We start from the raw sequence: 144,179 nt of genomic DNA, 5'->3' as shown, positions 1-144,179 counted from the left end.
TGAACATCAGGCAAAAACAAATGTAGATACCAGTAAGAATATCAAATATAAAGGGAATTCTGCTAAAGGCAGTGTTCAGTGTACCAAAATGAGCAACAACATATTTTCCATCAAAAAATAAGCACTGGGGCTTCCCTGGTGGCGCAGTGGTTGAGAGTCCACCTGCCGATGCAGGGGACACGGGTTCATGCCCCGGTTCCGGAAGATCCCACATGCCACGGAGCGGCTGGGCCCGTGAGCCATGGCCGCTGAGCCTGCGCGTCCGGAGCCTGTGCTCCGCAACGGGAGAGGCCACAACAGTGAGAGGCCCGCGTACCGCAAAAAATTTAAAAATTAAAAAAATAAGCACTGCATATAGTCTCAAAATGGAAAACGTCTTTGGTCATCATATACTCTCTTACACTATTTTAAATATCCTAAGATGAATGTCATGAAAGTTAATTTCACCACCACCTTTCATAACTTAGGCTAATGTTGAGAAATCTTTATTGACAATGAACTTTTCTTTGAACGTAAAATTAGTTCCTCATTTTGGGTGTGTTTGGTTTTATTTTGTGTCTTGGCTTAAGTCTAAGCACCTAGTATGGTCACCTTTCGGTTTTGGAGGAAAATTAGAAGCCCATAGAGCAACACTGAACAGCCCACCCCGTAAATGGAAGAGCCATTTAAGGACTTTTTAAAAAAACGAATTTAGGCATAACACCTGGACTATTACACCTGCTCTCTGAACCAGGTAAGCTGAATAGGGTGCCAGGTCTCCCTGGCCAGACCCAATTTTCCAAACATAAATCCCTTAAGCAATGGGCACTTCAACCTCAGTCCTTCACATATCTCTTAGTCTTTGAGAAGGTATACTCTGCATTCCACCAGAGACCATCATGGCCTAATAAGGAAGGTGAGCTACTGAGACCTAAGGGATTCACTTTCTGCCAATTAACTGCATCTGAAAGTTGACTCACATTTGAATTTACAGCCATCACAATCCCTAAGGTTTCTCCAATTTGGCTCCTGTTAATCCACATCTCCTTAATCCTGTGCCTCTTCACTTACTCCTTCTGATTAATTTAAGTACATTTTTAGAAAAAAATATCACATGGCCATTAAAAAAATAAACATGGTTAAAAAGGAAATTCAAATGATGGAAAAATGTATGTTATATAAGGTAAGCATCGCTTGCTGTCCAAGATCCCCACTCCCTGAGGCCCTTCTCTATAACAACCAGTTACGATATATATGCACACAGGCGTGTTTATGTAAACGTGTAGCCCTTGGGTTTTTTTCCCTACAAAAGGGAGCCTATATACTTCCAGTGAGTTTCTCTGTGTATTGATACACAGTACAGTTAGCATAAAGATCTACATGAAGGATATTATTATATCTCACTATTATATTCTCAAATGCACCACGGGAAACTATTCAAGCTTTTCAAGGTCACCTTCACCTAAAAAATCATGAAAGTGTCACCTGTGTCTTCATGCAGATGTTGAAGAACAACAGACCAAAGGAGAGAATGAACCTGTAGCGCTCCACTGCCAACTCTCCCCACCCTGGCAGATAGTAATTAGCTCTCAAGGGGGCTATGAGCCCATTTAACAATATTGTTATCCTGCCCTCATTTTTTCACCCCAGCATCCTGGGATATAAGTCAGAAGCACCAGGAAACTAGAACATCTGCAGAGCCATTTCCTCAGTTATCTTGAGTTGTAATTTTTATTGATTTTCCCTCAATTCTCCCAGCCTTAAAGAGGAAAAAAGACATTAATAACTTACGGTTTCTTATATAAAAAATGCTACGGACATAAGTCTTTACTCAATGGGAACGCTGAGAATAACAACAAAATATAGGTAGTGATAAAGGCTAAAAACTACAAGGCAAAGTATCATGGACCCCAGATTCTCATCGCTCAACCAGTAGACTTCCAAACTAAAGCTCAAAGACACACCATGGCAATGCATGCCTGTGTGTCACACAACAGGCCATTCCTGTGAGTGGGAACGGCATAGTGACCAGATGGATCTCTGCAAGGGTTTCCATCTGCTAGCCACCGACACTTCAACTTCTACACGTCTAGAGATCTAGCTTTCCTGCATGAGAACGCACTGATGCAAAGCATAATGAACACTTCCAACGGCCCGCAGTACTTTTCACTGCTGCATAAACTTTCCGGAGAGCACACACCATATGTTTCCCTTTCTCCAAGCTTCTCCTTTGGGCTCCTCCTGCAGCCATACTTTGCTTCCTATTACTATTTCATATTGCTCGCATATATCTATGCTTTTCAGAAAGCAAATAGCCCAATAATAACAACTGCCTTAACCATCACCTAATTCATGCTTTATGCTGAACTGTATATAACATGGCCATTGAGTAGTAACATTACTTAGTCTAGGGACAACTTCATGTGATACCCGTTTTCTGTTTGATAAAAGTATATTCAGACCATTTTGAGGAAGATGAGACTACAAAATTAAGCTACATATGGTTTCAAAACTGAAAATAGAGTTTATCGCAGATGAGATATGTATTCAATCATTGGTGAAACGGTAGGTTTTATTTATAAAATGTACAGAGTAAAAAAAACAAGTTAGTCATAATTAAATTGTGGAATCATCTGCAATTGTAGGTACACTCTCATTTTTCTGAAGTGTCTATATTTCAAACTTTTATGAGGATATCATTTCTGAACCCAGAATTGCTCCCTTATCTTGACATCACACACCCTCTTGCATCCCTGTAACAGTGCACGTCTTCTGGACGCACTTGCTGAGATGCTACTGACAGGAAGTAAATACTACCACTGTGTCACATGTGCACATAAAGCTTGATTCATCATATCTTAGATAAGGAAAAACAAATAATTAAATATTACAATTACATCCGTAATGTGTAGTTATTCTAATGATTATGGGTATTTGAGACATAAACTGGATCCCTAGATGCAATCCAACATATATTTTGTGTGTCACTTTTGCTAACTAGATAATTAACATCTCTTCCTCTGATTAACTTTTCATGCCCTCCAAAAGGTAAGATCTATAAAACTTCAAATATGTGGAAACTTTTGTTTTATAAAACTTCAAGATTTTCATCCATTTATGCCTATACGGATAATGCCATGATAACCATATTTTCCATTTAGTAAGTGCCTACGATGTCCCGTTTAGTCCTTGTAACAAGCTTGCAAGGTCGATATTATTACCAAGGCAGGAAACTGACACCCAGGGAAGCTATATCCAGGTATTTACATAGCACATGGGATCCAAACCTACAGCAGACAAGCTCTTTTTATGTGGCAAGGAGTGAAATCATGGTCACAGGCTTTTACTATTGTCCCAAGCAACACCAGAAGAACTGGGGAGGAATGCTCTATCTTTGTTTTTTGGGGGTTTTGTTTTGTTTTGTTTTTTCTTATTAGTCATCCATTTTATACACATCAGTGTATACATGTCAATTCCAATCGCCCAATTCGTCACACCACCACCACCACCCCCTGCGGCTTTCCCCCCTTGGTGTCCATACATTTGTCCTCTACATCTGTGTCTCAATTTCTGCCTGCAAACCGGTTCACCTGTACCATTTTCTAGGTTCCACATATATGCGTTAATGTACGATATTTGTTTTTCTCTTTCTGACTTACTTCACTCTGTATGACAGTTTCTAGATCCATTCACGTCTCTACGAATGGCCCAAGTTCGTTCCTTTTTATGGCTGAGTAATATTCCATTGTATATATGTACCACATCTTCTGTATCCATTCGTCTGTCAATGGACACTTAGGTTGCTTCCATGACCTGGCTATTGTAAATAGTGCTGCAATGAACATTGGGGTGCATGTGTCTTTTTGAATTATGGTTTTCTCTGGGTATATGCCCAGTGGTGGGATTGCTGGGTCATATGGTAATTCTATTTTTAGTTTTTTAAGGACCCTCCATACTGTTCTCCATAGTGGCTGTGTCACTTTACATTCCCACCAACAGTGCAAGAGGGTTCCCTTTTCTCCACACCCTCTCCAGCATTTGTTGTTTGTAGATTTTCTGATGATGCCCATTCTAACAGGTGTGAGGTGATACCTCATTGTAGTTTTGATTTGCATTTCTCTAATAATTAGTGATGTTGAGCTGCTTTTCATGTGCTTCTTGGCCATCTGTATGTCTTCTTTGGAGAAATGTCTATTTAGGTCTTCTGCCCATTTCTGGATTGGGCTGTTTGTTTTTTTAATATTGAGCTGCATGAGGAATGCTCTACCTTTGATTCTGTTGTCATAATCTCAGTGAAGGATTATGGTTGGCCTAATGAGGCATGCGCTCACTTCAGGTCCAGTCAGTCATTCTGGCCATCTGCATATGGTATTACTGCTGGTCAGACTGAGATCATATACCCACCCTGCAGTCCATGCACTGAAAACTGAGTGGAAGTCCCACCAGCATGCTATGGAATGGGTGGTAGGGATGAAGAAGCTCCCCAGAGAAAGGTGAGTGACCTTACCACTGGAAGGGCAAAAGTGCTACATTACTTACTCACACACACACACACACACACACACACACACACACACACACACACACCTTCAAATTCCTTTAATATGCCTCCTATTAGAAGTGGATCTAAGTCCCCTGGACGAGGATCTGGTCCTGTGCCTGCTTAACCAATGAAATATGGTAAGAGTGATGCTGTCCAGTTTCTGGCCCAAAAAAGTAAGCTACAGGGGGCTTCCCTGGTGGCGCAGTGGTTGAGAGTCCGCCTGCCGATGCAGGGGACACGGGTTCGTGGCCCCAGTCCGGGAAGATCCCACATGCCACAGAGCGGCTGGGCCCGTGAGCCATGGCCACTGAGCCCGCGCGTCCGGAGCCTGTGCTCCGCAATGGGAGAGGCCACAGCGGTGAGAGGCTCGCGTACCAAAAAAAAAAAAAAAAAAAAAAAGTAAGCTACTGGCAGCCACCCTATCTCTTGGAATGCCCACTCTTGAAAATCAGCCACAATGTTACAGGGAAGTTTGTGGGGGAACCCCAGGCAGAGAGGGAGCAGAATCTGAAGCTCTCAACCCCAGCTGAGCTCCCAGCCAACAGCCAGGACCACATCGCCAGTCCTGCGAGTAAGCCATCCTGTAAGTATATCCTCCAGCCCCTAGTCAGGCTGCCCCACTGATGCTGCATCAGTGGAGCACACAAGCCTTCCCTGCTGAGCCCTGCCGAAACTGCACGTTTGCGAGGTGATTCTTTTGTTCTTTTAAGCCACGAAGTACTGGGGGCATGTGTTATGTAAATACAGATAACTTGAACAGCCAATCACCAAACTTTCACCCTTTCTTTTGCACTAAACACAGGAACTTTGCTCAGCACCTTCTTCACAGCCCTCTAAGTACCAGCACCATGCCAAGCACATTGTATGTGTGCTATAAATATTCATGAAATAACTGAATTATACACTGAAAAGGTATTATCATCTCTTTGTAAATAGACAACTTAAGTGAGAACTTAAGTGAATTGCAGAAACGGGTCTTCAGCTGAGCTGAAATAAAAGATTTTCATATCCAAGTTGAAAGCAGCATCTATTAGGACCCTCAGAACAGTCTCTTGGCATTAAATAAAACCCAGCTCTTCTTTTTCCCTTGGAACGAGAGGATGGATGGTAGTAAATGCTTTAAACACAAGCAGGCTAAAATATCTGGAAAAATAAACTATAAACCGTTAACCATAGTTAATTTTGGAGAGTAAGCATTGGGGTTTGAGGAATCAATTATTTCTATGTTCTATACCACTTTTGTTTCTTACAAAGAATATACATTACTTTTATAATTTAAATGACATTAAATTAGATCTAGTAAGGAAATTCACCAAAATGTTAACAGCAAGTGTCTTGATTATAGGATTATGAGAGTATTATATTGACATTTAATAGCTAAATCATATATCGATAGTGAAAATATATTCCCCTACAGTTCTCAAATAATTTAATTTCAAATTCTCACTAAGATCCAAATTTTATATAACAGGAAAAAAATCACTGTACATTATCAGGATGTATCATGCAAAATCAACTGTAATGTAACAAGCTCAGATTTACACACAAAGAGGAGAATTACACATCTGGTCACCCAGTCCCACATGCACCAGGAGCTATTATGGAAAAGCTCTACTCAAGGACACAGCACCAGTAATAAAAATGCAAATGACTCTCTGATTAAACCTTTCTGCTCCTGAAGCTTTTGTCTTGCCACAGCAGCATTTCTAGAAAGGAAGTTTGAAACATGCACTTTCTCAGTTTCATGGTTAAGTGGAAGAGCCATTCGTGTCTGCTTCTGAGGCTCGAGCCCTGCTAAGGGATACTAAATCTTTAATACTTCCAAAGCTTCCACGCCTATGTAAAAGCTAGAAAATTAGTTAATACGGTATTTTAGATTCTCTTCAGTTATAACTGAAAATTTTCTCTGGACACAAAATTTCAGGATACTTACACTCTGCTTCCTGATTTTCTATCAGTAGTTTGAGTCATTTTCAGTCCAAATTACAAGTTATCAAAGATCAAGCATTTTATTCATCCACTTAGATATTCAAACTATAGCTAAAGAGCAGTTACCAACTGACAGGCATTCTACTGAAGAAATACGAAGTGAGAAGATATACAATGAATAGTTCTTACTCTTAACTAAATGTCCAAAAGGATGCTCTCCTATCGGCCATGGCTACGTTAGCTGCCTACCCAGCTATAACGTCTGCTCTCTATACGTCAAGTTCATAGAAACAGAGAGCAGGAAGGTAGTTACCAGAGGCTGAGGAGTGGGGGAAATAAGGAGACGTTTGTTAAAGGATACAAAGTTTCAGCTGTAAGATCAATTCTGGAGATGTACAGCATGTTGACTATTGTTAACAATAATGTATGGTATACTTGAAATTCGCTAAGAGAGTAGATCTTAAATGTTCTACCACTCACACCAAATATTAACTATGTAAGGTGATGGATATGTTAATTAGCTTCACCTTGGTGATAATTTCACAATGTACACATACAGCAAATTATCGCATTGTATACCTTGAGTATACACAATTTGTATCTTCAATCATACCTCAGTAAAGCTGGGGGAAACTGGCAGACTTAACAGACACCTCATCAAAGAAGATATACAGATGGTAAATAAGCATATGAAAAGATTCTCCATATCATACGTCATCAAGGAAATGGAAATTAAACAGACCAACTGCAACAGCCACAACTCGGAACACCAACGCCACCGAATGCTGGTGATGATATGGAGCAACAGAAACTCTCATCTGCTGCTGGTGGAGTGCAAAATGGTACAGCCACTTTGGAAGAGTTTGACAGTTTCTTATAAAACTAAACATACTTTTACCATATGATCCAGCAATCACACCCCTTGTTATTTACCCAAAAAAAGTTGAAAACATTTGTGCACACAAAAATCTGCACACAGATGTTTATGGCAGCTTTATTCACAACTGCAAAACTTGGGAAGAACCAAGATGTCCTTCAGTAGGTTAAAGAGTAAATAAACTTTGCTATGTCCAGACAATGGAATATTGCTCAGCACTGAAAATAATGAGCCATCAAGCCATGAAAAGACATGAAGCAAACATATGCACATTACTAAGTGAAATAAGCCAATGTGAAAAGGCTACATACTGTGTAATTCCAACGATAAGCCTTTGCCAGGGATTAGCTAGCAGGGAGGGGGGATGAATACGAGAAGCACAAAGGATCTTTATGGCAGTGAAATTACCCTGGATGATACTTCAATGGTAGACACATGTCATTATGCGTTTGTCCAAACCCAGAGAATGTACCAAGAGTGAACCCAGAGGTAAACTACAGAATTGGGGCAATAATGATGTGTCAATGCAGGTCCATCGATTGCAAAAAAAATTTACCACTCCAGTAGGGGATGTTGATGGGGGTGAGGGCCGGTGGTTGTGTAGGTGTGGAGTTAACAGGGGTTATATGGGAACTCTGTACTTTCTGCTCAATTTTTTGGTAAACCTAAAACTGCTCTAAATAATAAAGCTTAGTAATTTTAAAAAAGTAGAGGGAAAATGTTGTTGATAGTCATCATCTCTGAGCAATGAAAATGTGGCTGGTTTTTCTTTTCTTTTTTATAATTTTCTGCATTTTCAAAATTAACCACTATTAGAACTATTAAATGCAGTAATTTTCTATTCTGAAAAAAAATGTATATTTACTGATGCTATCTGAGGAATTTTACCCCTTCTCTTAATTCCCACTATTGCAACTCTAAGTTCATCTTCCATACACTCAGGACTGAACTACTGCAAGGGTACCCAAACAAGGTTCCCCACCATCACATCTATGCTCCACTGCATCCTACATATGTATCACACACTGTTCTTCCTTAAATACCATCTCACCACGCTATTACATAAACTTCTTCAAAATCTCTGGTGTATCCATTGCCTTCTTCTTAAATCCCTTCCCATCCATTCAGGGCTGGCACACCCTCCCTCCCCACACACCTCCCTCCATCCAACCTCAAATGCTCCAATCCACAGTGATTGTTTTTACCGTCATCTTACATTTTTTTTAAAAAAAGGACTTCCCTGGTGGCGCAGCAGTTAAGAATCCGCCTGCCAGTGCAGGGACACGGGTTCGAGCTCTGATCTGGGAAGATCCCACATGCCGTGGAGCAACTAAGCCTGTGAGCCACGACTACTGAGCCCACGTGCCTCAAGCCCGTGCTCCGTAACAAGAGAAGCCACCGCAATGAGAAGCCCGCGCACCACAACGAAGAGTAGCCCCCACTCGCCGCAACTAGAGAAAGCCCGCGCGCAGCAACGAAGACCTAATGCAGCCAAAAATAATCAATTAATTAATTTTTTTTAAAAAGCAAAGGCAAGCCTTTAGGAAATGACTGTAAACTTACGTGCACCGTATTTTGGTTTCATGGTCTGTGCGTACATGGTGCTACCTCCTCAACCAGATTTTAAATCCTGTCGTCTCAGGGACCATGCATTACACCTGCCTTCTGTTAACTCCACTTTTGATGGGTGAAATAACATGATATGTGGAACTTGCTTTAAAATGCCCTAGCAAAAATACACAGGGAGACAGATCAAAAAAGGAATGGATACAATATTGATCTTTGCTGAATGTGGATGTTCATTATATGGGGATTTTTTTTTAATACAATTGTCCTAGTTTGTGTGATTTAAAATTTTTTCATAATACAAAGTTCTGAAAAAGGAACTATGAAGAGTTTAAAAGGAATATTAGATGCCATTTCTGAAACTTTATAAGAAAGGTTTGGGTTCAACATCACTGTAAGCCATGTTCTTAAATTCTTTTCCAAACTTCATACAATCAAATCCATTCCTCTGCCACATATATGCTTTTATTTTTAATATAAACCATTTAGCTTATACGAAAGTTCCTACTGAATGTAAGTCAAAAAATGTGTTTCCATTTATATAAAGTATGCAAATATTAAATAATCTTAAAATTAATTTGGAAAACAAAGTACCTGACAGTGACATTATTTTTTCACTCTTCAAAGAAAAAGTGAGCCCCCTTCTCTTTATTTCACATCATTTACATATACTGACCCCAATCTGGGTCACATAATGGTAATATTATTGACGCAAACATGATTAAGTCACTTATTTATTTAGTTTGTAAATCATTTTAATTACACAGAAATGTCAAGGGAGTTGAGCCCTGACATTCAGAGCTTTAAAAAAAAATGAAATGAGGTAGAAAGATCATTTTAATCATGGCAAAAACATGCTAGTTTTGGAAAGCATTTTTTCATATTAAAATCACACACAATTAAAAAAAACCCTGACCCCTTCCCCCAACAAGCCTTCTTCAGGTGTGATAAATGCAAGCTTATAAAAGTGCCACAGCCCTTACTTAGCAACTAGAAAAATTCGGGCTCACAAAGTCTCTGCAAAGGCCTCTTCATTCATCAACCTGCAGCAGAAGCATAAGTAGAGAAGAACATGCAGTTACTCACTGTGTAATGTACCCACACGTGCCTTCACATAGGTGGGACGCCTGCCACCCAAGTGATCCTCATAATCTCTGTTCGTCAGGCTTTTCAAACACCTGATAATGTGGTCTCCAGCCCAGAAACTCTGCACAAGGGCTTACTTCCCCAAACCTCATTTCCTCACTTACTAAATTGAGATAATGACAGTGTGGACCCCATCGAATTGTGCTTATTAAGAGAGATAATGCATGTGGAATGGTCACAGTGCCTGGCATTTTTAAAAGCCTCAAAATGTGAATATAATAATAATAAAACTTCAAAAAGCAGTTATGAAATTTTTTTCCTTCTATTTATTTTCATCACTCAAGGTTCTGGGGCTTAGAAAGATAATATGATTCTGCAGGTGGAATTCTTGCCTCCTAAGCCTCTGAATCACCTCCTCTTGCCTGGGCTCCCCCATCAACTCACCTGAAAGAGAATCTTGTAAGAGGCAATTCCAGGAATGAATTTTTGTGCCCAATTGAAGAAAAAGAACATAAAGTGAAAAAACAGACTTATGTACACATGTGAGTGCTTATTTAGACTGACAGAGAAATTATAAAAATTGTTGATAAAAATCTGAAAAACACCACCATTATCACAAAATCCAAACACATGACACTTTTATTAGGTACCCACCCAACATACATCCAGAAAATATCTTTCTATTTTTTTTTTGGTAACCTGCATACGCTTTGATTGCTTTCTTATATGGCAACCATTTTGATCATTTCATGTTCTCTAGAAATAACTGAATGTTAATTTACTCCTTCCTCTAGCATGGTTGAATGAATTTTTTTCGGTTGGTGTTCATAAAACATGCAACCTCACATGCAGATGTACCTTCTGTTTGCAGTACTACTACAGAACACTGCCTTACAAACGTAGAAATTCTGATAAATTCTATTTCACACTATTAACAAAAAATATGTAAAGTATGTTTACAATTTTATATGCTATATATATTCCTACAAAAAACGAGAGAGAAACATGCCTGAGGTTCCACCGCCAGCAGACGGCTGAGCTGGGACTCCATTCCTGACAGCCGGCATCCACTTCTGCTCACATTCCACCCCACGCCACACTACGCCTTCCAGCCTAGTACCCACACCCCTGACACCTCCATCAGCTGCGAAGAGGAAGGGGAAGGGAGGAAGGAAAACTCGCACGTGCTGAACATTCGCTGTGTCTGTCACTTCCCTCATCTCCTTTACTCAAAGAAAGTCTGAAAGGTCAGTGTCATTTCCCCCAATTTACCAATGAGGAAACTGATACGGAGAAGTTCCAGGTTACAGCACTAAAGAGAAGCAACTGTGTGGCTCCGAATTTCATGTTCTGTCCACTGTACGAATCCGATGCCTCAAAAACGGTAAGAAAAAGGAGAGTGTCTGGGGTAAAAATGTAAACTTGGACTTCTAATTTATTTCACTTTTTAAATAAACATGCCTGTTGGCTCCCTGTCCTTTCCTGGGTTGTAAATGGATCAAGGAAAGTAGGAAAGTAGTTAGCATTGGCCACACTAAACACGCCTTCAAGATGGTTAACCTCATGCAGACCTGCAAGGGGCTCCTGGGCCCTTGACAAACCCGTGCTGGTGAGGAAGGGAAAGAAAGCACTGGAAATACACAGCTGCTATTTTAGTATTTACAGCATATATGCATTTTTCCTTCACCACTGCAACGTTGAGTGCCACACCCAAATAGCACTTTCAAATCCCTCAAAATCATCTGGCCACTGACTCGCCCACGATTTGATACCTCTGTCCACAACACAGGTATCCCCCGCTTTTTAAAAGATTGCTTTATGCCACTTCACTTTTACGAAAGACCTACATTAGTTCCTGTTTCCGCTGATGAAAAAATAAAATCCGAAGAGGATTTTCATTTTCAAGAAAAAAGGCGAAAAGCAAAACTGGTGTTCAGCGTTGGTTTTGCAAGTGAGCTGAGCCCATACAGCAGCAGCACGCAGCCTGAGCAGTGAGAGTGGCGCCACCAAGCTTCTTCCCCGGGAACTGCACCCAGCATCTCGGCAGCAAGCCTCCATAGCTTTGAACGGTGTCTGTATCTGTGATTTATCTCGATTTATTTTGTGCATCTGTTAGCGAGATGTGTCCTAAGGTAGTTGCTTCGTCACTTTCCGCCATTTAGGCTTACGAAAGATCTCCTAGGAACGCTCTACTTTAAGAGAAAGGGGAACCTGCACTAATGAAATCAAGCATCTCCTTGAGATTACTTTCTTGTTTTATGTGGGGGATTTTGGGTTTGGGTGCAATTTATTAGACTGGGGGAAAGAACAGCCTTCTTGTTTTATATTTTTTATTGCGATAAAATATATATAACATAAAATCTACTACTTTAATAATTTTGAAGTATACACTTTAGTGGCATTAAGTACTCACACTGTTGCACAAATACCATCAGCAACCATCTTCAGAATTTGTCCGTCTTTCCAAACTGAAACTCCGTAATCATTAAGCAATAATTACCCATTCCCCACTCCCTCAGCCCCGGGCAGCCACTGCTCTTTCTGTTTCTATGCGCTTGACTACTGTAAGTAGGATCACACAGTATTTGTCCTTTTGCGTCTGGCTTAGTTCAACTAACTACGGTTCATCGATGAACCTTATGAACTAAGGTTCAGAGATGAACCTTTCAAGGTTCATCTATGTTATAGCATGTGTCAACACTTCATTTCCTTTTAAGGCTGAATAATATTCCACTCCACGTATATCCCACATTTTGTTTATCCATTCATCTGTCAATGGACATCTGAGTTGTGTTCACCTTTTGGCTCTTGGGAATAATGCTGCTATGAATGTGGCTGTACAAATATCTGTTCTGTAATTTTTAAGATGAGGAAGTGAGCACTGTAATTACTGTTATTTTGAAAATCAACATGGGTGACCCCAAGGGCTACATTCCTAGCAGCTGAGCCTGAGGGAAGTGCAGGGAGAGGAACCTCTGAGATTCTGCCACAGTCACTGCTTGTCAAAAGCAGAGCCTCAGGTAAGAGACTCCCCAGCATTGCTCAGGTTTATCCCACCACTGTCGTCATGCCCCAGGCTGAGGGAGGAGAGTCGTAATGCTCCCTAGAGTATCACATCTTATGGTACATGCATTCATCCCAGGGTCCAAGTGAGTTACCTGCAAATGCAGGGAGGGTCAGACTCAGTTTCCCTGGAGTCCTCAATTCACTGATGAAAGAAGGAAGGGAGGGAGGAAAGGAGACTTATTCCATGAGCGTTAAGTGGAGAGTCATTTTAGGGCAACCACAAAAAGTAAGATCAGAGGTCATGTAGGTTTGGGAGCCAGTAGGACATTTTAAAAACAGCTAGACCTGCATGTGTAAGTGTTCTTTTTAATTAAGGTAGTGTACACTTTTTACTGTGTTACTGATAAATTACTCTAAGTTTTAGGACAAATAGCTACTATAACACTAATCAAAATCTACAAATATAATTATATGCAGATATGTTTATTATGTTTTTTATTGGAGTATAATTGCTTTACAATGTCATGTTAGTTTCTGCTGTACAGTGAAGTGAATCAGCTATATGTATACATATCTCCCCTCCCTCTTGGACCTCCCTCCCATCCCCCCATCCCACCCATCTAGGTCATCACAGAGCACCGAGCTGAGCTCCCTGTGCTATACCACAGGTTCCCACCAGCTATCTATTTTACACATGGTAGTGTATTTACGTCAAACCGTATCTCCCAATTCATCCCACCCTCCCCTTCCCCCGCTGTGTCCACAAGTCCCTTCTCTACGTCTGCTTCTCTGTTCCTGCCCTGCAAACAGGTTCATCTGTACCATTTTTCTATATTACACATATATGCGTTAATATACAATATTTGTTTTTCTCTTTCTGACTTCCTTCACTCTGTATAACAGACTCTAAGTCCATCCACATCTCTACAAATGACCCAATTTCGTTCCTTTTTATGGCTGAGTAATATTCCATTGTATATACCACATCTTCTTTATCCATTCATCTGTCGATGGACATTTAGGTTGTTTCCATGACCTGGCTATTGTAAACAGTGCTGCAATGAACACTGGGGTGCATGTGTCTTTTTAAATTATGGTTTTCTCTGGGTATATGCCCAGTAGTGGAATTGCTGAGCCTGAGGGAAGAGCAGGGAGGGGTACCTCTGAGGTTCTGCCACAGTCACTGCTTGTAAGAGGCAGAGCCTCAGGTAAGAGAGGAACCTCCATGCTGTTCTCCATAGTGGCTGTATCAATTTACATTCCCACCAACTGTGTAAGAGGGTTCCCCTTTCTCCACACGCTCTCCAGCATTTGTTTATTGTTTGTAGATTTTCTGATGATGCCCATTCTGACAGGTGTGAGGTGATACCTCATTGTAGTTTTGATTTGCATTTCTCTAATAATTAGTGACATTGAGCATCTTTTCACGTGCTTCTTGGCCATTTGTATGTCTGCTTTGGAGAAATGACTATTTAGGGTCTTCCGCTCATTATTTGATTGGGTTGTTTTTTTGATATTGAGCTGCATGAGCTGTTTGTATATTTTGGAGGTTTACCCTTTGTCCACTGCTTTGTTTGCAAATATTTTCTCCCATTCTGAGGATTGTCTTCTCATCTTGTTTATGGTTTCCTTTGCTGTGCAAAAGCTTTTAAGTTTCATCAGGTCCCATTTATTTTTGTTTTAATTTTCATTACTCTAGGAGGTGGGTCAAAAAACATCTTGCCGAGGGACTTCCCTGGTGGAGCAGTGGTTAAGAATCTGCCTGCCAACACAGGGGACACAGGTTTGAGCCCTGGTCCAGGAAGATTCCACATGCCGCATAGCAACTAAGCCTGTGCGCCACAACTACTAAGCCCGCACTCTACAGCCCACGAGCCACAACTACTGAGCCCGCGCACCTAGAGCCCGTGCTCTGAAACGAGAAGCCACCTCAATAAGAAGCCCGCGCACCGCAACAAACAGTAGCCCCTGCTTACTGCAACTAGAGAAAAAGCCTGTGCACAGCAACAAAGACCCAATGCAGCTAAAAATTAATTTTTTAATTTTTTAAAAAAAGATCTTGCTGTGACATATGTCAAAGAATGTTCTTCCTATGTTTTCCTCTAAGAGTTTTATGGTGTCCAGTCTTACATTTAGGTCTTCAATCCATTTTGATTTTATTTCTGTGTATGGTGTTAAACGGTGTTCTAACTTCATTATTTTACATGTAGCTGTCCAGTTTTCCCAGCACCACTTATTGAAGAGGCTGTCTTTTCTCCACTGTATATTCTTGCCTCCTTTGTAATAGATTAGGTGATCATAGGTGCATGAGTTTATCTCTGGGCTTTCTATCCTGTACTACTGATCTATATTTCTGTTTTTGTGCCCATACTATACTGTCTTGATCACCGTAGCTTTGTAGTATAGTTTGAAGTCAGGAAGCCTGATTATTTCAGCTCTGTTTTTCTTTCTCAAGATTGCTTTGGCTATTCGGGGTCTTTTGTGTTTCCATACAAATTGTAAAATTTTTTGTTCTAATTCTGTGAAAAATGCCATTGGTAATTTGATAAGGATTGCATTGAATCTGTAGATTACTTTGGGTAGTACAGTCATTTTCACAATATTGATTCTTCCAATCCAAGAGCTCGGTATATCTCTCCATCTGTTTGTGTCATCTTTGATTTCTTTCATCAGTGTTTTATAGTCTTCTGTGTAAAGGTCTTTTGCCTCCTTAGGTAGGTTTATTCCTAGGTATTTTATTCTTTATGTTGTAATGGTAAATGGGATTGTTTCATTAATTTCTCTTTCTGATCTTTCATTATTAGTGAATAGAAATGCAAGAGATTTCTGTGTATTAATTTTGTATGCTGCAACTTTAGCAAATTCATTGATTAGCTCTAGTAGCTTTCTGGTGGCATCTTTAGGATTTTCTATGTATAGTATCATGTCATCTGCAAACAGTGACAGTTTTACTTCTTCTTTTCCAATTTGGATTCCTTTTATTTCTTTTTCTTCTCTGATTGCTGTGGCTAGGACTTGCAAAACTACGTCGAATAATAGGGGCGTGAGTGGGGCTTCCCTGGTGGCACAGTGGTTGAGAGTCCACCTGCTGATGCAGGGGACATGGGTTCGTGCCCCAGTCCGGGAAGATCCCACGTGCCGCGGAGCGGTTGGGCCCGTGAGCCATGGCCGCTGAGCCTGTGGGTCCGGAGCCTGTGCTCTGCAACGGGAGGCCACAACAGTAAGAGGCCCGCGTACCGCAAAAAAAAAAAAAAAAAAAAAAAAAAATAGTGGCGTGAGTGGACATCCTTGTGTTTTTCCTGATAAGGGCTGTATTATGTTGAAGTAGGTTCCCTCTATGCCTACTTTGTGGAGAGTTTTTATCATAAATGGGTGTTGAATTTTGTCAAAAGCTTTTCCTGCATCTATTGAGATGATCATATGGTTTTTATTCTCCAATGTGTTAATATGGTGTATCACACTGATTGACTGATTTGCATATATTGAAGAATCTTTGCATCCTTGGGATAAATCCCACTTGATCATGGTGTATGATCCTTTTAATGTGTGTTGGATTCTGTTTGCTAGTATTTTGTTGAGGATTTTTGCGTCTATGTTCATCAGTGATATTGGTCTGTAGTTTTTTTTGTGATATCTTTGTCTGGTTTTGGTATCAGGGTGATGCTGGCCTCGTAGAACAAGTTTGGGAGTGTTCCTCCCTCTGCAATTTTTTGGAAGAGTTTGAGAAGGAGAGGTGTTAGAGCTTCTCTAAATGTTTGATAGAATTCATCTCGGAAGCTATCTGGTCCTGGACTTTTGTTTGTTGGAAGATTTTTAATTACAGTTTCAATTTCATTACTTGTGATTGGTCTGTTTATATTTTCTAATTCTTCTTGGTTCAGTCTTCGAAAGTTGTACCTTTCTAGGAATTTGTCCATTTCTTCCAGGTTGTCCATTTTATTGGCATATAGTTGCTTGTGGTAGTCTCTTATGATCCTTTGTATCTCTGTGGTGTCAGTTGTAATCTCTCCTTTTTCAGATTTCTAATTTTATTGATTTGAGTCCTCTCCCTATTTTTTGATGAGTCTGGCCAAAGGTTTATCAATTTTATCTTCTCAAAAAACCAACTTTTAGTTTTATTGATCTTTGCTATTGTTTTTTCGCTTCTATTTCATTTATTTCTGCTCCCATCTTTATGATTTCTTTCCTTCTACAAAATTTGGGTTTTCTTTGTTCTTCTTTCTCTAGTTGCTTTAAATGTAAGGTTAGATTGTTTATTTGAGATTTTTCTTATTTCTTGAGGTGAGATTGAATTACTATAAACTTCCCTCTTAGAACTGCTTTTGCTGCGGCCATAGGTTTTGGTTCATCATGTTTTCATTGTCATTCATTTCTAGGTATTTTTTTATTTCCTCTTTGATTTCTTCAGTGATCTCTTGGTTATTTAGCAGTGTGCTGTTTAGCCTCTATGTGTTTGTGTTTTTTACATTTTTTTTCCAGTAACTGATTTGTAATTTCATAGCATTGTGGTTGGAAAAGATACCTGATAAGATTTCAGTTTTCTTAAATTTTCCAAGGCTTGATTTGTGACCCAAGATGTGACCTATCCTGGAGAATGCTCCGTGTGCACTTGAGAAGAAAGTGTATTCTGCCGCTTTCCAGTGGAATGTACTATAAATATCGATTAACTCTACCTGGTCTATTGTGTCATTTAAAGCTTGTGTTTCCTTATTTATTTTCTGTCTGGATTATCTGTCCATTGGTGTTAAGTGGGGTGTTAACAGTATTTATTTTAAAGTCTATTTTATCGGACATGAGTACTGCTACTCCAGCTTTCTTCTGATTTCCATTTGCATAGAATATCTTTTTCCATCCCCTCACTTTGAGTCGCTATGTGTCCCTAGGTCTGAAGTGGGTCTCTTGTAGACAGCACATACACAGATCTTGCTTTTGTATCCATTCAGCCAGTCTGTGTCTTTTGGTTGGAGCATTCAGTCCATTTACATTCAAGGTAATTATCGATATGTATGTTCCTATTACTATTTTCTTAATTGTTTTGGGTTTGTTTTTGTGGGTCTTTTTCTTCTCTGTGTTTCCCACCTAGAGAAGTTCCTTTGCTGCATTTGCTGTAAAGCTGATTTGGTGGTTTTGAATTCTCTTAGCTTTTGCTTGTCTGTAAAACTTTTGATGTCTCCATCGAATCTGAATGAGATCCTTGCTGGGTAGAGTAATCTTGGTTGTAGGTGTTGCTCTTTCATCACTGTAAGTATATCCTGCCACTCCCTTCTGGCCTGCAGAGTTTCCACTGAAAAATCAGCTGATAATCTTACGTGGATTCCCTTGTATGTTATTTTTTGCTTTTCCCTTGCCACTTTTGTTTTTTTTAATTTATTTTTTGTTAGTCTAATATGTGTCTTGATGTGTTTCTCCTAGCGTTTATCCTGCCTGGGACTCTCTGCACTTCCTGGACTTGGGTGGCTATTTCCCTTCCCATGTTAGGGAAGTTTTCAACTATAATCTCTTCATATATATTTTCAGACTCTTTTTCTTCTTCTTCTGTGACCCCTGTAATTCAAATGTTGGTGCATTTAATGTTGTCCCAGAAGTCTCTGAGACTGCCCTCAATTCTTTTCATTCTTTTTTTCTTTATTCTGCTCCTTGGCAGTTATTTCCACCATCTGTCTTCCAGCTCACTTATCCGCCTCAGTTATTCTGCTATTGATTCCTTCTAGAGTACTTTTCATTTCAGTTATTGTGTTGTTCATCATTGTTTGTGCTTTAGTTCTTCTAGGTCTTTGTTAAACATTTCTTGTATTTTCTTGATGCGTGCCTCCATTCTATTTCCGAGATTTTGGATCATCTTTACTATCATTGCTCTGAATTCTTTTTTAGGTAGGTTACTTATTTCCTCTTCACTTATTTGGTTTTGTAGGTTTTTACCTTGCTCCTTTGTCTGTAACATATATTTTTGCCATCTCATTTTTTTTGATGGGTGTGGCTGCATTCCTGTCTTACTGATTGTTTGGCCTGAGGCATCCAGCCCTGGATTTTGCAGGCAGTGGGTAGAGCTGGGTCTTGGTGCTGAGATGAGGACCTCCAGGAGACCTCACTCTGATGAATATTCCCTGGGGTCTGAGGTTGTGTTAGTCCAACAGTTTGGACTTGACACTTCCACCACAGGAGTGCAGGCCCAACACCAGGCCTGGGAGCCAAGATCCTGCAAGCCGCATCGGGAGAAAAAGGCGGGGGGCGGGGGGCAGAACAATAACAAAGAATAAAAAATAAAATTAGAAAAAAAAATTTTTTAGAAAAAACAAAAATATAAATGAAACAACAAGGTAAAACAGAACCACAAGAGCAAAAAAAAAAAAAAAAAAGCCAGAAAGGGCCTTGCTTGTGGCGGGGCAGGGCTCAGGCAGGGGGCAGGGCCTAGGTTCAGGAAAAGGCCCTGGGGGTGTGGGGACGGGGCTTAGGCTCCTTGCGGCCAGAGGGGGCCTTGGAATGCAGGGGTTTTGGTCCAGGACCCCAGCAGGCTCGCCAGGGGCCAAGCAGGTGGGGTAAACGCTGGCCACATTCCCTTCTAATCCTTTGATTCCCCGAGGGTCTCTCCCTATCCCTGTTGATCCTGCTGCTGTGAATGGGCTCCTCCGGGCGTGGGAACCCCTCCCCTCTCCCAGCCGCCCCTGAGGGGTGCTGGTCCCGTCCCACCTCCACTTCTCCTCCCCTCTCCCTCCCCCCATGTCCTACCCAGTGACTCGGGGGTTCCTCCCATCCCCTTAGGTCTCCAAGGTCCCCCACCGGTGCTTGGTAGGCGTCCTAGCTGTGAGGAGACGCAAACTCCACATCCTACTGCTCCACCATCTTGACTCTGCCCCATCTTTATTATTTTTAAAGATAGGCGTTATGCATGAGTGCATTGCTGGCTCCATATCTAGTTCACATTTTAAGCTTCATTAATTAGTGCATTTATTATTTCTTAGGCATCTGCTTATGATCAGTTTGGTACTACTGATCACCCACCTAGGAAGCTGTAAGAAATATTTATGTCTTTTCCATTTTTATTGAACATTCTAAAACTATTTGGTTCCCATCACCATGGGGAACTGAACAAAGCATTTTTTTTATTGTATCCAAATGGGCATAAACCATAAAGATGAAAAAATATTTCCCAATGAAGCTTAACTTACCCTATCGACTTTTTTTTCTCAATTACAGTTTTGGTATTTCATATGAACAATAATTCATTTTTCTTTTTTTTAATGTTTTTTTCTGCAAGTCTAGTTAATATTGGGATTATCATATACTTAAAATAAGCATCTCAAATAAATATCATAGCAGATGTCAGCTCTGCTTATCGCACTCTCCAGGGTAAGGTTCTGCTGAGTTCAGTTACAATCTAAAAGCAAAAAAAAAAAAAAAAGGCCCTTTCACTGGTAGTCCTTTTGCTATATAAATGAAGTCAAAACCTCATATTATCACATGAGAGAGAGAACAGAGAGAGAGAGAGAGAGAAGGGGAGGCTAGATTAGAATTGTTCCCGTCTTCCTCACCAGAGCTCACTTATGACTAGTCAGCAATGCCTGGGAGTTTGCTTCTTAATCCTGGAGAAAATAAACAGGGCTTAACTGAGCAAACTCCCTCTACAGGGTGCTAATTTTATTGAGCTTCAGGATAATAAATGTGGACCCTGGCGGGGAAGCCTGGACTGTTCTGAGGAGGCAGGTGAGGAGGGAGCTGGAGAGTGGGAGTGTCCGCATCCTGTGATGTCCTGAGGGCCAGCTCCAGTCTGTCCTGGTGTCAGCACGCAGGGTGGCCAGGGCCTGGGCAACTTGAGTTCACTCCAAGCATTTTGTCCACCAGTACTGTGAATGCCACCAGGAAAAGAGGTAAAAATAAGCATCAGAGTCATTCTGGGGCAAAATCAATGTGTCATAGCACCTCCTTTTTCTTTCAGCGTTTCTTTAGAAATGTGGGCAGCAACCACAGACACTGAATTTTTTTGTTTGTTTGTTTGTTTTGGGGGTTTTTTGTTTGGGTTTTTTTTGCGGTACACGGGCCTCTCACTGCTGTGGCCTCTCCCATTGCGGAGCACAGGCTCCGGACGTGCAGGCTCAGCGGCCATGGCTCACGGGCCCAGCCGCTCCGCGGCATGTGGGATCTTCCCGGACCGGGGCACGAACCCATGTCCCCTGCATCGGCAGGCAGACTCACAACCACTGCGCCACCAGGGAAGCCCGACACTGCATTTTTTACAAATAAAACATGTGGCAACCCCACGTCAAGCAAGTCTATCAACACCATTTTTCCAACAGCATTTGCTCACTTTGGGTCTCTGTGTCACATTCTGGTAATCCTCTCAATATTTCAAACTTTTTCAGTACTGTTATATTTGCTTTGGTGACCTGTGATTCAGTGATCTTTGATCTCACCATCCTAATTGTTTTGGAGGCGCCATGAACTGCATCCACATAAGACTGCAAACCTAACTGATAAATGTATCTTCTGACTGCTCCACCGACCAGCTGTTCCTTGGCTCTCTACCTCTCCTCAGGCCTCCCTATTCCCTGAAACACAACAACATGAAATCAGGCCAATTAATAACCCTACAGTGACCTCTAAGTGTCCGACTGAATGGAAGAGTCACACGTCTCTCACTTTAAATTGAAAGTTAGAAATGATTAAGCTTAGTGAGGAAGGCATGTTGAAAGCCAAGATAGGCTAAAAGCTAGGCCTCTTGCACCAAACAGCCAAGTTGTGAATGCAAAGGAAAAGTTCTTGAAGGAAATTAAAAGTACTACTCCTGTGAATGATAAGAAATCAAAACAGCCTTGGGCTTCCCTGGTGGCACAGTGGTTGAGAATCTGCCTGCTAATGCAGAGGACACGGGTTCAAGCCCTGGTCTGGGAGGATCCCACATGCCGCGGAGCGACTAGGCCCGTGAGCCACAACTACTGAGCCTGCGCGTCTGGAGCCTGTGCTCCACAATAAGAGAGGCCGCAATAGTGAGAGGCCCGCACACCGCGATGAAGTGTGGCCCCCGCTTGCCACAACTAGAGAAAGCCCTCATACAGAAACGAAGACCCAACACAGCAAAAATAAATTAATTAATAAACTCCTACCCCCAACATCTTCTTAAAAAAAAAAAAAAGTAATAGTCTCCCCAGCTGTAAACCAGGGACAATAGCACCTACCTCATAAAGTCACTGCACTCAATAAAAAATATCAGCCTTCTACTGGTATTTGAAAAAGCACACCTTCATTTAAAAAAACAAAACAAAACAAAACAGCCTTATTGCTGATACAGAGAAATTTTTAATGGTCCAGACAGAATATCAAACCAGCCACGACATTCCCTTAAACCAAAGCCTAAACCAGAGTAAGGTCCTAACTCTCTTCAATTCTATGAAGGCTGAGAGAGGTGAGGAAGCTGCAGAAGAAATAGCAGAGGTTGGTTCATGAAGTTTAAGGAAAGAAGCTATTTCCATAACATAAAAGTGCCAGGTGAAGCAGCAAGTGCTGATGCAGAAGCTGCAGCAAGTTATCCAGAAGATCTAGCTGAGATCATTAACGAACGTAGCCACACCAAACGACAGATTTTCAGTGCAGACAAAACAGCCTTCTACTGGAAGAAGATGCCACCCAGGACTTTCACAGCTGGAGAGGAGAAGTCAATGCCTGGCTTCAAAGCTTCAAAGGACAGGCTGACTCTCCAGTTATGGGCTAACACAGCTAGTGACTTGGAGTTGAAACCGCTGCTCATTTACCATTCCAAAAATCCTAGAGCCCTTAAGACTGAAGCTAAATCTACCCTGCCTGTGCTCTATAAATGGAGCAACAAAGCCTAGATGGCAGCGCATGTGTTTACAACATGGTTTACCGAATATTTTAAGCCCACTGTTGAGACCTGGTGCTCAGAAAAAAAGACTCCTTTCAAAATACTGATATTACTGCTCAATGACAATGCACCTGGTCGCCCAAGAGCTCTGAGGGAGATTAATGTTGTTTCCATGCCTGTGAACACAACATCCACTGCACAGCCCATGGATCAAGAAATAACTTCAACTTTCAAGCTTATTATTTAAGAAATACATTCTGTAAGGCTATTGTTGCCATAGAGAGTGATTCTTCTGACGGATCTGGGCAAAGTCAATTGAAAACCTTCTGGAAAGGATTCACCATTCAAGATGCCATGAACATTCATGACTCATGGAAAGAAGTCAAAATATCAACATTTTTAGCCACAATGCTATTACACATTTAATAGGTTATAGTATAGTGCAAACATAACTTTTATATGCACTGGGAAACTAAAAAGTTAATGTGATTCACTTTATTGTGTTATCTGTTTTACTGCGGTGGTCTGGTGCCAAACCCACAATGTCTCCAAGGCATGCCTGTATAAGATTACTCTGCATCTGACCATATTTCAGTGATCTGAAGACACAGGCTTTCACACCCTAGTGGCTCTGAAATCGAGATGTATCTCATGATTGATCTCTGTTGGCCAGAGCAGCTGTGGCCTAGTCATTACCTGAGCATACGGGAACTTCATTCTCTTTTTCATGTACGCACAAGAGCAATATATGATTTTAAAATCTATATTATGTCTATATAAGTAGAAAGGGGCTCTTTCAGTAAGTATAAGATTTAAAAGAAGGCACTGGGTCACGGTTTAATGGTCGGCATTTTTTTTTCTTTCTGGAATACCCAATAATAGTACACCTTTAAAATGTTATGAAATTATAGTGGGTAGGCTTCCCTGGTGGCGCAGTGGTTGAGAGTCCACCCGCCGATGCAGGGGACACGGGTTCGTGCCCCGGTCCGGGAAGATCCCACATGCCGCGGAGCGGCTGGGCCCGTGAGCCACGGCCACTGAGCCTGTGCGTCCAGAGCCTGTGCTCCGCAATGGGAGAGGCCACAACAGTGAGAGGCCCGCGTAACGCAAAAAAAAAAAAAAAAAAAAAAAAAAATTATAGTGGGTAATAGTAAAGCTTAATTTATTTTTTCATTCTTACATTTCAAAAAGTATAGAAGTTCTAATCTCTTCTTCCCAAAGCCAGAAGATCCTTTTGTGCATTTTCAGGATGCACACATCCCTATAACAGCCACTTTGGAAATCACTTGACAGGTGATTTCCCCTTGCTTAACGATAATAATACAAGTAGTTAAATGTAATAAAGAAGGCAAGGAATTTGATCTTAGAGACAGTTTCTTTCTGAATGCAAGCCCTTATCAGAACTATTCTCCCTGACGTTATGGCTGAACGACTCAGTGTAAGCTTTGGAAACATCACTTGAGACCTTGATTAGCCCACTGGCTGAGTGAAAACAGCTGTTTCTTCCTAAAGCCTTCAAAAACAATAATCAAATTACTCTTCGTCTCCCTGAATTCCACAAAAATCTCATTGTCTCCGACTAAAATGAAAGGAATATTAATGAAAAAGAAAATCATTTCTTCCTGAGTCACTCTTCAAACAAACTGTACTTTATTCTTCTAACGTTGACAAAACCCTCTCATTCCTTGCTACTCAAAAGTGTGACCTCGGAGCCCCACCCCAGCCCTGCTGAAGGGGACTCTGCCCTTCAACGGGACCTCCAGGTGCCATCCTCAGGACTCAAAGGCACTGCTCTGCCTCTCATCTGTGCCAGGACTGAATAAGGAAGTCATCTATTTTCCTGAAAGAGATCATCGCATGTATTTATTCCGGAAATGGCACTGTGCAGTCTTTTTCCTAGGGAATTGAGTTTATTCCTTTTTTTTTTTTTAAAGGGAACGCTATTTATTTATTTTTGCTGTGTTGGGTCTTCGATTATGTGCGAGGGCTTTCTCTAGTTGTGGCGAGCGGGGGCCACTCTTCATCGTGGTGCGCGGGCCTCTCACTATCGCGGCCTCTCTTGTTGCGGAGCACAGGCTCCAGACGCGCAGGCTCAGTAGTTGTGGCTCACGGGCCCAGTTGCTCCACAGCATGTGGGATCTTCCCAGGCCAGGGCTCAGAACCTGTGTCCCCTGCATTGGCAGGCAGATTCTCAACCACTGAGCCACCAGGGAAGCCCTTGAGTTTATTCTTGATGAGGCTCTTTCTGACAAAACCAGTGATGTCTCTCAGCAGCTCCACGCTGATCCCGAAAGTCCCATGTGCAGCTTTCTCCTTTGAGAAGAAACTCTCAAGCCCTAGCCTGAAAAAGTATGTCAAGGCAGAGGAAGGACAGCTGCGGGTTCGGAAACGGGTGAAACGCTTTCGTTCCCTTTTAAATTACAAACTCAACAGCATATCTCTTCTGTTCTGTGTAGTATGATTTTTCCTGCTCTGGAAGAAGAATGCATAAGTTACAGTCTCACAGAAAAACATCACAGCCCGTGCAGCGTTTTCTTATCTTCCTGTCCTGCTTTCTCCCACAGTGTTATCACTCTGCCCAGAGTCCATCAGAAGAACGCGAAGGATTTATCAGGACGAGAGTTATCCTCCTTATGTCTTCCAAGAGTCTGGCATATTTGGATATCACCCTCAATTCCACAACCAAGAAAGTATAGGCAAAAGAATCAGATCTTTTGAGATGGTGTTGCTTCCAATATAAAGAACACTTTTTAGACATTGACTTAGAAATAGGTGATATCATCTTGTTTAATAACAGCAATACCAATATTGTTAAGAATAATACAAGATCAAGAAGTCTGACCTCTACAGAGACAGTTACTCTCCAAATGCAAATCTATCAGAACTATCCACCACATGGCTGAATGCCCCTGTGTATTCCTCTCTGAAATGTCATTTGAGACCTTGGTTAGCTTCACTGAGGTAAAATTTCCATACCATAAAATTCACCCATTTTTAGTATATAGTTTGGTGAGTTTTTGTAAATTTGTATAGTTGCAGAATACGTCTACCACTCCCAAAAGTTCCCTCGTGCCCATTTTTGGTCAATCCCCACATCTAGAATCAGCCCCAGGCAAAGACTGTTCTGTTTCATGTCTCCATAGTTTTGACTTTTCTAGGAATTTCAAGTAAATGGAATCAGACAATGGGCAGTCTTACGTGTCCGACTGCTTTCACTTAGAATTATATTTCTGAAATCCATCCTTGTTGGTGTAGGTTGTTCCTTTTGACTGCCTGATAGTGTTATATAGATATACCATATTTTGCTCATCCAGTTAACAACTAAGGGGGGATTTGGACAGTTTTTCGCTTTTAAGAATAATGTGTAAGTCTTTGTATGGCTATGACTCCTTTCTCTTGAGTAGACTTCTAGGAGTGGAATAACTGGATTGGATCATAGCTCTATGTTAAAGATTTTAAAGATTGTCAAATGTTTCCTAAGGAGCTGTAAAATTAATTTTTTTCATCAAATTTGGGAAGATATCAGTCATTATGTATTCAAATATGTTTTCTATTCATTTCTTTCTCTCTTCTCTTTTTGCAATTCCCATTATGCATACAATGGTTCCTTCATGGTGCCTCACAAGGTCTCTGAGGATTTGTTCATTTCTCTTTATTCTTTTTTTCTTTCCTTTATTCAGACTGGATAAATCCTATTGTTCTAGCTTCCTGTTTTCTTATTCTTCTGCCATCTCATGTCACTGTTGAACACCTTTAGTGACTTCTTTTTCATTTCAGTTACTGTATCTTACAACTCCAGAATTTCCATTTGGTTCTTTTTTTAAATATAACGTCTATCTCTTTATTTAGACCATTTATTATATGAGTCAGTCTGTGGATTCTTTTTATTATTATTCCATAAAGAGTAACAGTATGACATGCTTTCCATTAGTTCTTGGAACTTATTTATCATAGCTACTCTGAAGTCTCTGTCTTCTAAGTCCAACACCTGGGATCCCTCAGAGACCATTTTTATCGACTAATTTTTTCCCCTGTGTATGTGTTACATGTTCCTACTTATTTACATGTCTCATAAATGTTGCTGTGTGCAAGGCATCATGTTCAGCCAGGGACATGTAAAATGCTAGGGACCTCTCAGTGTCTCCTAAGCTTATGTAGCCTGATGCATGTGCACAACTGCAAGGACTTCCAAGGATGTGTGGGAGCTTATTGTCATCCACTATGGCTATTTCATTCCCAAATTTCCCTGCTACATTTCTGGCTAGTCTGCCTCTCCATTGCTTTCCCCACCTATGATTACAACATCAGACTAGCTGTTATATTGGTCTTCCTTGTTCATTTGCTACCATTTCCCAGGAACAATTCCCAAGAACATTCATTTTTTTCAATACCACAGTCCAATTTAAGTCAACCCTCTCTGAGAGCAAAGCTTCTGGTTTTCACATCCTATCCTGCCCTGGTAGAACTACTATGCCAATGGAGCTGAGAGAATTGGGGGAGATGGGGTGGGATGAGAGTACCCCCAGGCTAAAATGCCATAAACTCCTATTGTTCTTATCCAAAGTTCAAGTATTTATCTTTAATAAATGCTTGTCAGATTGCTGTGTGCCTTTGGTTAATTTCCAGAGTCCTAAAATGGTTGTTTTGGAAAACTCTGTCCACTTTCATCACTGATTTTTGGACATAAGAATTGTCTCCTTACTCTGCCATTTTTCAGTCTGACCTCCTCTGTTCATTTATCTTCAATCTCCTTTTTCTTCTGTTTTTTGGGTTGGGTAATTTCTGTTGACCTATCAGAAAGTTCACTATTTCTTCTAACATCTAAAATATACCAGTAATCCTGCCCAGTAAATATTTAATTTCAGTATTATCATTTTCAAGTCTAAAAATACCATTTAGTTCATTTTTATAATTTCAATGTTTCTGCTGAGATGCCTCACTTGGAGCACCACTGACACTGTATTTCCTTTAATTTTTTGAATATAATTTCCTTAAATCTCTGCACATATTTGTGAACACTGATTTAAGTCTCTGACTGCTAAATCCAATATCCTGTACTTACAGAGTCCGTTGTTATTGCTTTTCCCCCCTGTGCATCACTCACACATTCACTTCTTTGCATGTTTTATACTTTTTGCTTGAAAAGTGGAAATTTTAGATAATACATAGTAGACACTGTGGATTCCTTTCGAGATAATATACTGTAGGAGCTGTGGATTCTTCTTATTATTATTCTATAAAGAGTAATAATAATTACTATTATAACTACTATTATTATTATTATTTACTTGTCTGGACTTAAACTGCAAAAAAATCTCTCCCAGGTAGTGTGTTCTGTTTATTCTTGCTTTTATTTTCTATCCCGGTTTCTTGGGGGCTGCTCCTGTATCTGTATTGTTTACTGGCTAGCTAACAATAGGGGCAAGATTTGTGCTCGAGCATCTCAAGCTGCTAATACTTCCACCCTCTACCGATCAATCTGTGTCTGTGTTGATTTTGGGGAAAGCATTCAAAGTCACAGCTAGTTCTCCAATATCCCTGGTGTTCTCTTTCCACTGCATTCTCTCAGGTCACTCTTGCATGTTTAGCTTCCCAGACAGAGGTGCGTAGATAGCTCATCTCAGCCATTTGATGCCTCTCTCATTTCCAGGATCTCCCTTTGAGAGCATGCTCTTTAAACAAATTCTATTCTACTGGGGCATTCTGTTTTTTTCAATAAAATAGGTCTCATAAACACAGATAACATTGGAAACTGGTGGATCTTCGGTCCACTGTGAACTTTCGGAGGTTCTGTGTTTTGGCTGCAGAGCTATATTAAAATAGAGTTGTTAGTGTGTCTTGGGAAGGGCCTTCTATTTCAGAATAACCATTATAAGAAAAAACAAGTAAAGCACTTCTCAAGTTTATCCTAAATTCTTGATGAATGTAAGGTTGTACGGTGCTTGTAGCATTAACTAGTGTTTTCAAAACACTTGCCTTCTGTATCTGTATCCCTGAATGATAAAAGCATGCTGAAAGAGGAAGGCAGACAAAAGCGCAAAAGCAGTGCTTAGGAAATTAAATCACAGGAAATCTCTATGTTTATGGGAATGCAATTTTTATATACAGGTGAACCAAGAACTTTTTTTAAAAATTTATTTTATTTTTGGCTGCGTTGGGTCTTTGTTGCTGCGCGCAGGCTTTCTCTAGTTGCAGTGAGCGGGGGCTACTCTTCATTGCGGGGCGCAGGCTTCTCATTGTCATGGCTTTTCTTGTTGTGGAGCACAGGCTCTAGGTGCACAGGCTTCAGTAGTTGTGGCTCACGGGCTCTGGAGCGCAGGCTCAGTAGTTGTGGCGCACAGGCTTAGTTGCTCCACCGCATGTGGGATCTTCCCAGACCAGGGCTCAAACCCGTGTCCCCTGCATTGGCAGGTGGATTCTTAATCACTGCTCCACCAGGGAAGCCCCCAAGAACTATTTTTATTTTGAAAATATGGTATATACATATTCACATTTTAAGGGGTTTTACGTAGAAGCTAAAATTCCAGGTTTCTAGATTTCACAAATACAATAACTTCCCAGTTATATACATGTAAAGGAAACAAATCTTGTACTAAAAATTTAAATCTCCTCAAGATACTGAGAAAATTAAGTAGTCCTCTTTTTTTTTTTAAACAGAACTTGGAGATATTTTGATTAGTTATTTTCCTCTAGCAGAGTGTGTCCTAACAGCTGGGTGTGTGTACTCATTAATTTAAAAGTGGGAATATTGAAATCCTTATGAGACATAAGAATGCCCACAGTTAAGGTTCTTCGCTTAAGGCACACATGCCCCAGACATTATATGATCCACCTAATTAAGAAAATAAAAAATAATCTTCTTCGGCTACCCACAGGATACCATCGCTGTCCGGAGAGGACCATCTTTCCTTCAAAGCAGTTACTAGTGCTCTCAATTCTGGATTGGCTGGAGAAAAATACTGTTCACTCCTCAGGTCTGCTTTATCTATATGCACTGAAGGACTGCAGAGCAAGCAGGCATCTGCTGCCACAGCTCGTTAAGTGCTCTCTCTGTGAGCAGCCACTTACAGGATGGAGAGAAAGGAAGAGGGAAAACACCAAAGAGAAAGATTAAATACTGTGCACTGCACTGCACGTCATTCCCTCTTCTGATTTTACCTCATGACCGAAACAAATACTAACAAAGAAAACTCCTTCCTTCCATATTAGCGTCTCACTGTTTGCGCCAGTTTGGAGGGAGATGCAAGGTCACCCTTCTCTTGGCTGGAGGCCTTCAAAAGCAGCACTCTGAATTTAGTTCCCATTTCATTGATCTGCTCAAACCTCTTATGGGGAGAGGAAAATAAGAGGTGGTATTTCTTCCAATAACAACACCCTGATATCCCACTAGCGTCCCAGGCTTGCCACCTAAACTTTTTTTTTTTTTTTTTTTTTTTTGCGGTACGCGGGCCTCTCACTGCTGTGGCCTCTCCCGCCGCGGAGCACAGGCTCCGGACACACGGGCCCAGCCGCTCCGCGGCATGTGGGATCTTCCCGGACCGGGGCATGAACCCGCGTCCCCTGCATCGGCAGGCGGACCCTCAACCACTGCGCCACCAGGGAAGCCCCACCTAAACTCTTGAGTGGACAGTCAAAGATGTTTTTTTCCTACACTGATAGCTATATTCCTAGTAACCTTCTAACTGAAAACTGCAGGAGGCTCAACCATAGCACTCTTTGAAACGGCTGTGCCACCTCCACTGAGTTTCTGTCAATCTCGAGGGTAGAAGCTCTCACTTGGAGGTGGGCTTAACTACCTTCATTTTATAAACAGAAGAAAAGAAGCCCACAGCCAAGAATATCTACTGAAAATCATATATCAGCTCAGTCAATTTCTGGTTCTTCACTGAAGCCTAATTTTCTCTTTGAACCCAGAGAAAGCTAAGGATGGCTCTTTCTTATATCATTGCTTCATACAAACCTATGTTGGGCTTCTAAGTGAAGGAGGGTAACAAAGGGAGAAATAGGCCATCAGATCGAGGAGCAGAGGTGAGATAGGAAAATAAAAAACTTTGAAGAGGAAAAAGGATTGTGTGAGCAGAAAACACCTAGGAGACATCTATAGTAGTTGCCTAGAGCTGTCCAAGTCTTATTTCCTTTCCAACAATAGTTTTCTTGAAGGAACTGGGTTCAGACAGGCATGAACTGAAATCCCAGCTTAGTCAATTACCAGATGTATTTCTTGGTTAATTTCTTTAACTTCTTTAAACTTCAGTTTCTAATTCTATTGGGTTGGCCAAAAAGTTCATTCTGGTTTTCCCATAAGATGTTCCAGAAAAACCTGAATGAACTTTCTGGCCAAGCCAATATGAAATGAGGACATGGGTAGTGCCATTTCTCTTTGTGCCCCCAGCGCCTGTCATGAAATCTGAAAATGTGTGTCCATAACACTTCTGAAGAGAAGGCTGAGGCAGGGAGGAGCAAAGCACACTGCTTCTGCTTAATAAACTCGAATGTAAGTTGCTATGCTTCCTTCCAGTCTCTTCCAGACATTTCCAACCACACAGATTCTCTAAAAACTCTGTGCTAAAGATCCTTAACTAAATCGAGTAGAAAGTGTTTGGAGGTTCTGGTTTGGAAAAGTAGGCTGGGAGGCGTGACATCAGCAAGACAGTAGAATAGGAAGCCCCAGACCCTCCTTCCCCCACAGAGACAGGGATTTAACAACAGAAAGCCAACAAAATACCTCTGTGAGACATCCAGACACCAATTACAAGGTTCCTGCACCCCCAGGTAAGCATGAAGACAACCGCATCAAAACCCAGGCGGGGGGACTTCCCTGGTGGTCCAGTGGGTAAGACTCTGCGCTCCCAATGCAGGGAGCCCAGGTTCCATCCCTGATCAGGAAACTAGATCCCGCATGCTGCAACTAAGACCCGGTGCAGCTAAATAAATAAATAACAAATTAAAAAAAAAAACCCAGGCGGGATTTCCTGACACACTCCACTCTCTCTCATCAGGGTCATTGTAAGGATAAATACATAGACAAATATAGAAGCCTGCTGTATTGGAAAACAGATTAGTAAATCCCTTAAAAATATGTATAGAATTTTTTAAGCACAAAAAGTAATTATAAGACTATGTTAATAGATATGCAATATAAAAAGAAGAAATTTGTGTCATCAATGACATAATACACAAAAGTTAACTCAAAATGGATTAAAGATCTAAATGTAAGACCTAAAACTACTAAACTCCTAAAAGAAAACGTAAGGAAGATTGGTTCAAGATGGTGGAGTAGAAGGATGTGCTCTCACTCCCTCTTTCGAGAACAGCAGAATCACAACTAACTGCTGAACAATCATCGACAGGAAGACACTGGAACTCACCAGAAAAGATACATCACATCCAAAGACAAAGGAGAAGCCTCAATGACACTGTAGGAGGGGCGCAATAACAATAAAATCAAATCCCATCACTGCAGGGTGGGTGACTCACAAACTGAAGAACACTTATACCACAGAAGTCCACCCACTGGAGTGAAGGTTCTGAGCCCCACGTCAGGCTTCCCAACCTGGGGGTCCGGCAATGGGAGGAGGAATTCCTAGAGAATCAGACTTTGAAGGCTTTGACTGCAGGACTTCGAAAGGACTGGGGGGAACACACTCCACTCTTGGAGGGCACACACAAAGTAGTGTGCGCGTTGGGACCCAGGGAGAGGAGCAGTGACCCCACAGGAGACTGAACCAGACCCACCTGCTAGTGTTGGAGGGTCTCCTGCAGAGGCGGGGGGTGGCTGTGGCTCACACTGAGGACAAGGACACTGGCAGCAGAAGTTCTGGGAAGTACTCCTTGGCGTGAGCCCTCCAAGAGTCTGCCATTAGCCCCACCAAAGAACCCGGGTAGCCTCCAGTGTTGGGTTGCCTCAAGCCAAACAACCAAGAGGGAGGGAACCCAGCCCCACCCATCAGAAGACAAGGGGATTAACGTTTTACTGAGCTCTGCCCACCAGAGCAACACCCAGCTCTACCCACCACCAGTCCCTCCCATCAGGAAACTTGCATAAGCCTCTTAGATAGCCTCATCCACCAGAGGGCAGACAGCAGGAGCAAGAACTACCATCCTTCAGCCTGTGGAACAAAAACCACATTCACAGAAAGACAGACAAGATGAAAAGGCAGAGGGCTATGTACCAGATGAAGGAACAAGATAAAACCCCAGAAAAACAACTAAATGAAGTGGAGATAGGCAACCTTCCAGAAAAAGAATTCAGAATAATGATAGTGAAGATGATCCAGGACCTCGGAAAAAGAATGGAGGCAAAGATCGAGAAGATGCAAGAAATGTTTAACAAAAACCTACAAGAATTAAAGAACAAACACCTAGAAGAATTAAAGAACAAACAAACAGAGATGAACAATACAATAACTGAAATGAAAAATACACTAGAAGGGATCAATAGCAGAATAACCGAGGCAGAAGAACGGATAAGTGACCTGGAAGACAGGATGGTGGAATTGACTGCTGTGGAACAGAATAAAGAAAAAAGAATGAAAGGAAATGAAGACAGCCTAAGAGACCTCTGGGACAACACTAAATGCAACAACATTCGCATTATAGGGGTCCCAGAAGGAGAAGAGAGAGAGAAAGGACCAGAGAAAATATTTGAAGAGATTATAGTCGAAAACTTCCCTAACATGGGAGAGGAAATAGCCACCCAAGTCCAAGAAGCACAGAGAGTCCCAGGCAGGATAAACCCAAGGAGAAACACGCCGAGACACATAGTAATCAAACTGGCAAAAATTAAAGACAAAGAAAAATTATTGTAAGCAGCAAGGGAAAAATGGCAAAGAACATACAAGGGAACTCCCATAAGGTTAACAGCTGATTTCTCAGCAGAAACTCTACAAGCCAGAAGGGAGTGGCATGATATACTTAAAGTGATGAAAGGGAAGAACCTACAACCAAGATTACTCTACCCGGCAAGGATCTCATTCAGATTCGATGGAGAAATCAAAAGCTTTACAGACAACCAAAGCTAAGAGAATTCAGCACCACCAAATCAGCTCTACAACAAATGCTAAAGGAACTTCTCTAAGTGGGAAACACGAGAGAAGAAAAGGACCTACAAAAACAAACCCAAAACAATTAAGAAAATGGTAATAGGAACATACATATTGATAATTACCTTAAATGTGAATGGATTAAGTGCTCCAACCAAAAGACACAGGCTTGCTGAATGGATACAAAAATAAGATCCATATATATTTGCTGTCTAAAACAGACCCACTTCAGACCTAGAGACACATACAGACTGAAAGTGAAGGGATGGAAAATGATATTCTGTGCAAATGGAAATCAAAAGAAAGCTGGAGTAGCAATATTCATATCATATAGAATAGACTTTAAAATAAATACTGTTACAAGAGACAAGGAAGGACGCTACATAATGATCAAGGGATCAATCCAAGAAGAAGATATAACAATTGTAAATATATATGCACCCAACATAGGAGCACCTCAATACATAAGGCAACCGCTAACAGCTATAAAAGAGGAAATTGACAGTAACACAATAATAGTGGGGGACTTCAACACCTCACATACACCAATGGACAGATCATCCAAACAGAAAATTAATAAGGAAACACAAGCTTTAAATGACACAACAGACCAGATAGATTTAATTGATATTTATAGGACATTCCATCCAAAAACAGCAGATTACACTTTCTTCTCAAGTGCGCATGGAACATTCTCTAGGATAGATCACATCTTGGGTCACAAATCAAGCCTCAGTAAATTTAAGAAAATTAAAATCATATCAAGCATCTTTTCTGACCACAATGCTATGAGATTAGAAGTCAATTACACGGGAAAAAAAACTAAAAACCCCAAACACATGGAAGATAAACAATACGTTACTAAATAACCAAGAGATCACTGAAGAAATCAAAGAGGAAATCAAAAAATACCTAGAGACAAATGACAATGAAAATCCAATGATCCAAAACCTATGGGACGCAGCAAAAGCAGTTCTAAGAGGGAAGTTTATAGCTATACAAGCCTACCTCAAGAAACAAGAAAAATCTCAAATAAACAATCTAACCTTACACCTATAGGAACTAGAAAAAGAAGAACACACAAAACCCAAAGTTAGCACAAGGAAAGAAATCATAAAGACCAGAGCAGAAATAAATGAAATAGAAACAAAGAAAACAACAGCAAAGATCAATAAAACTAAAAGCTGGTTCTATGAGAAGATAAACAAAATTGATAAACCATTAGCCAAACTCATCAAGAAAAAGAGGGAGAGGACTCAAATCAATAAAATTAGAAATGAAAATGGAGAAGTTACAACAGACACCGCAGAAATACAAAGCATCCTAAGAGACTACTACAAGCAACTGTACGCCAATAAAATGGACAACCTGGAAGAAATGGGCAAATTCTTAGAAAGGTATAACCTTCTAAGACTGAACAAGGAAGAAATAGAAAATATGAACAGTCCAATCACAAGTCATGAAATTGAAACTGTGATTAAAAATCTTCCAACAAACTTAAGTCCAGGACCAGATGGCTTCACAGGTGAATACTATCAAACATTTAGAGAAGAGCTAACACCCATCCTTCTCAAACTCCTCCAAAAAATTGCAGAGGAAGGAACACTCCTAAACTCATTCTGTGAGGCCACCATCACCCTGATACCAAAACCAGACAAAGATACTACAAAAAAAGAAAATTACAGACCAATATCACTGATGAATATAGATGCAAAAATCCTCAACAAAACACTAGCAAACACAATCCAACAACACAGTAAAAGGATCATACACCATGATCAAGTGGGATTTTTCCCAGAGATGCAAGGATTCTTCAATATACACACAAAAAAATGTGATACACCATATTAACAAATTGAAGAAGAAAAACCATATGTTCATCTCAATTGATGAAGAAAAAGCTTTTGACAAAATTCAACACTCATTTGTGATAAAAACTCTCCAGAAAGTGGGCATAGAGGGACCTACTTCAACATAATAAAGGCCATATATGAAAAACCCACAGCAAACATCACTCTCAATGGTGAGAAACTGAAAGCATTTCCTCTAAGATCAGGAACAAGACAAGGATGTCCACTCTCACTACTATTATTCAACATAGTTTTGCAAGTCCTAGCCATGGCAATCAGAGAAGAAAAAAGAATAAAAGGAATACAAATTGGAAAAGAGCAAGTAAAACTGTCACTGTTTGCAGATGACATGATACTATACATAGAGAATCCTAAAGATGCCACCAGAAAACTACTCGAGCTAGTCAATGAATTTGGTAAAGTTACAGGATACAAAATTAATGCACAGAAATCTCTTGCATTCCTATACACTAATGATGAAAAATCTGAAAGAGAAATTAAGAAAACACTCCCATTTACTATTGCAACAAAAAGAAAAAAATACCTAGGAATAAACCTACCTAGGGAGACAAAAGACCTGTATTCAGAAAAGTATAAGACACTGATGAAAGAAATTAAAAATGATACCAACATATGGAGACATATACCATGTTCCTGGATTGGAAGAATCAATATTGTGAAAATGACTATACTACCCACAGCAATCTACAGTTTCAATGCAATCCCTATCAAATTACCAATGGCATTTTTTACAGAACTAGAACAAAAAAGTCTTAAAATTTGTTTGGAGACACAAAAGGCCCTGAATAGCCAAAGCAGTCTGGAGGGAAAAAAATGGAGCTGGAGGAATTAGACTCCCTGACTTCAGACTATACTACAAAGCTACAGTAATCAAGACAATATGGTACTGGCACAAAAACAGAAATACAGATCAATGGAACATGATAGAAAGCCCAGAGATAAACCCACGCACCTATGGTTAACTAACCTATGACAAAGGAGGCAAGGATATACAATGGAGAAAAGACAGTCTCTTCAGTAAGTGGTGCTGGAAAAACTGGACAGCTACATGTAAAAGAATGAAATTAGAACACTCCCTAACACCATACACAAAAATAAACTCAAAATGGATTAGAGACCTAAATGTAAGACCGGACACTATAAAACTCTTAGAGGAAAACACAGGAAGAACACTCTTTGACATAAATCACAGCAAGATCTTTTTTGATCCACCTCCTAGAGTAATGGAAATAAAAACAAAAATAAACAAATGGGATCTAATGAAACTTAAAAGCTTTTGCACAGCAAAGGAAACCATAAACAAGATGAAAAGACAACCCTCAGAATGGGAGAAAATATTTGCAAACGAAGCAACTGACAAAGGATTGATCTCCAAAATATATAAACAGCTCATGCAGCTCAATATTAAAAAAACAAACAACCCAATCTGAAAATGGGCAGAATACCTACACATTTCTCCAAAGAAGACATACAGATGGCCAAGAAGCACATGAAAAGCTGCTCAACATCACTAATTATTAGAGAAATGCAAATCAAAACTATAATGAGGTATCACCTCACACCAGTTAGAATGGGCATCATCAGAAAAACTACAAACAACAAATGCTGGAGAGGGTGTGGAGAAAAGGCACCCCTCTGCACTGTTGGTGGGAATGTAAATTGATACAGCCACTATGTATAACAGTAAGGAGGTTCCTTAAAAAACTAAAAATAGAATTACCATATGACCCAGCAATCCCACTACTGGGCATATACCCAGATAAAGCCATAATTCAAAAAGACACATGCACCCCAATGTTCATTGCAGCACTATTTACAATAGCCAGGTCATGGAAGCAACCTAAATGTCCATCGACAGACGAATGGATACAGAAGATGTGGTACATATATACAATGGAATATTACTCAACCTTAAAAAGGAACGCAATTGGGCCATTTGTAGAGACGTGGATGCATCTAGAGACTGTCATACAGAGTGAAGGAAGCCAGAAAGAGAAAAACAAATATCGTATGTTAACGCATATATGTGGATTCTAGAAAAATGGTACGGATGAACCGGTTTGCAGGCAGAAATTGAGACACAGATGTAGAGAACAAACATATGGACACCAAGGGGGGAAAGCGGCGGGGGCTGGGGGGGTGGTGATGAATTGGGCGATTGGGATTGACAGGTATACACTGATGTGTATAAAATGGATGACTAATAAGAACCTGCTGTATATAAAAAAAAATGAAATTAAAAAAAGAAAACATAAGGGAAAAGCTTCAGGACACTGGATTTTGTAATGATTTCTCGGATATGATATACCAAAAGCACAAGAAACAAAATTAAAAACAGACAAAAAGGACTATACTAAACTTAAAATTTTCTTCATGTCAAAAGAAACAATGAACAGAGTGAAAAGGTACCTATAGAATGGGAGAAAATAACTGCAAATCATATACCTGATAAAGGGTTAACATCTCGAATGTATAAGAAGCTTATGTAACTCAACAATGACAAGAAACTAAAAATCTGATTTAAAAAATGGACAAAGAACTTTAATAGATATTTCTCCAAAGAAGATATACAAATGACCAATAAGCACATAAAGAGATCCTCAACATCACTTATAATTAGAGAAATGTATATCAAAACCACAATGAAATAGCACCTCATATCCATCTGGGGTGCCAGTTATCAAAAGAAAATAATTGTTCTGGAGGATGTGAAGTTAGAATCCTTGTGCATTGCTGGGAATGCAAATGGGGTAGCCATTATGGAAAACAATGGCGTTCCATATGGAGGAAATACGGAGCTTCCTCAGAAAATTAAAAAATAGGATTACCATATGATCCAGCAATCTCACTTCTGGGTATATATACAGTGAACTCAGAGCAGGATCCTGAAGAGACATTTGCACATCCATGTGCATTGCAGCATAATTAACAATAGCCAGGAGGTGAAAGCAACCCAAATTCCCACAACAGATTAATGGATAAAAACATGTGGTACATACATAAGATTGAATTTTACGCAGCCTTAAAAAGGAAGGAAATCCTATCAGGCTACAACATGGATGAACCCCGAGGACATTTATGCTAAATGAAATAAGTCAGGTGCAAAAAGACAAATAAATATATAAGTCCACTCATACGAAATATCTAAAAGAGTCAAAATTATAGAAACAGAAAACAGAAAGGTAGTTCCCAAGGGCTGAGGGGAGGGGAGGAGGGAAGTAGTGTTTAACAGATGTAGAGTTTCAGTGTTGCAAAATGATAAAGTTCTAGAGATCTGAATTTAGACAATAATGTAAATATACTTTACACAATAATGTGAATATACTTTAAACTACTGAACTGTACACTTCAAAATGGCCAAGATGGCAAATTTAATGTTATGTGTTTTTACAATAATAAAAAACAAAAAAGTTAGCTTGGTCACATTTTCATTTGAACTGGTTTGTTAGGTTGTTTTCCCTTGAGTAATAGCTTTTGGGGAAAATTTTTTTGGTTCAATAAAAAAATACGTATTTAGATTCACTTTGCAGTTCAGCAAAATAGGCCATTTCAATTCAGACTCTATTCCTAACTAGGGCCAATCTGCCTTGGATGGAAGATACCTGGTCCAACTTAAACCAGCCTGTGGCTATTCTGTGGGTTTATTCTGCACTTCAAGCACAACGGGGCTAAAAACACTATTGATCACACCCCTGATTTCCTAAAGATGTCAGGGACACTTTTCCTCTGAGGTATTAAATATCAGGCCTGCCATTAACCAGATTTTGATAACAGACACAATAAAGCCAACTGCAAAGTTAACATTAAAGAATATTTCTCCAAAGGTCATGATGCGCCCGTAGAGTATCATAATGACCCTCTTCTTTGAGGGCTACTGGTTTCTCACAAAAGATGTCCCTAGCCCAGCTTTGCAACTTCCACCTCTCCATGATAGCAAGTAACTCAGAGATGATTCCTGCTGCCTCTAACCCTTCCTAAGAATCATTTAACTCAAGCACAAGCCTCAGTTTAAAAACACCCTCCCGGCTCCTTCTTATCAAGAGACACTTCACAGTTCACTAGCATACCCCCCCCAGTCCCCGCCCCGTTGCAGTAAGTCAGTAAATCTTCTTTGTTGGACAAAGAGTTTGCCTTGGTCGTCTTTGGCTGTTGGAATTTTTCCTCTCCCTTGCAGGAAAAGAATGTTTCCAACATGTCCAAAACCAGCAGGCTTAGGTAGAAGGGTTTGTTCTTCCCCCAAAATGAGGATAAATCTGAGATCTGTAAAGAGCCATTCCCAGCTCCTGGCCTGGCTCACCATCGGCCAGCCCATCAGGAACAGCAGAATGGCTGGAAGCTGGGCAAGACGCTCTCTGCCTACGACCATGCAGAGTAAGCTCCTTTCGCGGACTCCTGCCAGTATCTTCCAACGTTCCCCTGGAAAAAGTTGTGTCCTTCGGGTCCTTTAAAGCTATCACCACCTCCTTCCCTGAAACCATGCGTCGCCGACTGGGGGTACCTCAAGGTGTAACATTTGACACTCATCCTGCATCTCAGGTCAACACAAGTCTAATCATTCAAGGTCTTGCTAAAATGTCACCTCTTCAGAGACACCTTCTTCGATCCCTCTCAGCTAGCCTCTTCACAATCTCTTACACAACATCTTACTCTTTTTTTCTTCTTAGCACTTATCATAGAAAGCACCCTCAGCACTCGGCACTTCATGATTTCCTTCACTACGTTATCAAATTCTTTTCTTAATTCTCATATTTTATAGAACTTTATGGGCTTTTTAACTTTACAATCACGTCACCAACATGTCTCTTTTCCCCAATATTTATTGTAAATATTTCTTGTTCACATTGCATTAGCTGCTGCTCCAAAAAAAAAAAAAAAGAAGATTGAAATCGAGTAATGATACATTCTGATTCCAGGTGGGATTCCGGGGGGGGGCAGGTTCAAATACCGTTATAAAACCAAAGCATTTTATTTATCTGTAAGGAACTTTAGTGGTCATAAAACGTTTCTCCCTGTCTTGCAGATAAAACTGAGGGCTGGACTGTGGAGGCAACCTGAAAAGACCTCGGTTTACTGGTGACTGCGTGCCTAATGATATTTGATGAAACAAGAAGAGGAGGACTGCATGTTTTCAGTACCACGAAAGCTTAGTATTTCGCATTCTTAAAATGAATATTTCTAAAAATAAAAAAATATATAATGTATACAGAGTTTGCACGTGTATAAGTTAAAGAACCATGAATAGTCCATTTACCTTAACAAATGGACAGAACTATTGAAACTCTCACTGGGACACTCCCTGATCACTGCCTTCTCTTATTTTATCTTGTGGGAAAAGGGGCAAGGAACTCTTCTGAATTTTGTTTTCATCGTTCCTGTTTTATTTGATTTGTAGTTTGACTACTTATCTGTTCTTAAACTGACATGAATGATTTCATACTGTATGTAATCATTAACAACTTGCTTTCTTTTCACTGTTTTTGAGATTCAGCATTTTCATGCTAATTCCTTTGGCTACATTAATTTTCACTGCTGTAAAATATTCAGGAGTGTAATGATGCCATGCTTCATCCATTCTCTTACCCTGTGGATAAATTAAACTTAAATATTTGTTCTGAGAGCTGAGATAACCTGTGTCAAACATAGCATTAACTATTTGCTCCAGCAGAGCCTAGTGCAGAAAGATAAGACAGCAACCTAAGAAATAACTTCACTATTACCTTCAGAAAATTCTTGCAATTCACTTTATCCAGGCAGATAGTCTGCACTGTTGGAGAAACAACTCTTTTATAAGGAAGGACAAGAGTTTATTCATCTGGATACACAGTGAGCTTATCAAAACGACAGCACTTAAAAAAATACTCTATTAACCCCAAAGAAGGCAGGAAAGAGGGGGAAAGGATCCAAAAACAGGTGGGACAAATAGAAAACAAAAGGCAAGATGGCAGATTTAAATCCCACCATGTCAATAATAACATTAAATATAAATTGTGTAAACACTACAAGTAAGAGAGGCTGTCAAACCGAATTTTAAAATAAATAACTATCTGTCACCCACAAAATACCAACTTTCAACAGAAGGAACAGATAAACAGGAAAGGGCTGGAAAAAGACACGGCCTGAAAACACCAATCCAAAGAGAGCTGGCTGAATTAATAGGAGACCTAATTCTCTGGTTCCTTTCCGGCGGGAGGGGCGATGTTGGAAAAGCCAGGAAGGAAAGAAGAGGCGACTGTGAGGGTCAATAGACACAGGAAGAACTGCACGGTGGGGGCCGTCTACACTCACCGTGAGAACGAGGACACGGCGGCCTCAGGCTATGGAGCCCGGAGCATTCCTCGGCCGGGATGCTGTCAAGGACCCGATGCTGCTGCCCGTCTCCGCAGCCCTGCCAGGACCCCTTCATCCCCGCAGATGGCTTCCTGTATGAGCGTGAGCCAATGCGAGGTACATCTGCACCGGAAGGAGGAGATCGCCTGGCGGACACAGGCCTGCGAGAGGCTGCGGGGCGCGCGGTGCGAGCAGCATTAAGCGCCGCAGTGGCCGAAGCAGCGGACTGGGCGTGCGGCTCTCTGGAGAAGGAGGCGGTCACCGTGAGAGGCTCCTCAACCCCCGCACGCCCAGGGCCGCCTCGGGGAGCCTCCCGGGTGACGCCCCACCAGGCCTAGGGCAGCCCGCAGGCAAGGACAAGGTGCTGCCAGCTTCCGGCTCCGTCTGGCCCCCGAGGCCAAGGTTTTATGAGCCTGTACACAACCGAGCTAGAGCAGCTGTCGCGCATCGTGAGGCCCCACGCGGGGGGAGAAAAGGCTCACGTCTGGCCTACGACTCGCTTCCAGCCGCATTTGGCGACCCGTGGACCGTGTCGGCCGGCGCATGCGCGGTGAGTGACGTGTGCGCCGTGACCCTCGCCGGCCCGGACGACGCCGTGCCGGGCGCCGTGGCCACCCTTGCTTGTATGACAGGTTGATTCGGAAGGAAGTGGTGGACCCCCTGACCGTGACACCCCCGTGGACCTCAATGTCGTGGCTCTGCAGTGGGCGGCCGGGCCTCCTGGGTTCCAGAAGCTGCGGGCGAAGCTGCTGGCAGAGGTCAGGGGAAACCAAATAAACAGGCTTAGATGCAGGAGAAAGAAAAAATGCCCTGCACCAGATTGCCTGAGTGCAAAACCTGAGTCCCTGCTAACTAGCTAGAGTAAATTACCCTAGCCGCTTTCAGCCTCTTTCTCCACCTTGAAAACGAGGATATTAAGTCTCCTTCTCAAAGGGCTAAAGTGAAAATTAAGGAATATGCGAAGTGAGCAGTGCTGATTCCAGTTTTTAATGGTAAATGACACTAATATTTTACCCTTTAGAATATCATTGGTTGGGGCTTCCCTGGTAGCACAGTGGTTAAGAATACACCTGCCAATGCAGGGGACACGGGTTCGAGCCCCGGTCCAGGAAGATCCCACATGCCGCAGAGCAGCTAAGCCCATGCGCCACAAGTACTGAGCCTGCACTCTAGAGCCCAGGGGCCGCAACTACTGAGCCCGCCGCACGCCCAGAGCCCATGCTCGGCAACAAGAGAAGGCACCACAACGAGAAGCCCTTGCACCGCAATGAAGAGTGGCCCCCGCTCACCACAACTAGAGAAAGCCCACGCACGGGCAACAAAGACCCAACGTAGCCAAAAATAAATAAATAAAATAAACAAATTTAAAAAAATATATCACTGGTTATTTTAGTAAATAGCATTTGTTTAAATAGCTTTCTTCTAATCCAACTCTTTGCAGTTATTCACAGTAGCTCTGTATTTAACTGAATAACTTTTCAACATCTATTGATGTCCTTTAGTTTGTTGGTAGAATGAAATATGTTGATAAAGTTCTTGTTTCTGAAGTCCTTGCATTACTGAAATTAATCCCATTTGTTTATATCATAATTTTATAAATGGATAGCTGGATTCAGACTTCCAATAGTTTATTTGAAATATTTGTTTCTATACTTGTAATCAAAATTCATCTTATTTTCTCTGGTGTGCTATCTTTATGATACTTTATACAATGAATTAGGGGTCTTTCATCTCTTTCTGTGGACTGCAATTATTTAAATAGCATAGGAATTACATGGATCTATGAACTGAGATTAAACTCAGCAGTAAAACCATCTGAGCCTGCCACTGAATTCAGCTGTGGTTATTGGTCTGTTCAAATTTTCTGTATCATTTTTGGGTCAAATGGGATATTTTATGTTTTGATAGTAAGTTGTCCATTTCTCTCAGTTTCCAAATTTATTATCATGAGTTTGTACAAGCTGCTTTAATATAAATCTTTAAGCTTTAATGTATCTCATTATTAACATTGTACATTTATTTTCTCTTTCTCTCGCTCCCTCTTAATTACGTTGGCCAGGAATTTCCTTTTTTATTCTATTATTCTTTTTAAACAAAAATGTGTATTCTGTATCATGTAACATAGAACATGTTATATATCACACAAAAAATTAAGGAACAGTGTCTTAAACAAGAAAAAGTTCATTTCTCTCTCATGTAAAAGAGGTCCAGAGGTGTGCAGCCTGGGACTGTTGTGTTAGCACTCTGGCATCATCAGGGACCCAGACACAGTCTTCAAGCTGTGATTCCCCAGCCTAGCTTCCATCCTTGTGATCTTATCATTCACAACGACTGTGGTGCTCTAATGATCAGATTCGTCTTTCTGGCCAGTAGCAGGCAGAAGAAGGGAAAGATAAAAGAATCACTTCACCAGTAATTCAGCCCCCTTATTAGCCTTCCCAGAAGTTCCTGACCATACTTTTGTTAATGTATCATCTGCCTGAATTAATCATAGAGCCACAGTATGAGGCAAGGGAGTGCTAGGAATGCAGCCTGAGTAGATTTCCAGCCCAAAAAAAAAAAAAAAAAAATCAAACTTCTATTCCTGGATAAAACGACAGGTATGGATACTGGGGCGGGGGGCGGGGGCTGGAGGTTATCTGCACAATTTCATGTATCCTGTCAAACATTTCTGCTTGCACTTCTGCTTTAAATTTTCATAGCTTTCATGTCAATTAACTTTTCTTCCTAATTTCTGTTGGTTTATTTTGATACTCATTTTTTAAAGCCTGAGGTCAGTTTATTTATTTTTTGTCTTTTAAATAAATTACAATAAAACACTTGAGAATATAAATTTGAAGTCCTCTATTTTGTTGCCTCATTTGCTAGATCTCAACCTTTTACCAGTGGGGTAAATGTTTATGGAGCTGTCCCAAGACAGCTGGAACTAAACCATTAGATTTTCAGGTTGTGATCTTTGAACATATATTCCCTGAGCTGGGTGGTTATTTGACATATTAAATGTCTCTTCTCAAGCACACAGTCTCTTGTATCAAAATTCATTGAACGACTTGCCTTTTGCCAGACACTGAGTTGTCCCTAATTCTTCAAGATTAGGAGTACTGCTGTATCTGCCATTCTTTTATCTTTATCTACCTGTGTAATATATCTGTAGGATTAATTTCTAGAAGTGGAATGGCTGTGTCAAAGAGTGTAAAAAGGTAAAATCTGATACCTATCACAAAACAGCTTATTAGTCTGATCGTCTTTTGCCCTCCAAAAAGTTTTCCAGGAAATATAGAATGCTTTTTCCCATACACTTTTGGTGAGAGCATACCTTGCTAAAGCTGATTCAGATAGCAATCTGGTCACATCAGCCAAAAGTGAAACAGGCACAGCCTCTGACACAGCAAGCCTTCTTCTAGGAGTCTGTCTTACTAAATTGCTTTTATATGTACACAGATATACACTGTACGTGATGACTAGGAAATATAACCTAAAGACGTTAAAATTAAGTGAAAAAAGATCCCATTGAAGACACGTGCTATGATTCCATTTTGTAAAATAAAACTATATGGGCAAATGTAAGCATACATTAGTACTTAAGTACAAAGTAAAAGAGTGAAAAGAATACATACCCAACAGTGGTCATTGGTTACCTCTCAGGAAGTAAGATCAGGCCCAGGAAAGGAAGATTGTGGAAAAGAGAAAGGTCCACATTTAAGTCCATATACTTTTATATTATATATATCTTTCACACTAGGGATATATCTTCCTTTGACTATTACAGGAAATAAGATACTTTTTAATTAAATTAGAATGTTGGTTCGTATTTTAAAGTTACCTATACTATCATTTCATTAGTTATTTATATTGCTTATTTATAGGGTGGCTTTATTTTTATTTTAGTGTCTCAATGACATTATCAAGGAGCTAGGTTCTTTCTCTCTTCCTGCTCTTCTACAACATAGATTGCTGCCACCACCCCAGGTGTCAGCCAACAAAATCCAGTTAAAGAAGGGCTTTTGTCACAATGTCCCCTCCAAAAAATAAATCTTAGCAACCCACCCAGCAGTCCTTTGCCTCATACACACACACTCACACACACCCCTCACCCCCTGGGTCATAATTTTTCCTAAGTCTGTTCCTAAACCCATTCCTAGCAAGGGAAATTAATGTGATTAAACTTCACCATAACAAAGAAGGTGGGTACCTGAGAAAAACCTGGGATATTTAAAAAGCAAAATGGGGGTAACGGCTATTATATAAGCAGCCAACAAGTCCTGGTAATGTACTGAAAGGGCTCCCTCTTCTCCCAGGATAAGTACTTTCCCCTTATTCTAAAGTTTGGACCTCAGAGTAAATCTTACAAATACATTTCCCCCAGAAAGATCTGTTGCGGTGCTCTAGCCTGTGTGAGTTGCAATTTGGGGTAACTTATTGAATGCACACGTGCCTAATTAGGGGCTGAGGAGATTCCTTCTGCTCTGCATGTATCCACAGGTTATGACGTTTCATAGGGAATTTAATGGATTACCACATTTAATCTTAAAGAGTACATAATTTGCTAGATCATAACATAAATATACAGTTTTAGGAATTTATCTGCAGCTTGGGCCACAGCCCTCTGCTCCCGGAAAAGGAACTATCTAAAAGCAGTAGTTGCCTAGCATTGGTGCTAGGTGCAGAGAGTGAGTTTAGACCAAGAGAACTAACCCCATGGCCAAGGTTGGCTAAGAATTCCTTCCCCCAGCATGGGCTGCACTCCCCGGAATCAGAGAAAGGCTTGATACGGAAAGCACTTTGCCTTGAGTACGAGTATTCTACTTCACCAAGTCAAGCCACATATGCCACACAAGTGGGCAAGATTTCAGCTAAAAATTCTAACAACTTGCTGAAGACCAGTTTAGGCAAGTGTGAGAGCATAGAACCCCTGGGAGATTCAGATATAAAGGGAGTTTGTACCAACTCACAGGTTATTCTTTATGGACATCAGAAGCAAGATGAAGAACAGGGTGGTTCAGAAGGCCTAAATCCCCACCCAGATCTTCCTCCTCCATGGAACAAAAGCATTAAGCTGTTGAGGAAAGGGTGGCAAGAACTGCCAAACTTAGAACACAGGCAAAGACCCACTGCAGCAAAGAAAGGAGGGCACAACTCACACTACTGTTCGGAGAGTCTCAGGAAACCATGTGGGCTCAGATCATTAGAAATTCTCTATTTTTGCAGGAGTGGCAGAATCACTGAGTAACCTCCACCAATGAGCCCCAGGAATACAACAGAAGCCTAAGATTGAGGCTTAAGAGGGAAAACCAGAGAATACCCTTTCGCACCTCAATGGGGCCAGTGAGGATCAATTACAAAGATCAACTGTCCATCACACAGAATGGGGCAAGACCATGCAGAACAATGATCTCTGAGGTTCTGGCTCAGAGGGAAAGCCTAAAGCTGAGGGGGTGGCGGGGGGCATAAGAACATGGAGAAAACCTCTGATAACCTGTCCCCATCTCAAGCACAAGGCAAAGCTGGAAGAATTCAAAGCTGGGGGTCCACTGAGGGTAACCAGAGCAACAACAGAACGCACAGCTAGCTCAACCACTGTTAAGATTTTCTCTTTATCTTTGGTGTTCAGCAGTTTGAATATAATGTACTTGGGTGTGGTGTTCTCTGTAGTTGTTTGGCTTGGTATTAATTGAGGTTCTTCAAATATGTATTTGGTCTTCAGCCTTGGAATTTCCTGTGATAAGAGGGATAAAGGTGTCTTTTACTATGTCAGTGAGGTGACTTTTGTAAAGCCCTTAGGTAACTTAGGGATGAGGGCTAGTTGCCAGGGGAACCAATCACATGATTAGAGGGTTAGAATTTTCAGTATCCCCCCACCACCAACAACCTCTGGGAAGGGAACAATGGGCTGGAAGTTGAACCAATTACCAATGGCCAATGATTTAATTATTCATGCCTATGTGCTTCTGCCTATGTAATGAAGCCTCCATAAACCCCCAAAAGGACAGGGTTTGGAGAGCTTCCGGGTTGGTGAACAGGTGGAGATTCTGGGAGAATGGCAGGCCTGGAGAGGTCCTGGGAGCTCCACACCCTTTCCACACGCCTTGCCCTGTGCATCTCTTCCATCTGCCTATTCCTCAGTTATACCCTTTTATAATAAACTGCTCATCTAGTAAGTAAAATGTTTCTCTTAAAATCAATGAGCCACTCTAGCAAATTAATTGAACCCAAGGAGGGGCTCTTGGGAACCCCTGATTTCTAGCCAGTAGGTCAGAAGCACAGATAACCAACTGGCCTTGCAACTTGCATCTGAAGTGGGCGGGAAGGAGGAAGAGGGAGGGAGAGGAGTGTTTGCTGGGCTGCACCCCGCAGGCCTGCAAGGTCGGTACTTACCCAGCTCTAAGACGAAAGAAAGAGCCTGGAGTCAGAGACAGAGACGTCAGTGGTTTAATGGTTAGAGGGACTTTACACATCTGCAGCAAGGTCCTGGAACAACATCGCACCGTGTGCTTCCGGCGGCATGCAGGATGTGGCAGAAGTCTTCGCTCCCAGGGGAGAGGGAGGTTCCTAGTTATAGGGAGAATTGACATCGGGTGGGCTCATCGGTTACCAGGGAAACTAGCAAAGGGGCACGAGGCCCCTCCTGGCCCCTTTGATAAGCTAACAGGTGAAGATGTTCTGACCTAAGTATTAGAACAGGGCTTCCCTGGTGGCGCAGTGGTTGAGAGTCCACCTGCCGATGCAGGGGACACGGGTTCGTGCCCCGGTCCGAGAAGATCCCACATGCCGCGGAGCGGCTGGGCCCGTGAGCCATGGCCGCTGAGCCTGCGAGTCCGGAGCCTGCGCTCCACAATGGGAGAGGCCACAGCAGTGAGAGGCCCGCGTACCGCAAAAAAAAAAAAAAGATTAGAACAATCACTAGCTGGGGCAGGGGTAAGTACGTAGGAAGGTCGGTCACGTGAGTAGAGTATAGGTGAAGCAGGGGAGGTACAGAGAGCAAGACAGCAGCCACCTTGGGAGGCCTGATCAGACAGTCTTGTAGGACTGAACACTTAACTCGTGGAATATGATGTAGTCTCCAAGTATAGCTGAATTGAGTTGAATTGTAAGACACGCAGCTGGTGTCCCAAGATTCGCTGGCTGGTGTGGGGAACATCCCCCCACACACATGGAAGTGGTACCAGATCCTGTTTTGAGAGGAAGGGAAATCATCCAAGGCGTCTGCACAAAGGACCTCCTCGACGCAGAAAGAGGGCACCTTGAGAACTTCCCTGAGGCTGTGTGAAAGAATATTATCAAGCCTCAGTGGTGAGTGAAAATGCAGCTCTTTAAGAGAGATGTGTGGTTATTGAAATGTCCTGGCTGCTCACTGGTGAACCAAACCCCACATCTGGCCCCAGCCATCCTTCCTCTGCCTTAAAAATAATGAAGTGTGGTGCCTTGAGTTAGGGTCGGTATCCCTCAGGGTGCCCATTATTCTCTACTCACCCCCTGTATTGCCTGTCTAGCCTCTTAACCACCCACAGACTCACAGTAATGCACACACGCCGGCTCCACCGATACGAAGGCCCCAACCCTCAGTTTCAAAAGGAACAAAAATTAGACCAGCATGGAATAATTTTTTATTGGCTTGTTGGTGGATTTCTTTGGGCTCATCCTTGCTTTTCAGCAACTTCTTTCAACCTGGCTTATAATTATGCAACTACAGTACCTGCTAGAATCACTCAGCCTTCCCAACCCAAACACATTCACCCTCATCCACATGTAATTTATCTGAAACGCCATGTTGGTGTGAGCATTATGCATTACTGCCTAGGCTTCTATTTCTTTCTTAAATAATGAAACACCCTAATGGAAAATATTCCCTCTAAATAAATTTTAATGAGCACTTATTTGCCCAAACTGTCCTTTCTCTGAATGGCAGAAATTTAATATGAACCTGAATTATCAGGGGCATTTTGTGATAATGGGCTTTGGGAATAAATCATGCAAAGATGACTCATTTTCCTGTATCTTCTAAACTGCAAGTGCTGCGGTAACAACTTCCTCTCAAATGCAAAGTCAGTACCAACGTCTTAACTCGCATCTCTACAGGGAAATGTCACATCAGAAATCATGTCAAGGTGTAAGATATTACTGAAGATCGAAGGCAACAAAAAGCCTAATTGTTATAGAGGGCATATATCCCAGACTTTGCCACTACAAATGAAAATGCTTGTGTCTGCTATGTTTTTTTTGTTGTTGTTCCATGCACTGAATTGTTTTTCTGAGGAAAGAAAGCAAATAGGAAATACCACCCTGTATCCCGGGCAGGCTGGGAACTTGGGCCTCATTGTGCTAAGCAGGGATGAGAGCAGGGTCAGACGCAGAATTTGGAGAGGTGCCTTCCAGAGAAGAGCTCCAGCGTCAGTAAGGATTATGAGTCTACGAAGTAGGGAGCCTGATTGGAGGATGACCCCTTAGATTACAGAATGCACACCGTCAATTACTCTTCCAGGCTTTCTCTCCATCTGAAATACTGCCAAAGGGAGCCATTGCCATTTCTGAATCGTTTTTATAATAGAAATGACACTGAGAGGACTCATTTATTCAGTTACAAAAAAATTGTATTGCACACCTACTAGAAGCTTCAGAATATTAAAGAACAACAATAAAAGAGAGAGCTTCCATTTTCTTTTTTCTTATTGAAGTCTAATTGCCATATAACATTGTATCAGTTTCAGGTGTACAACATAATGATTCAACATTTGTATACATGGCAAAATGATCACCTCCATAAATATGGCTAACACGGAGAGTTTCTATTTTCAGAGAGCTCTGTTCTGGGCTGAGGAGCTCACAGGGAAGTCAAAAACACCTCAGTGAGTATCAGTCAGATTCTTCTTTTTCAACCGGAAAAGTGTCAGCTCAATGAGCACCTCCAGGGGACAACGGGGCACAAAAGTCCCACTCTTCCTGTTCCCCGGAGGCTTTGGGCATGGAGGGAAGCATGGACTCCAGATGCTGAGGGCTGCATCACCCACCAGCCTCCATCCACAAGGTCAATGAACGCCCCGAACACTCTGCATCCTTATCAGTAAAATGGGAAAAGAACGCCCATGTCGTAAAGCAGTTGCGAGGTGCTGGCAGACAGTAAACATTTCAGGAACGTTCTCCTAACCTCCTCTCCAATGAGCACTCTCCTGTCACCTCTCCCGCCACCGCATCATAGGACTCCGCCTCCCCCCCCCACTCTCCTGGCAGTTTTGTCCAGGGCCAGCTCTGTCCACAGAGATGATCAAATGATTAGAACATGGAATCTCAAAGACGATATGGGAAGTGGAATTATTTAGTCCATGGAGAGAGAAGGTGGACAAAATACTATACAATGTGATTAAGATGATTTTGTAATCAATAACGGTAATATGCCCCCTCCTACTTTACGTACCTGAATCATTAATCCTACTAAAAAAAACATTAAAATAACATTTATAAAACATTTAAAAGTTACGAAGCACTTTCATATTTACTTTATCATTTGATTTTCAGAACAATCTGGTATTATCAGCAGGACAGAAATTTTACTAATGATTTTTAAAATGAGGAAACTGGGGCTCTGAGGATCTATATGGCTTGACCCAGTCATACAGAACATTGATGGAAAAAGAGGACTCACGTAAACCTTTGCTTCCAAATCCTATCTCCTTGTAGCCTGTCATACTGCTTGAATAAATATCTCTAAAAGAGGACCGGCCTTGACTTATGACATACCAGTAGGCCTACTCAACAGCTCAATTTAAATGTCATATTGGTAACTCAAGCTAGGTCCAAAACGTTATTCTTGAACTCACCACACACCTTCACTCCTTCAAAGCTTCCTGTCTTCATGCAGGTGCCGCCAGTCACCCTAGTGTTCATGCCGGAAGCCTTGACGTTACCCCTGACACCTCACCTTCATCCACCTCTTGAATATCTCCTGAATCTGACCCCACCATCCTAGACAAGCCACAATGATCTCTTCCTTCTCACTGCCATGCCCCCTGGAATTCATTCTTGCCCCCCTCTAATGTGATCCCCCAGACACCATCGAAGTCATCTTTTAAAGCCTGGATGTGAAGCCACCCCTTCCCTGCTGAAGTCCTCCGTCTTAGTCCTCTCAGAGCAGAGCCAAGTCCTTCATGAGTGGACCACTGCCAGTTGCTTTGACCTCATGTGCTCTCATTCTCTCTACAACACCAACCCAGGACTCTTTCGGGTCCAGGCAGCACATCTCTGCCCACCTCTGGACCTTTCCACAGGGCACTCTCTCTGGGTGGTGGGTCCTTGCTGCCCACAACACCTGCTTCCCTCCTACTATCCCGTGTGTATTCTTCTAAATGCTTTTGCTCTTCCTGGTTTTTTTCCTCAACTCCTCTTTTACTCCAGGTGGTAGGCAGAACAATGGCCTCTCCACTGATCTACATGCTAATTCCTGAAAGCTGTGAGTATGTTACAGGGCAGAAGAGATCTTGAGATGCAATTAAGTTACGAATCTTGATATGGGAAGATTATCCTGGCTTATCTCACTGGTCCCAAAGAAATCACAAGGGTCGTGATCCAGGAAAAGTAGAAGGCAGGGGAGTCAGAGAAGATATGACTGCAAAAGTGGTGGTTGGAGTGATGTAATTACTGGCTGGGAGTCACAAACCAAGGAATGTGGGCAACCTCTAGAAGATGGAAAAGGTAAGGAAATAGATTCTCCGCTCCTGCCTCCAGGAGAAACACAGCCCTTCCAACACCTTGATTTTAGCCCTGTAAGACCCAGTTCAGACTTCTGACCTTCAGAACCTTAAGATTTTTTTTAAGCTTCCACGCATATTTTGTTACAGCAGCAACGAGAAACTAATACCCCTCTACTCCTACATCCCAGGTCCTCTTAGGCCCCCTCGTCTTGTGTTTGCATAGCATTCTATACTTCTCTTAACTGCAGGTAGTTCTCTTGCAAACAATTTATATGGAATATTTTGTTTACTGTCTGTTCTCCTGGCCAGAGAGTGTGGCATTCCTCACATAACCTGATTTGGCCTCCACTGATTCCCCAGCATCCAGCCCAGGACCTGGCCTAAGAAGTAATTCACGGATTCAAAGAGCAGGAGTCCGAGAGCATTGCTGTGGCAGGGGAAGCAGGATGCATCAATATAATGATGAAAATAAATTGGTTATTTTCAAAGAAAGCGGCAACTGACAGGCAGCGTGTGTTGATAAGGAGGAGAAGGACTGTCTCCCAGGGCTGGCTCACTACCTTTCTAAGTTGACACAGGAGTAGATGCTGCTTGCAGGGTGGTACAACCTCTCCAGTGAGCTTCTGAGTTTGCATCACAAGGGACTGAGTGGTCAGGTGCCTCTGAGGGACAGAGGACATGGCATTCTAGGTCCCTCTACTCTGAAAGGGAGTCCTCCACCAGGAAGGAGGGAACCTGGGGCAGGGCTTGGTTTCCACGTGCTCTGGAGTGCAGAGTTATGGGAAACCAGCAGCGTCACCGGGTAGGAAAAGAGGAGTCATTTTTTAAATTTATTTATTTATTTATTTTTGACTGTGTTGGGTCTTCGTTTCTGTGCGAGGGCTTTCTCTAGTTGCGGTGAGTGGGGACCACTCTTCATCGCGGTGCGCGGACCTCTCACTATCGCGGCCTCTCCCGTTGCGGAGCACAGGCTCCAGACGCGCAGGCTCAGTAGCTGTGGCTCACGGGCCTAGTTGCTCCGCGGCATGTGGGATCTTCCCGGACCGGGGCGCGAACCCGTGTTCCCTGCATTGGCAGGCAGATTCTCAACCACTGCGCCACCAGGGAAGCCCAAAGAGGAGTAATTTTAAGTGCCTAACATGTACTCACATTTTATTCCCAAGTGGTAAAACATACACACACACACACACACACACACACACACACACACACACACGCACACACACCTCCCACGAGCAAGCTTATTTAGGATGTTTTAGACAATAAGATTTCCCTGCGAGGAAGAACTCCAGTGCAGCGCTTGAGATGATCCCTTCTGAAGTTACACGCATCAAATTCTGGCTCCCTCATTTATAGTGAATGGACCAGAGTTGAATCCCTAAATCTCTCATTTTCCTCATCTGCAAAAGGACTTGTAATGCTCACCTCGTCAGACTGTTCCCACATCCTGAGGATTAAACAAGAACATGCCAGTGAGATGCCTGGCGCACACCACGTGCTCAATAATGGTAGGAATTGTTATCATTATTCCGTGGGGCAGGAGAGATGGACGATGACATTGATTGGTGCTTTTTATAAGCCGTGCACTGTCTCTGGAGCCTTCACAATCACCATCTCGTTGTATCCACACCACACCCGTGTGGTCGAGAGAATCATCCCCACCTTGCAGGTGAGGAATCTGGCTCACAGAGGTGGTGTGATTTGCCCAGAGCCAGACAGAGTGTAAATGGCAGAATGTTTGATCTGGTTCTAGAACCAGACTGGCCTGGCTGGAGGAAAAGAACAGTCAAGAGCTCTGTAGGAACACTGCTGGAGAGAATCCTGATGTGAGCGTAACATTTCTGGGAAAAGGAAACTGGCAAACCTTACTGTCAACCATCAGAAGGGGATCAACAGGAGGAAAGTAACTCCGGGAAAGCATTAAAAAAAAAATCTTCTTTGAAACAGAGCTGATTTCACTAGACAAACAGAGAGGCAAATTCATGCAATTATCTCTGCATACACGCCTGTCATCTTCTCTCTTGGTAGACAGTATACTTTATTTCTTAAGTAAAGGGGGAAAAAAAGAGGTGTTGTTATTCATACATTAGCAGGCTGAAAAATCTCTCTCCCCCTGCTTCTGTGTTGTAGTCATCGGCACGTGTTAGGATGAATTTTGGGAGTAGGTCAATTAAGACATCTGTAAAAAGCTAGTAAAAGAAAAATTTCTCGGTGTTTGCTAGTGGGAAGAATACCATCAATTGCTTCCCGATTTGGGGGAGAAGGAAACTAAGGGTCTCTCCCTCAGTGGAAGTGAACTCTTTGCTCCAACCACATGTGCCTGGAAAGTAGGAGCATTAACTCATGGGGGCAGACATGCATCAACATGACTTCCCACTGCCCGCACACCTACCACCTGGACAACCGGCTCCTCTTCCCAAGGCCCATCTGGGTTCCGTATCCCCAAGGAGGTGAAGGCTAGCCCTCGCTGTCTGCTTGCTAAGCCTCTCTGGGGACTGATGGGGCGAGTGTGTGTTGTGGGGCTAGAAGGGTCCAGGCATCTGCTGGCCAGATGGCATGGTCCTAGCTTTCACGTGACTGTGTCTGCCCACCGCAAACTGGGGTAAGAACACATATTCGTTCACAGTCCTGAACTCTGTTTCCTTCCAGTCCCCCCTCTGGTGGAGCCCCAGAGTAGTGAACACCCTTCTTCCAAATTCACAGAAGCCCTTAGACGTACTTCTTGCTATATTTGCAACTGTACGAAAACAGGCTTTTGTACATTCAGAAATATTAACCTACTGGGATACTCAGTCCTGGGGCTCCTCAGGGAACCCAATGGCAGTCAGAGTGGCTGGTCGATTCTGTGGTCCCCCAATTTCCTCCTTTGCCAGGCCTGTCCCACAGGTGCGCTGAGCCCAGAAGACATGGTGAGCACTGGTCTATGCCCTCCCTCCATGGAGACCCAGGGCACAGCTGGATCACGAGGCCAGAGAGAAAGGACTTATGTGAAGCCATCCTGGTGACCCAGGGGAAGGATCAGAAATCAAAATCTACCATGGGAAGCAGTGAAGCAAAGGGTAAAAAGAAGTAAGTGATAAACCAATTGTACAGTAGACTCTCATTGTTATTGAAACAATAAACTGTATAAATGTTATATTCATATATCTTGAAAAAACACCATAAAGAAATATAGCAAAATACAAAATTTTGAGCTTCTTCCCCTGCCCCAACCGCTAGGAAAACAGGTGACATTTATTGATTGATTTACATATGTATGTATTGTATGTATGTATTTATTTCTGTGTGTGACACAGACCTATTTTTTCCCCAAATTTTCTACATGAAGCATGTACTTTTGTCATAAAGACAAGAAAGCTACTGTTTAAAAAAATTACAAATGCTCCACACCGGCCTATGAGCTTGAAGGGAAACCATTGATGGAGACAAACAGAGTCATTCTCCAAGCTTCCCTGTAACCAGGACACTGAAGGTTTAAAATGCTCACATCAGCAAACATGTAGTCATTAGGCTATAAATTTTTTAAAGACGTGGATGTAAGTGACTACCTTTGTAGAGAGCAGACTAAACAGAGGCAGCTTCCTCTTACCCCTGATCTAGTTCCTCACCCTCACGGGGCAGGGCGGCTCTCCTTTGACCATCTCCATCCTCTCCTGGAGGTTCAGGGTCCAGGAAGCTACACACCAAGGTCAACAGCAAAGAAGTGAGATGGGTCTGATGCAAGACAAAGCTCAGGGCTACAGTGCGGAGAAAGCAAACGAGACTGCAATCCCAGCTCAGCAACCACCGAGCTGGCAAATCTTTGGACAAGTTATTGATTGTCTCCTGGACTCATGTTCCTCATAGGTACCAGGGTCCTCTCTTTTGTCTCCAAGGAACTTCTGCGGAAGTTTCACAGAACACTGATTACTCCTCAGAAGAGGAACTGGGAAAAACGACAAACGTGAATCAGAAAAACAAACCAACCACCTTAGCTCAGTAAACATGGAATGGAAGTAAAGTGTGTTTACCTTTACTTTTGCTTAAAATGAAAGAAAACCAGGACACCTGGCCCTCACGCACGCCTCAGATACTATGGTACAACTGTACAATAATTATACAAGTGATCTGATGTTTCAAAGTAATGCCGGAACGCCAGAATCGTCTAAGCCTCTATTGTCCAATATGGTAGCCACTAACCACTTGTGGCTATTAAAATGGGGCTAGTCCAAACTGAGGGGTGCGGTAAGCATAAAAAACACCCTAGATTTCAAAACTTTAGCATGAAGAAATTGTAACGTATCTCACTCACATTTTGCATTAATTATACATTGACCTCAAAATATTTTGAGAGAAGAAATCAAATTATTAAAAATAATTTCACCTGTTACTTTTTACTTTTCTTTTAGTGTATCTTATAAGATAATTTAAAATTACTTACATGGCCGGCACTATATTTCTACCAGACAGTGCTGATCTAGATGAAAGGTTTTCTTTCTGGGGATAGGTCCTACCTGCATGCCCTTCCAGCCACCACGTGGCATGATGAGAGAGCTATGTGAAGGGCACTGTACTGGTTATGGCGGCTGTGATGTGAGCCACTGTTTCTTCTTCCCTCCTTCTTCCTCTTCTTCCTTGCTCTCTCCTCGTTTTCCCTTTTTTGTAACGTCACCTATGCCATTGGCCTGCCATTGCTAAGCTCTAATAGGAGTGAGGTGTCAGTCAGATAATTAGCTGCCATTACACTTCACTCCTCATTAGCAACTGATTTACTGGGAAAGCTCCACTCTAGGTATAATCATTACCTGCCAGCGAGATGTCACTTGTAGGGACAGGTCTTGCCTGCCCAGAATACTTCCAATGTTCTTTAAGTAACAGCGCTCTGATTTTTCCTTGCAAAACTGATCAGTGCCTTTCGTTGTGTCAATCATAGTGCCCTACACTCTTCCCCTCCTCACTGGACATTCAGGACAATTTGACTCCACTTCCCAGAACTTGAGTCTCAAGAGAAATGACGCACCATGGGAATGAAGGTGGATCTAAGCCATTGCTATATATTCTCATTTGTCTCCAAAGAAGAATGACCAATCGCACCTGCTACTGGACTCTTAGAGCTGCCTTGACACTGTGCCTGACTGATTTTCAATTCTCCCTTCAATCTGTTGAGCTAACCAGTCATCTTCCTGGTTATAACTGGTTTTAACCTGGTTATAACGAAATAACTTTCTTTTGCATGTAAGCTACGGGGAGTCATTTTCCATTCGTTGGGGCCACAGCCCTCTATGTCACTATTCTGATTCAGCAACTGTAAAATGTATGTAGGGATCTGGCTGTAAATATTAGTATCAACAGTAGAAGCACAGAATAAAGAGATAAAATGGTTGAAATTCAGCCATCAGCTTTGTCTTTGTAAGAAACTACAATTGGGGACAACTGAGGGGAACCTAATGCAGAGCACAGGGAACTCTACTTAATGCACTGTGGTGTCCTAAACGGGAGGGAATTCCAAAAGGGAGGGGATATATGTATAAGTATGGCTGATTCATTTTGCTGTGCAGTAGAAGCTTACACAACATTGTAAAGCAACTATACTCCAATCAAAATTAATTAAAAAAAAAAAAGAAACTCCAATTGGGGAATTCCCTGGCAGTACAGTGGTCAGGACTCTGCGCTTTCACTGCCGAGGGCCGGCCTGGGTTTGATCCCTGGTCAGGGAACTAAGATCCTGCAAGCTTCGTGGTGTGGCAAAAAAAAAAGAAAATGAAAAGAGAAAAAAAAGAAAAAGGAACAACTACAATTGACCTGGTTCCCAGCTAGCTCAGTTAAACACAGAGCTGAAATTTACCACTACCTTGAAGATCTTACCTCCATGCCAGAGGGCTGAGCTCTAGGAAAAAGGAGTTAAGGGGAAGCAGATGGCCTGGATTTCTCTAAGCTTTCACTTTTTAAACACTACTACAGTGAGTTCTCACTCAAGCTGTCCCATAGGAAATCAAGTTTTGATGTTGTGTCTAATATCTCTGAGTTATCTTCAAAGTACACCTTAAATTTTGTCCTCAAAGATGCATCTATTCTCAGCGACATGTAAAAGAATGAAATTAGAACACTCCCTAACACTATACACAAAAATAAACTCCAAATGGATTAAAGACCTAAATGTAAGGCCAGATGCTATAAAACTGTTAGAGGAAAATATAGGAAGAACACTGTATGACATAAATCACAGCAAGATCCTTTTGACCCACCTCCTAGAGAAATGGAAATAAAAACAAAATAAACAAATGGGACCTAATGGAACTTAAAAGCTTTTGCACAGCAAAGGAAACCACAAACAAGACTAAAAGCCAACCCTCAGAATGGGAGAAAATATTTGCAAACGAAGCAATGGACAAAGGATTAATCTCCAAAATATACAAGCAGCTCATGCAGCTCAATATCAAAAAAAAACAAACAACCCAATCCAAAAATGGGCAGAAGACCTAAACAGACATTTCTCAAAAGAAGATATACAGATGGCCAACAAACACATGAAAGAATGCTCAACATCATTAATCATTAGAGAAATGCAAATCAAAACTACAGTGAGGGGCTTCCCCGGTGGCACAGTGGTTGAGAGTCCACCTGCCGATGCAGGGGACATGGGTTCGTGCCCCAGCCCGGGAAGATCCCACATGCCGTGGAGCGGCTGGGCCCGTGAGCCATGGCCGCTGAGCCTGCGTGTCCGGAGCCTGTGCTCCGCAACGGGAGAGGCCACAACAGTGAGAGGCCCGCACACCGCAAAAAAACAAAACAAAACAAAACAAAACTACAGTGAGGTATCACCTCACACCAGTCAGAATGGTCATCACTGAAAAACTCTACCAACAATAAATGCTGGAGGGGGTGTGGAGAAGAGGGAACCCTCTTGCACTGCTGGTGGGAATGTAAATTGATACAGCCGCTATGGAGAACAGTATGGAGGTTCCTCAAAAAACTAAAAATAGAACTACCATACAGCCTAGCAATCCCAGTACTGGCCATATTCCCTGAGAAAACCATAATTCAAAGTCATGTACCACAATGTTCATTGCAACTGTATTTACTACAGCCAGGACATGGAAGCAACCTAAGTGTCCATCGACAGATGAACGGATAAAGAAGATGTGGCACATATATACAATGGAATATTACTGAGCCATAAAAAGAAATGAAATTGAGTTATTTGTAGTGAGGTGGATGGACCTAGAGTCTGTCATACAGAGTGAAGTAAGTCAGAAAGAGAAAAACAAATACCGTATGCTAACACATATATATGGAATTAAAAAAAAAAAAGTTTCTGAAGAACCTAGGGGCAGGACAGGAATAAAGACGCAGACGTAAAGAATGGACTTGAGGACACGGGGAGGGGGAAGGGTAAGCTGGGACGAAGTAAGAGAGTGGCATGGACATATTTACACTACCAAATATAAAATAGATAGCTAGTGGGAAGCAGCCACATAGCACAGGGAGATCAGCTCGGTGCTTTGTTTCCACCTAGAGGGGTGGGATAGGGAGGGTGGGAGGGAGGCACAAGAGGGAGGGGATATGGGGATATATGTATACATATAGCTGAATCACTTTGTTATACAGCAGAGACTAACACACCATTGTAAAGCAATTATACGCCAATAAAGATGTTTAAAAAAAAAAGATTCTCTTGTGACATATAAATGCAACTTCAATTACTTTTGTTATTTAGGCAGAATCCTGGTGGTTTCACCTGTTAATTGAGGTAAAGGAGGGCTTTCTTTCCTCCCAAAGGATGGCCAACTTTCCTCTTATTTGAGAGTTTTAAAGACTTGGTCAGGGCTTCCCTGGTGGCGCAGTGATTGAGAGTCCGCCTGCCGATGCAGGGGACGCGGGTTCGTGCCCCGGTCCAGGAGGATCCCGCATGCCGCGGAGCGGCTGGGCCCGTGAGCCATGGCCGCTGAGCCTGCGCGTCTGGAGCCCGTGCTCCACAATGGGAGAGGCCACAACAGTGAGGGGCCCGCGTACCGCCAAAAAAAAAAAAAGACTTGGTCATTGTCTCTCACTAATTCTAATTGTTACTCAATATACGTATCTCTAGCATTTTATTTCATCAAGGGAAGAGAAGAGGACGATACATAAAACTTAATGGAAGTTTTGCAGCTGCAAGCACTGAATCTACTATTCCTAAAATGCTTTGCATCTGCAAAGTAAGTTAACAAAAAATTGGTTGTTTCTTCATGAACTCTATACCTGTAAGTTCTGTATTTATTAGAAAGGTTAGTGCCAGCCAGGGACAAAGGAGTAGGGGTAAATATAAATCCCTTGATGTGTGTAACCAAGAGACTGAAGTAATATTCACTTACACACAATTGTTTATTGACTGCACACAAACTTTCAGGCACTGAAGTAGGGATTTCACTTGTTTTTCACAACAACCCTGAAGGTTACATATCAATTACCCAATTTTAGAACTGAGAAGGCTGAAAACCAAAACAATTAAGTCATCTGACTAAGGTCACTCAGCTAAGAAATGGCAAAGCAAGGTGTCAAACCCCAGGAGGGGCAGCCAAGATGGTGGAGTAGGAAGACGCTGAGCTCACCCCCTCGCACGGCTGAACAAAGTAATAGCTATTTACAGAACAACTACTGATGAGAAGACTAGCATAAAAGATCTTCTATCGCTAAAGATATAAAAAAGGAACCACAACAAGATGGGTAGGAGGAGTGTGATGTGATATAGTCAAGACCTACACCCCCAGGTAGACAACCCAAAAACAGAGAGGAGCACTAATGTCCAAAATACACAAAGAACTGGGTTTTTAAAAAAACCCAATTGAAAAATGGGATGGACCCAAAATAGACATTTTTTCAAAGGAGACATACAGATGGCCGATAGGCATATGAAAAGATGCTCAACGTCAGTAAGAATCAGGGAACTGCAAGTCAAAACCACGATGAGATATCACCTCACACCTATCAGAATGGCTGTCATCAAAAAGACAACAGATAGCACGTGTTGACGAGAATGTGGAAGAGGAGGAACCCTCATGCACTGTTGATGGGAATGTACACTGGTACGGCCACTATGAAAAACAGTATGGAGATTCCTCAAAAAATTAAAAAGAGAACTACCATATGATCCAGCAATTCCACTCCAGGGTATTTATCTGAAGAAAATGAAAACACTAACTGAAAAAATATATACGCACCCACTGGTTCATTGCAGCATTATTTACAATAGCCAAGATATTCAAGCAACCTAAGTGCCCATTGATAAATTAATGGATAAAGAAGATGTGATACACACACACACACACACACACACACACACACACACACAGAATATTACTCAGCCATAAAAAGAATGAAATCTGGCCATCTGTGATAACATGGGTGGACTTAGAGGGTATTATGCTTAGTGAAATAAGTCAGAAAGAGAAAGACAAATACTGCGTGACTTCACTTATATGTGGAATCTGAAAAACAAAACAGATGAACAAACACAACAAAAACAGAGTCATAGATACAGAGAACAAACAGGTGGTTGCCAGAGGACAGGGTAGTGAGGGGAGGAGAGAGACAGGTGAAGGGGATCAAGAGGTGTAAACTACCAGTTACAAAATAAAGGTCACAGTATGAAATGTACAGTGTGGGGAATAGAGTCAATGATCATGTGATGTCTTTGTATGGTGACAGATGGTAACTAGGCTTATCATGGCGAACGTTTTGAAATGTATAATAACATGGAATCACTGTCCTGTTCACCAGGAAGTGTTCAAAACTTTGTAGGTCAATGTACTTCCAAAACAAACAAACAAACAAACTCATGGAAAAAGAGATCAGATTTGAGGTTAACAGAGGCAGGGGGATGGGGGAAGGGATAATTAGATGAAGGCATTCTAAAGGCACAAACTTCTAGTCATAAGATAAATAAGTACTAGGGATGTAATATACAACATGATGAATGTAATTAACACTACTGTATATTACGTATGAAAATTAAGAGAGTAAATCCGAAGACTTCTCCTCAAGGAAAAATAATTTTTTTCTCTTTCCCTAATTTTGTATCTATGTGAGGTGACGGATGTTCACTGAGCTTACTGTGGTAATCATTTCATGACATATGTAAGTCAAATAATTATGCTCTACACCTTAAAACATATACAGTGGTGTATGTCAACTGTATCACAATAAAATTGGAAAAAACATTTTTAAGGTTTTAAACTCCAGTGATATCTAATGTCAAACCTAATTCCTTCCATCAGATCTTCCCGTTTCATTGCTATTGTTGTTGCTGTTTAATAAAATTCATTTTAGTAAAAAACTAGAACTCAACTCTGAACTAACATAACCGGTTTCTTATGTTAGCCCTTAAATAAGATGTGAAATAAGACTTAAAGAAACAGACCCCTCATCGAGGACGCATACACGGAACCAGCAAGTGGTATTTTAGGCACCACTCTTTAAACGTAGCTCTGGTGCCCACCCATCAGACTGAAGCTGTCTGATGTTAGAAAGTCATTGTCTTTTATCTGCCACAGACTCCATAGACTGCATATTCTCCCAGGTCGTACTGCTTGAAGTTTCTGGATCCAGGGAGACTGCCCGCTTCGGGCATTCTGTGACTTGTTAGCTGTCCTTCCTCACAGGTAACATCTGAACGTACTTTGCCTCTCCCTGAGGTAAGCTGAAATTGAAAGAATCTGATTAATTCTACAGGTTAGCACCCTCCCCCAAACCTGCAGTCCCAAGTTCCTAAACGTCTCACATCTAGACCCCATCCTTCTAAATAAGTATTTTAGCAGCTGCATAACTTTATTATTCTCTAACTCTCCATCCAGGATAAACCGCTTCTCAAAGGAGCTGTACTCACTCGTGACTTTCAACAAAACACCTAAAATAATTTAAAATACAAGATAAGGTGATACCATTATTTTCTTTAAAAAAAAGTCATGGATGCGTTTATCCTATTACAGCATGTGGTTGTTTCCTAATAAAGTCACCACTGGGTTTATCAGCTCCAAGGCTGGGTGTTTCTGGTTCCACCTGCTGTTTCAACATCTCTCTCTGAGGTTAGTTTATGTTACTGTATTTGAGGCTATCCCACAGAGATGGCAATCACTGCCCACCAAGTCCACTCCCAGATGTTAGGGAAGCATCTTTTCTACAATTCTTGATTACAGGAGGGGAAGAGGCAGCCGAATTCTTTTCCTTCTCACAACTTTCACATGGCCCTCTCCACCCTCAAGCTAGTGTCAAACCTGCATCTACTTCTTGTCTTGAGTGTTGGGCCCTTAGAGTGAGAGAGAGAGAGAAGGGAAGGAGAGGGAGGGAGAGAGACTGATGAAAAACAGATTTCACAGAAAAGTCTGTGCATCATCTTGGAGGGAAATAGGGGAAGGCAAAAAATAAAAAGGATTGAGTCAAAGAGTAGGATAACTGATCTTCATCAATGATATTCTCTCTGCTTCTGAACATTTATTTTTTTATGTTTTTGGACAATAAAGAAATATTTCCTGAAACAACAAAATAGATATTATACTCTGCCCCACTGTACTCTTCCATCTGTATTCGAATTCTATATGTCTGATAAAATTGAAAATTTAAATGTTTCCAAAGGGAGCACTGATCGGGACTTCCCTGGCGGTCCAGTGGTTAAGACGCCGTGCTTCCAATGCAGGGGGCGCAGGTTTGGTCCCTGGTGGGGGAACTAAGATCCCCCATGCTGCACGGCCAAAAAAAAAAAAGAAAGAAAGAAAGAAAGAAAAACAAGGAAGCACTGATCACTACTCTGAAATATCAAGCACAGAACACCTATACCCCCGTGGCTAGACGTGCCATTTAAAATCACTCAGCAAACATTTCCAAAAGCCAAATGAATCTGGCCCCAAACACATCTGAGTCTAACTGGAAAATAAACACTCGCCTGGCTATTGAGAAGAAGGTACATAGAAACCCTACGGTTCCATGGAAGGAAAACTGAGGTCATCCTACAATGGAGGCCAGCAGTGGGTAGCGTATGTTCTGGAAAATTTCTAATCCAAATAATCCCCTACCCTTTTTGCTTCATGGATAGTAAATGAAGATGACTCTCTGCATCCAATCCTGGCTCCTGCGGTTGCTAGCTTTGTGACCTTGGGGAGGACGTTTCACTTCTCTATCAATTCATTTCATCAGCTATAAAAATGGGCGCAATTATATTTGCCTCGTAGGACCATCGTAAGGATTGAGCAAGGTCGTGTGTATGAATGAGCTCACTTAGTCCCTGGCATGATAGGTGATTAATGAACATTAGATTTTTTTTTAACATTAGATTTTTTTTTCTCATAATTTGAGACTAACACTTCTGTTTGAAAAGAGCCCTGATTTTAACTACAAATATCATTGCAGCCAACTTGTGGGTTGGGGTGAGAGCTTGGATGAGAACGCCAATCAGACTTCTCATCACATACTCATCAGCTTTGCAAAACCGGCAACCTGTCAGATGTGGAATTTTAAGTTCCCGAGACTCAAAAGCGGAGAGTTGTTTTTACCTCAATGGATTGTGTGAGTGGAAAACAAACTTTGTAAAACACCTGGTCCTGCAGAGCGTTGGCACACGGCACGTGGGTGTGTGGGTGTATCCTGTTCAAGAGACTCTTGTCAGCCACCGAGTCATGAGGATATTCTCCTAAATTATATTCTAGAACCGTTCTTGTTTTACGTCTCATATTTAGGTCTACTGGCCACCTGGAATTGATTTTTGTTCTATGGTATGAGAAAGGGAATTTATAATAACTATTTATTATAAGATAAAGCCGGTGAGGATACTCAAGACCGGCTTATTCGTCAGTAGACTTCTTGATTCATGACCTTGATCCTCCAGAATTACTGGGGTTCCACCGCAATCTATCTTCCTTTCTCCTTGCAGCCTGTATCAACTCTCTCTCCTACTCTTCAAGCCAGTTTCCTATATAAGCAGACACATCTAGTTAGGGAAAGAGATTGCCTGTCTTCTGAAACCCTGCATTCTTCCTAAAGGATGGTCTTGGAAAATCTCTAAAAGGCTGGAGTGCAGGTGGAGAATCGCAGCGGGAAGAGCCAGGGCGCACCCCAGCCCATCTTCCTAATCTTCCGTTTATATCAGCTTGGCAGGGAAGGTGACTGGAATGACGACGGAGGCACCAAGAGACAGCTTGGAGACTTCTGTGAGGATCTGGCAACTGGACAAGTTCCACAGATCAACCTCCCATCACACCAGCGTGAGCATGCAGGGGAGAAAGGGCAATACAAAGAGGAAACTGCGGTCCAAACTTAGATGGTGCCCACTTGACACTCTCACCGGAGCCTTCACCTGCTCACGTGCTTAAAGAAACGAGGAGTGCTTGCGCCCCCTGCAGGTCGCAAGGGGCGTCCCTGGTACCCAGGAGGTCATCAGTGATTCTGCGAGCTTCAGGGTGCACAGCTTACAGGGGGCTCTCCATCATCCCCGAAAATTTAAAAAAAAAAAAAAGCATTCTCACAGCTGAGCAGCTGCCGATAATGTTCATTGAAAACAACTAAAGCAGCCTGTGTGTTGTCAAAGAGCCGCATGGCACCTGAAAAACTAGCATTCTCATATTTTAGGGGGGGAAAAAAGGAAAAAGAAAAAGGAACTCTTCTATCTCAAAAGACACAGATTTTCCCAATTCTGAGAATGTGAATTACAGCCATCTCACGAAGTCTTTTGAAATTAACAGGTTATATTGGAAGAACTGCCACAGCCTTATCTAAAAGTAAGCAAGAAAAGCCCCACTATGATGAAAAAGCAAAACAAACTTCTAAAACATGCCATGGCCTGAGACGAAGAAAAATTAAGGTGTTTGCATAATAATGTCCCAGAAGAAGCCCATCATATATTTCTGTGAGGAACTTGGTTAGGGGACCAACAAGTCACATTTTCTTGTGTGGCAGAACACATAACATGAGGATTTTAGAGTTGTGGGTGGCCAGGATATTTATGAAGATGCAGGAAAAGTTCCGGTCTAAGAAATAAGATGAATGAATATGTACAGAGAGAAGCATAAGCAGGGGCAGGAGATGGACAGAGAAAGAGATCTCAGGATCTTTCCAGGTTTGGATTCCGTCACTCTTGAAGTCCAGCTCCTTCCCATCCTATGTGCCATGAGGTACACCTGAACTGATTTTGTAGCCACTTTTTGAATGAGCTGCCTCGAGGTGGGTTCTCTTACTTTCAATCCAGAATCCTAACAACGGCAGCAAGTGTTAGGAGATGGGCCAGTGAATAGGGAGGCTGTTTGCGACGCACAGGGCTGTGACACAGCACACGACATCACTGACAAAACTCACTCTGTTCCAGGGGTGCTGACATCCCGCATAAAGTTCTTGAATATCAGGTTATACAACAGAGAAACACATCACATTGGATGTGTTCTGTCTGCAAAGGAGATGGAGGGTAGACTTGAGCGGGCATCTCAAAGCAGCTAGGATGTGTGATTTAACTATTCCATTGCACTAAGGAAGGCCATGTAACCCGGAGCTGGCAGGAAAGTCCCACTTTAAAATACTCTGCTAACATCCGCCTTGACATTGCCACAATCCTCACTTAAGAATTTATGCTCATCCTTACTCAGGAAAGTCCAGCTAAATCAGTTTCCCAGATTCATTCTTTCCAGTGGTCCAGTGATGAGCAGAAGATTTTAGTACACGCATCACAGGGCCAAAGAGACAATCACATTTCATCTGCATTCATGAAGCCCTAACGAGGCTGACATCAAGCACCAATGTTGTGAATTCCATGTAGTAGAAATACATTTTTTTAAATCACTTACATTTTTCTAATTATATGACCTTTAGCAAATTGCTTAAACTCTCTGGGCTTCCGTATACTTTTCTGTAAAACAGTTTTAATATGCATTTCTTCATATGATTATTGTGAATATTAAATAAGTTTACTAATACAAAGTGCTTAGTATAGTACCTGGCCCATGATAAATGCTGAATAAATATACGTTATTATTATTTCTAGAAGTACCTGGCTGCCTCCACTGATTCGATTTCAGTGGCAGGTGAACTTTGCCTCATCCAAAACTATTTCAGACACCACTCAGGCCATCAGAGATTCATCACTTTGGGTTGTCAAATAATCTCTACTGTAACGCAAGAAAATTCTAGTAGGAAATATGAAATACGACCTAATGGTCGGTCATTCAAGCCTTTTATAAAATAGTGTTCCAAGTGGATTATTTCCTCCTAATATGTTTTAATGAAAAGAAGAATGAGATTAACCATCAGACTCTTGAAAGAGGTAAAGATCTGGAGGACTGACGTGGGGGTGGGCTGGTATCACAGTGCTCCGTAAGTCTCTATACTCACCAGGCAGAGAACTGATCTCCTGATTTAACAGATACTCAGAGCTTCAGACTTTTAGGAACAGGTGCCTCCTTACCAGGTACATGGATTTTTTCTGCCATCTACTGGTCATTTTTTAGGACAACAGCCTTTATGACCGCATAAAAGGCATCCCACCCTGGACAATTTTAAGTACCTCACATAAGTGGAATCATAATTTCACAGGTGTACATATATGTCCAAACACATCAAATTTAATGTACATTAAATATGTGCAGGTTTTGCATATCAATTATAGTTTAATAAAGCCATTAAAAAAGAAGAAGAAGAAGAACTCACTGGTTCCCAGGCATCTTTTCCAGCTTAACACTTTCCAGGAGCTGCCCCTGAGATCTTACATGAGAGGGGAAGAAAAACAAAGGCCTGAGTCCTCAAGGAGGCTCAACCCCCAGACTGGCTATTCAAAGACCGATAGTTTAGCCACTGATTCTCCACATGGCATCAGCCTGTCACTTCTCTCTCCCAATCTGTTTTCTCATCGATCAGATAAGTCATCCTGGCTGGTCCCTGCTAGCTCTAATACTCTGATGTTCTAGTGTCCCCTCAGATTGTAAATCTTTGTTTAAAGAAGTGTATCTATACTTCCTTCATTAATAAAACTAAATTGAGGGACTTCCCTGGTGGTCCAGTGGTAAAGAATCCACCTTCCAATGCAGGGGATGCGGGTTCCATCCCTGGTCAGGGAACTAAGATCCCACATGCCGCGGGGCAACTAAGCCCACGCGCCACAACTACTGAGCTCGCACGCCTCAACGAGAGAGCCCGCGAGCCGCAAACTACAGAGCCCATGCTCTCTGGAGCCCGCGCGCCACAACTAGAGAAGAGAAAACCCGCACACCACAACTAGAGCGAAGCCCGCATGCCGCAGCAAAGAGCCCTCATGCCACAAGGAAAGATCTCGTGTGCCTCAACGAAGATCCCACGTGCTGCAACTAAGACCCGATGCAGCCAAAATAAATAAATAAATCTTTAAAAACAAAAAAAAATTAAATAAAACTAAATTGAGGAGAAATTATAACATTTAGACGGTTAACTAATTTACTAGTCTCTAGGACAACAGAGTGGTAAGGTGGGTGAGCACAATGTTTCTACATCATCTGCCACTTGGGGGAGCTCTTCCTTCTTAATTGCCTTAGAGAGACTGTATGAAACGGATTCATTTACTCTCAAGTCCATACGTAAAATGCAAAGAGCAATGAACAAGTGCCTTGTTTCTAATACTCAGCTCTTCCTTGATGAATGACAGAAAGGCTTTAATACACAGTCATGTATTCATTTGTTGGATTTATTTAACCTTGATTTTTCCATTTGTCATGACACAGATTGGTTTAATTCTTCCCCAAAAGGACTGCCATACTCTTTACACATTATCATACTCTCTAACATTCTACTGGCTTCTCAAATCTCTCCTTTCCCTTCATCACTATTCTTTCCAATAATTAAGAGAGAGAAATCTGAAAAGAATGGACTCCTTAAGATCCCGCTGGCTTCCCACAGCTGCCATCACTCAGTCCGAACCTGCATCATGCCATCGAAGCATGCATGGATTGGGCCCTAGAAGGGACATTTGTTTACTGCTTTCTCAGCCTCCCCACTTCCCTACCGGCTGCAGCACCCGAACTTTCTTCGAAAAACTATTCCCTGCTATGGCTTGGGTAGTCTTAACCTCACTTCCAAGTCTAGAGTGAATCTGTATTGCCATAGGCCACTCTAAATGACCCTTCTCATGGCCACAGTGGTCAGTTCAGGGTGGACACATAATCCAACCTGAGTCAGTGATCAATGAAATTTCTGCAGACTTCTGAGAAACAGACCCTCTCCGATCCCTCTGGACAGAAGCAGGACATATGTAGCCAAAGAAGTTGCTGGTACCATCTTGGGGACGAGAGGGGAAAGACTACTAGAAATTGGAGTAAGCACCAAAGAAAAAAAGAAATGGAGAAAGAAACTGAATCCTGGTCAGATCACTGGAGCCCCGGACCAAGGCTCACCCTTTCCCTACTGGCCAATAAAGTTCGTTGATTATTTAAGGCAGCTTGAGTTGAGTTTTCTGCCTTTTCAAATAATAATAGTCATAACTCATATAGGTCCCATGCAAACTTTTCCTAGACTTTGCGTTAGTCCTCACAGACTCCTTTCTCTTGATCTCACCAGACTAAAGAAGAATATTCAGGCAGAAGGCCCAGTGTGGGTGAAGGCCCAGGGGTGCTCATCAGGTTCTGGGATTGCTGACTTGGTCATTAATAACTGGACCTGGGAATGGGGAGAAGGCAGAGGCAAGGCTGACCCCAAGGGGATGGACTTGAGTCACTTCGGGACTGATTGCTGTTGCCATTTAGTTTGGGGGAAGGAGACAAGGTTCAGTTTGGAACAATTCAAATTTGAGGGGAGTTTTCCTACCCGGCTGTGAAAGCTGCTGACTTGTCTGCCACTGCCAGGAAACTGGCAGGTCCTTAAGGGCATGGACTATGTGTTCTTCATCTTCAATCCATCCTCCAGAAGACCCCAAGGATGGTGTTCAATTAATGAAGAAACAAATAACTCTAAGCTACATTACCCAAAAATAATTAGAGAATAATTAAGTCCTGGTCTCTTCTGTGGGTCTGGTGATTAAGTTTGTGAAAGTTCTGCAATGCCTGATGGTGGGAAGGAGTCTGTCAGTGGGAGAGGTGGCACTGAAGCTGTACCTTGAAGATACTGGTGGAGGAAGGGGAGTAGGGCATTCTAGGCTGGGAGAAGGACTTGGGCAAAGGTGCTCCTACCTCCCCATCTGACTGGGGAGTGCCACTACACTCTGCAGAATTATATCACTGTTCCAAACAATTGGAGAGAGAGCCAGAGGGAAGCAACCAATAAGGGATCCCACGTGATCTGACCACCGGTGACCCATCACAATGGCCAGAGAAGTCAAGGGCACCAGGAAGGAATTGTGTTTGGAGAAATAGGTCGCAGCAAATTAAACAGACAAACAAAAAAAGGTTCTTAACTGCAACGTTCTACCTCATTCAGCTGAGTCAGGAGGCCATTTTTTGTGCCTCTACTGAAATCCAAGGAATAGGAAATGAGGCAGCTGGTGCTGGTGTTTTGTGCCTCTTTTTTCTGATTACATACAAGATGGAGAGAAAGGAGAGGGGACTCTAAGCCACTGTGATAAACAAATCCAGAAGCTAATTGCATTGTTGTGTTCTCTTCGCCTCTGAAGGAATTTTCCAGCGGATGAGTTACAGAGAAATTTCTATTTTAAAAAAGGAAGAGTCTAACTCCCATAATTGTTTCCAATTTAAGAAAAAACATCTTCAAAAGGACATCATTACTTCTAAGCTAGTTGTTCCATACGCATTTTAAAAAGAAAATACGGCACAACCTAAAGCAGCTTTCTGTCGGCTACCGGGGATTTGCAGGAGAATGATCAAAGGGGCCTTTTTCTTCCTCTCTGAGATGTATAACCTATTATCCGTCTCCTCTTAAAAGGCTCTCTGGGTGTTTGCAGTCATTCTTCTATCATGACTGTTTACACTTACAAGCAACATAACTCTCATGGCTGGTTTTATGAATTTCTTATCTATCCGCAAAGAAGTACTTTGAAACATTAGAAAATCCATTCAAATCTTATTTTCTGGCAGCAGGTGACTTGGAAATGATTTTGTGCTCCTTGTTTTCTAATTCTTTGAAGAGTGATGCTGCCGACTGGCTTTACTACTTCTACAGGGAAACGAATCTGGGATGGAGAGATCTGTGAAAACAGTGGCCCTCACCCATCATCATTATGCAATTCACACCTTCCGAGTTTTTTGTGACCAGATTAGATTTATCTCAAAGGAATAATGAAATGACTGGGGCCTTGCATTCTGGAAATTTGCTCATGTTTTTGCATTTTAATATGAACACTACACAGTAGAACAGAGGTGGTGTGGAATAGCAGAAGAGGCATGGAATTGGGGACCATGAAATCCCAACTTGGCTTGACTAAATAATTTAACCTTTTAAGGCCTCTGTTTACCTTATCCCTAAAATGTGATCGTTACATCCACTCCAAAAAAAGTACTGAGGATTAAATGAGATAACATATATCAAATATCTCATACATGATACACAGTATTGGTTCAGGGAATAGGTTCAATTGGGGAGAGGAGCGCACTGCCAGTAACAGCATTATTATTATTGAACTTTAAATATTCATCCAATGGAGGAAAACATTTAAGTAGGAGAGTCCACCTCAAATTATCCATGATGATTGCAAAGGGTGACATAAATAAGTAATACGAAATTGACATTTTTCAATGCGGAATATTTTTATTGTTTTATTAAAGCTAATATATGCTCACTTTCAAATGTTTAAATGATACAATTGTATAAAGTGGGAAGTGAAAATCCCTTATAATTTTATACCTTCCTGCTCTGAGATATGGTGATTATCCTTTCAAATTTGTTTTTGTACACATATAAAAATACTGCTAGAACAAAATAATGGATTCTTCACTCAACAATAAGACTGGATCTGGATGGGCTGGAGGACCATTTTATCTCTAGGGCCTTATCTCTGGGATGGAGCCCATTGGGAACTTCAGTCTTTTGACCCAGTTTGCAGGCCAACAGCAAATGAGGCTTTCGAATTAGTCTAACCGAGTGGTCCTGTGTTGTCCATTATCAAATAATGTCTCAAAACATCAATATTTCCTGCTGGACTTCCCTAGAAAAGTAATGACTTTTACTGAAGGATAATTTCAAAAAGGTAAAAATTTGACTCATGTAAACATACGATAAGCACATGTCAACTATTTAATTCAATATATATTTAATAACTTAAGAAATCACTTAGATGGTACACCTGGTTCAAAGTAGAATTCAAGGAACAGAAATTTAAATAGTCATTCAATGGGATGCTGAAATAAACTTGTTAACAGATGCAAAACTGGTTAATGCCCTTCAGGGCCATAAACTGAAATCTTTGGAGTTTAGATTTCTGACTGGACAGAAGTGTAAAATTTAACGTCTAAGATCAGAGTTTCAATGCTCCCATCAAATAATAAGGAAAAAAGTTAAACACGGACGCATTCGCTTAGATAATTAAATAATCCTTGGATGAGACCTTTCACCAATGACCTAGTATGACTTTGAAAGGACATGCTGTCATCTCTTGCTTTATTTCAAAATTGTGCATGTTAGTATTTTTTTTCTTTTTCAAATTCTTTTCCTGATTAGATTGTTACATAATACTGAGCAGAGCTGCCTGTGCTATACAGTAGGTCCTTGTTGGTTATCCATTTTAAGTATAGCAGTGTGTATGTCAAGAATATTAATTATAAGAATAAATATTAGTATTAATTATTCTTAATAGTTATTTAAGCTTGCTCTTGCTTGTTAAAGTCATATGTCCCTATTATCTTTTGACTCAAAATCTTTTCACCTGTCTTTGATTTCCTTTTCATGTCTTTCATGTTTTTATATATATATATATATATATATACACACACACATATTATTCATAATATATATTTCATTGTATCTATAACTTTTATAAAGAAACAACATCTTAAGTTACCTTCACTTGCTCTTTTTAATCTTATAGATACATAAAACAACAACTGTGAGACTGGTTCCTTGTCACCAGCCAGGTCAATTCTATCTCCCATTGTAGAGTTGATTCCATCAAAACATAGTAATTAACAATTAAGATTCCTGTTCTATTGTTACTTTTTGCACATTTCTCTAAGTTTCAAGCTTAGAATAAATCCCTCTCATGCTCTATCCCACCCTCAAGACCATATAAGGTGTCTCTTATGTGTCCTAATGCACTTGTCACACTATTATGACACACTTCTTAGCTACCTACCACCACCAACATACTCTCCTATTAACTTGGAACCCTTAAGGGCAAAGACTGTCTTCGTCCCATTTCCTCAGGTCCTGGCTTATACTAGGCACTCAATAAATAATACTTGAATCAAGGAATGAGGTATGGATACTATTCTTATCGTCAATGAAGCAAATGTGAAAATAAATATTAAAAATTAATTCAAAACTTCCTTGCTCTTCTCCCTGCCCTGCCGCCATAGTTTTGTTTTAGTCATTCTACCAAACTTTGTCACTCAACTGAAACATCGTAAAACTCTCCATCTTTTTATGTTCTAATTAGTACTTTCGGCTTTACTTAGACCATTTACTCTTTAGGCGACATAGCAAGATGGTCAAATTCTGAGTTTCTCAACTCAAAATTGAGCTTAGCTGTTCATAACCAGCTTTACTGAATGGTAACAGGGATTTAATTTTGCTCTGTAGTCAACAGCTATGAAAGGGATTTTTCCCCTCTCAGAGCTAAAACCATTTAGTACAGCATTTTAATTTTTTACCCAACACTTCCTTCTTACCCTCTTCCCTCAAAATCACAAGCTGTCCAATCTGCTCTTGCCAAGGGAATTGGATGTTTTCTAGAGACCAGCAACTTCTATGAAAAACTGAGGTCCTACTCTTTCTATCCCTCCCATCACAGATACTCAAGTTTCCCAGGAAGGCCCCCAAAATCAATTATGTTTACACATCCAAGGATTGGGATAGCTGTGGTTATGAGGTGAGGACTTCTCAACAATCACAATTACGTATTGCAGGCGAGCACCCTGTCCACATGCAGCCCCTCCACCTTGCTACCCACTCTACTTCTGCAACTGTAGCACCACCGAGGACCAAGGGCCCCTTCTCCATGATCTGACAGATACTTCCCAGGGAAGAATGCTGGACCATCATTCATGGCTGACTCCATACCAGCCTCAGGGTTTCCAGACCCTCTGGGGCCAACTACCTAGGGGCCAGAGCGTGTCCTTCTCTGGGGTCACCCACACAGGCTGTGCTGACTCTCAGGGCGTGCACTCTGATCACCGCAGGGTATCTGAGGAGGGAGGCGCTGTACTTCACAAAATGCCACCCGGTATACTTCTGGTACCGGCTCACCAGTGAGCAGAGACTAGGTTTCAAGGCACTGTACAAAAAAAGATGCAAATGTCACGCGAGTGGCCTCCTAAGCCTTTTTTCTCTGCAGCCCAGGCACTGGTGGTTGTCCCACGTCCTTGTGTCCAGGGCTCTCTCCCTTCTATCTCTCTCTGTGGATGACCCCTGCTCTCTCACCTTCCTCCTATTCCCTGGCCGCCTCCTGCCCCAGTTTCCCTCCTGTTCCCTGCCCCCCTCACTCTTCCCTTTAGCCTCTACCTGTATTCAGACCCTTGTCTTTTTAGGGTGGGGTTGTGAACAGGAGTGGGTAGCAGGTGGCAACAAGCCCTGGGTCTCTCTCCACCTCTAGGTTCAGCCATGCCTCCTCTGCTGGCGCCCTTGCCCTCAACCTGATTTCAAAGAGTGTGTGTGGCAACAGAGAGCCTGTGACTACCATATATGGGAAGGAAACCAGTCCTTGTACGCCATGTGTGCCCTCACGTGCTATGGTCACTGTGAATGGACCAGAATCCAGACCCATAATTATCAACCCGAAACCACTACTCCAGAAACAATTCCTGAGATGCTTACCTTTTACATTATAGGGTTTTAATATTGTTTTTTGACGTGGCTATTCTTAACAGAATTGAGTTAGTTTTGTATACATTCATTGAGATGAACACTTAAGTTTTGTTTACTTTTTGCAAGTAGTGTATGCATCAATAAAATTTATAAAAATAAATCCCAAGCTTGCAAACCCAACCCTGGTAACAAATTCCTTTTATCTTCTCAATTCTTCAATCACCTCTTATCTCTTATTCATCCAGCAACAGCATGCCTGACCTTAATCCCTCTCATTCCAGAGTTCCTGACATTTCCTCAACCTACCAAAAGCAAGAGCCCTGGGCTCACACAAAGGGATAAATCCAGAGAGACTGGAGTCAGTCTCCACCTGACATGCCCTGACCCTTTCCCACATGATATGCAGAAGTAAGAATTACTGGGCCAGGGAGAAAAAGTATTCCTTATTCCCACTGAATCAAGACTCCTTTGCAAATATAAAAATCATTCTTTGTCAGAGTAAAGTCCTGAGAATAAAATATGAAACTCAAACTTTTACAAGAACAAAAAGAGGAATATTTTTAGGACTTCAAACTCAAAAGGCACACAATATGAAGAAAAATATTAATAAATTTGACTACTTTAAAAATAAAACATCTTTCCAAAAGTAAAATAAAGCACCATGAACACTATAAAAATATAAGATGCAGACATAGATTGGAATGATAGCAGACTTACAGCATTATGGTAAAAATGAGGTCTCAACAATGAATGTTTTAAGGAATTAATTGAAGTTTTCCTTTGAACACAATTTTTCCCCTTGAAAATTTTCCACAGTCCTTCTGAAAACAGTGTCTTCTCTCTTTATTCATTTTATTCAATTAATTTTTTCAATTTTGGAATAATTTTGGATTTACAAAAAAAAGTACCAAAATGATTACAGAGAATTCATATGTACCCTTTACCTAGTTTGCCCTAATGATAACATCTTATGTAATGATGATACATTTGGCAAAACTAAGTAATTAACATGAATACAATACTATGAACTGAATGACACTCTGTTCAGACTTCTACACCTTTTCCTTTCACCTGTGCCAGAACCCAAACCTGGATACTGCAGAAATTAGTCAACCTGCCTCCTCGGTCTTCTCTGGTCTGTGATAGCTTTTTAGTTTAACTTTGTTTTTGATGACCTTGCAATTTTTCTGGTCAGGTGTTTCACAGGCTGTTCCTCAGTTTGGGTTTGGCTGATGTGTTTTCATGATCAGACTGGGGCTATCAATTTTGGGGAAGAGGACCACAAAGAGGAAATATTTTTTCATTGCACCACATCACAAGTACATAGCATTGACACTACATCACTCATGATATTAATAATGACTACTTGGTTAAGGTGGTGTCTGCCAGGGTTCTCCACTGTAAAGCCATGATTTTTCCTTTTCTACACTCTATTGACCATGCCCATAGTTATTTTTTTTTTCTATAACTGAACAATGGAATTTAGAAACCCATACCTGGGCGCTGGGTTGTTCACTGTCACTGGGGTCACTGCTTCCAGGCCCTCTCAGTAAACAGAGCTACTAATTCATGTATATACACATAGACATAACTACTTCTATATCTCCCTCAATATATATTAAATAAACATGAGTTCATACTATCTCCAACTATAGAGTAATACAGGGTTAATTCTAGCCCTCAACCCTTGATTATTTGTACATTTTTTCTCTGACAATAAGAAACCTGATTCCCATTTTATATAATTTATTTACTTATTTGTTCGACTCTAGTATACATATAAAGTAGTTTCAGAATTTTCAACATATACACCTGTGAAAATGATTTTATCAACTAGAGTATCAGGTTTATGTAGTTTTTACATACATCTACTCAGATTTATGGTCCCTACCCTTGGGCACAAAGCTTCCCGAAGCATCTGTGTCCATTCTGAGAGAGGAAGCCCTGCAGGGGAGATGGTGTTCCTGGCCCAGACTCAGAAATCTGGGCGGACTTACATGCGGTATCAGGTATAAAGGCACTGCCTGGTAATTACACCTCTACAATCCCCACCTAATTTATCCAGACTCCCAATTTCAAGTTTCCAAGAAGGAGGTCCTCCCATTAAAAGCTCTCAGAATAAGACAGAGCTCCTGGAAAAAGAATTAAGAATCTGAGTGGGTATAGTTATGGTAAATAAGCATAATGGGAGGCTGCAAAATCCATAGACCAATTGCCTGTGATCTCATCCTCCCTGGAGTTCAACTATCCACCCTGGAATCAGAGGATGATTCAAAAAATAGAGCAACTATGGGACAGATGGCATACCTGTCACAGACTGGGGGAACCAAATGGGCACAAGGAGGTTTTCTGTGACTACAAGGCCACACACACACACACACACACACACACATAGACGCACACATACACACACACACAGTTACAAAAATGTTTTAAAATATTTGTGTATACATTGATAACATATATTTCCTAGCTTAGTGTGGTGAGTGCCTAAGTGAAATAAAATCTATCAGTGGCCCAGGCAACAGATACTCACCAAAAGCAAAAATCTATAAAAGACAAACTGACAAATTGCGCCTCATTAAAATGTAAGACTCCCACACTTCAAAAGCTGTAATTCCAAAAATAAAACAATAAGCTTCGGAAAGAAGTGTTATATGCAAAATATATATTATCTGACAAACAACCTGTATCCAGAATACATTAAAGAAAATTTAAAAACCTCTTACCACTCAATAATAAAAAGAGAAACAATACAAATGGGCAAAGTATTTGAACATTTTATAAAACACGGTACATGAATGTCTAATAGTCCATTACAACATTTATTGGAAAAATATATGTAAAACCTCTGCAGGATACAACTTCACATCCACTACAGTGGCTAAATTAATGACTGATAATACCAAGTGTTGACAAGGATTTGAAGTACCTGGAACTCTTCTTTTTTTTCTTTTAATTAATTTATTTGTTTTTTTGTTTGTTTTTGCGGTATGCAGGCCTCTGACTGTTGTGGCCTCTCCTGTTGCAGAGCACAGGCTCCAGACGCGCAGGCTCAGCGGCCATGGCTCACGGGCCCAGCCGCTCCGCGGCATGTGGGTTCTTCTCAGACCGGGGCACGAACCCATGTCCCCTGCATGAGCAGGCGGACTCTCAACCACTGCGCCACCAGGGAAGCCCCTAATTTATTTATTTTATTTATTTTTGGCTGTGTTGGGTCTTCGTTGCTGCGTGTGGGCTTTCTCTAGTTGAGGTGAGCAGGGGCTACTCTTCCTTGCGGTGTGCGGGCTTCTCATTGCAGTGGCTTCTCTTGTGGCGGAGCATGGGCTCTAGGCACGTGGGCTTCAGTAGTTGAGGCACGCAGGCTCAGTAATTGTGGCTCGCGGGCTCTAGAGCACAGGCTCCGGAGTTGTGGTGTACAGGCTTACTTGCTCTGCAGCATGTGGGATCTTCTCAGACCAGGGCTCGAGCCCGTGTCCCCTGCATTGGCAGGCGGATTCTTAACCACTGCACCACCCAGGGAATCCCCTGGAACTCTTCTAAATTGCTCTTGGGAGTACAAAATATGACAACCAATTTGGAAAAAGCCCAACAGTTTCTTATGAAGCTAATGATAAAATTATCATATGATCAACAGATTACAGCCTTAGAATTTACACAAATAATGAAAGCATATGACAACAGAGACTGGTAAGGACTGTATATGACAGCTTTATTCATAATGGCCAAAATCTTGAGAGAAAACAATTTTCCATCAGAAATTGATTGAATAAACAAATTTTGGTTTATTCATACATTGTAACAGTGACTAATAAGAAAGGGAATGAACTATTAGTACAGGCAACATGGATAAATTTTAAAATGACTGTGCTGAGAGGAAGAAGCCATTTACCAAAGAGATAAGGCTATATTAACTTATTTATATTAAATTCTAAAATATGCAAAATTAATCAATATTTATAGAAATTAGGTCAATGTTTGTCCAAAGCTGGCATGGGTGAATGATTAACTCCAAAGGGATATGAGGGAATTGGAGTATTTATGCTATTGTTCTGTATCTTGACCGAGGTACTGTTACATAGTGTGTTTATTCATAAAAAGTCTTTAGACTGTGTGATTGAAATGTGCATGTCGTGTTGTGTGTCCATTTCTTTAACGTATTTGATTAAATTGGTAACCATCATTTTATTACTTCTTATATCTATCCCAGTTATATTTTTGGAGACCAAGATCCAAGTCACTGACTGTCTGTAGCCCTAGGAGGAGTCACATCAAAAAATAAAATACCTAGGAATAAACCTGACCAAGGAGGTGAAAGACATATATGCTGAAAATCATAAAACACTGATAAAGGAAATTGATGATGGTTCAAAGAAATGTAAAGATATTCCACTCTCTTGGATTGGAAGAATTAATATTGTTTAAACGGCCATACTACCCAAAGCAATCTACAGATTTAATGTGATTCCTATCAAAATACCCATGACATTTTTCATGGAACTAGAACAAACAATCTTAAAAGTTATATGGGACCACAAAAGACCCAGAATTGCCAATGTAATTTTGAGGAAAAAGAACAAAGCTGGAGGCATAACCCTCCTAGACTTCAGATAATACTACAAAGCTATAGTAATCAAAACAGTGTGATACTGGCACAAAAACAGATATATGGATCAATGGAACAGAATAGACAGCCCAGAAATAAACCCATACCTCTAGGGTTAATTAATCTACAGTAAAGGAGGCAAGAATAGACAGTGGAGAAAAGACAGTCTCTTCAGCAAGTGGTACTGGGAAGGCTGGACAGCCTCATGTAAATCAGTGAAATCAGAACACTTCCTCACACCATATACAAAAATAAACTCAAAATGGTTTAAAGACCTAACTATAAATCATGACACCATAAAACTCCTAGAAAGGAACATAGGCAAAACATTCTCAGACATAAATTGTGGCAATATTTTCTTAGATCCAACTCCCAAGGCAAAAAGAAATAAAAGCAAAAATAAATAAATGGGGCCTATTCCAACTTAAGAGCTTTTGCACAGCAAAGGAAATCATCAACAAAATGAAAAGACAACCTATTGAAAGGAGAATATATTTACAAATGATGCGACCAACAGGGCTTAATTTCCAAAATTTACAAACAGGTCATACAACTCAATATCAGAAAAACAAACAACCAGTCGAAAAAAGGGCAGAAGACCTAAATAGACATTTCTCCAAAAAAGACATACAGATGGCCAACAGGCACATGAAAAGATGCTCACCATTGCTAATTATTAGAGAAATGCAAATCAAAACCACAGTGAGGTAGCACCTCGCACTGGACAGAATGGTTATCACCAAAAAGCCTAAAAATAATAAATGTTGGAGAGTGTGTGGAGAAAAGGGAACTCTCCTACACTGTTTGTGGGAATGTAAATTGGTGCAGCCACTATGGAAAACAGTATGGGAATGTAAATTGGTGCAGCCACTATGGAAAACAGTATGGAGGTTCCTTAAATATCTAAAAATAGAGCTGCATTACGATCCAGCAATCCCACTCCTGAACATATACCTGGAAAAGATGAAAACTCTAATTCAAAATGATACATGCGCCCCAATGTTCATAGCAGCACTATTTACAATAGTTAAGACATGGAAACAACCCAAGTGCCAATCAACAGACAACTGGTTTAAGAAGATACGGCATATATATATACAATGGAATATCACTCAGCCATAAAAAAGAGTGAAATATTGTCATTTGCAGCAACATAGATGGACCTAGAGATTATCATACTAAGTAAGTCAGACAAAGACAAATATCAGGGGCTTCCCTGGTGGCACAGTGGTTGAGAATCCTCCTGCCAATGCAGGGGACATGGGTTCGATCCCTGGTCCAGGAAGATCCCACATGCCACAGAGCAACTAAGCCCATGCGCCATAACTACTAAGCCTGTGCTCTAGAGCCTGTGAGCCATAACTACTGAGCCCCCATGCTGCAACTACTGAAGCCCAAGCACTTAGAGCCCATGCTCCACAATGAGAAGCCACCGCAATGAGAAGCCCATGCACCACAACAAAGAGTAGACCCCACTCGCTGCAACTAGAGAAAGCCCACACACAGCAATGAAGACCTAACACAGCCAAAAATAAACAAAATAAATAAATTTATGAAAAAAAAGACAAATATCATATGATATGACTTACATGTGGAATCTATATACAAAACAGAAACAGACTCGCAGACACAGAAAACAAACTTATGGTACCAAAGGGGAAAGGGAGTGGAGGGAGGGATAAATTAGGAGTATGTGATTAACAGATACACGCTACTATACATAAAATATATAAGCAGCAAGGATTTACTGTATAACACAGGAAACTATATTCAATATCTCATAAAACCTATAGTGGAAAATAATCTGAATATACATATGCAACTTAATCACTTTACACCTGAAACTAACACAATATTATAAATCAACTATACTTCAATTAAAAAAAAAAAAAACTCCAAGGAGAAATGTGTGTGTTTCCTATGGACACCGCTCTATCAAATTCTACAACTCCTAGTATTCCTCTTACCAGAATCTGGATCAAGAAAGAAAACACAGGGCTTCCCTGGTGGCGCAGTGGTTCAGAGTCCGCCTGCCGATGCAGGGGACGCGGGTTCGTGTCCCGGTTCGGGAAGATCCCACATGCCGTGGAGCAGCTGGGCGCGTGAGCCGTGGCCGCTGAGCCTGCGCGTCCGGAGCCTGTGCTCCGCAACGGGAGAGGCCACAACAGCGAGAGGCCCGTGTACCACAAAAAAAAAAAAAAAAAAAAAAAAGAAAGAAAACACAAACCACTTAAGTGCTATTAGATTTGAGGAGGTTGGCATGACGTCTGTGAGGGTCTTATTCAAGTTATTTCAGAACAACTGTTCACACAGTTTAGACAGGTGCTTGGTTTGGTAAATTGTATACCTTGAAGACAGGGCAGGAGAAATCTTGCCTATATGACTGTATGAGTATGAGTAAGCAGTGACCACTATCCCTACGGAAATCTCTCTGGAGGATGCAGAAAGCAGAGCAAAGTTTACCACGTCTTAATTCTGTGCCCTGTTCAATGCAGACAATAGAAAAAAGGTGGAACAGAAGACGAAGGATTGGCAGAGTCCTGGGAGGAGAGGGAAGGAACAAAAAGACAGCAAGTGGAGCAAACAGTAGCAAGTAAAGCAGGTAGTGACAACAGAGAACAGGGAAGATCAGAAGCTCATCAAAGAGAAAGGGCAAACACAGATTTAAAAAAAGGAACTACGGAACGGCCAAGAGGATAGAGAGGAGAGGAGGAAAGGAAGAGGGAGAGGCAGCAAGGCACAAAGAGAGTAGGCACCAGGTCCTGGGCTGAAAGAACAGCGGATGGGTCATTCATGGTAGAATGACCTGTCCTGTAGATATGGAGAAGGTATCTTAGTTATACTCTTTTCCGTATTTCATGCTACGTCTATTCAATTTTGATTTACTGTTACTCAAAACTGCTCATGAAGACAGAAGTCAAATTTGGAAGGTCAGCACACTGTGTCCACTCTGTGGTTTAAGTGAATCTAGCCCTAATGGCCTCAGGAAACCCCGGGCAGGGAAACAAATCAGCTATGGATGAGGGAGGGAGCACAATGTTCTAAGTTACTAAACAGAGATTATATTTCTGGTCTGTTGGCCAAAACTCAGGGTTCCATGCCAGCGGGTGAGAGAAGGCAAAGGGCTAGGGGGTGTGTGACTCATCCTAGATTAGGTATTTTTGCTGAAAACTCCACTCAGGAATGTAACCATGCTAATTTTCCTTACCACTAGCATAGATAAATTCAAATTTCTCCTCAAGAGATCTGATCACCTGTGGAGGAAAGAGAGTGATATGGCACTCAGGAATATGTGTGGGGTGGAATGACTGTGGTGTTTGTGTGTAACCCAGACCTGTTAGACTCCAGACACCCTCCCTGCACATTCTCTCAGTCAGAATCTTCCGTTGGCCAAAATCTTCTGTTCTCGAGGGGAGACACCCATGGGGAGGAATTGGTAGGGTTTCCCTGCTAATGCGCTCTCATAGGGCTACATTTTCCTGCTGACATGGCCAAGCCCTAGAATAAAGCAGCAATGATCGAGAGGGTGGAAAGAGTACGCATGGGACCCCTCATGTCTAGGTATTCAAGATCCCACTCATGTGTCTCCAGCCAAGACTCAAAATACAAAATGTGCAGCCCCACTGCACTCATACCTGGGATCCTTCCCTCAACCACCTGAGCAGGGTGAACTCTCACCCCTTCGAACCAAACGTTGAAACACCACAACAAAGGACCTTGCATTCTTCTTTTTCTTTTTTAAGATTTTTTTTTTGATGTGGACCATTTTTTTTAAGTCTTTATTGAATTTTTTATAATACTGCTTCTGTTTTATGTTTCAGTTTTTTGCCCGTGAGGCATGTGGGATCTTAGCTCCCCGACTAGGGATCGAACCTGCACCCCCTGCATTGGAAGGCGAAGTCTGAACCACTGGACCGCCAGGGAAGTCCCCAGGACCTTGCATTCTTAACAGACTCCCCAACGTCTAAGCAACAATCCAGTGGTGTAATAGTGCACAAGAGCAGGCATGGTGATGAGAGGCAGGAAGAGGCAGAGACCACCAGGAAGGTGGGAGCCAGGTGGGAGCGTGGGGGATAAGGAAAGATTTAGGAAAAGACCTTCTTGCAGTCTCCCTGTCTTTAATTGACATAATATTGACAGGATGTAGATAAATAATACTAGTGACTTATGATAAGTATTCTTTTAATCACCATGAGAAACACAGAGGTTAAATAAATGGAGCATGGACTCAAGGTGCTTGGGTTAAAATCCAAGTTGCATGAACTCCCGACCGAAGTACCTCAGCACAAGTCATTCAACAGCTTTTTGCCTCAGATTCCTCAACTATGAAATGCAGGTAATCACAGAACTTCTCTTACAGGATTACCGACAAGGTTACACGTTTAATGCACGGAATACACTTGAGGTATGACCCGAAACCAAGTGAACGCTCAGAAACTATGGATTTGTATTGTATACTCTATGGTTAGTAGTTACTGTTACTAACATAGCTTTAATAAGTCAGGATCTACCTCTTTTACACCTCACGAATACTCATAAAAATATAGATTTATCCCCCTAATTTACAAGTATCTCTTCATTCCTAATTATAGGATTAATTTCAATTATAAAGGCAAAAGTAATATCAACGATGCATCATAACTATCCCAATTTTGTATAGATTAAGGGACAACAACAGGATTCACCAGGGTAGTATTAATCATGGTTATAATGTTATATTAATGTAAATTAACAGTGTACCGAAATCATCCCCATTTCCTAAAGGGAAATCAATACTCCCAAAGAGAATGTCAACATTCTTATGACGACTTTCTTGGCCCTGGTTATAAAGGTCCCGGGATATGAAAGAACTCTGTAGAGTAAACTCTGTAATCTGCTCAGAGATTAGTCCCCACAGTCGTTACCCCCCATTTTCCTTCTAAATTGGCCGTGAATTTTCTTGGACGTAGCCATGTCCCTACATCCTCACCCCATGCTGGGCACTCACCAGAGTGAGGCCATGCCCTAGTCTCCCCCCTCCTCTGAGAATGCCCAAGTCTACGCAAGCACACAGTCACAACATACCCCAACAAACAACATACAATCTTTTTGAGGCTATAAGCCCTGACTTCAATCACACACCCTGCCTTTTGCCTCAGGAGGAGGTCACAAATAGGTCAAAGATCAGTTTCTTGTCCCCATGCCCTCTTCTAGGGCCTCTCGGTGCCACCATTGAACTCATCCAGCCCCCCTGCATAAGCAAGGGAGAGAAATGCTATTGAATACATTGCATTTTGTGGTGACAGAATAGTCAGAGATATCAGTGCAGTGAGTATTCATGTCTATTTTACTATATATTCAGATACTCAGATGCAGAAATAATTATAGATATGCTTATATACAAAATTAGCAGTATATATATATATATAAAAGCTATTCATTGAATAGATATTTACTGAATATTTATTTGTTTCTTTGTCTGTTTCTTGGCTCTGTCTCCTGAGCAGACCTAGAAGCACTGACACCTTGAAAGCAATGAGCACATTCAGTGCACAGATCTTGGTTTCTAAAGACCATCATCCATTAAAGGGAAACCAGAGCTCTTTGGAAAAAGGGCTGAATACAGGGCTGGGCCAGGTAAAACACAAGATGATCCCATCTATGTTATAAGGACACATGAATCAATATGAAAGAACGCCCAACAGACAAGGCTGGAACCATTTTCCTAGAAAACTATATAACAAATGGAAAGATTAAAACATGGGACAGGGCTTCCCTGGTGGTGCAGTGGTTGAGAGTCTGCCTGCCGATGCAGGGGACACGGGTTCGTGCCCTGGTCCGGGAAGATCCCACGTGCCGTGGAGCGGCTAGGCCCATGACCCATGGCCGCTGAGCCTGCGCGTCCGGAGCCTGTGCTCTGCAACGGGAGAGGCCACAACAGTGAAAGGCCCGCGTACCGCAAAAATAAATAAATAAATAAATAAATAAATAAATAAAATATGGGACAATTTTCCTAGCAAAATAAATATATAATATTGAATTATACCCCAAAGAAAAAAATAAATATCCATCAGCCCATACCAATATTTATAAAATATTGAATAAATAAATGGAGGGAACAAATCTTCCTTATGGAAGAATTCCAAATAACATGTTGAGATACCTGCCTTCTAAGAAGTGGAAATTCATTTCCTTCCCCTTCAGTATGGGGAAGACTTGCCATATGCCAAAGAATAGAATATGGAAAGAAGAAAATCATGATTTTATAATAGAGAAGTAGTGAAGACACATCTTAAGCAAGCAATCAAGGCTAATTTCAGCAGTGATAATTTTTACTGAAACCATATATCCCCTGACATGATGCAATGAGAAACACACTCTACCTCTGAGTATATTTTAGAAATATACTTTCTCTCTTTTCAAAGTGAAATTTACTTAAATATGTAATGAATGCATTATATTTAAATTACAATTCCTTTGTAAGCCTCTGCTATAACGTACTAAATTTATGACTATATCTATAACCACTGACTCTAAACTAATGCAAAAAAATTAAATGCTGACCATTACAGATTTGTCCTCATTTTTTTTTCTTGTTGAATTTTCTCATCTAGGATCCACTAAGTTCACGCAAAAACTTAATCTCAAAATTTGACTACTGGAGTGTAGGGGTCTTGCCTTCTGGTCTTTCAGGATGTTTGCTGAGAATGTGACTCAAATGAGGTCCTTCCCTATGAGACTGCAACTCATGTTGTTAATGACAGAAGATGGAAATGTCTTAACCTTCATGATGCTTGGTATATATATGTTAAAAAATAATGCTCTTAGTAATTTCCAGATTTTCTTCCAAGCATGTTCCAAATTTCTTTCACATACTCTGAGCTCAGTTTTTATTTTTGCAGGCTAAGGTAAATTTAGGGATCCGTATAACATTTGGTTGATACCACCATTGCTTGTCAGGGAGGTGAGTAACGCAAACAAATGATAAGGATCAGATCTTCCACTAATTTAAGTGATCTGGGTGTGTGGTTAACACATGCTCTTGACACCACAGCATTTCTATGTGGATGTAACTATCCCTCCTTTCCACATGATTCTGTATTTAGGCTTTAGGAATGCCTAACATTAAGGGTGAAAAAAATGTAGTGGATTTTCCCCTCAAGTTAGGCAATTTTCTAAAACTTATTTCATGATCTTGTCCCTAAATGATTCATCTAAGAGAAAACAGATAACAAGATAACATCACTAAGCCTGTGAATTCATTCACGATGCAACACCAAGTGTTACTAATCCCAGCATCAGATGTGAGCCTACTTTGAAGGGTGATGAAGGGTGACATTCTGGGGCTCTGTTGATGATTAGTTAGATGCTCTCCTTTGAAGAGACTTACAAATAAACAACCGTGAATGAAATGATTAAACAGGGCCTGTGAAGACCTTCAGAGACTGTTGTGGGTTTAGGCAAACAAGAGAGTGCATTAGGTTGTAAGAGACAGAAAAGTAGCTCAAAGTAACTTAAGCAAAAGAGGAAGAATTTATGGGATCTCACAGTGAGGAAATACAGAACTGCCTCTGGCTTCAGACCTGGCTTGACGCAAAAACTGGGTACCTTGAGGCCTCCTGATCTACCTCTCCACCTCACACTCTCTGGATTCTTTTGGCGCCTTTCCTCCGATGGGCTCCTATCCGCCGGCTCAGCCACCCCACTGAAAAAAGGCAGTCTTTTCTCTTTTCAGGCATGAAAATTTCCAAGGAGACCACCCCGGGGTCATGTGCCCTTCACCGACCGGTCACTAAGGTCTGGGCTGTGGTACTCCAATTGGACGGGCTTGGCCCAAGCCTTGACTCCTCTGTCCAGGGAAGGGTGGGGCCAGGTGATTCATGGACCAAAGGGCCACAAGGGTGAGGGAGGAGAAGTTCCTAAAAGAGAAGAGGAGCGCCACTTTCAGAAAACAGGAGACGGAGATCACAGCCCTTACAGCTCTCTCAAGCGAAAGTGTTCTCTGACCAGAGACACCTGTGATCACATGGCAATCATCCACCAGGAACTCAGAGAATGCCCCAGAGCGGGCCTCATACACCATTCACTACCCTGTTACTGTTCTGAGCAAGGTCTACCCAAGCACAGCTATGGAGAGACGCTTCTCTGTCTGTTGCAGCTTTGTGGATCTGTGCACTCCTTCTGGAGCCCCTCTCTCTCACACCGTAGGGACAGGCTCCCAGAAGCCATGTGTGTACCACGTGATTTGGCTCTACCCACAGCTGACTGGTAAAAGGCAAGTCTCAGAACTGAACTCATCAGATATTTGCTGAGGAACTTGGAATTGGGGCCGACAAGGCAGATCTTCCTATGTGGCTAAACACGAAACAAGGGAATTTGAGAGCTTTGTGTGGTTAGGATTTTCATTCAGAAACAAGGAAAGCAGGGGCCTCAGAAGTAAATAACAAAGATATAGAGAGAGGTGTGGAGAGAGGTATAAGGATGTTTGGACAGAGGTATAGGCAGAGGGCAGAGAAAGAAACCTCAGGATTTCCAGTTTCTGATTCCATCCCTCCTGAAGTTCAGCTGCTTTCCATCCAATGTGCCATGAGGTAGGCCCTGATTCCTTACCTCCCTTTTAATGAGCTCACCAGAGCTGGGTTCTCTTACTTTCAACCCAGCATCCTAACCACTATCACAAGTGTTAGGAGATGGGCCAGTGAGTAGGGAGGCTGTTTTCTAGGCACAGGACCGTGGCAAAACACAACACAACACATCGCTGACAAAACTCACTCAGTCCCAGGGGTGCTGAGGCTGAGCTGTTCCACAAAGCCCATGAGCATCAAACTAGACCACCAGAGAAACACACCAGGTTGGAAGAACTGAGTGATGTTCTGCCTGTGCAGGAGGGAGAAGATAGACTCAAGATGGTCCCTGGCAGCTAGGATGTGTGTTTTAACCACTCCATCATACTAAAAGAGGGTCATGGGACTTCTCTGGCGGTCCAGTGGTTAAGACTCCACGCTCCCAATGCAGGCGGCCCGGGTTCCATCACTGGTCAGGGAACTAAGATCCCACATGCCACACGGCACGGCCTGAAAAATAACATAACAACATAACAGAACATAATATAAAATAGGGTCATGTAACCTGGGGCCAGCAAGACAGTCCTGGTTGAAAATATTCTCTAACATCAGCCTGGATGCTATCACAGTGCTCCCTTAAGCATTCATTTATGGTCACACTTACTCAAGATAACACAGCTAAAACTGTTTCCCAGATCTAGGAAGAAGATTTTAACCCACGCGTCACAGTGTCAAGAGAACAATAACATTTCACCTGAATTCATAAGGCTCCAGCAATGCTAACAACAAGCACCACATTGTTAACTGCATGTAGTATGAACAGATAAAAAGGAAAAGTCCTGAGCAGTTTTCTAATTGTAGGACCTTGAACAAATTACTTGAACTTTCTGGGCATCAGTGTACTTCTTAGTAAAAAAAAAAAAAAAAAATTGTTAAATAGCCATCACTTCTTAGGGTTATTGTGAAAATTAAATGTGCCAATATGAAGTGCTTCATACAGTGCCTAGCATATAGTAAGTGCTAAATAAATATCAGCTTTTATTATTATTACTAAAATTATACGGCTGCCTCCACCAAGTTAATTTCAAAAGCACATGAACTCTTTCCTTGTCCAAAATTATTCACACACCATTCTATTACACATTCATCACTTTGGATTGCCAAATCTCTATTGTAATGCAGAAAACTCTAGTAGGAAACGTGAAATACCACATTCAAGACTTTTATAGTTTTCAGAGTAGAGGGACTTCCCTGGTGGCGCAGTGGTTAATAATCCGCCTGCCAATGCAGGGGACATGGGTTCAATCCCTGGTCTGGGAAGATCCCACATGCTGCAGAGCACCTAAGCCCGTGAGCCACAACTACTGAGCCTGCACGCCACAATTACTGAGACTGTGCTCTAGAGCCCGTGAGCCACAACTACTGAAGCCCATGCACCTAGAGCCCAAGTGCCACAACAAAAGAAGCCACTGCAATGAGAAGCCCGCGCACTGCAACAAAGAGTAGCCCCTGTTCACCTCAACTAGAGAAAGCCCACGCACAGCAACAAAAACCCAATGCAACCAAAAAAATAAATAAATTTTTAAATCCCTTAAAAAAAGAAAAGTAGATTATTTCCTCCTAATGGGTTTTAACAAAGAGAAAGGTGAGATTAACCACAACACTATTCTGACAAGTACAGATTTGGACAAGTGACATAGAAGTAGGTGGGCAGTGTTATAAGTGGTGGGCTGAGAACAAAACGTCTTGATGGAAAATTTGATGATATCACGATGATCTGTAATTCTCAGTATTCACCAGGCAGATGAGCCGGTGTCCTTAGAAAAACTCTAGACTGTCAAAGCTCCATAATTTTGGGAGCACATGTCTACATATCCAAATCATATATTTTCCTGCCACCTACTGGTCATTTCTGAGAAGGACCATAGTCTTTACGTGAGCAGAGATGGCAGGAGGGTCTTGATGCTTCTCTTCTTTCTTGGCCTACCTGGGGCCTTGCCCACAAACCTCACTGGAGCTGTGGAGTGTGAACTGGGTTTGTGGGATAAGTGACAGGGCTTTTGGGGTTGATGACGGTGGTGTATGGAGACACTGATGGACATATGTGGGGTAGTGAGTATCGATCTGTGGGCTTACAGAATGGGGTTTATATTTTCAGGAATGGGTTGTCTGTGGACTTTTATATCCCACCGAGACCAGTCATTGGATGTAGGCTGCCGCTTATGGGTAGGAAACCGGTCCTTGCACTCCAAGTGTGTGCCCTCCATGACTGGTGGCTGTGAATGGACCCAAGTTGATGTGGCGTCCAATCCTTCCCCTCCAAAGAAGAATCCTGATGTACACCTGCCCACTCACAGCCTGAATCCCAACAGTTCCCCAGCACACATGATAACTTTTCTGGACACAACTCTACCGTTCCACCCAAGGACCCCACCAGCTCATCCAACTGTTAATCCTATGACCTTTCCATCCAGACTACTAACAACTAAGTGGAATGCAAAAACTCCTCCAGTTCATTTAAACTACTTGAAGTAGTCCAAGCAGTACTTCAGCCTGTCCTTTCACTGTAGGGTTATAATGTTTGGTTCCTTGATGTGGGAAATGGGGACAAGCTGGGGGGATTTTGTGAAAGTTCATTGAGTTGTACCCTTAAGTTTGTTTACTTTCTATAAGTAACATATGCATTAATAAAATTTATGAAAATAAATCTCAGGATAACAAACTCCATCCTGATGAAAAATCCCCTTGATCCTCTGTATTCTTCATTTACCTTTTTTTTTTTTTTTTTTTTTTTTGCGGCACGCGGGCCTCTCACTGTTGTGGCCTCTCCCATTGCGGAGCACAGGCTCCAACGCGCAGGCTCAGCGGCCATGGCTCACGGGCCCAGCCGCTCCGCGGCACGTGGGATCCTCCCGGATCAGGGCACGAACCCGCGTCCCCTACATCGGCAGGCGGACTCTCAACCTCTGCGCCACCAGGGAAGCCCTTCATTTACCTTTTATCTCTTATTCATCCAGCAAACTCATGCCTGACCCTAACCCTTCCCATTCCAACATTCCTGCCATCTTCTCACTCCATCCAAAGCAAAACACAGCCTGGACAAAGAAATAGATCCAGTGGGATCTGGAGTCAAACTCCACCTGACATGCCCCGAACATTCCCTAGATGATTTGCTGAACCCAAGAATCATTGGGCAAGAGAAGGGAGGGTATTCTAGCTCCCAAAGAGTAAAACTTTTAAAATTTTATCATAACACAAAGGAGACTATCTTTAGGACTTCAAGATACAAAAGGCACAAAATATGCAGGAAATTGTTAGTGAGTTTGACTACTTTTAAGTAAAACATGTTTCCAAAAATAAAATACAGCACAGCCAACACTATGACAACACAGTAAGGTGCAGACACAAGTTAGAGTTGTAGGAGATGTACGGCAGATATGAGTCTGAACAGTTCATATTTTGGGAACTGATTAAATGTCTCCTTTTAACATAATTTCACAACACCAAACTTTTCTAGAGTCCTTCAAAGACAGCGCATTCTCTATTTTGTTTTGTTCTATTCATTTTTAGACTTTAGAATAAATTTAGATTTGCAGAAAAGATTCTAAGAGGGTACACAGAATTGTTTACAGCCTTAACCTAGTTTGCCCTAAGGAGAATATCTTACATAACCAGGGTACATTTGTCAAAACTGGAAAGTTAACATGGGCACAGTACTATTAGCTAAATGACAGACCCTGTTCAGATTTCACCAGTGTCCCCACTAACGTCGTTTTCTGTGCCAGAAGCTAATCCAGATCGCAGCATCTAGTCACCATGTTTCCTTCGTCTCCTCTGACCTGCGACAGTTTCTTAGTCCTTTTTTGTACAACTTAGAAAATGTAAACAGTATCGATCATATATTTTGTACTATATCCCTCGATTTCTGTCTCCTGTATTCTCATTATTAGACTAGGGTTACATTTTTTATGGGAGGAAAAAATCCCCGAAGAGCAAGTACCCTTCTCATGAAATCATAACAGGAGTACGTTATATGCCCGTGGTATCTCTGGTGATGTTAATCCTGATCATTTGGTTAAGGTGGTTTCTACCATGTCTTCTCCACTGTAAAGCCACTTTTTCTTTTCTCTCTCCATACCCTATCTCTTCTTTTCTTTTTTTTTTTGGCCGCACCGCAAGGCTTGTGGGATCTCAGTTCCCCAACCAGGGATTGAACCTGCGCCCTCAGGGATGAAAGTGCAGAGTCCTAACCACTGGACTTCCAAGGGAATTCCCTCCATACCCTAACATTAGGAAGTGAGCTAGAAGTCCAGCCTACACTCCAGGGAAGGGAAAGTAATTGGAATCAGTTCAAATTGTTCTATAAGGAAGATCGACCTCCTTTCCCCCCATCTATTTATGCATTCAATGATTCATTCACATTTTCATAGACTCGTGGATATTTAGTTTCTTGGGTTATATAATTCAGTACTAGTATTATCTATGTATTTGCTCAAATTGTTCCAGCTTTGCTTACTGGGAGCAATTTCAGGTTGGCTCCTGTACCCATTTGCAAACCCCATATTTTTTAAAATCAGAGAATGGTATTTAAAAGCCAGTATCTGGAAGAGTAATGTCAGCAAAATGGCAGCTCTAAGCTCTTGTCTCCCCACAGACACATCAAAAACAGAAACTATCAGAACCAATTTTATCAGAACTCTCCAGCAATCAACAATGTACCTCAATTAAGCCAATGCTGAATCAAGAAAAAAATAAATCTTCAAAATTGCAGAAAAGTTTTGTGGTTATTTTATTTGCCCTTATTCCACCCCTCTCCCCAGCCAAGCAGCAGTTTTAAAGCAGTAGCAACCTGCATTCCCTGAAAGGAACGCTTCTCCCTGGATCAGGAAGGAACTGAGTAGATCTTTTTTTCAAATTACTGTATATCTGTTCAGATCTGTCTGGGGGCTACCTATAAAACTAATAAAAGTTCCTCATCTCTGTTTCATCTAACTTGGAAGCCAGCACAACAGAGCAGAAAAGTAACAGGCATTCCTCAGAAACACTGCAAGGCCTATTAACTACCCTCAGATGCCTGGGGCAAAAATATTACCTTCAAAACATTCAATAGATTGCTTAAGGCCAGAGAGCAAAACTTCAGAGCAAAATCTGGGAAGACTTTCTCTGGGAAATCACGCATTCAAAAGCACTCACATAGACAGGGAAGTTAGAAGGTTATGCACAGGCCCAGGACAAGGCACATGCTCAGAACAGACCTGAGAGGATCCTAAGTTTTCACCTGGGAATGATCCAGTGCAAGCATAGTTTATGTGGACCTGGTCAACCCAGAGTGAGCTGTATTGGGGCCAGGATTCTACTAATTACCTGGCTCTCATATGATCCCAATCAAACTTGTTTCTCCGGATAGCAATGTGAACTCAGACCCGCGCTGAACAGTGATGGAAATGCTCAGTTAGACTCCTTGTCCCAGTATATAGTTACCAAAAGGTCCAGAGTCCCATTGGAGGACCAGGAAAATGTTTACTGTATGGTGTTATAGGGTCTTCCCTTCTGTGGACCAATCCTCTCCAGCATTTAGTGTGTTCCCAGTAAAGACAGTGGCTCAGGACTGGGGAAGTGTTCATTTTGACGGCTTCCCTGAGCCTCCCATCCCTCTTTTACTTCATTTGATTGTACAGACTGAGAACTACCATGATGGCTGCCCATCTAATCTGCTTGAGGGGGACTCTTTTCTATTACTTAACTCGATTACTTTCAGCCATTCAGGCCCCTTTGTCTTCCATTCCCACCTTGTAGCTCACGAAGATAATTGTATCACCAGGCTTTTGACGGTTAAGTCCTATACCTAGTACCTATATTCTTGGTTACCTACCATTTCCAATGCTATTAGCGATCTCAGATCTGAATGGCATTTCCTATCTTCAGTACTGAGCTTAGAGGGGAGCCACTAAATAACTTGCTATGATTCTGATGCCTTTCTCCCCAGTACATTACTTATGGATGATATAAACGGTTATCTCATGGGCCCTCTTAAAGAACTGAGTGGTCTGATAGTTTTTCTCGTCTTACGTAGTTAATCCACTCCAACACGCCTACTTCTGTGGGTCTATGTTACCTTCTTCTGTCTGCTATGGCATTTCTGGTTTTTCTCCATCAAGTACTTTAGTTATTACACATTGCTAGGAGCCATCCTAGAGACAGGTTGACACCATCTAAAACAGTTCCTGCCTTGGTGTTAAATCCTGTATCCTTGGTGTTCTGATCCAAATGGAATCTTCAATACCACCTGGCCAGCAACCTCAGAGTCTGGTTCCACATCCACTCCATGGCTCTTGCCAGTACATGATATCTATGTACTGTCATTATACTGAGACATTGTCTCTACCTTCCTAGCAGGCTCAACGTGTCCCTCACTGGAATACATTATGACCTTTTCATAGGTATTGACTTAGTGGGAAGCCCTTGAAAGGCTCTGAGTTAGGAAAATATTTGGTAGAACCTGACAAAGAGTGCAGCACCAGGGAGAAATGGCTGATTCCAGGACAGAAGCAGGGACAATGCAAAATGATCCCAGGGCATCATCTTGTGCCACAAATCAAGGATGTACAGATTTTTCCAGCTATTGAGGTATAATTGATAAAACTGTATATATTTAAAGAAGTTAACATGATGGTTTGATATATGTATACATTGTGAAATGATGACCACAGTCAAGCTAAATTAATACATCTATCATCTCATATAGTTGCATTATCTTTTAAAAATTATTTCAGTGTTGTGAGAACCCTTAACATACTCTCTTAGCAAGTTTCAAGTATACAGCACAGTATCATTAACTACGGCACATGCAGTACACCCAATCCCCAGAACTTATCTATAACTGAAAGTCTGTAACCCTTGAACCCACCTCTCCTCCATTTTCTCCACCCCTCGGTGACCATGGCCGAAAAGAAAGCACAAAATTTAAATAAATACGTAAGAATTACAGATATCCCAAAAGGAAACAGGAGTTGATCTCAAAGAGATCTCAATGGCTAAAGCTGGAATAATTTGCCCAAAATATATAGTGACAGTATAGGATTATGCCCAAAAAGAAAAAATAAATATCACTAATTATATGGATATAAATTAAAGATTGAATAAAGAAATAAATGAGGAAAAGAGGCAAATCCTTCCTACAAAAGTTTTCCAAATAACATACGTAGATACCGCTAGAGCACTGGTCCACAACTTTTTGGCACCAGGGCCCGGTTTTGTGGGAGACAATTTTTCCACAGATGAGGAGTTGGGGGGAATAGATCAGGTGGTAATGCGAGCGATGGTTCAGGCGGTAATGCGAGCGATGGTTCAGGCGGTAATGCGAGCGATGGGGAGCGATGGGGAGCAGCAGATGAAGCTTCGCTCCCTTGACCATCACTCACCTCCTGCTGTGCAGCCTGGTTCCTAACAGGCTGCAGCCCACTACAGGTCCACAGCCTGGGGGTTGGGGACCACTGCCCTAGAGGACTTCACTTCCTTCTTTGAGCGCAGACTGGACTTAATGACTCACTCACTTCCAAAGAATAAAGTATGAAAAGGTAAAATTAGCAACTTTACAGTGGAGAAACCTGACAGACACCTTCAACTAAGTGATCAAGGTGAATATCACCAGTGATGGTTCATACTGATATCATGTATCACCTGACATGATACAATGAGAAGGGGAATACCTCTATGGTATTCTTCTTGAAAATCCATAACCCAAATTTAAACAAGAGAAAACACCAGACAGACAACAATGAGGGACATTCTATAAAATACCTGACTAGTACTCTTCAAAACTCTCAAGGTCATGAAAAGCTAGGAAAGATTGAAAACTGCCACATATTGTAGAAGACTAATGGCACTTAAGGAGTCAATGTCATCTGTTATCCAGAATTTGACCAAGGAAGTGAAAAAGGATATGGGTGGCAAGACTGATTAAACATGAATAAAGTTTATAGTTTAGCTCATAATATTGTACCAACGCTAATTTAATAGTTTTAACGAATGTACAATGGTTGCATACCATGTATTTTAGGTACTTTCCCTGGGGAAACCGGATGAAAGGTATACAGGAACTCTCCATACTAAATTTCCAAAATTAAAGTTCATTTAACAAGTTAAAATGTAAAAACAAAATTGTGAAAAGGCCCTTCCTAAGAATAAACAAAATAAAGCAAAGGAGTCTAGGGCAGGTGGAGTTGGTGACTTGCATTAAGTAACCTAAGAAGAATGATTCCAATTGATTTGTGAACCCATCATCAGCCTGTATTTCTCTCACAGATATGCCCAAAAGACGAAAATAAAATACAGTTGACTATTTATCTCCTAAGTAGCTTGAGAGCCCTGCAGAAACTCTGTGGAGTGTCTCAGCCAAGAACGCCAAAGGAGCAGCACTTTAGAACAGTGGCCTAGGCTAGGTATATGTCATCCCCAGCATCTAGGTGTAGAATTCTTTGTGCTTAACCTATTCTGAATTTGTTGAACTTCTTAAATGCACATATTAATACTTTTCCTCATATCTGAGCTTTCAGCCATTAAATGTCTCTTTTTGACCCCTCCCTTCCTTCCTTCCTTCCTTCCTTCCCTCCTCCCTCCCTCCCTTCCTCCTTTCCTTCCTTCCGTCTCTCTCTGGGATTAGCATTGCATGTTTAATGTAGTATGTTTAATGGTTTCCCAAGGGTCTCTTAAGATTCTCTTATTTTTCTTTGAATACATTCTTTTATGTCCATCAATTGGACAATCTGTATTGATCTATCTTCAGTTTTGCAGATTTTTCCTTCTGCTAGCTCATATCTGCTGTTGAACCTCTCCAGTGAATCACCCATACCAGTTATTGTACTTATTTAACTCCAGATATTCCTACTAGTTCATATGTATGATTTCAATGTATTTATCCATGTTATCAATTTTATGAGTCATGTAATTGTATTTTCTTTGATTCTTTAGTTTTTAAGGCATATTTATAACACCTGTTTTGAAGTCCTTTTCAACTAAGTCCAACATCTTAGCCCCCTCAGAGAAGATTTCTATTGACAGATTTTTTTCTTCCTGTGTATGAGGCACACTTTCCTGCTTCTTTGCATGCATTCTTGAAAAACTGGCATTTTAGACAGTATGTTATACTAACTTTAGATTCTGTTGCTGCCTTGTGGGTGGTTGTAGTTGATGGATTTTTATTTGTCTGTTTAGTGACTTCCCTGGACTAATTCTGTAGTCTGCTTCTCCCTCAGTGTGTGTGTGACTGCTGTCATCTTGTTGCCTAGAGCTTGAAATTCCATTCCTACATCCTCATTGCTTCCCTACAATAACAAGATGGCATTTTTTCCTATCCCAACTAGAGAGTATGGGGAGCTTTATGGAAATGATGGAGCAGGAGAAAGGGATTCACTAAATCTGTATTTGATGTCCTGGTAGACCCTTAAGAAATGTACGTATGAAAGGGGCTATAACCAACACAGAAGAAGGTTTGAGAAGTGAATTACAATATAGAAAACCAAACAAGTTTCAAAATTGGCCTCTGGGTAGCACACACGTGAGGGAGACAAGAGTCACACTGCAAAGGCTTTGAAAGCTAAATTCATAGCTGAGCTACAGCCCATAAAAGCAGGTCAGAATATGCGTTCCAGACCAAAACAGATTGATCACTTACTAAAATGGAAGATTTTCAAAGGAACCATGTACAAACAAACAAACTCATAGAAAGAGAGATCAGGTTACCTGAGGCAGTCGTTGGGGGAAGGGGAAATTGGAAGAAGTCTGTCAAAAGCACAAACTTCCAGTTATAAGATAAATAAGTACCTGGGATGTAATGTACGATATGAACAAATATAATTATCACTATCATATACAGTGCTCATATATATGTTATATATTAAAGTTGTTACAAGAGTAAACCTTAAGAGTTCCAATCACAGGGAAAAAATCTTTTTCTGTTTCTTTAATTTTGTCTATATAAAATGATGGATGTTCGCTAAAGTTATTGTGGTAATCATTTCATGATGTATATAAGTCAAATCATTATGCTGTACATCTTAAACTTATACAGTGCTGTATGTCAATTACATCTCAATACAACTGGAAGAAAAAAAAGCAAATGCAACACCATAAAATAAATAAATAAATAATAAATAAATAAAAGGAACCATGCCATATAATATTCAACAAGCCCAAGACACAGTCTAAAATAGCATAGCTGCATTCTCCCTTGTAGACCCAGAGTTTGCCTTGCTGCTACTCCCAGCTAGAAATCTTCCCTAGTAATTCCTGCTGCATATATTCAGTTTTAATTTCTTGTGATTCAGAAAGGCTCATGGGAACAGAGGTCATAGCCCGGAGCCACCTCAGTGTGTGTAGATATCCACAGACAAGAACACGTTGTGGTTTACAAATAGTCTGTTCCAGAGACTCAGGGCACCCTGGGGCAGGTATAGAATGGACATGGCTGGTCAGTACTGGGAGACTCATGAAGAATAATGTGCAGGGAGTGGAACCTTTTGTCCTGGGAAGATGGGTTGGGTATACTTTTGAGGAACGCATACCAAGGGTTAGGGGTAGGAGTCTGGACAATGGTCAGCTTAGCCTAGATGAGGAACCAAGGTAAGTGCCTCCTGAGAAGTTCAACTTCTCCCGCGATGTCTACTTTTGGATGTAAATAGTTATCCTCCTTAGAAGTTATACAAATAAACTCATATACTCTCTCAGTTGCCTTGATCATCTATAATGAAAAACAGGAGCGTGGCATGGCCTGAAGAGTATGCAAGTGTTTTAGTCAGCTTAAGCGGCTATAATAAAATAGCATAGACTGGGTAGCTTAAACAACAGATGTTTATTCCTCACAGTTCTGCAGCCTGGGAAGTCCAAAACCAAGGTGATGACAGATCTGGTTTCTGGTGAGGGCCCACTTTCTGGTTTGCAGATCACTGCCTTCTTACTGTATTCTCACATGGTGGAGAGTGAGCAAGCTCTCTGGTCTCTTCTTATAAGGCCACTAAGTCCATGATGAAGACCCATCCTCACGGCTCTCTAAACCTAATTACATCCCAAAGGCCCTACCTCCAAATACCATCACACTGGGGGTTAAGGCTTTAACATATGGATTTGGGTGGGCATAATTCAATCCATAGCAGAATAATGCCCCCCTCCCAATATGTCTGTGTCTTAATCCCAAGAACCTGTGATTATGTTACCTTACATAGCAAAAGGGAGCTTGTTGGCATGATTAAATTTAAGGACACTGAGTTGGGGAGATTATTCTGGATTATCTGGGTGGACCCGATTTAACTGTGTGAATATTGAAAAGTAGAGAACCTTTCTTAGATCTCAGTCAGAAAAGTAAATGTGGTGACAGAAGAGTACTCAGAGAGATGCAACACTGTCAGCTTTGGATATGAAGGCAGAAGACCATGACCCAAGGAATATAGGAAGATTGTAGAAGCTAGAAAAAGCAAGGAAACAGGTTCTCCTCTAGAACCTCCAGAAAAGAACACATCCCCAATGATCTTTTTTTTAAATTAATTAATTAATTAGTTTGGTTTTTTGGCTGAGTTGGGTTTTTGTTGCTATGTGCAGGCTTTCTCCAGTTACGGTGAGTAGGGACTACTCTTCATTGTGGTGCATGGGCTTCTCATTGTGGTGGGTTCTCTTGTTGCGGAGCACAAGAGCACAAGCACAGGCTCTAGGCATGTGGGCTTCAGTAGCTGTGGCAGACGGGCTCAGCAGTTGTGGCTCGTGGTCTCTAGAGCATACACTCAGTAGTTGAGGCGCACAGGCTTAGCTACTCCGCGGCATGTGGGATCTTCCCGGACCAGGACTTGAACACGTGTCCCCTGCATTGGCAGGCGGATTCTTAACCACTGCGCCACCAGGGAAGCCCTCCCAATCACATCCTGATTTTTAGCCTGGTGAGTGAGATCCATGTTGGGTTTCTAACCTATAGAACTGTAATAAGACACATTTGTACTGTTTTAAGCCACTGAAGTTGTGATAAGTTGTTAAAGCAGTAAGAGGTGATTAATACAAGGGAATCTGTGGGAATCCAGAGTCCTAATATTTCAAGAGAATTTGCTGGGCTCTAGGAATTCACCCAACCCCATTCACCCAGAGCCGTTTTTAAAGACCTTGTATTTTGGTGGGGACATGGAGGTTGGAAAAGTTCATTTGTTTAAATGTTAATTTCATGGACAGGCATATTCCTGCTAATATGGCCAGGATCCTGGAATTTAACACAGGAGGCTGGCCAGGGTAAGAAAGGAGTTACAATTCAGGAATTCCCTGCTATGAAGAGACTAAAGAATTTATCCTTATATATACCCAAACCTTTGAAGGAGAAAGTGTGCAGAGACCCTTTCCAGGCTCCCCTAACATGAATCGATGGGCCTGTGCAATCTGGGAGATTTGATGGGGGTTGAAAATGAAGGACATGGGCTTCCCTGGTGGCGCAGTGGTTGAGTCCGCCTGCCGATGCTGGGGACACGGGTTCGTGCTCCGATCCGGGAAGATCCCACGTGCCGTGGAGCGGCTGGGCCCGTGAGCCATGGCCGCTGAGCCTGCGCGTCCGGAGCCTGTGCTCCACAACGGGAGAGGCCACAGCAGTGAAAGGCCCGTGTACCGCAAAAAAAAAAAAAAGAAAATGAAGGACAATCTGTTTTCCCGTGGAGGCTGCAGTGACACTGAGGGGACTGGCCACAAACAACAGATAATTCTGGATTAAATGTGAATTCCCAGTTTGGTTTATGATATTCAGCACCTGTCGTGTACTGATTAGTCATGTGCGTACCTTAGTTTAAAAAGTATCTATGGGTTGTATTCTTCTTATTAAGAGTTCTTTCCATATATTCTTTGTCTGAGAATTTGAGACATTTAAAAATTTTTAAATGTGCAGTGGTATCTCACTGTGGTTTTAAATTGCATTTCTCCAATCCTTAATGATGTTGATCATCTTGTATGTGCTTATTTACCAAATGCACACTTTCTTTGGTAAAATTTCTTTGTCAATTATCTATCTATCTAATCTATCATATTCTCTCTCTCAGTCTGTGTTATTTGTTTTTATTTTCGTGGTGTATTTTGAAGTCCAATTCATTTTTTTTTTTGCATGATTGATGCTTTTGGAGACATAAGTGAAAAAAAACGTTCCTAACCCAAGACTGTGAAAATTTTTCTTCTATGTTTTCTTCTAGAAATGTAAAATTCTAACTTTTATGCTTAGGTGATTGACGTATTTTGTATTAATTCATTGTATGGTGTTAATTTAGGGTTGAGTATTTTTTTTTCTGTATGAATATTTACTGTTCCAACTCCATTTGTTGGCAAAACCATCATTTCCCCATTGAATTATCTTGTCATTTTTGTTGCACCGTAGAGGTGGGGGGGGGAGGAGTTCTCTAGTGTGGTCCATTGATCTATATGTGTAAACTTTCTCACTATCATATATATTTCTTTTTTTTTTTTTTTTTTTTTGTGGTACGCGGGCCTCTCACTGTTGTGGCCTCTCCCATTGTGGAGCACAGGCTCCGGACGTGCAGGCTCAGCGGCCATGGTTCACAGGCCCAGCCGCTCCGCAGCACGTGGGATCTTCCCAGACCGGGGCACGAACCCGTGTCCCCTGCACCGGCAGGCAGACTCTCAACCACTGCGCTACCAGGGAAGCCCTATATTTCTTTAATATAATCTAAGTATGTGATTAAACCTGCTAGTGTAGGTCTTCCCTCATTTTTTAAATGGTTTTAACTACTCTAAAATATTTGCATTTTCATGTAAATATTAAAATAATCTCATAAGTTTCCTCAAAAATGCACATTACGGTTTTCATTACTATTATATTAAAAAATGAAACTTCTGTGGAGTTCTCCAATCAATGATCATAGTATACATCCCAACGTATTTACATCTTCTTGGTTTCTTGCAGCAAAATTCTATAGTTACCTGGATACAGGTCTTGCACACATTTTGCTAAAATTCCCACTAACTGTCTTGTGGTGTTGATGCTACTGTTTATCCTCTTGATTTTCTAAATTTCATTACTTTTTTATGTTAGACATTTTATTAAATATGCAGTAGTATCTCTTTGTGATTTTAATTTGCAGTTCTCCAATGACTAATTAGTTCAGCCCTTTCTATATGCTTATTTACCATATGTAGAACTTCTTTTGTAAAGTAGTTGTTCAATTTTTTGCCAATTTTCTATTTGGTTATTCATATTCTTGTTGAAATTTGAGAGTTCTTTATGTATTCAAGATACAGTCCCTTATTAGCTATGTGATTTTCCCCTAATCTGTTGCTTGCCTTTTATTCTTTTTTTTTTTTTTTTTTTTTTTTTACTGTACGCGGGCCTCTCACTGTTGTGGCCTCTCCCATTGCGGAGCACAGGCTCCAGACGCGCGCAGGCTCAGCGGCCATGGCTCACGGGCCCAGCCGCTCCGTGGCATGTGGGATCTTCCCGGACCAGGGCACGAACCCGTGTCCCCTGCATCGGCAGGCGGACTCTCAACCACTGTGCCACCAGGGAAGCCCTCCTTTTATTCTTTTAACAACATCTTTCAAATAGCATAATTTAAAGTTTAATGGAGTCCAATGTTTCAAAAGGTTCTTTTTTCAGCTTTGGTGATTGTGGTTCAGGGTGATTTGTGAGACTATGATCAAGAAGAAAATCAGAACCACAGATATCTCAAGACTCGAGTGGAGGAGGCTATGCCTCTCAGGTTACTTACTTGGCTCTTGGAAGAACTCAGTTTTTTGCCTTGAGACCCTCTTCACCTGCCTCATGACATGGCAGCTGGCTTCCCCTAGAGCAAGAAAGATGAGGGAGATCAAAAGAGTTTGCCCAAGAAGGAAGATGCAGTCTTTATAACCTAATCAGCAAATGGCATCCCATTACTCTGCAACATTCTATGCCTCAGAACCGTCATTAAATCGAGTGCACACTCAGATGGACGGGTTTACACACAAGTATGAGCAACAAGAGGCAGGAATAATCGAAGGGTATCTTAGAGGCTGTTTACTACAGTTCACCCTCTGGCACCTAAAATTCACAACACTTCCACAGGCAAAATACTCTCATCCCCTCCCAAGGTCTCCCAAATTCCCATTAAAGTATAAGCTAAAAAATCCGGAATCTTATCATCTAGATCAGGTCCAGGTATGGGTGAAACACCTCTGGTGTATTTCCTTTTGCAAATTACTAGAATGATCCCATTTCATGGAAGGGAACAGAGATCTCAAGTACTTATGTAGCCATACATTAGGCCCTAGGAAGGCCCTGGCTAGATCTTGTGGAAGGTCACACAAAGATCTGAGGCCAGTTATGAAGCTCCCAGGTCCTAGACTGGGCTAATTATATGCAACATTAATGGCTTCATCTTCAGCCTAAGAATGTCCAAGACCTCTCAGGCCCTCAGTGGAAGGAGATGCACAGGTCAATAATCAATGCTCGTGGCTCCCACCCCAATCTATGGGGCTGGCCATGCCCAAGCCATTACTAAGGCCAGTCCATGCCTCATTATGGGATGGGGAGAAAAGCAGGCTTTCTCTTATCTGAGTCTTTGAGGCCTCAACCAGCTCATCTGGTCTGCACTACAGCTTGCTGACGTCCTAAAAGGTCTCAGGTCTCCTTAACCCCTGGAGACCCTATGTGCAGCAATCATAGGAGAGCACAAGTCAAGCAAGGAAATGCGCGGATTGAATCAAGGACTTGGTGAGAGGGCAATTAGGGGTCAGAAAGCAGTCACCATGCTTCATAAATTCTGGATACACACTGGTCTGTAACCAGACCATCAGCTCCTTCCCAGTCCTGGCAAGGCCCAAGGCCAAGCGGGTGTTTGGCTAGAGGACGCAGGCAGGTCAGGCTCTGGTGGCCCTGTTCTCCTCCAGGGCTCTCCTCTTGGACTGTGACCCCAGGTCATAACCATTCTCCAAGATCTTCTCCGTACACAGCAGGAGACCACTCACTTCAGAATTAAATCCATTCGATCAGGCACGCTCTGGACCTCTCAAAGTCCCCAGGGTACAGTGGAGGAGACAGGGTTTGGCAGGATGGGCCTTGACTAGCTCATCTTGTCTGCCATGATGACGCCTGAACTCCCAATGTGAGTGCCTCCTGCCTCGAGCCGTGTACCCCCCCAAAGACCCTCTGAGAACAGGAGAGCAGGAAGAGGGATATAGGTCCACTGGGATTCAGAGGAAAACCAGATTGTAGATAGGAGGAAGTCACAGGCAGCACAGGAACCTCTCCCCATGCACCATGCCCTTTTCCACAGACCTGTCCATTACCCCATGAGCCATAGCCCTGTCCCTGCCTTGGACTGGGAGCCAGGCTTACAGGCTCATCAGAGGAAAAGGGTCAAGCTGCCAATGGCATCCATGAGGCACAACCCTACTCTTCGAACTACACCCACATCTCAAGACCATCTCCTGTGCGTGTCTAAGACCTTGTGGGATTTACCAGTCAAATGTAACACTCAACCCTCCAAACAGGCCAGATGTTCTCCCTGTCTCCCTATCCCAGACGACTCAAGGCTTCCATGATCTTTAAGAGAGGTTCACATGATGAAAGTTTTCTTACCCACAAAACACTCTGGATCAAGCACCCTCTCTAGCTTGAGGTTTTATACTCTCAGTGGGGTAAAGATGCAGACTATACTTGAGACTGAGGAAAAAACAGCGCCAGGAGTGTGACTTGCAGGTGAGGAAGAATTCAAATAGCAAAGTACAAGAATGAAGAGGCAGAGAGGAGAGGACAATTTGGGTATACTTATTTATTCTATTATACTGATGTGTGAACATAAGTGTACAACTTCGTGAATTGTTACAAAACAAAACAAGTGCCCACATGCAGATAAGAATTCATGTGCTTAGTGAGCTTTGGGGGCTTGGAGGAGGGGTGATGGGATTAGCAAGAATGGTGTGTTTGGAATGACTGGTGAGCCTGGCAGTCTTCAGGTGTTTGGGAACATTGACAGGCTTGGGGAGATTTACGAGCTTAGAGATTAAGACAACTAACCAACTGGGTGAGGTGCAGTGAAATGCGGGAGGCTCTTATTTATATAGTTTCATTGACGGTGGGCAAGCAGAGAGGGCCTCAGGAGCCGGTCACCAACAAGTGGACTGAACTCAATGTTTTCATGCAAATGGGGCTTCTTCATGGGACAGGAGTTCAGGAAAGCAGCAACCCACATTTGTTTTGAAATCTACCTACAAAGTACAGCAAAGTCGGTCCCCGTCTGCTCTCCATTACTGCAGTCTACCCCAAAGAAGTGAATCAAATATTTGAGAAGAGGAAACAGAGTCTTGGTGAAGCCACGGAGCAGATAGATGGAGACAGGCTGAGAGTGAGCGGGAAGAGAACGGGGAGGAAAAACAGAGACCAGATCACACAGAGAACAGCAACGGGATCAGAAAGTAGGAAGAGAGGGATCAGGGAACGTGGTAAAGGAGCTGGGAACAGGGACAGGCACTGGGGAGGAGGAAGGAGAGCAGGGTCAGTGAGTGAACGCAGGGAAGGAGAAGAAAAAGCAGAGAACAAGGAACACGGAGAAGCAGTAGGGAACATGGAGGGAAAACAAGCCATAGTCCTGGAGAGCTGCAGGGTCAGCTGCTTGTGGTGCCGTTTCATCCCACGTGTTGTGTACCAGGAAACCTGGTTTTGCTCAAAATGCAGCACCATCCAGGAATCCATAGGGCAAATACTGTGACTCAGATAACCTGTTACACAGAGAACTTTGAGGGAACACACGGTACAACATTAGAGCCAGAACAATGTGTCCAGATAGCTCCATAAAAGGACACATTGTGGTTCACAAGAGTCAGTTCCAGAAGCTCAGAGGACGCTGAGGCAGGGGAGGAATCCTCTAGGACTCCTTGTTCTGCAGCACAGTGTCCTGGAGTCAACTCAGGGCAGAAGACCTTACGTGAGAGGTTCTGTGTGGCCAGGCCCATGTCTGAGACCCAGCTACAGGGAATCGTGCAGGGCAAGGAGACTGGCGTGGGTCACGAAGCCCACACGAGGAAATCTTTGCTTGGGACTCCAGCCTCATGGCTGTCCTCAAGCAGAATCAATGACGTGGCTAATTAGAAGACAGCAAATGTCCTCACAAAGCTTTTGGTCATCTACGGGGAGAAAAGGAATGAAATGGGACAGAAGAGTTTCTGTGGGATGAAGGGCCAGTCTTGTTCTTTCAACAGGACCTGGTGGAGGCCTGAGACCCATCTGGCTCCCTCAGCTACAGCAGACTGGGGTGGGGGGCGGGGTGGGGGGGTGAAGGGTTCTGGGGCTACAAGTAGGAGGAAACATTGAAGGATATACCTGCCTGACGATGAACTCATGAAGCGTGTATTATCAGTAACCTTGCTGACATCATCACCAACACTATGTCAATATAACGGGGATGACGCACAGACACTAGAGGCTTGTGACAAGTTTCCACAAAGCACATCAAAGAGAATGGAGCCAGACCCCTAGGGTGAAATCCAGGATGTTTTCTTCCTGACGTTTATCCCTCGGCTTTAGGTCAGTTGCCCTGGCCTTACCTCAGGTTCCCGGCTTCATAGCTGGTGCCACAGCTTTATTTCACGTTCCCTCTTTATGTCTGGTCCTTGGGCTGAACGTCATGTGCCCAGCTTTTGTAACATAACTGGCACTAAATACAAGGGTCCGCATACTTTACCTCAGTTTCCTGGCATTTACGTCACCTGACCCTGCTTTATGACACTTTACCCTGCTCTACCTCAGTTGACAATGCTTTACGGCACTACCAGGCTTTGTTTACATTAATTTCCCAGGCTTTACGTCACCTTACCCTGTTTTACATCACTTGACAATGCTTTACGACACTTCCAGGCTTTACATCAGCTGACTTTGCTTTACCTCACCTGACCCTGTTTTATGGCATTCCTCCTGCCTGGCATGACCTCAGGTTTTCAGGGTTTTCGTCAGGTGATCTGGCTTTACCCGTCTTATCCCGGTTTAACTTTCCTAACCCTGCTTTTCTTCAAGAGCTTAGCTTTATGTCAAGAGCCTGGCTTTCTGTAACGTGCCCGGCCTTACATCAGGCCCTGTAACAGGGAAGAACTAATCTGGTTTCGTATTACATCTTTCTTTTATTTTAACTTTTGTTTTCTATTTTTACTACAAGATAATCACTAAAGGAATGTTGCCTATAGCTTAAAATATACATAATGGCCTGTCTTCTCTGAGAGCCCTGCCGCACCCCCAGCCCCATGCATGAATGTTAAACTGAAATACCTTTGTTCAGCTCACAGGAAACATCCTGACCCAGCCCACCTGTAAATGGCTGCAGGCAACAAGAAATTAACACATCCCCTCCGGGAGTCTGGATTAAGCCAGGAGATGTTTGCAACAACTCATGGCCTTTTATTCTACCTCCTCACCTCCCCCTTTACGTGTTCTCTAAAAGAAACTAGCATCCAGACCCTAGTAAGATGCTTCTCTAGGACACTGGTCCGCCATTTGCTTCGACTCCCGGCATTCCAAACAAAGTGGTCATTCCATGCCCCAACACCTTCGCTCCCGATTTATTGGCCTGTCTTGCAGCAAGGAGAATGAGCTTGGACTCGATAACAAGCCTAGAACTAAGAAAGAGATGATATTATATTGTAATAGTGTATGGCCACAATATGTGTTAGGATCAGAAGAGCGATGGCCCCTGAATAACTCACTCAATTATTATACGATCTTCCAGTTAGAATTGTTTTGTGAAAGAGCAGGGGAAAATGACAAGATCCTACACACTGAAGCATTTATACTATTACATAAGGAGGAAAAGGAGTCAGAGGGCTAACGCCTTACGGTGCATCGGTCTGAAAGGAAACCCAAGGGAAAATCTGTTCTACAAGAGGGAGAGAGAGGAAATGACAGCAGGGACATGTTATGTCAAAACTTACCCCGGGGGTTTCCCTGGTGGCGCAGTGGTTGAGAGTCCGCCTGCCAATGCAGGGGACACGGGTTCGTGCCCCGGTCCGGGAAGATCCCACATGCCGCGGAGCGGCTGGGCCCGTGAGTCATGGCCGCTGAGCCTGCGCGTCCGGAGCCTGTGCTCCGCAACGGGAGAGGCCGCAGCAGTGAGAGGCCCGCGTACCGCAAAAAACAAACAAAAAAGGAAAAAAAAACCGGAACTGTAGCCTATCCGCTTCCCCCACCGGCAGAGCCGACTGTACCAGCAGCTGTGCCGACCGTCCCCATGCCGCCAATATATTCACCCCTTTTACCGCCTCCTGTTTCCCCTACTAATGGGGATCAAGTAGACGTTTCTAGGTTAACCGCTGGGGCACGGAGACCTGGTTTGGTATCACCACTTAAAACCCAACAGCGCACTCAGTTTGGACCTGGAGCCACTTCCGGAGCTGGGAAATTTCCCTTGTGCTGATATCCCATAGAAGGCTTTCATGCAAATGGCCAACCAGATAGGTTTCTATGGATGCACAATCCATTCTCAACTTCATATTTGTGTAAGGCCAGCAGGTCCGGGGAAGGGCCCAGGGAGCCAGACGGAACCCCCGCCAAAGTGGCTGATGCAACCACTCCTGACATTGCCACACCACTCGGCCCCCGTCTTCCCGCTCCCCGAGGGGCGGAACCAACGGCTCTGAGGCTGATGCAACCGACACCTGACATTGCCACAACACCCGAGAGATTACCAAAAAAAGGGCTGCTTCACACAGCAAGCACCTCCCCTGCGTCCGCCCCTATAAATTTTGTTCATGCCCGCACCCGAGCGCGACTTCTCTGGCCCCTTTCTCTCGGACCAGTGAACCTCGCCCGGGAGCGTTCCCAAATAAAGCTTGTTTAAGCTCTCCTCCGTCTTTGGTGCCGTGCCTTACAATTTGCTTAACTGGAAAGACCATAACCCTGCTTACCGAGAGGACCCCCTCTGCATGACTGAACTTTTTATATCTGTCTTTGCCACTCAACATGCCACTCGGGCGGACATTCACACTCTTAAGAATAGGATGCTTACTGGGGATGAAAGGAGGATGGTTGTTGACAAGGCTAGAGAGGAAGCACACCAGCTCTATCTAGCGGATCCAGGTGAAACTCCAGAAGCAAATCTGGCATTCCTATTGCTGAGCCTAATTGGGACCTAAAAATGGACGCATGCCACACCTAGAGCATTATATCAATAGAAAGTGTAGCGGGTCTTCAAAAGGGGGTACCTAGGCAAAAGAGCTTAAACAAAATTCAGGAGATAGAACGAAAACCCAGTGAGAATCCATCAGCGTTTATAGAATTTATCAAGCTCATAGATGCTACAGGGATGCAGATCCTGAGGCCCGAGAATAAAAGGATGGCAAATATGACCTTCATCGGGCAAAGCTCCCCAGATGTAAGAAGAAAACTACAAAAGTTAGATGGTGCATTTGGAATGGACCCTTCTCAATTGGTAGGTGTTGCTTTTAACGTGTTCAACAACAGGGGATGACGACAGAAGAAAGAAGATGCAAAACAGAACACCACTTTTCTGGCAGCAGCATTGGATTCCCAGAAGGTGAGTAACCCAAAGAGAGGTAAGCCACCACTGGGGAAAGAACGATGGGCTTACTGTTAAGGAGGAAGGGCACTGGAAAAAAGATTGCCCTAGGCTGAAACATAGGAACAAAAACGATAAAAGGAAGCAGGGAGGCTCTCTTGCATGGTAGAAAGAGAGGAAAGCTCATGGTAAGTGAAGAGGCCCGGGGGCTCCCTTGGACTTGAGGCATCAAATTCCAATCTCCCCACAGGAGTCCCGGGCAACTTTGACAGTGCGGAAAAAGTTGATTGACTTTCTAATAGACATGGGTGCAACATATTCTGTGGTAAACACCAAGGTGGCACAGAAAACATCTCAATCCATCCTGGTCATGCGAGTCTCTGGAGAAGTACAAAATCGTTCATTCTTACAACCTCTAGAATGTCAACTAGGGGACCTCACCCTGAAACACATTTTCTTATATATGCCAGAGTGTCCAATCCCTCCTTTGGGACAGGACCTCCTTTGTAAATTAAAAGCTCAAGTAACATTTTTGACAGAATAGCTTGACATCAGGGACCCACCAGAGCACGCTTTGAGCCTGCAGATGGGGCTCATGGAAACCCCAGAAAAGGAGACGGAGCTCTTTTCCCCCCTGAAGTCTATGAAAAGGTAAGGCCAGAAGTGTAGGCTGACAGCACCCCAGGGAAAGCCAAAAATGCATGGCCAATATGAATCCCATTAAAAAGGAATGCTGGGACACCTAATCTAAAACAATATCCTCTGAGTCAAGAGGCCCAAAAGGGAATTCAGCCAATTCTCGAAAAGTTTTTGAAAACAGGACTGATTAAACCTTACAAGTCCCTGAACAACCCCCCTATTCTCCCGGTCAAAGCCAAACTCGGCAGAGTATTGCTTTGTCCAAGACTTGAGGCCTATGAATGAAATAGTCAAAGATTTGCACCCTGTGGTACCTAATCCGTACACTGCTCACAACGATTGCTGGGGAATACAGCTGGTTCTCGGTTTGGGACTTGAAACATGCTTTTTTCTGCATTCCTATTGCAGAAGAATCACAGCAGCTATTTGCTTTTACGTGGCAGGACCCAGAAACACAGGTAGTCCAACAGTATTGTTGGATTGTCCTGCCTCAAGGATTTAAGAATTCCCCTACGGTAAGCTGCTCTTTGCAGGAAACCGCCCTCAGCAGGAAGCCCCTTTCCTTGTCACTTTAGCAAGGCTATATTGTAACTAACTTTTAAACCAAGCAGCCCCATGCTCTACTCATATCTGACCCAAGCACACCTTTCAAATCTTTTAATCAAACAATACCTTACCTAACTTTTCGGTTCTTTCCATAGATCAAAGCAGTAAAAATGAAGAATAAGTAATTAACAGATGACCAGATCTCTTCCCTAGCTTCCCTTTCAGTAAACTCTGGAACAAACTGTGTGAGCAAACTCTGTGAACAAGATAATGTCTAGAGGAAGATCAGAAGTCGACAAGCCTGCACACAGTGGGCGGTGGCGCTAACTCTGACCCCCATCTCAATGATTAACTGAGATTCCTTCTCTGTTTCCCTTTCAAAACTTTGATTTCTGAGCAAAATCTTTGGAGGTGGTTTTGGGCTGAGGCCACCATCTTCCCAGATTGCTGGTGTTCTGATTAAAGGCACCTTTTCTTTCTACCGACATTTGTGAGTATTGATTTTGTAAGCGGCAAGCTGCAGGACCTGATTCATTCAGTAACACTACTTCGTTTGGGGAAATGTTGGCTAGGGACCTCAGAAACTTAATATTGGATGAAGGAGTCTAACTCCAATATGTGGACAATTTGCTCATAGCAAGTCCTACATATGATAAATGTCTATAAGATACCATCAGAACCCTGAACGATTTGGCCAGTTGTGGATATAAGGTCTCCCAGAAAGAGGCCCAGATATGTAAGCAAGTCACCTATCTGGGCTCTTTCCTCTCCCAAGGACAGCGGGATCTTTTGCCTGATAGAAAACAGGCAATTGCAGGCTTGGGAATACCCAAGACCCACAGGCAACTGAGAGGGTTCCTGGGAATGGCAGGGTTCTGTCAGATTTGGATCTCATAGGAAAACCCCTCTATGAGGTTTTAAAGGGACATGATCTTGAGACCCTTACTTGGACTAAAGAGTGCCAAACAGCCTTTGAAACAATAAAAACAAACTTAGTCTCAGCCCCAACTTTGGGATTACCAGACTGAAAGAAACCTTTCAAATTGTATGTCCATGAAAGACAAGGCATAAGTCTTGGGGTGTTAATTCAAGCTCTGGGGAATATCCCCTCACCCACTGCCTACTTCTCAAAACAACTAGAAGAGACTGTTAAGGGACGGCCACCTTGCCTTCGAGTTGTAGCCACTACATGTGACAGACTTCAGGAAGCTGAGAAGTTTACTCTGGGGCAACCCACCACTGTGGATGTCCCTCGCCACGTCCTTTCTTTACTGGAACAAAAAGGGGGCTATTGGCTGAGTTCTGGGAGAATGGGAAAGTACCAAGCCATTCTCTTAGACAATTCCAACGTAAGACTTCAGGTCACTTCAGCCCTAAATCCAGCCACATTGCTCCCAATTGATGCTGCACAATTCCCAGAGCACAACTGCCTACACTTCATTGAGCTAGTGTACTCTAGCAGACCAGACTTAACGGACCAACCCTCAGCTGAGCCAGATATGGAACTGTTCACCGATGGAAGCAGCTGCATGGACCAAGGTAGCCAACACACTGGGTATGTGGTGGTAAACCTTAAAAAGATTGTTGAAGCAAAAGCCCTGCCCCGCAGGGAGCTCAGCTCAGAAGGCGGAAATCATTGCACTGACAAGAGCCCTACTCCCACTGAAGGCAAGGGAGTAAATATATACACAGACTCTTTGCTATGTGTTCTCCGTGGTGCATGCTCACGGGGCAATCTGGAAGGAAAAGGGGTTCCTCACTTCGAACAATAAAGACATAAAACGTTCTTCTGAAATCCTGTCACTATTGATAGAGACAGAGTAAAGGGACAAAGTAGGTAATTAAATAGTTAATCCCACTAGGGTATTGTAGGTAAAGAAAAAGGGGTGGGAGACCCCTGTAAGTTAATGATCACTCAAGAAAGCAGGTTTGCTTAACCGCAAAACCAAGCAGGCTTGCTTAGCAATAAAACCATGGAACAGAAGCATGAGAAATGCCCCAAAACAATAAAACAATGGTGTCATGAGAGCCATATCCTGCCCAGTGAGCTCAGTAAGTTAATGACCCCTAGGACATGCTCTCTGCACACATAAAAAACAATAATTTATGGAAAGGTGACATTTCAAAGTGAAAGACCCTCATTGTACCGAGAGCTGAAATCATTTTTCCATAGTGCCATGACGCTCCTGGCTTGACCATGTAGGGACAAGAAAACTCCCCTGCCCAACCTGGAGGATGACCTGATGATGGAACTGTGACATCTACTCAAGAATGAGGAAGAAGGTGGTCTTCTCCCCCTCCCCACTTTTCCTCTGATTATAAAACTGTAGCCCACTGAGTTCTCAGGGTGCAGCACCCTCTCACCCACCCACTTGTAAGCCTCACAAGTGTCCTATTCCAATAAATCACTTCTTATCTATCACTTTGCCTCTCGCTTAATTCTTTCTGTGCTGAGACATAAAGAACCGGAGCTCCCTGGAGCCCCCCGAAATGCCACCTAGTGGTTTCACTGTTAGAAGCAGTCCATAAGCCCTCCCAATTGGCCATAATGCACTGCCCAGGCCACCAAAAGGGTGAAACTCATATAATAGAGGGCAACTGGTTAGCTGACCAAAGCTGCAAAGAAGGGAGCAAAGAAGGCAACCATCAAGCCATGATAGGATCACTTCTCCCACAGACTGACTTGTCAAAACACCAGGCAGTGTATTCAGAAAAGGACAAGGAGAGGGCCGAAGAGTGGGGTTTCACTCTTGACCACACATCACCTGGCTGGAAATGTAGTGCACAAGGAATTGTTTTGATTCCTGAGATACTCCTGGACACTGTGCTGTAGCACATTCATAATTGTACCCATCACGGGAGAGATGCCACCTTACGATGGATTCAAAAGTATATAATGGGGCCTAACCTACAAAAAACCATCCAGTGAGTCACTCAGAATTGCATGATTTGGGCTAAAAATAATTCAAAGGCTTCTGTTAGGCCTCCCCAGATGGGGACCCAACACAGAGGAACCTGCCCCACTGAGGACTGGCAAATAAAGTTGACTCAAATGCCTTGAGCTGTAGGAAATTTCAGATATCTGCTAGACTTTGTGGACACTTCTGCAGGATGGGCGGAAGCATAACCCACCAGGACAGGAAAATTCTCTGAAGTGGTTCCAGCCCTCCTTAAGGAAATTATCCCCGGGTTTGGACTGCCTAACACCCTTCAAAGTGATAACAGGCTTGCTTTTGCCTCTAGCATAATCCAACAAATGACGTCTAAAGCACTACAAATTAATGGGCAGTTACATTCATCCTGGGACCACAATCAACAGGGAAAAAAATGAGAAAATGAATCATATATTAAAAAGAAGCACTGCTAAAATAGGTCAAGAGAATAATTTAACTGGGGATAAGGCTCTGCCAGCTGCCCTGCTATGGATCAGAGTGGCTCCCAGAAGCAGGCTTAAATTAAGCCCCTGTGAAATATTTTATGGTAGGTCCAGGTGTCTACCTGGACCAGGGAATCTGTAAACGCTCTGAAAGATCTAGCTGTTGCTAATTAGTTAAAATTTGGGGCACTATACTGACCTCTCTTCAAGAGTTTGCCTCCAACAGGTCTGCCTATCCAACTGAAGTACCCTTACATCCTTTCCGACCCAGAGACTGAGTCTTCCTTAAAACCTGGAGAGAACAAGGGCCTGAAGTTCAGCTGACTGCAAGGCGGACAGGACCACATGTGGTATTACTTACCGTGCACTCATCTGTCAAGTTAGCTGAAGAAAAGCCATGGATTTATCATACTCAGATTAAAGCAGCACCACCGTCATCAGAAAATGGCCCAACTCCCGAAAGGCCTAGAGAACAATGGGTTTGTGAACCCTTAGAAGACTTAAGTTTGCTCTTCAAAAATGATAAGTATTGAGATTGCAATTTCATTATAACTGGAGAAGGGTGGGTCAACCTACTTGTTTAATCTTGTTCAACTGAACAACACAGCAATCTAGTGTAATTATGACACAGTCGGAAAGTTAAAATTAATAGATATGTATAGAAACTTGAACCAAAACCCCCAAGTCCAATTACAAATTAGACAACAGAAGGACTGAGGGATTTCATTGGGTTCAAATAATTGAGAATTGTCCTATCTACCAAAGATTCTAAGGACTATTCTTAGACTAGAATAGAATATTCTTATCAGCCCAAGGCTGATCAATTCCATTCTACAATCACCCACATCACCCCTATCTAGCAGGAAGTAGCCAGAGGGGTCATTGCCCCTTTTCCCATAAGATTGTGGAATGGACATTGACAGTGGGGAATTGTAATAGGGAATAACAAATCTGACTCCATATTAGATCTGTTTCTTTTACTTTAACCTTTGATTTCCGTTGCTTTTGTTACAAGTTAATCACTAAAAGGATGTTGCCTATAGCATGAAGCATACATACTTAATGGCCCGTCTCAGGTAACCCTGCCCCCTCTGCCTGAAAGTTAAACTAAAATACCTTCGTTCAGCTCACGGGGAAACATCCTGACCCAAGCTACCTGTGAATGACTGCAGGAAAGAAGAAATTAACATATCCCCTCCTTGAGTCTGGTGAAATCAGAAGATATTTGCAAAACGTATGGGCTTTTTACTTTACCTCCTCACTTGCCTCCTCTCTGTTCTATAAAAGAAACTAGCATCCAGGGCTTCCCTGGTGGTGCAGTGGTTAAGAATCCGTCTGCCAATGCAGGGGACACGGGTTCAAGCCCTGGTCTGGGAAGATCCCACATGCCGCGGAGCAACTAAGCCCATGCGCCACAACTACTGAGCCTGCGCTCTAGAGCCCGTGAGCCTCAACTACTGAAGCCCGCCCGCCTAGAGCCCATGCTCCGCAACAAGAGAAGCCACTGCAATGAGAAGCCCAAGCACCGCAAGGAAGAGTAGCCCCCGCTCGCCACAACTAGAGAAAGCCCGTGCGCAGCAGCAAAGACCCAACTCAGCCAAAAATAAATTAATTAAAAAAAAAGAAACTTGCATCCAGACCCCCTGCAAGACGGTTCTCTAGGACCCTAGTCTGCCATCTTCTCAGACTCCCAGCTTTCCAAATAAAGTTGTTATTCCTTGCCCCAACACCTCCTGTCTTGATTTATTGTCCTGTCATGCGGCGAGCAGAACGAGCTTGGACTCGGTAACAATGAGAGTCAACTTCTCCTAAGATTGCTCAACGTAAATGGGAATCCTGTGGGCAGTGGAGGTCGGGGTTCCAAGTAGGCTGGTCCTCAGGGACTTTGCCTCATTGAGCTCCATTCGGTTGACCAAAGGGGAAAGAGTGGGAAGCCAGAGATCAACTGAGAGCAAAGTGAGAGCGACACAGAGGAAGAGAGAGAAAGGGAGATATTGGAGGAGAGAAAACTGAAGAAGGACTAAGACAAAGACCTGGAGAAAAAGACGTAAAAAGAGCTAAAGGGATAAGGAAGGAGGGCACACAGACACACGGAGACATAAACATCGGAAGAGAGACAGAGATGCAGACGCAAAGAGACATCCAGACACAGAGAGAGAAAGAGGCTCAGAGACAAGGAGTCGCGGGCAGAGACATTCAGAGCAAAGAAGGAGAATCCAGAGCAGGACTGTCTACATCTGCGCTCACCCTCACACTAAATTTGTCGGCTAGGACCGCCTGATGCAGCCCAGGAAAAGAATATCGGATCATCCGGACCGCGCACTCCTCTAAGCTAGCTTAGACACCCTCCAGGGGACGGATCCCAGCGGCGGGCATCTTGCCCTACCCTCGTCCAGCCAGTGGTGGCGCTCAGAGGCCGAAGGGGCATTTTCCTCAACCAACGAGGTCTCAGAAGGCTCCCAAAGCCTCGCCCACAAGCACCCTAGTTAGGCCTGGGCTCCTAATCTGCATGGCTCCGCCCACAGAGCCCTATCTTCGGAAGCGAGGTCAGCTCGGCCTTTTGCCGGTCTGGGCAGGCCCTGGTCAGCCTACACATTGCCTTTACAAACTCACCCCTCTGCGCCATGAGCATGTCCACGGCTCGCGCTTGCCTTTTTCCAGAGGCCGCTAAGCCCTTCGCCTGCCTGAATACCCAGACACCCACGAATACTTCCTACATCTGAGAGGCCCGCCTCTCGCCTTAGAATCTGAGTCCCATAGGCTGGCCAGCCTGCGCACGGCACTCCGATTGGAAGCGGTGACTGTCCGTCAATCATTTTCTCTCTGTCAGACTCCACTCCACCCTCACGCCCCTGCCTTTCCTGGTGGATAAAGGAGGGTGAAGTTGCCTCAATTCTGGCGAGCACGTCTATAGACCAGGCACGGGCATCTATCATGACCTAGGCTGCGAACCTCCTCCAGTGAAGAGAGGAATAGGCTCGAATCTTCGATTGGGTCCAGAGAGATGTCAGTCAAGGGATCGGCGGGTGCAATAGCAATCCGACGCACAGTATTGGTGGAGATACGAAGCCAACGGAAAGCGGCGGAACGGTCGGAGGGGACCGGCTTCGCTTGATTGGGCCATAAAGGAGGCAGTGCCGCCCTCCGTACTCCGGATTGGCTGAACGTGAGCCGCGCTCCCCTCACGCCCGCAACCTTGGGTACGAGAAGTGGCCCGGACTCGCCCCTGTTAGCCGCTGGTGCGGGTGCGGTGGGAACGAGGGCAGAAAGGGCTCTGGGTTCCGGGCCAGATCCGACGTAGATCCGGGAGTGGCGCGCGCCTTCTCTACGGTGAGGGAACACAAGTGGGTGGCGGGAGAGAAGGGTCCGGCCCAGCGAGCGAATGAAGGTCCGCAACCGGAAGTGTCTTCAGAGCCGTGTCGCACCCGGAAGTGTGGCAGGAGAGCGGCCACATCCGGAAGTGTGATGCTTCCGCGGCTGCGGGAAGTAATGGTACCTGGCCAATTGAGATACGGAGTTAAAACAGGTGTTTATATATCTTTATTTCCAGAGGCTCGGTAGAGCCTCACTTTTCGGAAAGTGTTGGAGGTTGCAAGTATGTGGTCGTGTTTTTGAATGTCTCATCCTGTTGAAACGCGAGGGGAAACGAGCCCCAGGAGTGTGTACAAGGGGGCCAGGTTCAGTAACAGCTTTTAAGAAGTTTCTTTTGCTGCGGGTCATTCTCCATTCCCCTCCCCCACAGGGATGTGCAGATGGAGGCCGGAGGAAGCACTGCTGCCCCAGCCCCCGGGGACGCGGAGGACTTGGAGGAGATGCGGTTCCCCAGTGGGGAGGCTAGAGACGGTGGAGGGATTTGCAGGGACCTACCCGGTACTGGAGATGCGAGCGTGGAGAAAACAGGTATGCATTCCCTTCACTGGGGTCTTGGAAGGAATCCCTAGTGGGTGTTATTGTTGGGGGAGGTCCATGGGGGACCAGAGGGGAGCCTTTTGGGACTCGGGGAAGTAGTTTAAGCCATAGCTTGGGTCAGTGGGAAGTCATTGTGTACTCAGGTTGTAGTTTAAATGATTGAGGAGTGAAAAAGAAATGAATGGGCGTCAATGGATGTTCACTGGGGAGTTGGTATGAATTTAGGTAATGGAAGAATCAGAAAGGGATCCGTTGGGGTTAGAGAGGGGCACTAGGGATTGAGGATGTTAAGGTCAGTGAATGACCAAAAAAATATTAATACGGTCAAAGGGGGACTATTTAGAAGTCAGTCCCCCTTTGACCCCTTTGGGGTCTTTAAATCATTGAGGTGGGAAAGGGGATCAGTGGGGGCCAGTGGGCGCTCAGAGTATTTACATCATTGAGGAGTTGATGGGAGTTGTTGGAGGGAGTCTTTAAGGAACCAGATCTTAGTGGACGTTAATGATGATCATTGATGGGGAGACAGTGGACATCAGTGAAATTATCTGGGGAGTCAGAGGACCAGTAGGAAGATCTTTGAAGACTCTGGTGTACGTGTAAATGTATAGAGTGGAGGATCAGCGGAAGTCATTGCGGAATGAGTGCTCATTGACCACTTTGGAATTAGTGGATGTTAATGGGGTCATTGGGAAGGATCAGTACACTTCACTGAAAATCAGTCAGTAATTGGGGGGGGGAGGGCGTCTTTGAGAGCTTGTTGGCAAGTATTGGGAGTAGGTACTTGGGGACTGTCAATGAGAAAATGAGGGAATATGAGGTCATTGGGATTTTATGAGGAAAGTACTGATATATAGTTTGCCAGTGGATAACACTGGCTGTCACTGGGGATCAGTGGACATCAACTAAAATAAATGGGAGGGTAGTCAGTAGAGGGCAATGAAATTGTGGATTTCATTGGTGAATGTTAATGATGGTCATGGTGAAGGGCAACAGAGATCATTAAAGTCCTGTGTGTTAGTGGATGTTATGGTGGTTATTGTAGGGAGGGGAGTGGATAACAGTGAGAATAAAGGGAAGTCATATCAATGAGAATAAAAGTCAGGGGAGTCAGTGGAGGTCACTGGAAGTCTTGGATGTTAGTAGAGGTGGTTAACGGTGGTCATTCTTGGGAATGCAGTGGACATGGAGTAGATTAAATTGTGGGTCGGGGCAGTCATTGAAGGTCATTGAAGACCCAGGTATTAGTGACGTTAATGTGGGGTCATTGGAATGTTAGTGAACAGCAGTGGGAATGAATAGGGGGTGAGGGGAGTCCTAAAGATCCAGATGTTAGTGGATAATCGTGGCAGAATTTGGATTAGTGGTCATCACCAAGACTGGGAGAGTCAATGGGGTCATGAGGATCAGTGGACATCAGTGAGAATAAATAAGGGGTTAGGGTGGTGAGGGGCACATTCAAAGACACAGATGTTAATAGATGTAATGGTAGCTATTGAGGGGTGAGTAGACACCAGGAAAATAAATGAGGGGTCCGAGACTAATGGGGGAAATCATTGAAGATGAAGATATTGATACTCATTCGGAGGCAGTGGAGTGCTTTGAAGACTTCGGAATGGCAGTCATTGAAAGGGGAATAATTAGTCTGTAGGGATATAAAGGGTTCAGTAATGACAGTGAGATGGGATTATTGGACTTTTAGGGGGATCGTTGAAACGTAAGTGTTAGTGGATGTCATTGAGGGGCAGAGGAGACACCTGGAGGACTGTGTCAGCAGCAGGGGGTCATTGCAGGGCTGGTAGGGATTTGGTTGGTCTGTGGGCACATGGGGTTAATGGGAGTCCACAGGCAGATGACTCACCAGGGGCTCCCTTTCAGGATCCGAGACCAAGGACCAGCCACCCGGCCTGCTGCTCCAGTCCGAGGCTCCATCATGCACCTATGGGCTCTGGGGTCCGGCAGCCTCTGAGAACAGTCCCGTGGGCGGCCCTGAGAGTGGCTCAGGGGGCCAGGGCGGGGACCCCAGTGACGAGGACTGGCGCAGCAAGCGGAAGCACGTGTTTGTGCTGAGTGAGGCTGGCAAGCCCATCTACTCGCGGTATGGTAGCGTGGAGGCATTGTCAACTACCATGGGTGTGATGACAGCTCTCGTGTCCTTTGTGCAGAGTGCAGGAGATGCCATTCGCGCCATCTATGCTGGTGAGCAAAGGGGCAGGAGGCAGAACAGGTGATGGTGACTGGGACTGTGGCTGTCTGTCCGGCAGTAGGTCTTTCTGTCTGGCTGGCTGCCTGGGGGACTATCCAGCTAGTTAGGAGTGAGTCAGTGTGTGTGGAGGCTGGCCAGGCGTCTGTCTGTCTGTTGGCCCTGATGGGTTCTGAGTGATTAACTCACTGGGATCTAAGTAACTGGCTGGATATTTCCTTCTTGCCTAAGAGGGTGGGTTTGGGGGCTGTTGGGCTGAGTTGGTGCCTCTCTAGCTCTGTTAGTCCTTGCCGCATCTTCCTCACTCCATGCTGTGTGCCTGATTCCCTGACCATCCCATCGTGTCCCTGCAAATGTCCAAACTCCCCCAGTTTGTCCTTACCTTAGTGCTGTGTCCCTAGAGTGACCGTGTGGGCTTGGACCAGGAGTGTATGCCTTCTGGGGAAGGGTGGAAGAGCCCCACCTGAGCCCGTCTTGTCACCACTGACGCATCTCTACCCCCGCCCCTTCCCTCCCCCAGAGGACCACAAGCTGGTGTTCCTGCAGCAGGGCCCACTGCTGCTGGTGGCCGTGTCAAGGACGCCTCAGTCAGTAGCACAGCTGCGGGGGGAGCTTATGGCCGTGCACGCACAGATCGTGAGCACCCTGACGCGTGCCAGCGTGGCCCGCATCTTCGCGCGCAAGCAGAACTACGACCTCCGCCGCCTGCTGGCCGGCTCGGAGCGCACTCTAGACCGGCTTCTGGACAGTGTGGAGCGGGACCCGGGTGCCCTGCTGCTGGGCGCCGTGCGCTGCGTCCCTCTCGCTCGCCCGCTGCGGGATGCGCTGGGTGCGCTGCTCCGACGTTGCACGGCGCCTGGCCTGGCCCTCTCAGTGCTGGCGGTTGGCGGTCGCCTGGTGACAGCAGCCCAGGAGCGGACTGTGCTGGCCGAGTGCCGGCTGGACCCAGCCGACCTGCAGTTGCTGCTGGACTGGGTGGGGGCACCGGCCTTTGCAGCGGGCGAGGCCTGGGCGCCTGTGTGCCTGCCCCGCTTCAATCCCGATGGTTTCTTTTACGCCTACGTGGCCCGCCTGGACGCCTTGCCTGTCTGCCTGCTGCTGCTCGGCACCGACCCCGAGGCCTTCCACGACATGGCCACCTGCCGGCGCCTGGTCGAGGACGGCATGCACTCCCTTGGGGCCATGCGCACCCTCAGGGAAGCTGCCAGCTTCTCCAACACCCCATCGGCCGGTGCCTCGGCCTACAGTGTGCAGGCTGTGGAGGCCGCCGGCCTCCGGCACTTCCTCTATAAGCCGCTGGACATCCCCGACCATCACCGCCAGCTGCCCCAGTTTACCAGGTGGGCCCCTACCCTGCAGGCAAGTGGCCCGGTGGGAAGGCTTATCTAAGTGGAAGGTTCGGCAACTCATAGACATGAGTCTGGAGAGAGAGCCAGCCATGCTCTAGAGAGATGCAATAGAATGGGCCTGCCCGATGCGGGAGGCTCAGCCAGCAGCCTCGAGAATTCCCCTGTTCTAATGGAGAGGAGGGCCCCAGGACTCAAGGAATCCCCGAGTCTGATGGGGAGCTTAGGCCCTGTGAAGCCTCCAGTCTAATGGGGGAGGCTCAGCTCCTAACTTAACTCCCTAGACTGAGGGGAGATAGGCCAGCCAAGAAAGCCCTAGACTGACCTTGTCCCCCACCACCGTCCATCACTGCAGCCCCGAGCTGGAGGCCCCATACAGCAGACAGGAGGAGCGACAGCGCCTGTCCGACCTGTACCACCGCCTGCACGCGCGCCTCCACAACACCTCCCGGCCCCTGCGCCTCATTTACCACGTGGCTGAGAAGGAGACGCTGCTGGCCTGGGTGAGTTGAGTGGGGGGCTCTGAAGGAGTTAACTGCCCCACTTCAAGCCTTCTTTCCCTCCCCTGTATCCCCTCCAGCTGTGACGGCCTCCTTCAAGTGCACCACGCCTTGGCCTGGGCTGCGGTTCTGCCTCCAGAAGTGTCCTGGCCACTCCGTGTGTCTGTGAAACCCAGCAGTTGCAGTGCCCAGAACCTTTAGTTCCATCATTCTGTTGACCGTTCCCTCGGTCAACAGTAACCATCTGGTAAATACCAGAGAAACAACCAGTAGAGAGTCTGGTGGTTTTTTGGTTTTTTTTCTGGAAAAACAAATTTATTTTTAAAATTTTAAAATTACTGAAAACATTTTAAATGTTCTAAGTAGCAGTAACTGTCTCTATCAGACAATACAAGTGTGAAAATTACTAGCAGAAATATGGAAAGACGCATACTATTTCAGGTAAAATTGAAATACAGAGTTTTCTGAATTTCATTCAATAACGTGTTTCCAGATATTAGGATCTTCTGCCATCATGTGGAAATTTTTGAAATTACAGTTACACAAAAAATTCCTGTATCTGACTGGAGTATTCCAGTCAATACTAGAAGGAATAAATGAATCCAGTTGTAAACAAGGTAAATATTCTTAGAAGAATTTAGTGAAAATTACCATGCACAGTTGCTCCTTGTTTCTGTCTTCTTCCAGAGAGAAGATGGTGTTCACTGTAGCTTAAGGAAACTGCATGACAGACACTCAACTTCTTTTTGTTTCCAAGATTCTTAGCAGTTATGCCTAGGACTCTCCCAGTTCAGGATCTTAAATTTCTTTAATACTCTTTAATTATCTCTTTCCATTCTTAGGCACTTAAAACACAAAAGTGCCAAATCTGAATTTGTTCTTCACATAAAACAGAAATTAAGTTTTCTTCTTTTTAGACACATGCATTGACACTTGTAGACAAACCACCAGTCTACAGTAGAGTGTCTCCTGGTTAGCCACCAGTAGAGTGTCTTTGACTTTCAAGAGGCCCCGTTATCCACCATCACTGTGCTCGCCGATTTCCCATGAGCCCCGCCCACGTGTCTGCAGGTACCAGTTGAGCTTTGACGCCATGAGTTCCCAGCACTCTTGAACACTACAGGCTTGGTCCCCTGCTGTGCCTTCCACCTGGGGTATCCTTCCCTGGGGTCTCCTCAGGGCTCCTGTCCTCACTTCCTATGGGTCTATTCAAGGTCAGCTTCAGGGCGTTTGGTCATGTGACCCCACGGGAAACGGCACTTTCCCCTAGATTCTGCTATTTAGTGCATATTTATTACATCATTTATTTGCATGCCTGTTATGTATCAGGCATTGTTCTAGGCTGAGAATTTTATTTAATCAAAAAAAATTTCTTTAGCTTTCATTTTCAAGCAATTTTAGACTTACAAAGAAGTTGCAAGAAGTTACTTTAAATAGGTCCTTCACGTAGTTTCTCCAGATGTTAACATAACCACAGGAACTCATTAAATCAGGGAATTAACATCACTACAATCACATCTTATCCACAGACCTCATTCAGACTTCACCACTTGTCCCACTAATATCCTTTTACTGGTCCAGAATCCAGTCCAGGATCACATATTAGATTTGTTTACTGTGTCTCCCTAGCCTCGTTTATTCTGGAACATTTCCTCAGTTGGTTTTTTGTCTTTTATGACTTGGGCACTTTTAGAAAGTACCAGCCAGTTAGTTTGTAGAATGTCCCTCAACTTGGGTTTTTCTAATATTTTATCAAGACTAAATTGAGGTCATGCATTTTGGGCAAGTGTATCACAGAAGTGATGTTGTGTCCTTTTCTGCTTCATATCAGGAGGACCACAACGTCACTGTATCCCATTGATGATGTTAACTTCTGTCGGTTCATTAGGGTGGTAGCTGCCGGGTTTCTCCACTTTAAAGTTAGGTGTTTTTGCCCTTTGTAATTAGTAAATATCTTGTGGTGATTTTGTAATTAGTAAATATCTTGTGGTGATTATGTCAGTGTTCTCTTTTTCACCGTATTTTCATCCCCTAATTTTTTTTTTTTTTTTGTGGTATGCGGGCCTCTCACTGTTGTGGCCTCTCCCGTTGTGGAGCACAGGCTCCAGACGCGCAGGCTCAGCGGCCATGGCCACCGGCCCAGCCACTCTGCGGCATGTGGGACCTTCCCGGACCGGGGCACGAACCCGTGTCCCCTGCATCGGCAGGCGGACTCTCAACCACTGCGCCACCAGGGAAGCCCCATCCCCTAATTTTAATATCCATTACTGACTTTTGCCTTTGACAGTTGTTTCTCCGGTATTTGCCAGATGGTTACTTTTCTGACTCCATCATAACTTCATTTATTGGTTGAGATTCTACTGTATGGAAGAACTTTCCCTGCTCCTATTTATTTGTTGAATTTTGAATTTTATATTATGGAATTTTCTTGAATTCATTGGGCTAAAGTCTTTTCCTTTCATTTATTTGTGTGCTCAGATTGTCTCTGAGTTAGCCAGCAGGAGCCATGATTTAGCCAGACTGGCCCCTGTATCTTTTTGACACGTCTGCGTGACCGCTTAAGCACTTCTTACTTTCTGGCACAAGGTATTCCAAGCTCATTTTGTACTTTCTCTGTGCCAGTCCTGAAATTGGCCATCTGTCCAATGAGCCCTTGTACCTTTCAGTGGAGGACGGTATTTCAAAAACAAGATCTGGTAGGCCCAGGATTTTAAATCGGGCGGTCAGGAAATGACATCCACGTAGGAGGGGAGGTCCCAGGTCGTGTGGGTATCTCCAGGAACAGTACACCTGGCAGAGGGAAAGGACTGTGCAAATGCCATGAGGTGAGGCTGAGCCTGGTTATGTTTGAGGAATAGCAAGGAGAGGCTAGAGTGGCTGGAACAGAGAGAGCGAGGGGGAGAGCAGAGAGAGGTGATGTGGAAAGGTGCTGGTGACCTGGTCAGGTTAAGCCTCTCAGGTTGGAATGAAGATTAAATTGCGTTAATCCTCCTATTTTGCCCAGGCTACACATGATAAAAACAGGTGTGTGGCGCTTAGAACAGGACTTTGTATACAACCATTGCTCATTAAACATGAAGCATTGTTGTCACCATCCCCAGTGCACACATGAGTGAACTGAGGTCCAGAGAGTGTACATACACACACACACAGCCAGCATCACCCAGCTAAAGCCACTAGATCTCGCTCATCCCTTGGCCCACTCATGATACGATAGCATCAGCTTACCCACTTTAGCCCAGTGACCAGGCAGCACGAAGGAGGAGCTGCTGCCAGGTGCACCTTCCAAATGGGACCGGTATGGGGCTAGGGTGGGGTGGACAGCACCGGGCATGGCCAGCTCCGGCCCAGCTGACCCTGTCTCCTCTCAAACCCCAGGTGACCTCCAAATTTGAGCTGTACACCTGCCTCAGCCCCCTGGTGACCAAGGCAGGTGCCATCCTCGTAGTGACCAAACTCCTGCGTTGGGTGAAGAAAGAGGAGGATCGTCTGTTCATTCGTTACCCACCCAAGTACTCCACACCCCCAGCAGCCCCAGCTGCCTTCGCGGACCAAGCTTCCCATAACGGCCTGTTTACTGGACCTTGAGAGGCGGAGCTCCCAGACTGTGCCGTGTGGGGAACCACCACCTTTGGCTTTTACTTCCTGTCTCCACCCTGGAAATGGGCCGGGGGCGGGGGGGAGGGGGAGGTTGCTGGTGGTGATGTCTGTGGCTGGTCCCTGTCTCCCCGGGCAATGGAGCGAGATCTGGGGGGCTGCCCACACATGAGCCATGGGTGGCAGTGTGACTGCACACAGGTGAGCAGGCTGCTTCCCCAGCCCCCTTCTGCCCCTCCACCGCTGGGGAAATCCGTAGGACTCCCTCTTCCCCTCCCTCTGCCACACCTCCTTCACTTGGATGATGTTGCAGCCTCTATCAGGGACCGTCTCCTCCAGTCCTGGGCACCACACCCTCCGTCCTGCATCAGGGGTTTGCCTCCCCCACGGGATCTCAGCCCTGAGGGTCCAGGGCTGGCCAGGGTCTCCTTCGGTGGCCCACGGGGGTTCTGGAATTGGAATGCAGGACCAGCCTGTGCCCAGAAACGGCCTGAAGATATTTTAAAGAAAAAAACTGCATATAAAAAGCCTAAAACCGACCCCCATAAGGACATTCCTTTGTGCTTCACGTACGTCACCTTTACCCAGTCAAAAACGGCCCCCCTCCGTGCTGGCTGCTGCTAGTATTGAGAAGATGGCCTCCAGCGCCTACCTGTCTTTGTAACCCGCGGCAAAGCACCTGACTTCACATGGTGGCTGAGATGCAGAATTTTTACATAGATCCACTTACCTTCCACGGCTCATTCTACTCACTCGTGAAATGGAGAGACCTAACCTCTCATAGGCTGTTAAGTGAGGATTCGTGAACGAAGAGGGACTCAACGCATGCGTACCACCACACAGCGTATGGACATTTGTCCCAGACTTGCACAACCTGCACAACACAAGCATCCTAGAGAGGGAGATGGCGAGGCCTGCCTGTAGTTTCCATGCGTGCACGCAGCACTCACTCGCCAACGACCAAGACCCTAGTTTTGCCCTTCTTTTCTCTAACCTGGAGTTGCAGGCCTCGTGGTGCACGCGTGCGGGCCAACTGTTGCTCGGGGGCTCTGGGCTGTCCCCTCCCGGGAGCTGAAAGCCCATTTCTCCTCACCCTGGTCAACTGACGCACAGACACGCACTGGACGCGTGCGCTCTGCACAGCCTATCCCCACTCGCGTGATTTTTTTTTTAAGCCAATCATCATCCCAAGCGCAGGCGCGCCACTCGTGCGAGCGTTGGAAAATGGCGGGGAAGTTGGACCCTTCCGAGGTGGCGCCGCCGGTAGTCCTTGAGGAGGCTGAAGGTAGTGAGGGCAAGTGGGCCTCTGGTGGCCAGGGTAGAAGGAAGGGAGGCTTCGTGCCCTTACAATAATGAGACATTGATAGCGGTACTTAAAGAAGAAAAATTGTAAGCCTTTTATAAAAACAAAAAAAAGCTCTTCAACAAAGTGCAGATAAATAACATGTATATTCTCAGCAGGTCGATTAATTGCTGTCAACTTTATTGGCTATATTGCTTACGTATTTTAAAGTAAACAATAGACTAAATACTTCAGTATGCATCTCTTCAAACAAAAGAGGGGTGGATGGTCTCGCAGAACCCACTCAGCTGCTGCCATAGCTAAGAAAATGAACAGTAATTCCCCAATATCATCATTTCACACCCAGCCCATATCACACTTTGCATGGACTCTTAAATCTTAATTGTGAATGGCACTCCCACAGACGGCTTCTTTGGAGAAAATTCTCCAGGGCATTTTGTTGATATTGACACCACACACCCCAGTGAGAGGAAAGACAAAACTTTCCTAGAAGGAGTTGGAAATTTAGGTCTAGCCAAAAGAAGAAAATCTCCCAAGACAATGATCCCCTGTTCGCCACTAGCATTTTTTTTAATTATAGAAATTTTCAAAATGTACCAAAGCACAGGAAATAGCGTGACGAATGCCCTTGTACCCATCACTCTGTATCAAGCGTTTCGACTCTTGGCCCTCCTTTCATTTATCTCTGACCACCTTTCCTACACACTCTTTAAACCATCATATTAATGAGCACATTGGATTGCATCTTTCCAGATATATCTATGCAGATGACAATAATTATGCACTTGTATATTGTCTATCTTAGGATGTGAGCTTCATGAGAACAGACCAATTATTGCCGTTTCCCCAGCACCTGAAACAATGCCTGCTTGGCATATAGTAGGTGCTCAGTAATTTTTTTACTGCATGAATAATGAACTAACACTGAGAGCTCTCTTAGATTTTGGCCTCACATTGAGTGCAAGCTTTCAACAAGAAATAAGACATGCCAATAAATCTTCCTTATAAAGCACTTAGTATAGCTGCCACTGTGCTTTAAAAAAAAAAAAAAAGACATTATCAAATTTTTTTAAAAAAGGAAGTTATGATCAACTTCGCCAGCAATGGAGAAAGTTGAAAAGCATATCAAGTTACCATTTCTAACCCATCAAAATTGGCTTTAGAAAAATATATCTGGTATTTTCATATCTTCACTCACCATGCTTGGTAATCTTAGAATACACAGATGTGTGGACCAAGCAGGGTCATTGGAATGTTGTTGATGGAAGCAAAACACAGGAGCAATCACGAAATGACTAAATTTAGGTATATCCATGCATTATGGAATGCCTGTATAGTGGACATTTTTTCTTAAGAGGCAGGAAAAAAATTCCAATTTAATTTATTTAATTAAAATTAATTTTAAAAGGAGAAGATGGTGATTCATTAACAGAGAGTGAGCTTCAAAAGAGATCATATTCTTATGAGAGAAAAGCAAGTTGGGATTAAAAAAAAGAAAAAGAAAAAAAGAAGAGGCAGTTCAACTACAGCCCTACGTGTGCTGCTTAGAAAAATGTCTGAAGGCTAAAGGCCTAACTGGTGACTCTCAACAAGGGACTTGGATTTGGGGTGCTGTGTAGAGGTGGAAGCATTTTTGTAAGTTTTTAGAAAGGAAAATGTAAGTAGTGCTAAATAATATTAAAATATAAGAGAAAAAATGCTGAATGGCATCTGAGGATCATACATTAATATTGGTCAATATTAACATCTCTGTTTTGATGGTTATACTGCAGTTACCTGGTAGAGTCCCCTTATAAATAGGAAATATATACTGAAATATTAAATAATGGATCATGATGCCTGCAATTCATGTGCAGTAATGCTCACAAATGGGAAATCTGATACAAGGGCAAATAGCCCTGTGGCCTATTTCTACAACTTTTATGTATTCAATACATCTGAAATTATTTCAAAATAAAGTGTTTCAAAGGGGTTCATGCTCTATAGGCTGTTTTGTTTTGTCACATTGATTTTTTTTTTTTTTTTTTTTTTTTTTGGTACGCGGCCCTCTCGTTGTTGTGGCCTCTCCCGTTACGGAGCACAGGCTCCGGACACGCAGGCTCAGCGGCCATGGCTCACGGGCCCAGCTGCTCCGTGACATGTGGGATCTTCCTGGACCGGGGCATGAACCCGTGTCCCCTGCATCAGCAGGCGGACTCTTAACCACTGTGCCACCAGGGAAGCCCTGTCACATTGATTTTTTTTAACTTTTGTCAACATGTTAGCTGGACTATTTGAAAGATTTACTGATCACCTATGATCTTACTGTGTGACTAGGACTAGTAATGCAGTGGAGAGGATCATATGGTCGTTCTATTTGTAGTTTTTTAAGCAACCTCCATACTGTTCTCCATAGTGACTGTACCAATTTACATTCCCATCAACAGTGCAAGAGGGTTCCCTTTTCTCCACACCCTCTCCAGCATTTATTGTTTGTAGATTTTTGGATGACGGTCATTCTGACTCGTGTGAGGTGATACGTCATTATAGTTTTGATTTGCATTTCTCTAATAGTGATGTTGAGCATCTCTTCATGTGCTTTTTGGCCATCTGTATGTCTTCTTTGGAGAAATGTCTATTTAGATCTTCTGCCCGTTTTTGATTGTGGTTTTTTTTTTTTAATTGAGCTGCATGAGCTGTTTGTATATTTTGGAGATTAATCCCTTGTCAGTTGTTTCATTTACAAATATTTTCTCCCATTCTGAGGGCATATACCAGAGAAAACCATAATTCTAAAAGATACATGTGCCCCAATGTTCACTATTTGCAATAGCTAGGACATGGAAGCAACCTAAATGTCCATCAACAGCAGAATGGATAAAGAAGATGTGGTACATATATAAAATGAAATATTACTCAGCCATAAAAAAGGGCAAAATAATGCCATTTGTAGCAACAGGGATGGACCTAGAGATTGTGATACTGAGTAAGTAAGTCAGACACAGAAAGACAAATATTGTATGATGTTGCTTATATGTGGAATCTTAAAAAGGTACAAATGGGTACAAATTTACAAAACAGAGGTAGAGTCATGGATGTAGAAAACAAACTTATGGTTACCAGGGGGTAAGGGTGGGAGGAGGGATAAACTGGGAGATTGGGGTTGACATATACACACTACTATATATAAAATAGATAACTAATAAGAACCTGCTATATAGCACAGGAAACTCTATTCTATACTCTGTAATGGCCTATATGGGAAAAGAATCTTTAAAAAAAAAAAAAGAGTGGATATATGTATATGTATAACTGATTCACTTTGCTGTACACCTGAAACTAACACAACGTTGTAAATCAACTATACTGCAATAAAAAAATACATGCAGTGGAGAGGAAAAACACAGACGGAGCTTTCACAGAAATGGTTCAACAAGCCAGCTGTGAAAGACATATGGAGACAATCAGGGGAAACCACATATGTTGTGGGCATTTTATGATATAAATGATCCGATGATTAGTGACGATTGCTAATCTTGTCGGTGCGATTATAGGATTGGAGTCATCTAAGACAATGTCTTCTAGTAGTTGAGACTTTTTTTTTTTAGTTGAGACTCAATGAAGTATCTAGGGATGAAATGTCATGAAGTCTGGGGCTTGCTTGAAAATACTTTAGCACAAGAAAAACATAGCTGAAGCAAATATGTTTTTTTCGGCTGAAGCAAATATTAATGCTTGTCAGATCTGGACACTGAGTAAACTGGAGTTCATCATGGTATCCTCTCTACTTCCATGTGCCTTTGGAAATTTTCATAATATTAAAAACAAAACAAGTAATCACAAATATCTCCGTTATTAAAGTAGATTTAATTTTTTTATTTCATTCCAAATATTAAGAATATTTAAAGAACATAAAAGTCTCCAGAGGAGACATAGCAACCAATGATACCAGAGAAAAGCAATGAGATTTATGCAAAATTAAATTAATACATACCAATTTGTAAAAGATCTCAGACAAGACAAAAAGATGTAAAGAAAATGAACATACCACCAAACATTTCAACAAAATTTAATAAGCTTAGGTCAAGAAGCCCTGATTGTTTTTTTCCCCCGAGGCTCGTGGGATCTTAGTTTCCTGATCAGGGATCAAACCCAGGTCCCGGCAGTGAGAGTGCTGAGTCCTAACCACTGGACCTCCAGGGAATTCCCAAGAACCCCTGATTTACAACATGAGTTTTAATGGCTGCAAAGAATTTTATCCTCTGAATGTACTGTAGTCAACTAAGGTAATTTTAAGTTGCTTCCGTCTTTTAAGATTATGAACAATGGAACAATCTTGCCCACCATCCTTAATTATTTCCTTAAAATATCTAGAGGTGGAATTTCTGATCCAGAGGAGTAAGTTTTTAATATTTACTACCAGAAAGTTTGAAATGAAATGCTGGTTTTGCCTATCCCATTGGCAAAAGTGACAAAGGTTGAAGTTTCCTTTTTTTTTTTTTTTGGTTGGGATTGAGGGGAGCAGAATCCTTCACAGGTGGTGTTATGTTCTTCCATCAGGAGGCTTATAATATCCAGTTGTCTTTCGTGGATGTTAGCAGCCATTAGTAAACCATTTCCTAGACCCATCAGTTCTTTAAGAATTTGCAAATTGTGGCCTATAATGATTTTAAAGAAATTCATATGAAATTGTTCTGTCCTACTGCATTGCTTACAACTTCATACTGATTTTGAACAGCAGTAGCAGCAAAAGGGCATCCCCTTCTCTCACACCTGAATTTCATTAAAGGGATGTCTGTGGTGGTCTTGGACCTCTCAGGAAGAAACGGCCATTACGGGTCCTGATTCATCTAGCACACGCCATCAACCCTAGAGACACAAGACGGGGTTCTGGGAGCTCCTTGAAAGTCCAGTGGTTAGGACTCCATGCTTTCACTGCCAAGGGCCTGGGTTCAATCCCTGGTCAAGGAACTAAAATTCCACAAACTGTGTGGTGCAGCCAAAAAAAAAAACAAGGACAGGGGTCCTGCAGGGACCCTGCTCTGGCTGGAGAGCTGCCCCTCAGCCTATCTTTGGTTCAGCCCAGGGGTGTCCTCAGAACCCAGTGAGGCTTTCTTCCTCCCTGCCCAGATTAGCTTGGACCTTTCCTCAGTCCCCTCTCACTGTCACTGGATGCTGCAATTCTGATTTTCATCTCCACAGGTCAGACCAAGTCTTCAAAGAAGACTGAAGAGTTGCTGGAAATGGTGAAGAAGCTGCAGAAAGGTCATGTGTCTCCTCGTGTCTGAGGCTTAGCCTGAGGTTTTGAGTCAGGAAGATGTGGTTCAAACCCACCCTCTCAACTCACAACCTTGGGAAATTATCCCGTTGCACTTTCTCCCTCTTATACAATTTAATTCTTTAAACCAAAAACACAACTTCAAAATTCAAGAAGTAGGGCTTCCCTGGTGGTGCAGTGGTTGAGAGTCCGCCTGCAGATGCAGAGGACATGGATTCATGCCCTGGTCCAGGAAGATCCCACATGCCGCGGAGCGGCTGGGCCCGTGAGCCATGGCCGCTGAGCCTGCGCATCCGGAGCCTGTGCGCCGCAACGGGAGAGGCCACAACAGTGAGAGACCTGCGTACCAAAAAAAAAAAAAAAGAATTCGAGAAGTATAAAGGGATAGAAAACCCTACCCTCCAACACTCATATGCATGCACGCACATACACACATGCACACACACACACACACACACACTCACACACACCCCAGCCATCCATTTCCCTGACCCGTAGGCCAGCAGCAGCTATTTTTAAATTCTTAGGTATTTTTCTAGACATTAAAAAAAATACATTCTTGGGTGTGTATTCTTTGCCCTCCTTTTTTATATACAAATGGCAATGCAAACAGCTTTGCACCTTGCTTTGCTTGTTGATGGGAGACTGGGAGCTCCCATTCGGAATGTGAGACGTTAGCGATGACGCCCTAAAGAGACAGTTGATCTCCCTGTCATTGGAGAACTTGATAGCTGTCATAATGAAAAGTGGCATTTTCCCCATATCTCATATGAGGTCAGCACCAGAGTCCAGGTGGACAGAAGCGACAACCCACCCGCCAGCCTTTTCATGGGGGGCAGGGGCGTCTCCCTTGTCTCCCACCGCATTCAGATCTCCATGTAGAAGTCTCTACCACATCCCAGGAGGCCCTGGGCGACCTGCCACTCCCACTTCCCCACTTGGCCTCCAGCTACTCTCCACCAGCTCACTAGAGCCACACGAGCCACAGCAGGCCGCTTGGCCGTATATTTGGGGCATGCGCCTCACTCAGCCCCACTGCGGGGGCTTTGCACGCATCATCCTCCTGTCTGGCATGTCCCCCACTCCACACTCCCCACCCCACAGAACTGCAGGGCTGTCTTCCTTCACATCATTTGGGGCCTCTCCACATCTCAAGAGGCACCTTCTACCCTTTCATTCTTCAGCCCATTGCTTCACTTTATTTCCCTTCCTGGCGTTTCCTGCCAGCAGCATTGACATCATGAATCTTTGTTTAGTGTCCATCTCTCCCACCCAGAATGCAAGCCCTGCAAGGGGTTCTTACAGAGCCTGGGACACAGTGCACACTCAATAAATTCTGATCTATAGCAGCAGAGACACAGTGGCAACACCCGCCCCCTCCTTCTGCCTTAGACAGCCAGGCATGTGCCTTCTCTGGCTCAATCTTTCTTTCCTTCTGCAGAGGGAAGCCTGGAGCCACAGGTCGAAGACCTGATTAACCGGATTAATGAGCTTCAGCAAGGTAAGCTCCGGGATGTAAGACGGCCAGCTGCCCAAGAGGGACCTGGGCTTTGAAAGTCTCCACTTCTTCATCTATGAGATCCAGGCCCCTCCGAGTTGTCTGAAGATGAGTGTGCAGTGTCATGGTCTGTGAGAGAATAGCAAGGCTAGTGGCTGCACTCACACCATGTCTTCTTCCCTTTTTTGACCCAGCAAAGAAGAAATCCAGCGAGGAACTGGGAGAAGCCCAAGCTCTCTGGGAGGCCCTGCGTAGGGACCTGGACTCCTGTAAGTGGGACCAGAAGAGGGACCCAGAGATCTCATGACCAGTGCGGACGTTCCTGTGCACACCTCAGGGTCTTTGCAAGGGCTGTTCCGTCCACCTGAGAGGTTCTCGTCCTACATAATCCACATTGCCTCGTGCTATCTCGAGTCACCTTTCAGCTGTCAGCTGAAACTTCACCCCAACAGGTCTACCTTGATGACCCCCTCTAGAAATAGACCACCACCTTCTCTCACTCCCCTGCTTGATTTATTTCTTCACAGCCTTTATTTCTACTTGACGTGGTGTACTTTTGTATTTCTCATCATCTCTACCCTCAGTATAAACCATAGACATCGTACACAAGGGAGCCCTGCAGCCCCTCACTCCTTCAGCACTTACAGGGAATGTGTGCCCCAAGCGGGAAAAGCTGGACCAGGATGGTCCCCAGCGGGAGATGGGTGCACGGTTGGTGAGGAGATACCGCTCCTCCCCTGAGGCTGTATCATATCTTCTTTGTGACCTTGGGCCTTCCTTTTGCATGAAGTTGCAGTCAGGGCACAGGATGAGGCCCCCTGGAGACTCAAAGTGTCATTGTGTTTTCCAGTGAATGGAGAGAAAGTGCACCTGGAGGAGGTTTTGAGCAAAAAGCAAGGTATTTACCAGCTGCTTCGTCCTCATTATTCTACCGCATCACCCCACAAATGCCTGAAGTTCTCAGACAGCCAGAGGAATCCCCCTGACACCTGAGTCAGGGTGGCCCCCCTCTCTGCTCAGATCTCTCCCTTGGCTGCCATCTGACTCGGAGTAAGCACTGAAGTCCCTCAGTGCCCTCCAATGCCCAGCATGATGCGAGGCCCCTTGCTTCTACCCAGCCCTGAGTTCTCAAGAGCTCTCACAAAGCCCCTCGGTTCCTCCTCCCACAGAGGCACTGAGGACCCTCCAGCTGCACTGCCAAAGGAAGGAAAGTGAGGCTCACAGGTAAGAGGTCCTGCCCAGCTCTTCCCCGCCTTTTTCCCCAGCCCGAGGGAGGAGTGGGCAAGAGCTAGGGAAAATAAATCTTGGACACACACTCCTCACTTTCCCTTTCTATAAAATCGAGTGGCTAGACAAGAGACACCCCTGCTCATCGTTAGTATTAAGTGGTGGTGTTAAAATGAACTCATTTAATCATTCATTGCTAGTTTCTTTATCAAATAAATTTCACCCATTAGTATTATTCTAAGTCTTCCCCTATTGGTTAGCCAGCTCTTCTGCCATCCATTCATTTGTTTATCTGTCTACTCATTTATGACCCCAGCCATCCATCTACCCACCCATCCACCCACTGTCCCACTCATCCATACATACATCTATCCAACTATCCAACTCTTCATCCAGACAGACAGCCATTATCTCTCCAGCCTTCCATCTAATCATCTTTCACCCATCCAATCGTTCATTCATCTTCTCTCCACCTTTCCAATCATCCATTTAACCGTTCATTTCTCTCCCCAACCATCCATCCAGACAGCTATCCATCCTTCTGACAATCTTTCCTTTATTTCTCCATCCATCCGTCACCCCTCCACTCATCATTTCTCTAACCAGACATCCTCTCTCCAGCCTACCATTCACCCATCCAGTTCACTGTCCATCCAGCCATCTATCCATCTATCTCTCCATCCTTTGAACCTTTACATTCTGTGACCAGAAGTCTCAAATGCTGGCACATCATGATTTTAATAATGTGGTAAAACTTGATGATAGTTAGTTAAAGTGTATATATGCTTAACCACACCACACCTACCACTGTCTGATGAGCAGTTTATGTTCATTTATCAACTAATCCTCGCAATGACAGTACCACCATTTTACATATGAGGAAACTGAGACCCAGAGAGGTTAAATAACTTGTCCAAATCACAGTGGAATAGCAGATCCAGGCCTCAATCTAGGACTTTATAATTTATGAAACTAAACTACTGTACCCTTCACAAAGGTTTCTTGGGAAGGCATGGTTTGATGGGGGACAGAATGGACAGGGTGATAGTGTCAAGAGAGGCCTATGAAGGTTCACATTTGCTCAGAGGAAAGGAGAATGAGGACTCCCAGCCCCTCTCCTGCTGGAAGGAGTGGGGGCTCATTCAGAGAATATAACTGAGGGTTCTCTTGCCTTTCCCAGGAAGTACATGTTGGCGGAGCACATGGAACAAATTTCTATCCATAACTCTCAGATCACAGAGAGTCAAGGACAGAGGAAGCCGGGGTAACCCTGGGTCTAAGGCCTGGGGTGGCGCGGTGTGGGGAATGGGAGTGGGGCTTGCATGAGGGAGAGTTTGTTGGAAGTGGTGCTGTTGGAAGCAAGGCTTGGAGGAAAAAGCCCATAAAGGGGCTCCTAGCAAGGGACCACCAGGCAAAGATCTGAAGGCCTATGAATGAGAAACCCCCAGACTGGGCCAGGCTGGGTGTCAGTCCTAGCATGTGTTTTCTCATTCCTGGATGTCGGCCCCTAGGTTGCACGTGGAAGAACGTCTGGAGGATTTGACAGGCCAGCACAAGGACCCCTGGGAATTCCACGTGAGCCATTATCATTGCCTCAACCAAAGCCACTCCTCCCCTGGCTTCAGTGTCTCTGCTGATCAGCCCAGGGTCCGCCTACTGCTCAGGCCCAATGCCGAGGGGTAGTCCTTGACTCCTTTCTTCCTCTCACCGCCTCTACTCAGTCCTTCAGCTTCTACCTTAAACCCAACCACATCTCATAATCCCCCACTGCCACAGCCAGCGTCCATTGCCCAGAGTGTTGCAGCAGCCATTGCTGATCGTGCTTCCCTCCTGCTTGCCTACAGTGCTTATCCTGCAGTGGCAAATGGGAACTCCGAACCAGACAGACATGTTCAGGGCATTCCTTCGTTCAACCCATGTCTCTGGATGTGTCCAACAGCATTCCAAAGGGGCCAAGTCTTTGCTGTCCCCAAGTTGGTTAGGAGCAAGGAGATGCATACCCAGACTCTAAACAAGAAAATAAGTAGATAGATCATGTAACGCCAGTGGGGAAGTCCTGTCTGAGCAGGTGTCATCTGAACACAGACACGAAGGAAGTGAGGAAGCCATGCGGGTATCTGAGTGCCAATGTCCCGGGGAGGCTGAACTGTGCCTGGGGTATTTGAGGAAGAGCAAACAGTGAGGCTGGGGGATGAGACAGTGGGAAGAGATGAGGTTTAAGGTACACGGGGACATGGGGAGTGATTAAGGGGGAGAGCATCTATGCCAGCGCCCGGCCACAGCAGAAGCTGCACACTGAATTAACGGAGAGCTGAATGAATGAATGAACGCCCTAATTCAAGTAAGGACTTTCCGAGAGGCGCGAAGGAGGAGGGGCCAGGAGGACAGCTGGACGGACAGGGCTCCTCTCTCTCTTCACAGATGCTGAAGCAGCGACTGGCCTGGGAGATCCGTGCCCTGCAGAGCAGCAAGGAGCAGCTGCTCACCGAAGGTGGGACTCCTGCGCGGGGTGGGGTAGGAGCCGGGGCGGCAGGCGGGAGCTCCCGGCCCCGCCCATGACGCCCCGCCCACCCGCAGAGAGGCAGGCGCGGGCAAAGCTGGAGACGGTGGAGAGGCGGCTGCGCTCGCCGCCCGAGGTCCAGAGCGCCCCGGCAGAGAAAGACGGGTAAGAGGGGAAAGGAGGAGGGGGGGCCCGAGGTCCGCCCCGCCAACACCTCCCCTTCTGCCCCTCCCAGAAGGGCGGGGCCTCCGCGGGCAGTCTTCAGGGCTCAGAGTATCAGTCGCTTCCTCCCTGTGCCCCCTCCACACTCCCTCTCTCTTCCTCCTCTCCTCTGACCCTTCTCCGCAGGCTGAAGGCGGAGCTGGAGAAACTCGGGGGGCAGGTCCCCGCCCAGACTCAGACCACCCCAGAGGACCAGGCCGGAGAGGTAGAGAGCCCGGGATGGAGGCAAGACGGGCCGAGACACAGCGGTCGGGATCTGGGATCCGGAGCCCCTCTGAGAGGGGGGTGTGCGGGTGCAGGGCGTCCTCGGGGCGGTGGGGACAGGGAAAGGGCGGCGCGGGTCAGCGTGGGCGGGCGCCAGGGCCCCAAAGCCTGACTCTCAGCCCCCGCAGGACGGCCCCCAGCTCCCAAGCGAGGGCGACCTGGCGCCGCCGGCGGAGCTGGCCCTGACGCCCCCCTAGGCCAGTAGGACCCACCCGGCCCCACCTTCCTTCAAGTGCCGCCCGGAAATAAAGGCGACGTTTGCGGACCATCCTCCAACTCCCCGGCTGAGTCTGTGCCACAGGAGTCATTGGGGGTGGGGGTCGTGCCCTTCCTCTCTCCGGGAGAAGGGGGAGTGGTTCAGGAAGTCTGGGCGGGGCCTCGCCGGACTCTGCCCACCAGTCCCTTGGCCGGCTCAGGACGCGGGAGCTCTGTATACGCCCCCGACAGCTCAATGACTGGGTGGGTGTCAAGACCACTCCATCTCCACGGCCTCATCTCGGGTTCCTGAACCGTCTGTTTTACCAGTAAGGGCTAGAAGGGACGTGTTAAAAACCCGCTGCAGGTCCTGTCAGTCTCCTGTGGTTCAGAGTAAAATCCCAGCCTCCCAGATTCCCTGCATTACCCACAGGCTCCCTCAGACCTGCCCGCCTACCTGGCCTCACCTCTCACACCCTCACACGTTTGCTTCAAGCCACACAGCTGATTTTCCACCCTTCTCCAAGCACCTTGTCATCTCAGGGCTTTTGCCTTGCTGTGTCGTCATCTGGGGTGCCCTTACCCCAGTCTCCTCGGAGTGCAGGACTGTTAAGGATGTCAGCAGCTCAGGAGGCTGGCCTGGGGGACCCAGTTCCAAAGGGCACCTTGCCACCTGCTAAGCACGTGTGGGTTAAACAAGCATTTGCTGAATGTCTGCTTGTGTACCAGGCACTATGGTAGGCCCCAGATTTTAAGTAGCAGTGTCAGGAAGGATGTCACTGAGGTGGTGGTGCCTGAGCAGGGAGGTGAGGGGGCAGGCGAGGGAGTGAGCCCCGTAGGTGTCTGGGCAAAGGGGCGCTGGGCAGAGGGGATGGCGCCCACAAGGGCTGTGGAGGGGACTGAGTTTGTCCAGTGCGAGGAGCGTCTGGAGGAGGCCAGTGTGGTGGAGCCGAGCGAGGTGACCAGGCACGTGGTAGAGTGCTGGCCCTGGAAGGGGGATGCCTTCGACACTCGGACATGCATTGTCCGAGGAGACACACATGCTGACAGAGCAAGACACTTTATTGGGGAGAGGCGCCCGGGTGCAGAGCAGCAGGGTAAGGGAACCGAGGAGGACCGCTCTGCCACCTGGCTCGCAGTCTCAGGTTTTATGGTGATGGGGTTAGTTTCTGGGTTGTCTCTGGCCAATCATTCTGACTCAGGGTGCTTCCTTGTCTCCTTTTGACCTTTCCCGAATTCTTCTGGTTGCTGGTAGTTTGTTAGTTCTGCGTTCCTTACGAGGACCTCCTGTTGTAAGAGAACTCCTGCAGGTGGTACTCTTGGGCCTGGCCAGGGCAGGTGGTTTCAGTCAGTGATTCCCTTAACAATATGAGAGACTTCCTGGGGACCCATGGCCCTTGTCTGTCTAGTCTGTTCTTCTCAGAACAGGACCTGGCATATAGTAAACACTCAGTAAAATGTTAGCTATCACTAATTACTATGATGATTTATTATTATTCCCAATCCATCTGTGAAGGAAACTCAGATGCATGAATCACTTTGAACGGGGGCCTATAATCCATTAAGTATTTAATAAATCATTCATATCATTTATTCTTATTATTACTTTTATTATTATTCCCAGGCTACAGATGAGGAACACCAGGGTGTGTATTTCTCTTAGAACAGAGAGTTTCATGCAAAATATATTCAATAAATGCTACCTATCATTTATTATTCTCATTACTAGTCTTGTTATTCCCAGTCTAGAGATGAGGAAAATTGAGGCAGTGAAAGTATACAGTAAGCCCACGATAAATGTGGGGTCTCACCGTTGTTGCTATTATTATCCCAAGTCCACAGACAAGGCCCAGAAGGCTTTAATCCCTGTACCATGGCTCACACCAGGTCCAGCTGACCCCCCAGGCCTGGGTCCTGATCCCCTGCCCCACTGACATGCCTGCATGCCTTAGACCACCGTCCAGGGATCTTTAGGGAACTTAAATGTTCTCTATGTCACACAAATGGGGACAGCCTGGATACTCCATTGACATCACTTTCCTCCTAAGATTCAAATCCTGGCTTCCCTGCTCACTGAGTGACCTCAGGCAAATTGTTTAATGTCTCCAAAACTCAGTTACCAAATTTGCAAAATGGTACCACCAACTGCACAGAACTTATTATAAACCTGGCCAACTCCTCGCTCCTCCAAAACCTCCTCTGAGGGAACCTGAATCTCCTCCTCATGTGAATACAGTGTGATACACAAGGAGATGGCTGGTGCACGGGACTGCCCCTCCCAGACTGAACTCTCTGAACGTGGAGACTGACCCGACCCAGCTTGTGGAATACTCACATCTCAAAAGGCACTGGGAAAGAATGCAAGTTCTGCCACCAAGGGCTCTTGTTTCCTAAATTCAGAGGTTTTGCACATATCTGCAAGCCTTTCGAGATGAATGTTTGGGGCTTGGTAAAAACAATAGGTTTGCTTTGAACTGTTTCTAGAGCCACATGTCTGGTCTTGTAAAGACCAGATTTGTAAGACAAGGACATTTTTTAATTCCTCAAAAGATTGGGGCCCACCTGAATAATATGGAGGTTGACCCACTCACCCAGCTACATTATCCTCAATTTGCTTCTTTATATCAGGGAGAAGATTTTCCACTAAGATGGAAATCGAAAGATTCCTATGTTCTAGATTTAGAGCTGTGTGTCTTTGGAATGTTTTAGTAAATCCTTCCACAAAGGCTTCAGAATGTTTCTCCCCCCTGTGGGTACATAGTTTTATTTTAGGTTAAAGGAGAAAGCCTAAAAAAAAAAAGTTCTTATCAGGTTCTGAATATCAGTTTCCAACTTGGCCAACTTCAGACCATAGAGCTATTTTTAAAAAGAATCCTTTCAAAAAAAAAAAAAAAAAGAATCCTTTCAAATATCTTGTCAGGCTTCAGCCGAGAAAAACAGTAAATATTCCTGGCAGTATTGAACAACCGCTTGGATGTGTAGGGATGGAAAATTTTCCGCCTTCTTCCCTTCTAAGTTCTTTGGTCTAATAATTAAATTGATACGAGAGATTAACAGGAGAAACAAACATTTACGGAGCGCTGTAAAGATAGGAAGGCTCAAAAGACAGCCAAGTAACGACATCCTATATAATACCTGAGCTAAGGAAAGTGCTAGGGGGTCTGATGATACCAAGAGGAGGAAGGTCATTCACAGGAAGGCAGAGCAGATGTTCAGAAAACAAAGATTGCCTGGTTAGGCACATAAGTTTCTTACGTGAAACTGAAACCACACACCTCAGATGTGACTCAAACCAGACCAAAACTCAGGTTGGGTCTTGCACCCATGGACTGGGACTCGAACCCACTGTCTTTTTTTTTTTTTTTTTTGCGGTACACGGGCCTCTCACTGTTGTGGCCTCTCCCGCTGCGGAGCACAGGCTCCGGACGCGCAGGCTCAGCGGCCATGGCTCACGGGCCCGGCCGCTCCGCGGCACGTGGGATCCTCCCGGACTGGGGCACGAACCCGTGCCCCCTGCATCGGCAGGCTGACTCCCAACCATCTGCACCACCAGGGAAGTCCCCCACTGTCTTTTAACTGAAATCGCACACCTGGTCTCAGGATTTAATGAAGCTCAAGTTCTTTATGTCTCATCGCAAAAAGAATTCAGTGAGAGGCAAAGTGATGGGTAAGAAGTGGATTTGTTTAGAGATACACATTCCATGGACAGAAAGCAGTCCGTCTCAAAAGGCGAGAGTGGCCCTGAAATATGGGGTGGTTAGTTTTTGTGGTCTGGATAATTTCATGGCCAACAAGTGGGAGGTTTATTCCAATGATTTGGGGGAAAGAGTGAGGATTTCCAGGAATTGGGTCACCAACCACTTTTTGCCCTTTTATGGTCAGCCTCGGAATGGTCATGGCGCCTGTGGGTGTGTCATTTAGCATATGCTAATGTATTACAATGAGCTTATAATGAGGCTCAAGGTCCACTGGACATCAAATCTTCCACCATCTTGGACCTAGTTGGTTCTAAACAGTTTATGTCATATCCTCAACAGCTATGTCCTTCTTTTAAAGGTTGTGCCCTGCTGCCTTCCCTCCTGTTTCAAAATGATATCTCTGATAATAGTTTTCTTCCTGGTATAGGCCTTCTTTCCCACGTAAATTAGGCAGTTGAAGGGAAGGTAAAGGGCTTTTCCTGAATCTGCTGGGTTCAGGAACTCAAAAATAATCAAGAGCTCAAAAAATAATCCTCATGTGTAAGTGGCATATTTTGGGGTGGCAAAGCCTGCTCCCCTTCAGATGCAAGAGATACTCCCAAGGGGGGTGCAAAAGATACTACCCTCCCAAGACCCAAACCATTCCCAAAAGACAGCTGAGAGAGAAAGATGTAGACAGTTGCCTTGAAAGCTGACAACAATCAGTAGAACTCTAGTTGCCAATGGAGTGCAACCTGCATTTCTTTCTGGCCACATTTTGGGACACCCAACCTGATGGTTCCAAAGCTAAGTTCTCAGGACACAAAATGAGACAGACAAAAAAGCAAAAGCTGTTCTGGGAGAGAAAGATTCAACAACCAATGGGTATTAACAAAATGAAGGATAAAAATCATATGATCGTATCAATAGATGCAGAAAAAGCATTTGACAAAATTCAACATCCATTTATTATTTTTAAAAAAAACTCTCAACAGAGTGGGTATAGATGGAATGTACCTCAATATAATAAAGGCCATATATGACAAGCCAACAGCTAAAATTATATTCAATGGTGAAAAAAAGCTAAAAGCTTTTCCCTTAAGATCAGGAACAAGACAAGGATGCCTACTCTAGACACTTTTATTCAACACAGTATTGGAAATCTTAGCTAGAGCAATTAGTCAGAAAAAAGAAATAAAAAGCATTGAAATTGGAAAGGAAGAGGTAAAACTGTCACTGTGAACAACATTATTTTGTATATGGAAAACCCTAAAAACTCCACCAGAAAACTGTTAGAACTAATAAACATATTTAGTAAAGTTGAGGTGTTAAAAAAATCAATATACAAAAACCTGTTGTGGGGACTTCCCTGGTGGTGCAGTGGTTAAGAATCTGCCCGCCAATGCAGGGGACACAAGTGTGAGCCCTGGTCCGGGAAGATCCCGGACTGTGGAGCAACTAAGCCCATGCGCCACAACTACTGAGCCTATGCTCTAGAGCCCGCAAGCCACAACTACTAAGCCCATGTGCCACAGCTACTGAAACCCATGTGCCTAGAGCCCGTGCTCAGCAACAAGAGAAGCCACCGCAATGAGAAGCCCACGCACCGCAACGAAGAGTAGCCCCTGCTCAGCGCAACTAGAGAAAGCCCACGAAAAGCAACGAAGACCCAATGCAGCCAAAAATAAA

The 144,179-nt window shown here is 43.5% G+C and overlaps 2 protein-coding genes and 1 long non-coding RNA gene across 12 annotated transcripts; 2 read left to right on the top strand and 1 right to left on the bottom strand.

Moving 5' to 3' along the window:
- Nucleotides 1–39,804: 39,804 nt before the first annotated feature.
- LOC109550811 (uncharacterized) lies at nucleotides 39,805–117,569 on the bottom strand. Its single transcript, XR_002177488.3, has 4 exons — nucleotides 117,409–117,569; nucleotides 103,464–103,538; nucleotides 48,416–48,589; nucleotides 39,805–47,756 (listed from the first exon to the last, which is right to left on the bottom strand). It is a non-coding gene; the product is annotated as an uncharacterized lncRNA (long non-coding RNA).
- Nucleotides 117,570–117,854: 285 nt separating this feature from the next.
- Nucleotides 117,855–126,886, top strand: MON1B (MON1 homolog B, secretory trafficking associated). Of its 7 annotated transcripts, XR_012328271.1 has the most exons (7): nucleotides 117,988–118,125; nucleotides 118,538–118,695; nucleotides 120,580–120,900; nucleotides 121,425–122,244; nucleotides 122,606–122,753; nucleotides 122,831–122,997; nucleotides 126,129–126,266. XR_012328271.1 is itself a non-coding variant. In XM_019940878.3 (6 exons), the coding sequence occupies exons 2-6, from the start codon at nucleotides 118,548–118,550 to the stop codon at nucleotides 126,336–126,338; spliced, it is 1,647 nt and encodes a 548-aa protein (XP_019796437.1). In that variant the 5' UTR covers nucleotides 117,855–117,995; nucleotides 118,538–118,547; the 3' UTR covers nucleotides 126,339–126,886. The 7 variants fall into 7 exon arrangements, 5 of the variants coding, with proteins under 5 accessions (XP_019796437.1, XP_019796422.1, XP_073652872.1 ...); XM_019940878.3 differs by lacking the exon at nucleotides 122,831–122,997 and having other exon boundaries at nucleotides 117,855–117,995; nucleotides 126,129–126,886; XR_012328270.1 differs by having other exon boundaries at nucleotides 122,606–122,997.
- A 614-nt stretch (nucleotides 126,887–127,500) lies between these two features.
- On the top strand, nucleotides 127,501–138,740 carry SYCE1L (synaptonemal complex central element protein 1 like). Of its 4 annotated transcripts, none has more exons than XM_033844116.2 (11): nucleotides 127,501–127,632; nucleotides 132,832–132,894; nucleotides 134,349–134,408; nucleotides 134,600–134,674; nucleotides 135,256–135,303; nucleotides 135,575–135,629; nucleotides 136,813–136,896; nucleotides 137,144–137,207; nucleotides 138,054–138,123; nucleotides 138,210–138,297; nucleotides 138,481–138,740. In XM_033844116.2, the coding sequence occupies exons 1-11, from the start codon at nucleotides 127,572–127,574 to the stop codon at nucleotides 138,728–138,730; spliced, it is 918 nt and encodes a 305-aa protein (XP_033700007.1). In that variant the 5' UTR covers nucleotides 127,501–127,571; the 3' UTR covers nucleotides 138,731–138,740. The 4 variants fall into 4 exon arrangements, with proteins under 4 accessions (XP_033700007.1, XP_073652874.1, XP_073652875.1 ...); XM_073796773.1 differs by having other exon boundaries at nucleotides 135,196–135,303; XM_073796774.1 differs by lacking the exon at nucleotides 136,813–136,896.
- The last annotated feature ends 5,439 nt before the right edge of the window (nucleotides 138,741–144,179 follow it).

Source organism: Tursiops truncatus, chromosome 19, assembly GCF_011762595.2.
Source record: "Tursiops truncatus isolate mTurTru1 chromosome 19, mTurTru1.mat.Y, whole genome shotgun sequence".
NCBI classification, from domain to species: Eukaryota; Metazoa; Chordata; class Mammalia; order Artiodactyla; family Delphinidae; genus Tursiops; species Tursiops truncatus.
Note: the sequence above shows the minus strand (reverse complement) of the source record. Positions and strands in the feature narration are given on the sequence as shown.

Excerpts from the sequence above, each read along its gene's own strand:
- SYCE1L (XM_073796772.1), top strand. The coding sequence starts at position 134,709 with ATGACCAGTGCGGACGTTCCTGTGCACACCTCAGGGTCTTTGCAAGGG. Across the intron at positions 135,630-137,143 it reads AAGGAAAGTGAGGCTCACAG|GTTGCACGTGGAAGAACGTC; the intron begins GTAAGAGGTCCT and ends GTCGGCCCCTAG. Across the intron at positions 138,124-138,209 it reads GGAGCAGCTGCTCACCGAAG|AGAGGCAGGCGCGGGCAAAG; the intron begins GTGGGACTCCTG and ends GCCCACCCGCAG.
- MON1B (XM_019940878.3), top strand. The coding sequence starts at position 118,548 with ATGGAGGCCGGAGGAAGCACTGCTGCCCCAGCCCCCGGGGACGCGGAG. Across the intron at positions 122,245-122,605 it reads CAGCTGCCCCAGTTTACCAG|CCCCGAGCTGGAGGCCCCAT; the intron begins GTGGGCCCCTAC and ends CCATCACTGCAG. Across the intron at positions 122,754-126,128 it reads AGGAGACGCTGCTGGCCTGG|GTGACCTCCAAATTTGAGCT; the intron begins GTGAGTTGAGTG and ends CTCAAACCCCAG.